Genomic DNA, 144,179 nt, shown 5'->3' on the forward strand with positions numbered 1-144,179 from the left:
AAATGACATCATTACAAAGCATTGTCATCATACACGTGTCATACATAGGGATGTAGCGAACTGTTCTGCGGCGAACTTGTTCGCGCGAACATCGGCTGTTCGCGTCCGCCGCAAGTTCGCGAACGTCGCGCGACGTTCGCCAATAGGCGTTCGCGTCAAAATCGTTCGACCATTCGGTCGCTAAAATCGAACGATTTTCGTTCGATTCAAACGAAAATCGTTCGATCGAACGATTAAAAATCCTTCGATCGTTCGAATCGAACGATTTTCGGATGTTCGAAGTTCGCGAACTGTTCGCGAACTGTTCGCGAACTGTTCGCATTTTTTGCCGGTGTACGCGAACGGCGTTCGCAAACACATACTCGGCGGTTCGCTACATCCCTAGTCATACATACATATATATCTATATTTCTACTGTGCATGTTATTACAAATAAAATGCTATTAAATATAAACACAACCCGTAGGAGGCTCAATGATTACCCAAAGGAAATGAATTGCTCCCCTAATCATTTTGGTACATTTCTATAAAGAATGTTATTTGCTATAAGGATATTCCATCAACTCAGCTCTAGTGAACCGGGTCTAATATAACTATGTCCAATACAGTAGCAGCAAAGTTATTTGTACACAGTCCATTTTGCTCCATTTGTCTTTGTCTTTAGATTTCCCACATATTTTGTGGTTATTTAAAGCAACAGAGAAGCTCATTTGGTTCCATGTAAAATCAGCGATGCTTACATTATTCTTATGCACACTTACATACAGTTTATATAAACTTATAAAGTTCGCGCAGCGCATATTCTTCACAAATGGTTGTATTGCGCATGTTTTTTCCTGAACAATAATATATTGCACTGCTCTGCCCGTCTTTCCGGTTTCTGCGAATTCACAGTGTGAATAAATTTTCGCAAATGGTGCGCAAATGAGAAGGGAGTTTGCGCGAGCGCACCCAATGTGCGAGGTTGTTGTGCGCGAAAATAGCGTTGACAGCAACTTCAATTCGCAGTTTGCAAAACTGTTTTGCAAATATTTTATCCGCCACAAAAGTTGTGGCGTAATTGAGTCGCAGAGTGTGCGCACAAATATTCGCAATCTGCGAATGGTGTCATATTTAAAAAGCTCCTATAGACATTCGCATTGTGAAAAAAAAAATCGCAATTCTGTTTGCACCCTCTTATTGAGCTTTATAAATACAACCATACGCAAGGCAAATATATTCACTTTGCGAACCAATCTGCTCTGCGCAAAGTTTATAAATGACCCCCAACGGCTTTCCCTCCCCCCCCCACCATTGTATTGAGGTGTCAGAAATAAATATTGTCATAAAATGTAGAAACCTTTCGGCTGAAATGGATTGACTAAAATAATTGGGACTTGTTATCCATTGGACATGGGATTTTGGATTTTTAGGGGGTTATTTATCAAGGTCTGAATATCCTAATAATTAGTTGTTTTCGGAGGAAAGTCCTAAAAACTTAGAATCCGAAAACCCCGGCATCTAAAAGCTCTTGAGGTCCTGTATAAGTCAATGGTGGAAGGTCCTAGTGTCTGCGCTGATGTCCGTACCGATATCCAATGAGTTTGTGGTTTCTGCGCAAAAAACTCAGATTTATTCGTAGATTTCGGAGTTTTGATGCTTAAACCATAGGATGACATAAGAACATAAATGTGGTATTGTAATAAAAGGTGCAAAGTTGTTTTACAGGTCTAGTCAACATCAGGTTGCTTTTATGGTTCACAGGTTTGGATAAATTCTCTGGGTGGGGTTGCTATGGGTTACTAGACCATTTATTACATTTATTAAAACTGCATGTAGCGGGAAAGGATATCACTGAATGAATACAGAATGTTTACATCTTTTTTTGAAATGAATGTGACTACACATGCAAAAATGCAAATAATAAGGGAAAGTATGAGATAAAGGGGGTTATTTAATTAAAGGCACTAAGTTTGCCCAGGAGCAGTAACCCATAGTAACCAATCAGCAGGTAGCATTTACTGGTCACCTGTTTTAACACAAACATCTTATTGGTTGCTTTGGGTAACTGCTCCTGGGCAAACTTAGGGCCTTTTATTACATATGGGAGTTAGAGGTCAGTGTTTGTAGTCAGTAGATTTTGTAACTACCCCAATTATTCTTAGAATGTCTTCTCTTCTCACAATACTTTCTTTTTGACATTTGTGGTGTTGACACTCATTTATAGTCAGTATGTGTACATCTGCAGGAGACGGGTATAACAACCATCTGTGTGTTATAAAGCAATATTTTAATATTTTAAGCTGGATAACAGGCACTCGTCACATCATCTGCCAGCACACAAACAGAAGTGTATAATAAACCAGCACATGGAAAACACCACAATAATAATGCACAATAAAGCAACAAAACTGTAACACAGACAATAACCTTTTACAAGACCCTGCTAAATGCCACATACACAGGATTAAAAGGCACAAAGTGGTTTTGTTTTGCAAGTTTCCCTTTAAGACAAAATATACTGAAAAATGGGAGATGAAATATCTTTCATTTCTCTTACACTAGTAACCACTAAGAGCAGAGACACACGCTCCGATTCGGGGAAAATTAGTTGCCCAGCGATAAATCTCCACTTCTTCGGGCAACGAATCTCCCCAAACTGCCTGAATCGCCGGTGGGATGGCACTCAGATCGCTTCGTTTTTGGAAGTCGCCAGAAGTTTCCTCGTGAGGCTACTTCGGACGCTTCGGAAAACAAAGCGCACCGATTCCCATCCTGCTGTCGATTTACATTCCAGCCGGCGGGAGGCAGTTTGGGGAGATTAATCGCCCCGAAGAAGAGGAGATTTATCGATGGGCGACTAATCTCCCGAATCTGAGTGTGTGTCTCTGCCCTAAAGGTAACCACTAAAGGTATCTTTGTCATGCTGCAGATAAATGGACAAGGAAAGGGGGTACACACAAATGTATTCAATCACTAAAACCTTTCCCCCCCTGATACTGGTGCTCCTGTTCTTGTCAAGGACATTGTCACCATCAAGTACCAAGTTTAGGAGTCTAAAGACGCTGTAAGGGAGTCTGGGGTGATATAAGCAAGATGGTGGCTTGACACAAAGGGGGTTATTTAATAAACCCCGAGGGTGTTAAAAGTCTGAATAAAAAAGTACTCCAACTCAGACCTGCCGAGTTCATGTAGAAGTCAATGGGGTATATTTATGAAAAAGAGAAGTTAGAGATCGCCACAGTTCTCTAGAGTGAAATTCTGCCACTCTCCATTCATTTCTATGGGATTTTTAAAAGAGTATTTATCAGTTGTTAAAAGTGAAAGTTCATCCTTTGATAAATACGCCTTTTGAAATCCCATAGAAATGAATGGAGAGTGGCGGCATTTCACTCTAGCAGATCTCTAACTTCACTCTTTCATAAATATACCCCAATGGGAGAAGTCCCGACGATATCCTGATCTGTGCTGGGTTTCATCAAATTATCAGAAGGTTTTGTGGTTTTGGGGTGGGAAAGCCGAAAAATTTGTTAGATTCGTTTTTTTTAACAATGTTTTCGAGTTTTTTCCCACACTGGAAATTTTCGGAAAAATGTACTGATTAATAAGGGGAAAAAACCTGTGGAGTCGTTTTTCCGAAAATACTTTCGTATCTTGATAAATAACCCCCATAGTATGTAAGATCTCTGGATCAGTAAAAATAATTTAAAAAAAACAGCAGAAAAAGTTGAATTGAATACACTGGTGGGTACCTAATACTGTACATACCCCTCAGTGTAGAACCCATTTCTTGTTCTTGAAATAGTTTCTTCAGGGACTTTAATCCCTGCATTTTAGAAGCCCATAAAAGAAGAACCAAAGTGCACAAAGTAGACTCTTTAAGCCATTTCAAGGCTGTTCTGGGACTGCTCACTAAATGAGTCTTGTGTTCAATTGCACAATACTATGGCCACAGTTGGTTATCCCTGATATCTACCCATCCATGTGTATAAGAATGCAGACTAGATTTACAGAAGGGTGTGTGGTTCTCTTTGTAGGGTACAGTTATATATGGTCGATGATTTGGCTGGACATTACCATATATTGACACTAATCAGACAACTATGTAACAAATGTGGAGGAGCTCTTATTTACTTAAATACCAGTGGAAATTAGGGGTAGAAAACAAATGCCCAGATACACAACCAGCTGACATACATTTGGGACCATTGAACCTCCAGAGTTAAATGATAACATTAACATAAGCTCTCCCTAAGAACAAAGGACAGAGCTATCAGCACCTTTGCACATTTCCATTTTTAAATAATTCAAAAACATTTAACAGAATGATTATTTTATGGTTTTTAGTTCAGCACCTTTGTTGCGTGCAGTGCATGATGGGAGGCCTTTGCGTGAATGATCCATTAGAAAAGTACATGGTCCTAATACTTCCAATATCATGAAGTTTTCAAGAGCAAAGTGGTCACAGCACGATGGTCTATTTGAATGTTCATATGCTGGTCTCCTTTCAGGTAGTGTTTATCATCAAACCTCTGAGCTGTCAGTGCTATATCCCCGAGAGGGCATCATAGGCTCGCTGCTTCCAGACTCTCTTCCGTCCTCTTTCTTTTTTGATTTCTGCTTGCGTTTCATCAATACAATAATAATAGCAATTAAGCAAATTGCCAGTAGTAGGATAGCAGCAATGATGACTACGATGGTGACAACGTTGACCTCAGTATCTTTATGGTTGAGCTCCCTTGGGATGATCCCCTCAAAAGTCACTTCTTTCTGAGGGATCTGTTTGTTGCTATTGCGTTCCAAGGCGATGTGCTGAATGTTGGTTCCTCTGTTGTTTTCCATACCTATTTCCTGAGCGACGGCTGGGGCTTCATTAACATCTCTTTTCTTACGATTAATGATGGAAGATCCAGAATGTGCAGCAGAAGCAAGAGAATGGTATTGGTACTCAACGCTTCTTTTACCAATTCCTCTGTTGGCATTTTCTTTAGATCTCACTGTATAGATGGTGTGTATGTACCACTCCCGACCCAAAGAGACCTGAATGGACAAGGAAAAGCTTTTAGTTTAAAGGGATTCTGTCATGATTTTTATGATGTATTTTTTTATTTCTAAATTACACTGTTAACACTGCAAATAATTCACTCTACAATATAAAATTTCATTCCTGAACCAGCAAGTATATTTATTTAGTTGTAATATCGGTGTGTAGGTGCCATCTCAGATAATTTTGTCTGTTCATGTGCTTTCAGAAAGAGCCAGCACTTTAGGTTTGAACTGCTTTCTGGCAGGCTGTTGTTTCTCCTACTCAATGTAACTGAATGTGTCACAGTGGGACCTGGATTTTACTATTGAGTGTTGTTCTTAGATCTACCAGGCAGCTGTTATCTTGTGTCAGGGAGCTGCTATCTAGTTACCTTCCCATTGCTCTGTTGTTAGGCTGTTGTGGGATAAAGGGAGGGGGTGATATCACTCCAACTTGCAGTACAGCAGTAAAGAGTTATTTAAGTTTATCAGAGCACAAGTCACATGACTTGGGGCAGCTGGGAAATTGACAATATGTCTAGCCCCATGTCAGATTTCAAAATTGAATATAAAAAATCTGTTTGCTCTTTTGAGAAATGGATTTCAGTGCAGAATTCTGCTGGAGCAGCACTATTAACGGATTCATTTTGAAAAATTATTTTTTCCCATGACAGTATCCCTTTAAGGGTATGATGAACTTAATGAGCTCAGTGACTGCTTGGCTGCTAAAGCTTTGGACATTCAAACTATAGCACAGGTCAGAGTATGGTTGGATTATTCACTCAAAAAGACATTTAAAAGACAGCCATCATTATTTCATTAAAGGGGATGTCTACCTTAAAATTCATTGGAATATAAACATGAGAGAAGATTATCTGCTTTATGGTTGTTAGATGTCCCTTACCTGAAACAGAGGAGTTGAGTCTACTCTAAAGCCATCTGACCCAGGTTGCCGGACCAATGGTAAAGCTTCAGGGTCATCAATAGCAAGTTTTGCATTGAAATCAACGTTGCCAAACTTAGTAGCTTGTGTTTCGGGCTGAGCCTTGTCCTGAGCATCAAGAATAAGAAGAGGAAAGAACATTTTCATTGAGGAAGTCCATATGACAACAAAATATTTACAACTGTTCATAATGGTAATATATCTCATATTCTATGATAGAAAAAGTGAAATATAATACTAACCAAGATCTTAAAGCGATACAATAATGACGTAGAGTCTGCAAGGCAGCCATACTCATTGTTGTCTGGACTATACTTTGGAACATATCCGTCAGCTCCTGTGCATAGGAAAACCTTCTCAATGCTGCAGTGAAATGAATTGCCCAAGTTTTGCACAGGATCCACCATCACCCGGCCATAAATCATATCCCCTGGGGAAGGGACAAACAGAACCAATTACTGATTCAGTACTTGACTTGACTTAGTAGAAAATAAATTAGATATTTTTGCAGACTTGATTAAGCGGTGATTGATCTCCTTGTCTGTACAGAGCTGGGTCACATAGTATTTGTGCCTGAGATAATGCTACTTGGGCCAACACCCCCCTACTCACTGTTAGTAATAGCCTGTACCCAAAGGCACCCTGTCCACTCTAGGCCTTGATGGTGATTCGTCACTACCTCCCAGCCCCTCCCCTGCTTGCACAATAAACTGCCTTGCAATCCAGCAGCAAGAAAAGGAGATTAAAGACATAATTATTCACAGGCACAGAACTAGGGGTAGGACTGAGAAGAATAGCTATGTGGCCATCTCCTAGAGAGTCCTTTTTAAGCTCTATTTGTTTGAGATTTCTTTTTTCTCTATACTAACAACAGTACCTTGTACTTGTTGGTAACAAAGTTGCATGAATCCATATTAATTGCAAACATTCCTGTAGGCCTTTTTAGGATTTAATAAAAATGGTGGTCCGACTTATAGCAAGACCTCTTATGTGGAAAAGCCAGGTCCCAAAAATATCTGATTATAGATCCCATACCTGATTAATTGTATACTGCACCATTTAAACCTTTTTTTAGCATCTTTTCTAGCAAAGACAACACGGCAATATTTTTACCAATAAATCCAAAGTAGATTATTGTACCTTCCAAAAATGCGATATCACTTTCCTGTCCAAATCCCATTGATCCATCGGAGAGCCAGAGAACTTTCTTAGACAGGAGTAACATCTGCGTATTCAAACTAAACTCCGTAGCCACTGGGTCGCTGACCTGGGTAACAGATGACAATGTGACATAGGATGGTAACCAGTTCTATAAATTTATATACACGAACAGGAGGATGGCACTCCGGTATAAAAACAGGTTGTTATTGCTGGGTACTGTAGAAATACATAGGCCTTACGCGTTTCCGGAACACCTTCCCTTAGTCATAGTCATAGAAATCCTATGACTAAGGGAAGGTGTTTCCGAAAAGCGTAAGGCCTATGTATTTCTACAGTACCCAGCAATAACAACCTGTTTTTTGTACCAGAGTGCCGTCCTCCTGTTGTGTATCTATTGTTGGCAGTGGGGACGCTGCGGACTGAGCACCCGGCACTAAAGGGGAGCAGCTAAGCGGTGGTGAGTTCGAAGCGCTCCGAACTGGTTTCGTGGAGATTACTATAAATTTATATAGACCAGCCTATAGAACAGTGATCCCCAACCAGCAGCTCGCGAGCAACATGTTGCTCTCCAACCCCTTGGATGTTGCTCCCAGTGACCTCAAAGCAGGTGATTATTTTTGAATTCCTGGCTTGGAGTCAACTTTTGGCTGCATAAAAACCAGGTGAAGCCAAATAGAGCCTCTTGTAGTTTGCCAGTCCACAAAGGGGCCACCAAATAGCCAATCACAGCCCTTATTTGGCACCCCAGGAACAATTAGAATGCCTGTGAGTGGTACCTTTTTGGTTTGGAAAAAGTAATCCTGCTTTTTAATATATTTATATTCCCTTTAAAGAGCTGGCTAAGAAACAAAAAGGAACATTTAAGAAACCACTGGGCAGACGTGCAAGGGATGCAAGAGTGAGCCCCCTAGTGCAGATTTATAGAGCAATTGTGTCCAGGGATGTGTTGCACTTGGATGCATGGAATGCGGACAATGGCGTAATTAGATATTACTGGGCTCCACAGCAAATTATTTTTCAGGCCCCCAAAATGTTTAGAGGTTGACTTGTTTCTCCAATATTTATTGAAATTGTATATGAATTAGGGCCTCATGGGGCCCCTATACCTCCTGGGCCCCCCTGCAGCCGCAGGGTCTGCTTCCTCTATAGTTACACCCCTGAGTGCGAATCAAAAATGCTGTGCTCTGTGCAAAGAGCAGAGCCAGGAGGGGAACTCCAGCCTGTGTGGCCTTTTTTTGTAATTTGCATGCTGAGTTCTGGTTTGCCAGACCTCTAAAGAGTGTACCCTGGACTTATTTTTCAGCACAATCAGAGCACTTCTGTGGCATAACTCCAGCAATCAGTGTCAGAATAAAAACAGGAAAATAACAAATGTCAGTAAAAAAATGTATTAGCACAAAGTCATGGGGCAGAAGGGGAGTCCTTGAGTTGTGCCATACCTGCTGGAATCTGATATCGATATCAAAGGATATTGGCTCACGAGGGTTACAAACAACAGGCAAACTGTATTCTTGATAAGGAGCAGTAGTACAAGGGATGAGCTTCACTGTGTATGTCCCCGAATAGTCCCGGACCTATGGAATAAACACCACATTAGATAATTGCTTACACTGGAGTCTGAAGGTATAATTAAGTGTGTTCAGTATAAATAAGTGTATGGATTACCAAGATACCTATTCTTTACCCATACGCCTTTTGGGTGAGGACCATTTCAACCAGGTTGTACTTTTGAACTAATTTTCCTAATCTCTTGAGAGTGATGAAGACTAAATGTCCCTTAAAGTGGACCTGTCACCCAAACATAAAAAGCTGTATAATAAAAGTCCTTTTCAAATTAACATGAAACCCAATGTCTATTCTTTTATTAAATCGTTCATAGCTGTTGTAAACTCATTTAAAAATCTCAGCTGTCAATCAAATATTGTCTGCCCCTCCTCTATGCCTTAGGCAATCACTTTCACTTTCCATTCAGCACTTACGAGATGTCACTGCTCTCCAGACATTCCCCCATTCTCTTTGCTGTTTAATTGTGTAGCCAGGGCATGGGGATGGGCATCAGGTCCCCCATTCTGGTGCATAAACAAGATTCAGAGATGATGCAAGGCTTGTCTTAATAACAGTGTCCACAAAATGGCTCCTGCCTGCTTTCTATAGTTATTAATTCCCAGAAGGAAGGAAACAAGATTCAAATAATTTTTACAGTGTAATTTAAGTTCATTTTGCTTGACTAATGTGATAAAATAGGATTTTGAATAATTTTTTGGGTGACGGGTCCCCTTTAACCAGTGTTCCATCTAGGCTGTACAACTGTGCATGTATCAGAGCATATTACAAAACATAGACTGCAGCCAAAAAGAAGTCACAGGGAACATTTGCCCTAACCCGATATCTTGAGGAGGATGGGTAAAGTACCCACAATGATTAATAATCTTAATTCTATGCCAAATTGACAGCTTGTGATATGACCTTTACCTACAATCCATCCATCTTATTATTTGTTGTTACCCCCCATGTTATTGTTTCTTGTTCTTTATAATATAGTATAAGGTTATCAGTTATATCATGGAACCCTATTTGACATTTATGAAAAAAACTGCAATTATTTTGCATCTCTTTCTGAAGAAAGAAAGAAAGAAAGAAAGAAAGAAAGAAAGAAAGAAAGAGAAGATGGATAGAAGATATATAGATGATTTATAAATGATGTGCAAATGGGATTTCACCTAGTATTTTGTAGTCTCCATATAAAGTTGGCATACGGACCTCATATTTTATTTACACTTCATACCAGAGAGCAAGGTAAGTGTTAACTGATCTCGGCTACCTTACCCTGCCTACAGGTGCATGAAGACAGATTTAAATATTTATTCTACTTACTGCAAAATCCGAGACAAAAGTCCACTGCTGCATTGGTTGATTTAATGACGGCTCGCTCCGCACCAGGCTGAGAGTAAAAGTCAGTTCTGGATGATCAGCCGACATGATCATGGAGCTCAATGAAGATGCTAGATGGAACAGGAGGAATATAAATCTACTTGTTATATGACACTGTATGTTTTAGCCAATATCCATATTCCTAATAATGATAACGCAGAAATACTATAATTAACATCTTGTTCTTGTTAAATCAAAGCTGGTCACATGTGTTCCCACGTAACAGACCAATTTGACTATTTTACAACTGGCAGAGCTTAATTCCTTGAACTGGGGTTCTGAGTGACCAGATCTGGCTGGTTAACTACTTTCACTGCTCAAAATGAAAAATCTGCACATCCAATGGGCAAAAGAATGAGTGGGCATATGAGTCAACCAGAATGTAGCTGGTGCATTATAAAATCTAATCTGCATATTCTACCTTTGCAGTGGCGTAACTACCGGGGGAGCAGGGGGTGTGATCTCGCCTGGGACCACTTCCCCTCGGGGGGAGACCACGCCACAACAAATGCGGTAAGGAAACCGCGCGTCTGGAGCGGGGCCCAGTGCACATCCTGCACCCGGGCCAGGAAGAGAGTAGTTTTGTTACTGCACTTTTGGCTTTTTTTGTGACCAAAGAAAACCAACTATGGATGCTCTAATATTTAGCTGTTCCCTCCATACCTTCCAGCTATCCTGCTTTTCAGTCCCATTTCAAAAGAATGAACAGATAAATCAAGGATGAAATGTGCTGCTCTACCTTCCATTTAATATATCTCTCATCTTGCCACTGTTCAGATCCTGAACAACCCCAATGTCGTTTCTTTCTTTTTATAATAGATAAGGCAAGATTAATATAAAGCACCAGCATAGGATGGGCAATGAAAAATAACTTACTATAGATAATAAAACAAAGGCAATTTATTAAAGTTTTTAATAAAATAATTTCTTGGGGCAATTTTTAGAAGAGAATGAAACACATTAGGAAGTAGCTGGGTAATAACCTTCGTTCATAAATAGAAGGGAAGGGTAATAATTCTCTCTGTGTTTTATAATCTTAAAGGAAAACTATACCCCCAAAATGAATACTTAAGCAACGGATAGTTTATATCAAATTGAATGACATATTAAAGAATCTTACCAAACTGGAATATATATTTACATAAATATTGCCCTTTTACATCTCTTGCCTTGAACCACCATTTCGTGACTCTATCTGTGCTGCCTCAGAGATCACCTGACCAGAAATACTACAACACTAACTGTAACAGGAAGAAGTGAGGAAGCAAAAGGCAGAACTCTGTCTGTTAATTGGCTCATGTGACCTTACATGTGGTTTGTATGTGTGCACAGTGAATCTTACGATTTCAGGGGGCGGCCCTTATTTTTTATTTATGATTACCCAATGGCACATACTACTAAAAAAGTATATTATTATGATAATGGTTCATTTACATGAAGCAAGGTTTTACACATGAGCTGTTTTACTCAGTGGGGGTCATTTATAAAGTTCGCGCAGCGCATATTTTTCGCAAATGGTTATATTGCGCATGTTTTTTGCTAAGCGCTAATATATTGCACTGCTCTGCCCGTCTTTCCGTTTTTTGCGAATTCGCAGTGTGAATAAATTTTAGCAAATGGCGCGCAAATGAGACAGGAGTTTGCGCGAGCGCACCCAATGTGCGAGGTTGTTGTGCACGAAAATAGCGTTGACAGTAACTTAAATTCGCAGTTTGCAAAACTGTTTTGCGAATATTTTATCCGCCACCAAAGTTGTGGTGTAATTGAGTCGCAGAGTGTGCACATAAAGATTCGCAATTTGCGATTTGTGACATCTTTATAAAGTCCTTTTAGACATTCGCATTGTGAATAAAAAATTCGCAATTCTGTATGCACCCTCTTATTCAGCTTTATAAATATAACCATGCGCAGGGCAAATATATTCACTTTGCGAACCAATCTGCCCTGCGCGAAGTTTATAAATGACCCCCAGTATCTTTTAATAGAGACCTTCATTGTTTGGGGGGTATAGTTTTCCTTTAAGGGAAGGAACACTTTAGGGGCTGGTCAAATGGCATTTTAATCAAAAAGAAAAAAAAGTATTTGTGACATCTCCATTCTTCATCGGAAAACCAAACACAAGTTACATGCCTTTAGCTTTGATGTCTGCATTGTAAATTGAGCAAGAAAACTAGAATCTGCAGAACTTTGCAGTTTGTTTAAAATTGTGTGAAGGAGGGGTGGGAGTGCTGGGAAGTACAGCTGCACCACTCTGTTGGGAAGAGGCGTGTGGAGAAATGAGAATCTGAAGAAATATAGAGGAAACTTTGCACTTCTATATTAAGAACATTATTGTATTTTTTAATAGTGGTAAATGCAATGCAGTTCAGGCTGCTCAGGATTGTCACTTTGTTGTCATGAAATCAATTTAAAGATATATTTATTATAAAGAAAAGGATTTCTCAATTATTCATCAGAAACTGTAATTGGATGAAACATCCTTACCTGAGTGTGACATAACAAAGAGACCGTAGAAGCGAGCTTCTGTTTTAAAGTTGACAACCAAACGCCCTTGTTCGTTAATGCGCATACTGGTCGGGTAAAGGGAGCCTGAAAAGAACAAAATATAATAATCAGGTCCTGCTGTTCAAATACGATACAGGACATACCCACAAGCCTGGCACCAATAAACACTTGGAAGCTGTGTTCTGAGATCTAAATACAAATTGAAATGAATAATGTACGATTATGTTAAATTCAATATTTGAAAATTATGAGCCTAGGGGTGAATCTGTGCTGCCAATGATCTATCATCAATAATTTCATTATCATGAAAATTTCATTTTCATAATTCTCTCCGGTCTCTGCTTATGGCAATAAAGGCGGCCATAGATGTAACAACTATAATCTTTCCAGCGACCATTGGTTGCAGGAAAGATTGTTAGTTTTCAATACAGATGTGTTAGAGCTGAATCATCAGATATACAGGTAGAAACAATAGAATTCTACCTGTATCTGACAATTCAGCACTTACAGCGGCCGATGTTTGGGGCGTATCAAAATTTTTCAAATATCCAAGTCTTCTCTGATATTGGTCCTCTCATCTCCCGCGATACATACACTGAATATCACTATGAACTTTTGCACAATATTATCGGTGCAGCTATGGCCACCTTTAGAGTAGAGACAGGGCAAAACTACACTGAGGAACTTCTGATTAGAGAAGAGCGAATGTTTTCGCAAGCCATGTATTTCCAGCAAAATTCCTCATTTTGCCATCTGGGGATTTTCTTTTGTGCTACTACAGGGGAAATTTTACCACTTGATTAGCTGAGTACAATAATGAAGGTTGCGCTACATTAACACATAATCCCTGTGTAGGAACAACAAGATTTGGGAAACTATGATTGGCCAGTAATAAACAACATTCAACAGGTAGGAGCACTGTGGTGCCTAATGTTCAGTTTCAATGAAATTTGGGGTAAATCTTATTTTACTCTCCTAGAAAGGAAAAAGAAAATCTCAACCTACAGGAAATATAGGGCAGGAGTTAAAGTGAACCCTTTATTACAATTTGAGATTGCATTTTTTACACCTGTAGGGATGTGTAAAATAGCCACCCCTAGTATTATTGGCAGGCAGTCCCTCAATGTTATGGACACCTAACTGGGTCCTAAAATACAGTTGGGAGGGGTACTGTTTGCTCTTTCTGCTCTAAGCTATGCCCCCTGCTACTTCTCACAGTGACCAGCAGATGGCACTGTGCTGGGATATAAAAGGCTCTGAAGCCATGCTTTCAGTGTCCATTTTGTGCTGGCTCTAGCCTGAGCTAACAGGCTGAGTCTGTGTGGAACCTGATTATTTTAGGATTAGTAAGAATAGGCTACTCACCATTATAGGTCACTCTAGGAGTGACAGATAGACAGGTTATTTAGCTGAGTAGCTCAAGGCTCCGACGAGGAGAGTCAGAGGGATTAAGATCCCAGGTACTAATAGCCCAGAAGTAGGGACTAAGTGTATAGGAACAGGGTAGATAGATTCCCCTCAGGTTCCACTTAGGGAAAAGGCTGAAAGCTGGGTGTACCTTTATTGCTGCTGAGCACGTCCTCTTGCCTGTGGGGACTAATACTGACCATATGGTGCTGTGAGTATTGCCTATTCAATGTGATGCCAAATCCTGTCATGCTCTATTGTATACTCCACTAAGGATTGTGTATGTTCAATAAACCAGTTCATGTTTAAGTTATAAGAACCACTGGCGCCCAATTATTAAACCCTGAATACAGTTACAGTTGCACTACACCCTGCCTCCACACCGTTGCCCGTTGCGGGCTCACTCCCTAAGATTACAGGTCTCATCCGGAGCATATTTATTGGGAGTGGAGCTCAATAGTGGTGTAAATAACACAATTTACTATAGCGCTACACACCATTAGAGAAAACTGCAAAAAACATACACCTACACGTCTGTGTAACCTCTAGTTCAGGCCCTGGTCTTACTACTGTGTTGAAATGACAGCATATGTATTCCCATGCAATAAACACTGGCTTCTATCAGTTTCCTCTTTGATTTACTTTACACCATGTGACCAATATTACTGCCCAATAATTACAATTAGGAGCACTTTACAATTATTACAATTAACAAATAAGCTCCTGTAACAAGCAGGTGTGGCGTAATTTGGAGGGGCACTGAATATGCTGGGAAATACATATTAAGTTAAAGTATTGATAGGGTTTGGGCACATTAATTCTTAGCTAGTATTATATTCTGTACAAAGGTGAATTAATATCAACCAATCAAAGACCTCCTTTCAGTATTCAACCCGCAGTCATCTGATTAAAAAGAAATTCCTGACTGGCCGCTCTCAGTTAGTATTCTTCTCACCTTGGAGTTCTGCTTCTGGAGGGCTGCCAATGCCGTCCTTCCACAAGATGGCGGTGTCGTACACAAATGTCAGGCGCAGTTCCGAGTGGAGATCAAAGTGCTGCCAGCCACCGATTCCCACGGGCGAGTGAAACACATAGGACACGTGTAGAGGGACTCTCAGGGTTACGTAGGACTGAACAAGGTTTAGGACCTTTAGAGAAAGAGAAAAAATGTTTTTATATTTGTTTACATGTCATGAGCGGCACTGTCTTTGCATGACAAAATTGACGTAAGTTACTCATAGCAACAAATCATTTCGACTGCAATCAGGAACTGAAAGCTAATGTTCTGATTGGTTCCCATGGCGAATGGCACTGCTGCAAAACTGGGCCTTATTGTTTGGGAAAGTACCATATGCATATATATGTCTGCTCTGCCTCCCACAGACCAATGGATCAGTCTTACAGATAAGGAGGATGTGTATGAGTCTGTATATACTGTAGATGAGTAAATCTATAGACTGTTTACCACATTGTGTCCTTGTAGGTGCAGTTGCATTACAATGGGATTTTTTACTAGCCTGCCCACAGCTGGACAGTCATCAGTTGCCTGATTTGATTTTTCCCTACTAGAGAAACAGAAGTAAAACATGGTCACTGTTTATCTTGGTGCACAAAAAAATCACTCTTGTCACGCTAGCAGAAATGCATTTTTTAATATTTACAGTTACATTTCTGAAAAATCATTAATATATTTGGCATGAAGGCTATGCCACATATGAACACTAGGTGGCAATGTCCAATGCAGTACGTAGATCCAGGTGGCAAATGGGCTCACAAATTATCATACAGAATCTAAAAGCAAAATATATTTGATGCCTATCAAGCAGGCCCTGCTTTCCCTTCAATCCCCTCTGATGACCAGCTGAGCATTTAGAAGAACAAATATTAACAGTAAGAGGATTGCAGTTTTCAGCGTTGGATCACGAGGCCAATAAAGGAAATCAACTGTTTGCTGGTGCTGACACATTCAATAGAAGTTGACTCTTCAGAGACCCTGGCTTTGTTGATAATACAGAACAGGTACAAAGTGCTCCTATAGATAAATATCAGCGGAAGGGCTCTATCACTAACTATTGTAGGATTTCTTGTCATTCCTTGCCTAGCTGGATTGCCTAGGCAATCTTCCCTTTTTGCGGACCCTAAAATTATGCTACTGAATGTCCCAAAAGCTCCTTAAAGGGATACTGTCATGGGAAAAAAAAAAAATTCTGGCCCCATGTCAATTTTGAAATCTGACATGGGGCCAGACATTTTGTCAATTTCCCAGCTGCCCCTGGTCATGTGACTTGTGCCTGCACTTTAGGAGAGAAATGCTTTTTGACAGGCTGCTGTTTTTCCTTCTCAATGTAACTGAATGTGTCTCAGTGGGACATGAGTTTTTACTATTGAGCGCTGTTCTTAGATCTACCAGGCAGCTGTTATCTTGTGTTAGGGAGCTGCTATCTGGTTACCTTCCCATTGTTCTTTTGTTTGGCTGCTGGGGGGAAAAAGGGAGGGGGTGATATCACTCCAACTTGCAGTACAGCAGTAAAGAGTGATTGAAGTTTATCAGAGCACAAGTCACATGACTTGGGGCAGCTGGGAAATTGACAATATGTCTAGCCCCATGTCAGATTTCAAAATTGAATATAAAAAAATCTGTTTGCTCTTTTGAGAAATGGATCTCAGTGCAGGATTCTGTTGGAGCAGCACTATTAACTGATTCATTTTGAAAAAATTTTTTTTTCCCATGACAGTATCCCTTTAAAATGTCATGGTGGTGCAGTTGTTAGCGCTGTCTCCTTGTACTGCTGGGCCCTAGGTTCAATTCCAACTATGGCCCTATCTGCAAAGAGTTTATATGTCTGCCCCATCTCTTTACCGGCAGCTCCACTTCACTCCCTGCTTTTGGCTGTGGAACAGTAAAAGGAATGAAATCAATTTCTGGGCAGGGAGGGACATTTGTGCAAATTACACCCCTGGAAAAATTGGTTTGGGGGAACCCATTACAATATTATTATTTTTAGCTGTACAATAAATGGGTGTAAACACTGAACATACCGAAATACAACTAATAACCAAGGTAAAGAGAGCCTGGCTCTGAAAAATCTAAAAATTGTCTAAAACAAATGTTATTTGTTTATCCGAATTTCATCACTGAAGGTCAACGCTTACAAATATGAGTGGTATTTACTGTAATTATATCTGCATAGTAAGTTAAGTTGAACACGCGTCCATCAAGTTCAACCCTTTAAGTCTATATATAACCTGCCTAACTGCTAGTTGATCCAGAGGAAGGCACGTTTTGCCTGAAACTCCAAAAACATCATCTGACCAAAAGAAAAAAAAAGGGAACAAATCCCAAAGACAGAAGAAGTTATAAGTCTGACCCAAAGAAGAAATCATTATCCCAGAGCAATGAGTAAACAGACAGGCTTTTGGCTCTGAGGTTTTATCACAAAGGCTGTAATATCAGAGGGGCATTTATGAGACCCACAGACTTTACACATCTTCTGTTTAACAAGGCTCAATATTTACTCTCTGCACGGGATAAAGTGCAGAGGAAAAAAAGGTGCCCTATAATTAGAAACAATATCCTCTGCATTCCTGAGAGCTTTTGAAGTCTGAAAGGTAAAGCAGTTCATATAGCAGATCAGCGTTGGACTGGGGTGTATGAGCCCCACTGGGGCCACTAATCCAGGGTGTCTCCACACCCCCTTAGGACTCCTGCCGCTGCTTGCTGAGCAATATTATTTCATATAGTGACAATTTTGCTCTTGAGGTGCTCAGAAATATCCTCGGTAGTAAGTGAGGTATATGTAGGGGGCGGGGAAGGAGAGATTAAATAATTAAATAATAATAAATAATAATTAATAGCAGAAGAAAGCGGTACAGGTACAGTTATTTGAGTGAGCTCTAATACATCTGCTAGGAAAGGAAGCCTATAAGATATATTGGATCTAACTGTCAATGAATATCTGACACCCAACTGCTGCATGAAGAGAGAATGAAGAGAAACAGATGCTGAAAGAGGGATAGTGAACATAAACTTGATTATTTCAGAAACTATGCAGAGTTTATTTTTTCCATATGATGAAGCTTATATTAAATTTTCATTTTCGTAATAGTTCGCCTTTAAGTGTACATGACCACCTTAGAAGAGCATTGGTTTGAGCTGTGTGCCAAGGCTGGAATTTGGATTTAGCGCTGGGATTACCATTGTTATATTTGGGCTACACACGCATAAAAAAAAAGTTCATTTGGGATGTCAGACCTGTCCTTGAATAGAGGGAGAGGTTGTACAGGATAAAGCAATGGCTAGAGAGCTCCAGAAACACTGACTCTAGAACTCTGTCTGCAAGTGCTACTGTGTTCTGCCCCACTTACAATGAAGAGGATTTCACAGTCTCCACTTATAGACAATCCTTTAGCTACCATCTACCACTCTTTTATTGAACACACTAAAGTTATGGTACTGTACATTGTAATTAGACAACTCAATTACATGCTTCTGTTGAAACACTCAGACAATGTTCTTTTTAACCTAAAATTCTCTCCTCCTTTGCACTTGTAACAAAAATTCATCCATACGTGTGCAGAATATACAAAATTCTTGAACCCTGGTCCGCATTAAACTCAGGAACCCTGGTGGTACAAGGCAGAAGCTCAAACCACTGAGCCACCTAGTAATGTTTTTTTCCTGTATTACTGTGTTTTATACAAAATGTATAAAAGGTACAGTAGCCAAAGATAAATTTAGCCCAGGGTATTGCATATTTTCTGGCCCTTTCACAAGCTTGATGTAGACTGACATGACTGTATCTTCAAAATGGAATCTCATCATTGTGTCTATGCATTTCTTGCCTGCTTTGTAGATATATTTAGATGCATGGTCTCTGTAGTATTAAGGGATCTTGACATTGCACATATAACAAAAGTTAAAAAGCAGCTGTTAGTAGAGACGGTCAGAAGCAAATTAGTATTGGATCTGAAACCAATACACACAGTGAAACAGAATATGAGCGTTGCACAAATACACATAAACAATAACGTTCCCCTGCTAAATTCGAGAAATGCATATGTATGTACATCTCTAATACATTAGTGCTGGTTGCCTATGCTAAATATTTACTGGTGTAGAGACACTGTGAACAGTCAAGTCAAGATCCTCTTGCCATCAATATGATGGATATGCCCATTAAATTATGTTGTAAACTGTAGTGTTAATTGTAATTTGCACCTATGGTCTCAAAGATTTACCCAGACTAGGGCCAATAAAAGCCCTATCCACAGTGTAGTAGAGGCAGAATTATTGATTGAGAAGAAAGCTGACCCTAAACCATTGTTTTGAACAGTGTTCTTCACTCCAAGTTCTACTGCTGAACTTCTATTTTAGCCAGTTCCCCCTTAGATGATATGGTGTATTATGAACTAAATAAGCAGAATAATTGAGGATTTCGTGGCGTGAACTAAACTGTATTTCACTGTATAACATTCTACTGACCAAGTGCCAAGAGATACAGACCATGGGCTCAAGTGGAACACTCAATGGGATTTTTTTTTGTTCTGGGAATTACAGTAGAACATCTAGAGGGCTACACGATGGACATCAGTGCCCTTATTTCCAATTCCGTGCACTCCGTGAGAAAGTGACCAAGCTTAACCAGTTGAGTTTTTGGTAACCTAATATATATATATATATCTACTGTATGCTTTAGTGAAAGTTAATACTTGGCAAATCCAACTAGGATCACTCACCACTTTTCTAGAATAGTAAAGGATGAAAGGCAATTCCTGAACCTAAGAATAATATATTATGTTAAATTAGATGATTAGGAAGGACAAATTGCTGCAGTGTTGTTGACAGCAGAACCTGTACCATATTTTAAAGGGTAATTCAGTCATCTGGGGTCTGTGGTTAGTTTCTTATTTTATCTTGGAATAGCAAGCAGCATGGTAACTCTTATTTTAAATAACTCATTAAATGTAGAAGTGAATAGAGCCACATGTTTAACTGCTTGTGTATATAGAACTGAACTAAATGCCTGGGTAAGGACAAATTAGGTTGTATGCACTACAAACCAGGGAGAGAAGGAACATATTTTATTTAAAGCAATGAATAATGTGTATTTGTCTCAGACTTGTCCCTTTTTGCTGGACCATCTTTGTTAAACACACTCAGTGTCGGACAGGGACACCAGGGGCCCACCCAAAAACCTTAGACCAGGGGCCCACCATAAAACCTTAGACCAGGGGCCCACTCTCAGTACTAATATTCTTCATCTCCTCAATTAACCGGTATTCTCCTAGTTTGTTTTGTTTATATACTATAATCTATTATTCCATCTATTTAGCCTCTTTGTTCTCATATAATAGGGAATGGCTATGAAATAGGCCAAAAGTTTAGCAGCAAAAGGGCCCACTGACACTTTGGCCCACCGGGAGTTTTCCTGGTATCCCTGTGGGCCAATCCGACACTGAACACACACAGGGCAATTATTGTGTCTGTAGACTGAAATCAGGACAATGAGTTTATAGAAGACAAAAACCACTGGGCAGCCATCACTGCCCGACAAGGTCACGTGAAGACATAGATCAGGCAAATTAATAAAAGGATGAGGTTTAGGAAGGGGCGCTTGGTCTGAAATGGGCCATTTATGTGGAGATTTACAAGTCCTTATACAAGTTAAACATCAAACGTTTTGACCTTTAGGGGATCCATAAGGAAAACAATATGCCCCAATGATTTTTACCTATATTGTGTTTGGGATAAATATTTTAGACTTTGCCATTAATCATATTTGGAGATGCCACTGGATGTCTTATATGAATATATTGGATGTCTTATACAAATATATCTGAGGCTGGAATGTCTTTCCTTTCATTTAACAGTGCCATTATGTGAATAATGCAGACCAGACCCAAATACACTGACTAATCTGGTCCAATTCCTTTTTTTTTACTAAGGATGCACTGAATCCAGGATTTGGTTAGGGATATAGCCAATATTATGCCCTTTTCAGCAGGATCGGCCGAATACAAGTGCCTTGCTGGACCGAATCAGAATAATGACGTGACTTTTTGTCACACAAACAAGGAAGTTGAAAGTTTTTTGACCGCACATTGCACACACAGTTCTCTTTCCCCCCTCATTTTTTATTTTGCATTTGCAAATTAGGGTTCCGATTCCATCTGTATTTGCTTGAATCTTTCACAAAGGATTCAGGTGAATCCTAAAATAGTGGATTTGGTGCATACATATTTTGTCCAGCTACAACCACGATTTAATGATCATCTCTTTACACACGCACTATGAAGACAACTACAGGAGACAACCCCTGACAGTAAGTTTTTGGAATGTGCGAGAAAGCCAAAGAACATGGAGGAAACCCACATAATAAACATATATAGACTTAGTCAACTATGGACTTTCAAATTATTCTGCTGTTCTAATTCATAAACCTGCTTCAAATACATAAGGAAAAAGAACCAAAAGAGACAACAATTCAATCTAAAATAATATAATGCACCCATAGAAGGTACTGTATATAAATCAATAATACCCCATAACAAATTACCTGTCCATCTGTGCCAATGGTGCCGCCACATTCAGTAAGAAGCTCAGACATGTCATAGTAGCTGGTAAATTCCCACAAGCAAGCCTCTAGGTTAAGATTCCTGTAAAACCGCAGAGCACTGGCTCCTCTGAGTTGTGTGCTATATTGGTAAGGAGAAGTCTCTCCTATCAAATCTGGATTCTTGGTTGCATCGGTCAAAAACCCATGACGAGTTCTCACTTCGTTATAATCCAAAAGGTTTGAGCATTTGTGGTTTCCAGCCCTTGTTCCATCAGGGCTGAGAGTAAGCTCAAAGTTGGACAATTCCCTGGTTGAAACGACAGGTAACATACCTAGGAAAGAGACTCTGATAAGTCAAGTACCACTGTACATGTGTATGCAGCATGTAACATATCAACAAATGGTCATTTCACATTACTTCCTTTACAGTATTTCGTTCTATACATGTATATATGTAGATAAGATAGATTTTCCATACTACTGAGCATATCCCAGTACTATTACCATCAATATGAGGGAGTGTGACAGTCACTTTGATGAGATTTGGATAATCTGGATCTTCAGACCCAGTGTATCTGAGCTTAGCAGAGAAAGGTTCAGCTCCCACAACACCAGGTACCCGAGGCTGGCAAAGACCTATAGGAACAAAACAGAAAATATTTAAAAAAAAACATAAACTTTCCTCTTAATAATGCTGATTTATATTTTCTACCTACAATAAAACTGTAAGATATGAGATGATAGGTACCCTAGTTTTCTAATACTCTGAATTACTACGCAAAGGGGCATATTTAAAATATGTAAAAAGCAGCGTTAAATAAATGTTGAAAGTGATAATTTTACTCCATGCGAACGCCAGATTTTATGCCGTTTTTTTACGTTAAAAAAAAATGCGTAAAAATGTTATGCCGTTTTTACGTCGTATGGAGATGTGTGTTTTATTATCCTGAGGTTTTTTTACACAGCATAATAAATATGCCTCGTAATCTTTATAGAAACACTGATACTTACCTTCCTCTGAACTTATTGTCGCGATTGGGCTCATTAGCTCCAAACCTTCATTCCCATCGGAATTTACTGCTCGAGCAGCACACTGTACTCGAGAGCCAGCTTGAAAGTATATGGAGTCCAGTGTGATCATTTTGGAGGAAGTAAAGAATGTATCAAAGTCCACCTCTCTCAATGGACTGGTTACTCCATCCAACCCAGTGGGTGCACTAACAAGCCAGCGGTATCGTGTCAGGGTATTGTTTATATTTTCGCTTGTACATATGGAACCGGTTTTGTCATAATCGGAGTATTTGGGGTTGCAAGCCTGAAAAACAAGTTTGATGTTTTTAATTTTCTATAGGGGTGTATATCATTCATACATTGCTATGTCTGTTCCTATCATATGCTGGCTTTAGAGCCATGGGCATTCTGTTTCTTTGGGTGTCTACAGGCAGATCTGATTTGTGCAGGCTAAAAAAAAAACACACAGAAAAAAAAACCATGGCAATAGGCTCCCACACCCCAGAGAAATACACCCTAATGGTCAACACAAAAGTACACATGGAGCAATGCAATTTCCTTTTATTATTAAAATTTCTGTTAGTATGTTTATAGATGTATAGGGCAATTTTAGAAACAGCAAAATCAAGTATAATATGTAATGCATAAAACATAAAGGGATGTTGCATGTAGACTGAAACCGTGCAAATGTATCAGGTCCAATATTGGATACTACGTCAGTACTCACAGTAATGCAGACAACGGGATAACCAGCAACTGGGTTAGGGTTTTCTTTAGCTCTTGAAGTGTCATCATATATCAAAAGAGAGAAGACTTGGGGGACTGATGGGAAAGTTACATCGGCCATGCTGTTCATCTCCTCGATATACACAATGGCCTTGGTCATCTGTAAATGTTTAAAAAATGACAGACTGATTAGCAAATATGATCCACAGTAGCACTACTACTGATACAGATAACCCATCATCCTGTTTTAGCCAGGTCTTGTTCATGTGCCATCCATAAATAGATGGAAATACTGACCACGCACATGTATTTATGACAGTGGCATATTAATTACAATGATGAATCATGCCATACGGCGGGAAAGTAGCCCAGTTTATAGCCTATAATCAGCACCCTGTGTGACATGGAACACGAAAAAGGAAATATCATATCCTAAATAGTCATTCCTTATTCACTAGCCTGGTGTGAACAAGTGGTGGGTATAGAATGCAAACGTAATCTATAAGTTACTTGTGGCCGGGTTACCTGCGTTTCTGCTACCATGTTCTCATCTGGCTTTAGGTGAACAGTGAAAGCTTCCCTCATTTCTCTTACACCATCGTAAATAATTTCAATCTCCACAACATGTTGTCTTTCTCCCTCCTTAAACTCAATTTCTGCAAAATAAAAGATAATTTAAATATGGCCTCTTAATTACTTCTCTGAGAATGTGGCCAGAATATTGTTTATTAAGGCCAGTTGGGGTAGCTAATCTTCACATGATCTACACAACAAAGGGGCACTGGCAAATTTCCAGTCCATCTGGTACACAATTTGTGATCTGAGAGGTTTGAAGGATGGTCTGCCAGTACTCAACTCTGGAGGTGCCATCCCTTTAGATTGTAAGCCCTAGAGGGCAGGGTCTTTATTACCTACTGTTGCAGTTTGTCTTTATGTCTATTGTTATGCCTAATATAATGGCACTTTAGAAAAGGAGTGTAATAATAGTATATATACAGATCATCAGGCAGTAAGGCCAAAATCTGACAAATTGCCCAACTGGATCTTGGCATGAAGGCTACCAACCTAGACAGGTGTCACTGATGCCACTAGAATAAAATTATGTAAAGAGAAGTGTCTCATAACCCAAAATTAATTAACCAAATTCCACTAAAACCATATTTTAAAATCATAAGGTACATGATTCAATAACATTGCACTCAAGACAAAAGAGTGTTGCCTGCAATAAAAGCTGGCTCTACATGTTACATATAATACTTATTGGTATGTGTATGGCAGTGTCCCAATCCCGTGTGATATCAATGAACTACTCGGGTTTGGAAATGTAATCTGCACATGTCGGCCAGTGTATGGTGCATTAGCAGAAGATAAAGACAGGAGGAGCTGCTTCATCTTTTCATTTCCTACTGTCCAAAACATTTGTGCTCTTTGCAAAATTGTAACAATTGTAACATTGAGAAGGTGTCAATGTTATGTATGGACCCTAGTATGCACTCCATAATATTGACTCATGGGCCATCAATCAGAAATCAATCAGTGTCTGGCTGCCTTAAGATTTATTTTTTATTCAGGAGACTGCTTCAAGAGTAGTGCATCAAACTCCAAATTACAGTTAATGCTTTATTAAAAGTATTTCTCCATCTCCAATTGGATTTGTATTATAATGGTGACATGCTGTCAGAATACTGGGAGTTGTATTCAAGTTACAAGGTGCTTTATAAATAGACTGAATACTCTACAGGTGAGGATAGTTCAGCCATTGCCAGTGAAAGCCATTGTACCTTCTGACACAGGGTTATAATCCTCTCCAGAAGTCGCAGAACCATCCTTTGTGTGCACTCGCACAATAGAAACCTTTGATGTGTCTCCCAGGCGAACCACAGGAATTTTTACGACCACTATCTGTCCAGGTTCCTTCGGCTCGCTGACGCTGAATTTGGTGTCTCCAAATTTAATTATTGCCTCTGAGAGGAAAAGAAAAGACATTTAATATGGAAATAAAGCTACTGTCACCCTGCCACATAATGTCCAATTTATAAGGTTAGCTTACTATCTGCGTCATCTTTAATTTTTAGCAGTGTTTCATTCAGTTCTCCAATGGAGGCTCCAAATGGTGAATCGCTTCTTGCGGTGCCCAAAACTAGGCGCAGCTCTTCATCTTCCTCATGAATTGTATCACCCATCAGCACAACAATGCAGCTACGCTCCGTCTCGCCTGGAAGCCAAATAAATGGAAGGAAACACTTTAAGTATAAAGAGCATTAACGATGTTTACATTGATTAGACCAAATATGATGTAAGTCTTGCAGTTGGTCTTATTTATATTCACTGGCAAAGTGCTCATACTGTTACAGAATGGAATTTCAAAAATTCTCCTTGGTTGCAGAGAGAAGGGGTGAATTCATTGAGGAATGTAGCATATGCCATTTGATGTCAATAAAAGTTGGCACTATTATACAGACTGATCCCTTTTAGGGAAATTGGATACAAACAAGACAGCCAACATTCAGCCAATCAGAATCAGTACTGCTGTGATGTCACCGATGATATGGGCCATGGGACAGTGTGGGTCTAGTGTTCATGGAACTATAGAAATATCTCAAACACACTGTTTCTCTGGAGTTAGACTGAGCAATGGAAAGTGAGTATGTTCATAGGATTTCAATCAAGTCATTTGTTGGGTAAAGTAGGGTGTAGTAAAACTTATTAACCTCAACAAAAGCTGTTTGGCTTTTATACACCAGGTGCTGGAATACAATGGTGTCAGCTGATGTTTAGGGGCACCACAAGCAGATCTTTTAGGGCTCCCAATATTTGGTGAAGAAGACCTCTTATGCAAACATTAAAAATGGACAGCACACCCTTGGGCCCTCCCAATGATAATTTTTATTGATGTCCCCTGCTTGCACAGAACCCAAACAAAAAGATCATACACACAAGACAATGATTTACCAGGTAAGAAGGTTATGATGGAATCATCAGTGTTTGGTCGTTCTTCAAAATCCATCATGACTTGAGCAGATCCCTGCCTTGTGTAGCAGCGCACTGTAGACTTGTAGCTGACATCTCCACTCCTGTACACTTTTGTTTCAATTTGCCCATCATTTTCATTTCCTGTGTACACTGGCTCTCTGAATTGTACCTTTGGCACTGAAAACACGTGAATAAAGCTGATGTTTCCACCAAATACAATCAGTAAAAAAAATTGGCTTATGGTGTTTCAGAGAACTCCTGGCTAATTTGGAGATCTCAGATAAACAAGCCTGACTAGCCAGTAACAACACAATTTCAAAGCAACTGAGAATGAAAAGTGTGAGTCTACTATCTAAACTGACTTGGTCTGTATTTAATAAACAATACATCAAAAAGAATTCTTACAGTCAGAGACAGTGTCATTGATAAGTACTGTAGCTTTGCTGGGCTCTCCCAGGACAGCATTCATTGGCATCTGGAGCACCAACTCAAACTTCTCTATTCCCTCCAGCACTGGCTTTCCAAGATCATCCAGAATGATTACACTGAAAGTCTGCATGTTCACACCAGGTGCAAAATCCAGATTTCGACTAATTCCGACATAGTCAGTTCCAGCTAAACAGGGAAGGAATGGGATGATGTTAGTTTGTGTTCTTTAACCCATGGTAACAAAGATGGCTGTATGAATTTAGCCAGGCACTTTTGTACCCTGTTCATGCCATAGGAACCAATAGGCTCCAGAATGGAGTGTAAGGACCTGTGCTTTCCTAATAAATACAGCACTGCCTGCATTTTTTTTGGTGTAGGCATCTAGTCTTCCTCCATCAACCACTTCCTAACCCCACCAAGCTTTGTAATCTGGCATGAGGTGAAGAGCAAAGCAATGCCCATGGAACATGTGCTAGGCAAATGAGCACCAAGAGCCATGATTTTGATTTGTATTGGGCAAATGACCCCCATTGTCTCTACTTGTTCACTTACCAACTGCTGACACAGGCTCTGTTTTCTGGGACCGCACTGTAACAGTTGCCGTTTTAGACAGATCTGTACCAGTTCTCCACACCCGAACCTCAATGTAACCTGCACTTTCATCAACGTAGTATTCCACATCTCCAAAATAGAAGGCAGGTTCTGTAAAAAAAAAAAAAATGCTGCATGACATATGACTGTTATATTTATACATTTGGGTAAATTTTTATTATTTTCGTATTTACTGTATGTTGCAGAACATACTTTAATGCATATTTATTGCGTATTTGAGGAAAATATTTTTACAGCTTTACTCACAAGTAAAGTTTGGAATTCCCATTGGGCATGGACCATATTTGTGCATTGACGCTGTCCTCTCCTGATTGGCCTCCTTTATAATCTGATTGTTGGCCTGGGGGCCAAACTATTGGATCATATCAAGCAAAGCTCAAAACTGAAGAGGTTTCTTGATGCCTTAGTAACCAGACATATATTATATGCTCTATGCTTAGGGCCATGACACATGAGGAGATTAGTCGCCTGTGACAAATCCCCTCTTCTGTGGGCAACTAATCTCATACAAATGCTTTCCCACCAGCGATAAAGTGATTTGCGATGGTAAAACACACAAGGTGCTTCTTTTTTCTGAAGCTGCCCATAGAAAATTAGTAGAGTAGTAGTAGTTAATGAATATATATCATGTGTATAGATGTAGCAGAAATTTTTTTTTGAGTCTGAGCCTTTATTGCAAGCTGTTGTGGAATGCTTACCCCCATGTAAGCTGTTTAGCCACTATTCAGGAAGGAAAGGCCTAGAGGCAGGGTGGCACAAGCTGAATTTATTGTACAAACATGACAAACAGCTAAGAAATAGTAGAATGCTTGACAGACTTTACAATTACTCTTCAATAAAACATCCCTCATATATGGAAGATTCTACTTAGTAGTTTGTCTATTTAAATAGTCCTGTCCAGGACAACTTGAACATGTATTCCATCTATCTGTACAGCAAGCCTTGCTTATAGAGCATAATACGTATATTAGAGTGCTTATGCCACTCTATATAAGAGCTGTCCAATGTTATCCATGCAGAAGGCCAATTATTTGACATAAAACATATTAATACTACAATTTTTGATGTTATAGTATGTCTATGGAGACTTTAAGAAGGCTGAGGACCATAAAAACCTCATAAAGGGTCACATTCGAACCTCCAGTTAGACAGCCCAGCCTTAGATAATAACCATGACTTTGAGGATAAACGTATATCTTTACACTCTACACTGACAAGCAAATGACTTACTTGCGTTACAGTCTGGACACCTGAAATTTTCAGCAAATAGGGACTTGTTAGGAAGAGTTTGTGATCTCAGTGTGGAATTTGCATTCCAGATTTTTAGATTCTGACTGGTTTTAGCAATTTAAAGGTATTTGCAATATAAAGGAAACCTCAAGGAATTAACACCAAGCTGAGCAAAACATTGAAGGAAATCATTTATGGTGGTGAAGAGTGCAATATTTTGCTATGTGAGTAACCATACCCTGGTGTTGGGGTTTTTTTTTTTGCAAGATTTGTGTGTATTGTGAAGTTATGAGCACTTGCAAAAAGCATGTGCAGGACATTGTGCTTCCGCTAGGAATGCTGGAACACAGCAGGAAAAACATGGTGGCCCAGAGGCAAAAACAATGCAGAGGCAGCTAATGGCAAACCCAGACTTTTCTTGTTTTCAGTACTTAGAGGGGTGGTTCACCTTTAAGTTAACTTTTAGTATGTTATGGAATAGCCAGTTCTAGGCAACTTTTCAATTGATCTTTATTATTAATTTTCTATCGTTTTTTCTGACTCGTTCCAACTTTCAATTGGGGGTCACTGACCCCTTTTAGAAAGAGTTTTAAGACGTTAAGGCTAACTAAATAGGTATTTGGCCTGTGTGCTCTGAAAGCTTGCAATTGTTACTTATTCAGATACCCATTTAGAAAGCAATGCTCTGTAAGGCTACAAATTTATTGTTATTGCTACTTTTCATTCTACTTAGTTCCTCTCCTATTCATATCCCAGTCACATATTCACATCAATGCATTGTTTCTAGAGTAATTTGGACCCTAGCAACCAGATTGCAGAAATTGCACATTGGAGAGCTGCTTAATAAAAGGCTAAATATCTTGAAAAATACAAATAATAAAAAATGAAAACCAATTGCTGATTGTCTCATAATATAACTCTCTACATCATACTAAAAGTTAACTTAAAGGTGAACAATCCCTTTAAGTAAGGATTAGTGATGGGCGAATTTGTCCCGTTTCACCACGAATTTCCCAGCAAAATTCAGAAACTGGTTAAAAATTCAAGAAAAGATGATTTTGATGCTGGCAACAAATTGCCGGCATCAAAATGGGCGCAAGCGTCATTAAAGTCAATGTGCGTCCGTTTATTGTCGCTGTAATTTTTGCCAGCGGTGAAACAGACAAATTCACTGCAAATTTGTGCCAAGCGAATAAATTCGCCCATCACTAGTAAGGATACAATAATTAATTAAGTCCTCAAGCACAAGTTACGGGAGTGAACAATACCGGGCACATCAATACAACTCAGTAGCCATGTTTATTAGCTGGCTCTGTTAGAAGTCGCTGTTGGAAACTGTTTCTATAAACACTCACTAGAGATGGGCGAATTTCTCCAGGATAATTTGCGAAAAATGTGTGAAACTCAAAAATTTACGCCCGCATCAATTGTGACGCCGGCGTTAAAGTCAATGGGTGTCCGAATAGTGTTGATGCGTGGTGATTTTGACTCAAGCAACTTTTCGGACGAGCATCCAATATTTTTTGACGCTGGCGAATTAATTCAGGAGTTTCGCCCGTCACTAACTGTCCTGCTCCTGTCTGTGTGACCAGACATACTCTATACATAATCTATAGTTACACTACTACCTGCCCCCTTGTACCACCTCCCCATCACATCAGTATTATATTTTTTTAAATGGTAGCAGAGTAATATGTGGCTACCGTTTGCTTGGTGTTTGTGTGCATTAATAAGACTAGAATCCTACGCTCTGAGTGAATTATGGGTAGGAAATTCACACTTGAGAGATCCATGTACTAAACCAGTGGGCCACATTTCACTCACATAAAAAAAAAGTTGCACAGCACAAATATAGATAATAAAGATACCACATGTAGATTCCCCTTCAAGTCAATGAACTGTGTAATTCTAGGAAGTTATGACCTGATGAGCAAGATAACCAGAACATGCACTTTTGCACATTCAAAGCCACCTGCTTGGAAAACCCAGATCTGTTGAACAAGATTGCTCATTGTAAATGTGAGCTTGGTGTCTGCCCCTGCCTCCGGTTTCACGGTTAATTTCCTTGAAGCAAATCTACGAGGAAGTTTAGAAGCCATGATTAGGATACAGATGCTCTGTAATTCTGAGGTCACAAAGGGAGCCCTGTACAATGAGTGTTGCTTCAGATGCAGAAAAGCTTTTATCTAGTAAGTCTCCTCAATGAATAAGGTCCAAATATTAATGACCTTCCTTTGCAGAGGGGAATAGTGTTTTGTAAGTATGTAAAGTAGATTTAGTGTAGTAGCAATGAGGAAAGGAAGGACAGGCTTAAAACGGAGCCAATTAGTAAACCGAGAAGGCAGGCACTTTGCCTTAACTGAGATAAAGAACCTAAATCTCATCTTTGTTCATTTATATCCTGTTCTTATTTGTCCAAAAACCAGAAATCTTTTACCATGTACAACATGTAATAGTGGAATAGCACCCCTCCCCCAAACCAAATTAACTACTCATTTTTTAAAGACCTGGTTATGAGAACAAAAGAAAAATATTCAGCTCTTGTCTCTGTGGGATTTCGAGAGTGGGTTTCATGAACACTAGCAATCAACTTTAGAAGTTCCCACCAATTATGGGAAACTTGGATGAAAGTCAATCTGTCATCTATACAGAGATCCACAATGTAACATGCCAGTAAGTTGGGAATCACTGCACCAAAAGAATTTTACAAAAGGGTGCTAATGTTCATTCATGGGGACAACTTACTCGTATGGATTAAAAGGCAAATATGAAGAAATGAATTTAATTTGTGCACACAGAAAGAGTGAATTCAGTTCCAAATAAGTCTGGGACACTTACCACAACCATCCATGCGTTTAAGACCCCACATTTTCCCTAAACTAACCATGAAGTAGAACTGCTCCTATCTGCTCAACTCTACTCTCTCCTTCTCTGGTGACATTAACTAAAAAATAGATGCCGGCATTTTACTTCTTTACAAAAACCCATTCGGGCTAAAGCTGGCCAAAGACGTGTAGACCTTCATATCGGATGAATGACCCGACCTGCCACTAACCTTTCAGATTAAATAAAGTAGTAAAACAACAGATCAGTAGATGTTCTGCCCCTGCCCCAGCAATTGTATGAAAGTTATGTCCGACAAAAAAGCTAGTGACAGTCTCCCACTGATATACGTCAGATCGGCAATACATGCAGAGATATTATCGGCAGCCAACAGAAATTTTCTAATCTGTCTGATCGTCTAAACAACCGATCGCCATGGCATGAAAAAATGTCGGGACACTCCACACACGGCCCGAAAATCGAACAAATCTTCGATCAAATCTTTGCGTCTATGGCCAGCTTTACTTATGAAGATTGCTGAGCTTTTTTCAGTACAAAACCCCATGTGATTAGTAAACTCATACCGGGTTGCCTGAGCACGAAAGCTTGGGCAATCATAATTGAGCCCCTTTGTGCTGTTTATAAGTATTTTTAGTTTTCATATTTGAGAAAAATTAAAAAGAAATGCATCGATCGTTAACCAAAACTAGTTGTCTTTTGTTTTACAGCTCTTAAAATTATGGGGTTGAATTCTGTTCAGCCAGAAGTAGGATTCAAATACTACAACCAGTGTAAGTTTCAGAGTTGGGCCAAATAGAATTGGCGCCCAAGGTGCACATGCCACCTGCCTCCTGCTCTCTTGCCCCACACTTGGTCTGTACACCACCTCCGCTCACTCCAATAGCTGCTTTTGCTCCCCCCTTATTTCTGACCCTACTGGGATTCCAAAACCAAACTGATAAACTATAAACTTTTATTACACACACAATGTCGAGAATATTTTTTTTACAAATGTTCAAAACGCAGTCAATGCAGAGCAGTATTTGGTTATTTTTTTACTTATAATAAACTAAGATTTGTACTCCAGTGGCCACAACAGAGGCAGTTACCCTGGGTCCCTTTAACCCAATTAAGGTAGTCATGATATTAGCAAACTAGGCATGCATAACATTGCTATTGCTGTCAACATATCTTGGCATGTGAGGTTTCCACATTCCACAGAAATTAAAGTAATATAAAGCAGCGCTCCAGTTGCCATGGCAAGTGGCCTGGAACAAATGGCGCACAATCGGGAACGGGTTAAGGGAGATTAGCATACTGTAAAGTGCTTAACTCCAGGTGTGCTCTATACCATACCAATAGCACATATACTATGTTCATATATAATAAGACTACCATTCACAGGAATATTGGCAAAATCTGAATCAAACCAATTTTTGTTCAAACACCTTACTAAAGGAATTGTGTTTTTTCCCAGTTTGTGAAACATTTTTGTTAATCTTTGCCAGGCTCCAAATGAAAATGAAATGATGCAGAGCAGAAGGTCGCTGTTGGAGTCAGACTGCAGAAAGCTTTGGTGAGACTGCCAGGCCTTTGTGTTTGATGTGATATAAATCAGCTTCTAAGGTCCTAGGCAGTGAGCTTGGCACCTTTCATCTTCTTGCCATTGTTGGCATTACTTGTACAAACAAAAAGTAAATTCATCTTGATATCGGTGTTAGCAGGGTAGGGCAGAATGGCCATTGCTTTCATACACGGGACAACTGGATGCCACTTACTCAAGAGAACCTGAATTTACAGATGATGTATGGGCACCTTAAACAAATACCCAATCATTAAAGGGAACCAATTATGGGTTTTAGAAAAAATGCATTCTTGCACTTCTGAATATAAAAACAGGACTTACTCTTAACATTTTTCTACCCAATTTTAACCTGTTTTGCAAACACCTATGGCAGGGGTCCCCGACCTTTATATAACGGTGAGCAACATTTAAATGTAACAAAAGTTGGGGAGCAACACAAGCATGAATAACTCTCAAGGGGTGCCAAATAATGGCTGTGATTGGCTATTTGGTAGACCCTATGTGAACTGGCAGCCTACAGGAGGCTAAACTTGACAGTACACCTAGTTTGTATGCAATTAAAATGTGCTTTCAAGCCTGGAATTCAAAAATAAGCACCATGTTGCTCGCGAGCCATTGGTTGGGGACCACTGATCTATGGAAAGTGCACACTGCCCACCACATTGGGCAGAGCCCCCGGGCCCACTTTAATTTGTTCATTAAAGGAGAAGGAACATAATTTTCTACTTGGTGACTACTTTTACTTACAGTACTTGACACCCTGGGCTGGTGCTCCTATCAGCAGAAAATCCCACCGTCCTGGGTTTCTACTAGCGAGCACCATGGAGCTATCCTATTCCTGCTTTTTTGTTTTTATTTATTTATTTATTTTTAATTTCCAGGGGCAGATGAATGCGCAGTAGAGCGAAATAGGCAGCTTTTTCGTTGAATTTTGGCTTTTTGTTCTACTGCGAATGCACAACTGCGAGAAAACCTGAAGAAGCAGGAAGAGTATCTCTCCATGGTGCTCGCTAGAAGAACGGCCGGTGCGGTTTTCTGCTGATAAGGGCACCAGCATGGGGTGTCAGGCTAGTCAATTGGGGGTGCCTAACTTTTAATGACTTGGAGGAGATCATAGAAAGTAGTGTATCTGTTCGCTGAGGACCCAAAAATATGCCACACAATTAATTTCATCCAGGATGTGTGTCCTTCATAAACTGGCAATCTGGGTGGTCAAGTGGTACATGAAATTTAATATTGATCAGTAAGGTTGGGATTTAAATATATGTAAGTCACTAATACCCTTAATGGGACTCATTTAGGCAACGCCTTTATGGAGAAGGACCTGCAGTAATGAGAACAGGAAGGGCTAGCTTGTCCTGTGATAAAAGAGGTAAATAAACGTTCCCTTTTACAAAGCACTAGTAAGGGAGCAGCTAGAAATTTGCCATGTAGTCTTGGTCTCCAGTGCTTAAAAGGGAGATTAATGAAATAGGAAAGATCAGCCAATAATTTCCAACATGGATGCTACCACTGAACCAAAAGAAGTTTTTATTATAGTGAAAATATAGTCATATACATTAGGAATAAGTTAACTTCTAAAAAACAGAAATAAACTGTCTACTCTGGTTCTGGCAACTATTTAAATTTCTGTCAGGAGAGCAAAATAAATAAATAAATACATACAAATAACAATATGACCTGTCTTGCTTTATGGCAGAGATTTCAGATATACCCTTCAGGGCAGTGCAATAGTCTGACAAGGCATAAAGCAAATCAATGACCTATTATCTGAAACTATTATTTTACACACTTCTGCTTATAGAGAGCTGATTTAACTGTGAAAGTGAGAGATAAATAAGAACAGTTAGCTGAAGCACAGTGAAACCCTTGAACTTTTACATGAAATCTTAACATATATTGTGACAATTTAAGAGGACTTACATCTGATCTGCAGTTTTATTGAGTTATTGCATTTGTTGGACAAATAACTAGGAGATTCCACCACCTAAGAGTAGTACTTCCAGCCCATCAGAGATATTATTATCCATGGTTATTCCAGGGAGCCCTGGGGAAGCTTGGGAATCCTGAAGATAAGATTTCAGACCAGAATTGCTACAGTAAATCATGTTATCTCCTTCTCTTAATGAGGATATGGGATTCCAATGAGAAAATTAATTGGTGATTATGTGTGTTCTCAGTTTCTGAACATCAAAGGCTTTGAATGCCCTGCAGATTGTTAAAACAGCTTTTTAATAGGGTCAGCATAGCTGGCAAAGAGAAGCAATAGAGTTATAAAGTTATATTTAACCTGAACTGAACTCTTTCATGTCCCAACTCCATTGTCCTTGATGTACACAGTTTAGATTTCTCATGTTTAGATAACTACATGCTTATCTTTTGGTATTTATCTCTTTAAGGCAACATTAGATTTCTACTTGTATATTGCTCAATACCTATTGTATGTTCTACCACAAAATAGACATTATCACATTCATACACCATAAAGAGCTATGAATCATCATGGATATTTTGGGACTTATTGAATTTGATTGATTGCTGAGCACTGGGGCAGGTTCTGGGCATGGCCAGATAGAACAAGTATAGGTTCCATTATCTAGAAACTTGTTATATAGATAGTTCTGAATTAAGGAAAGGCGATCTCCCATAGGCTCAATTTAATCTAAATAATTCAGCATTTTAAAGCAGATTTCTCTTCAATAATAAAACAGTACAGAGTACTTCCTAAAACAAAGATATGCATAATCCTTATTGGTGGAGAAACAATTCAATTGGGTTTAATTAATATTTATATTACTTTTTAGCAACAGTATGAGAAAAATATGGAAATGCCCCTTATCTGGAGCTCTCCCTATTAAGCACACTTTGTTAATCGTAATTAATAAAGGTCAGTGTAAGGCCTGTTTTAAGATAATAAAAAAAAATTAAGTCTCTGCTACAAGTTATTTAAAAAATGCCCTTTAAATGGTATTTCTAGTGAAGTCAGAATTAGAATGAATATTTTGAATTGCACTCTAGTGAATTTGATCATTGCAACATTAATAGAATCTTGAGAAGAGACTGGCCAACATCTATTTATTGTTGCTGCAGTTGTTAAACATATTAAGTTTCAGCGCTTTTGCAAGATTTGCTCAGATCCTACAGTATAGCTGGGAGATTTGCTGCTCTAATGTATATGAGTGAAAATAAGACAGCATACTTATATGCGTTATTTTTTTATATACTATCATAATCAGCAGCGCTTTACAGAGACTATCCATCATTCACATCAGTCCCTGTCCTAGTGGAGCTTATAGTGTAAGGACCCTATTATTTTCACACATGTAGGGTGAATTAGATCAGGAGACAATTCACTTGTCTGTATGTTTTTGGAGTGTGGGAGGAAACCAGAATACCCAGAAAGACTCAGAGATAACATAGACAATTAGGGCTCTAACATATCAGTGCATACGGGAATGCGAGAGTTAACAGACCCCATTCTTGCAACCTCTGGAGCAGTGCATATGAAGAGAAAAATACAAAAGGTGTTTGTTGTTAATAATAAATATCTAACAGTCCTCCTTGCTCATTTTAGTGCCAACTCCCTATGGTTTGGGGCTTTAGCACTCCTACTATTATATCAGTGATAACCAGGAACTACTGTGACAAACAGAATGGGTTGTTCAGTTAGGGAAGTGCACTCCAAGCGCCAAAGAAGACAGCTATAACATTGGAGCCAATACTTGGCTGTAAAGTTACAAAACCAAATATTAGCTTTATTTAAATGACCTATATGGCTCTTTCATCATAGAAGCTTTCATGGCTAAAACCATTAAAAAGTACCATAAGGGTCAGGGCACACGCTCAGATTCGGGGAGATTAGTCACCCAGCGACAAATCTCCTCTTCTTCTGGGCAACTAATCTCCCTGACCTGCCTCCCGCTGGCTAGAATGTGAATCGCCGGCGGGATGGCACTCGGAGAGCTTCATTTTCTGAAGTCATTTTACAAGAAAACTTCGGGCAACTATGGAAAAACAAAGTGATCCGAGTGCCATCCCACTGGCAATTTACATTCTAGCCGGTTCGGGAGATTAGTCGCCCCGAAAAAGGGGAGATTTGTCACCGGGCGACTAATCTCCCCAAATCTGAGCGTGCGCCTTGACCCTAAATAGGATGTTGGATAATCAAAGCACACAAAAAGTGTGTCTTTATCTTAATAACAGTTAAATAATAGTTAAAATATGAAGGTCTGATTATTGTTTGGGTTTCACAAGGCAGAAATCCCCAACACAGAGTTGTGACCCAAAACAGCCCTAAGAAAAACTGTTCGGGTCAAAAGCAAACAGGTGCCAATCATATATGCTATGAATTAAGGAGCATGAGAACATAGTTGTTTGTCAGGGACAAGTGTGTGATGCATGTAAGATCCAACAAGTTGAGACTTGCTTCCAAAAACCATAGAATTAGCTGAACAGTCAGTGGCGGAACTACCTGGGGTGCAGGAGGTGTGACTGCACCATGGCCCCCACCTCCTCGGGGCACACCGGCAGTTCACGGGTAGTAACTAAGGGGGTAGTTACGTTACTGTGTACAGTGCAGTTGTGAGAAGGTTCCAGAAGCTATTAAAAGCTATGGTGAGTTACCCATATTATCTGGTATTTTTCTCATGGATGCTTATATGTTTAAAGCTTTTCCTATACTAGAATTTCATCTGATATTAATGTAACACCAATCTGGGCTATCCACACCACAGATAGATTGGGTGCCAGGAGGTTCTTATGATGCAAACAAAGAACAATGTCCCCAGGTTCTACTCACATATACAGATGAGGTATTAGCAAATGACACACAGTCACATCAGGCATTATGCAAATTTGCAGATTCAGTACGCCATTCCCATACAGGGCACTGTTCAGGAAGCCACCTGCTACCTAACATCCCTCCTCACTGAGGTCCCCGCACTGGAGGCATCACACAGAGCCTCTGGGAAGCTACTCCCTGCTGCAAATCCTTGTTTGAGCTTCAGCTGCTCTTTCTCTTTACCCTATCTGCCTTTCTCTCCTAGAGAGACTATTACAAGTCTTCCCTGTTCTCGCTAATCCTCATTCACGGGGTTTCCTGGTCCCCGACTTCTTCTCCAAAGCACATGGGCCTTTCCGAGCCTAGCTGTACCCAGGCCCCCCTGGGCACATCCAGCCGGATCACCATCCAGAGGCCAAAGAGGAAGAGGCCACTCCTCTCCAACACTATATTGTTGTACAGTGTGGCAGGAAGTTGTCATTACACCTCTTGGCCAATAACACTAAGCAAAGGGAGGGGCCTTAAAGCCATAGGGGCAGATTAACCCGCTATGGGCCCCTACATTAATTTTCAGGAAGGCTAGGCATAAATTGTGGTGGATCAGGATTGTGGCCTAAATTGCCCCTGCTTTTAATATGTTTAATATGTTTAACTGTTGGAAGGTAGATGAGTAGGAGCTGTAAATGAGTGGGTAATGTCACTGCAAATTTACGCCAACATTAGAATAAGAAGAATAAGAGTTTTACATCACATGGATACTATGGGGAGATTTACTAAAGGGTGAAGTGGCCGTCACTAGCGAAAATTTGCCTCATCCGCAGGGACATCATATTCTGTATGCCAAAAAGTAATAAAAGTTATAGAAAATGCAACCATTTGAGGGGCATGCCCCACTTGTTTTGGGGTGGGTTCATGTCTAGGACATTAGAAGATCTCTTTTGTCTTTATTTTGCTTCCTTGAACATTTTTAATAAAAAACCATTTGAACCAACATCTATAATAAAGACTTTTATATGACCAATATGTACCCAACCTATTCAAATTGACTTAAGCCTAAGAGTACTAACGAAGTTTTGCTAGGCAGAGACGAACGCTAGCGAAAGATTGATATCAAATGCTTGCGCTGACTAATTAACGAGAAGAGCACTCGGACGAAGATGGTGCCCTTGAACTCGGCAAGAGAGGACCTGCACGGAGGGGTGACTAACAAGTTAGGGGCATTTGCCCGGGGGGAGGTAGGCCGGGGGGGAGGGGTTTTGCGCTGAAAGGGTTTCCTTCTCCTTTAAGGTGAGTAGGGTTACTAGACCTGACCTCTCTAGGTTCCACTGGAGCACTGCCTGCCTGCTCGGGCCAGAGTTAACACAAAATGGACCCTGAGCACATGGCTGATCTCTCATATGACTATGAAGATTTTCATTCATCCAGGTCATGGTATATCTAGTATAGGTCAATCTAAAAACAACTGGACTTGCTGCGTAATCAATGAAGACGTTTCACTACTCATCCGAGCAGCTTCTTCAGTTCAACTGACTGATGTGGGAAGTTTTCGGCATATAAACTCTTCCACTGATCCATTTACAAAGGCACATTGTAACTCTTCAAAGAGGTGGCAAGGAAACCCACTCATACGGATCAGTATCTGTTGTTTGATTCCCACCATCCACTGGAACACAAACTGGGTGTCATAAGAAACCTGTACCACCGGGCGGAATGTGTGGCAACTGATACAGAGTCCAAAGACAAAGAGCAAAAACATCTCAGAGGAGCTTTGAAAGCGCGTGGCTACCCAGACTGGGCCTTTGTCAAAACAGCAGCAACCAAGCCCAACAGGAACACCAATAGAAATAACCGCCCGGAGACACATAGTAGGCGAAACATAGTCATCCCATATGTAGCTGGAGTGTCAGAGAAACTAAGGAGGATTTTCAACAAACACCACGTCCCTGTGTTTTTCAAACCTAGCAACACACTGAGACAAAAACTGGTACACCCAAAGGATCCAACCCCTAAAGAAAAACAAAGCAATGTGGTATACGGAGTCCAGTGTAGCGAGGAGTGCACAGATCTATACATTGGGGAGACAAAACAACTGCTCTCCAAATGAATGGCTCAGCACAATGTTAGCCTATGGGGACCTTCCCCATAAGATTTCTAAGCTTTTTTTGATCGAAGGAAAATCCTTCGATCGATGGATTAAAATCCTTCGAATCGTTCGATCATTCGATCGAAGTATTTGCGGTAAATCCTTCGATTTCGATATTCGAAGCCAAAGGGATTTTACTTCGATGGTCCAATATTGAGGGTTAATTAACCCTCGATATTCGACCCTTAGTAAATGTGCCCCTAAGTGTCCCAACAGGCACGAAACACATCACACCATGTCCTAATAACCTTTTTGTATTTTTTTACTTGCTGCTTTATTACTTTTTGGAGAAACTCACATTTTTGGTTTTGTTCCTATGTGTATGCACCCATAGACTGGGGTGAACTGTGAGTATGCCCTCCTGTTTATATTCTATTTTTTAAAACTGTATTTATTTTAGTAGTGCTTACATGGGTTCGATGCACCATTTCTTCTTTTTTGTAATACAAATAACTACTACCAAAATATGTGATGCCACATATTTAATCCAAGGTCACGTTGGTGGTGTTGCAACTAACTGTAGTCCTATATACTGTAGACAGCTTTGATTAGATCACACAGGGATGACTCTGATAACGAACATAGGAGGCTTCTGGCTACAGATGTTTGTTAGACACCATGAGGCCATAAATACAGTCCAAGGGAGGAAACATTTGCAGCAGACAAGTTATATTTCATATAGGCACCATGGAATTCCTTGAAATCAGTTAGAAATGTAAAATTTACAACCTGTTCATTCTGCTGTCTCAAGCACATTAAATTAACTTGACTTGTATATTACTTGTATGGAGTTTCAGTCCCGATATATGTGTATTGGATAACGGAGTCTACCATCAACTGTTTAAGGACTGTTAAACCATTTACCTATTGTAAAATACATCTCCCATGATTCTCAATGGTTGGCCCAGAGAAGTGGCTAAGTTTAAAACATGAATAGACCTATAAGTTATTAATGGATATAATTATTATTACTACTATGGAGTTGCTTGGCCAATTTCTCCAATACTTGGAAACCAACAAAATGCAGAAGCTTTGTGTTTCTCAGCTGAAGACGGATACATTACATTATTAGTCACCGGGGGGGGGGGGGCATGTTAGACAAATGTTTACTTAGCCTCCCTCTCATTAAAGGGGTGGTTCACCTTTAGTTAACATTTTGTATGTTGTAGAATGGCTAATTCTAAGCAAATTTTCTCTTGGTCTTCATTTTTTCTTTTTTTTTTAAAGTTTTTTTGAATTATTTTCAAATGGGGGTCACTGACTCCATCTGAAAACAAATGCCCTGTAAAGCTGCAAATATATGGATATAGCTACTTTCTATTGCTTATTTTTCTATTCAGTCCCTCTCCGGTTCATATTCCAATCTCTTATTCAAATCTGTGCATGGTTACTAGGGTAATTTGGACCCTAGCAACCAGACTGCTGAAACTGTAAAACTGGGTAGCTGCTGAATAAAAGCTAAATAACTCAAAAAAATTAAAAGGTGAAAATTAAAGGTGAACGACTCCGTTAAGCAAGATTGACCTGCTCTTGTTTGTCTGAAAGACATGTAAAGTTGCAACACAGCATCGGGAAACTCATTTTAGGAGACCACTAGCCTATGAGTAAGTGCCCACTTCAGGCACAAAGCGCGTTAGGCTTACATATGTCCAAATGATGGTTTTTTCATTTTACAAAACACTTTTAGCTACTGCTTTACTGGAGGATGTCTCTCCCTACATTTCAAAAAAATACATATTGCAAAAATTATTGGCAAACCTTTGGACTGGGGGGTTACCTTGGTAAAAGACCACTCTATAAGTTATATTATTCTTTTGTTCTTTTTCCTTTTTATCTTTTTCATTTTTTCCTTTTCATTTTTGACCTTTGGCAAGAAACGGAGCTACACACCACTGTCTATGCTGTTAACTCATTGTAGGAGTCAATTAAATTAAGTATCCATTACTTTGAGATTTATTTGGATCACTGTGTGGCTTTAACATCTAATACACTGTCAAAGAATAGCTGCAAGGCCAATGACAGCTGAATGTGTGAAAGCCTATAACTGGCAAATGCCTTAGCCACATGTCCTTGCCTTCCCAAACATGCGCTGTAATAAAAGTTCTTGAGTCTGCTCTGCACCCTGATATTGAGACCAGCAGAATGTGCCAGTTGTGCTTACTATGAAACTTGGCATCAATCCCAATGGGGAGAAAACGGTGACACTGGCTGTGGTGGTACAGTCCAGTGAGCCTGTTAATACATAATTATCACTAAGCAAAGCTAAGGCTGCACGAGCCCTGCACTTTAGCCAAGCGAATGTCATTTCTTTTATCTTCCACTTCTGTTCCTGTAACAAATGATCTTTTAAAATGAGCAAGAGCTGTCCTTGGGTTTCCCTGTGTTCTTGAACTTGCCAACATTTCTATTTTCTCTGGCACCTCTCCACTCACTGGAAAAAAAGAAGTGATAGTGCAATATCGGTCTGCTTCCTACTTACTCCTTACAAGGATCCATTCATTTTTAAGATACTGTATCTTAAAAGGAAATTATACTCCATGTATTCATAGGATTAATTTTCAATTTATTTGCCCTTAAATAGAGAGCCGATTATAAGCAGCTACTCATTTTCAGGGCTGTATTTTCTAGCAGGTGACACATGGATGCCTGGATGTAAATTTTTTTTTACTAGCTTGGGCTGATAGACACTTACAACAAAGGTTGGTGGCAAAGGTAGGTGGGGGAGGGGGGAGTGCAACCCTTCTACTGGTTTGGCATCAGAATTTCTGTAATGCCAGTGGGCAGATATGGAAACATAGGAGACAAGAGCATCACCTCCTATGTGCTTAGGGCAACAGTATGCATAAATATACCACCACTGTTCACTGAATCTGTATACACAAAACAATAGACTTGTTGTTCCATAAACAGCTAAAGGAAAGCAAGTTCTTTAGTAATATTTTTATCAAATTAGGTTACATGTGTAGTGGTATTGCCACAGATATATTTATACTTTATGTCCAGTGTCTGCACTCTTACCGGATTGAAGACAATTCCTGGTGCAAGGGTCAAAGTTTCATTATACAGTCTAATAAACGGATATGCATTAAAATAAAACACAACTGATTCACGTAAAGTTGGAGCGCGGGTCCTTCTATTATACTATATACATATAGACAAATACAAGAGTCCTCTGCACTCAACCCAATGTCTGAACAAGCACTTTTTTGCCTGGAATGGCACAATCCAGTCACTTTGCTGACAAGGTTTAGATCCTATCCTAAAAATGGTTCTAGGCCAAAATGTGTCCTTCGTGCACAATGACTGGTAGATGACATTTTTATCGCTAAGAGAAACTGGGTGGCATTTGACGGTATTCTGATTTTCTCCACCAACATTTCCACTAATGCTTCATGTGACATTAGCCTTAGGTCTTATTATTATTAATAACGTGTACACTCAAGCAATTCCATGGTTAAAACAGAAAAATGGACTGATGTTGAAAAGGTACATCCATCCATCAAGCGCAAGCTACTACTCAAATAACCCTTCCTATCTTCTAGTTACTCAATAAAACCACTTCCACCAAAAAAAAAAATTCCTTGCCTTAATGTCTAGCTCTCAATCCCTGAAATGCTTGGAACTGGCTACTCCCTTTTTTGAAACAAAAAAGAAAAGTATATATGGCAACAACAGATTCCATGACACTTGAACTTCTCCCTTATCATTCCTATACTTTAGGAAAGACAGCCATTTCCATTTTGGAACCATCCCTTTGATCTACTGACCATAACTCAATTTACCAATTATGTGTTGCTAAATCTCTTAAAGCTGACCCACAGTACCAAGTCTAGCAGAGCATCACTAAGCTGCAAATTCGTTTGTTCGGGCAGGTGCCATAGCCTCCGCACAGAGGACTGTGGGAATTCCCTCTGAAGACCTTATAGGACAGCTGTAGAAATTAACTTTTCCTTGTCCCCCATGTTGTACAAATAACTGCGTTGTTTTTAATGCCTCCTTGTAGTTTAGCACTAATGAACCGTACCAGACCTTTAAGGCTTTGCCCTCCTCCATAAACTTTCTTTATTTCTGCTACCAGCAATTGCTGACTTTGTGCAATGCAATAAGTGGGAGCCAGTTTTCCGTAAAGTCAAGGAGTCACTAAAGTATTCTAAAATAAGATTTAGCCACTGTACCATACACATTCAATTGTGTGATTTACCTTGGAGTCAGGCATATATGTAAATGTTATGATTAAATGAAATATGTTGTATAACGCTGTGCTTTATATATGGCTGGGTAGGGATAAAGGTCACTCTGCCTTTCCCAACTGTTTGAGTTACAGGCAAATCTAACTTATTAGAGAAAGAGAAACAAAATAGGTGCGCTCAGCCATTAAGGACTGACATTTCATTCAGGATTCCAAATAACAGATTTTAAGCGAACGTTAAAGAACTTTAATACATAACTAAGAATATACAGTACGTCAATTTTGATAAATCACTTAAGAGTTTCTCCAAGAAAATTCAGGCCCTGAGGGTTCTCAGATGGACATTTATTCACAGTCCTTGTGCCTTTATATGGACACAGAACTCCTATGTGTCTCAATAAATTACAGTAGCAGGTACTGCATATTATATACTAGATCAAAGCTGATTAACTTGTGCATGGATATACAACAAACATGGTTTTATTTGAATTCACATTTACCTTTGATTTACACATACTCAAAAAGTTGTATGAAAAGTCCCTGTAGGTAACCTGTAAATACCTTTAAATACTTCTACAGGCTTGAAATGTTGATCCTCTTTAAATTCAGAAAAATATTTTTTTATACAGTAACCTAAAATTATTATAAACAGTAACAAGAAAAACCTCCAACTCATCCATCCTAGTCTCTAACCTTGGAGAAAAAGGCCTACACAAAACCCTACAAATGGAAATAAGACATGGGAAATGCACCATATGACCAAAAGTATGTGGACAACCCTTATAATTATTGGAAATGGCTACACCCATCATAGCCGACACAGATGGCACTACCGCATACAATTACATAGCTTCTTTGTGGAATCAGTTTAGGACCCTGAACATGAATAAGGTCCATACAGAACAGTGGAAGAACTTGAGTGGTCTGCACAAAGCCCTGATCTCTCCTGTGGGATGAACTGCTATGTAGATTTGTCTTCACTCTTTTCAGTTAATTAGCTAGGTGCAAGTCAGACCAGAGAAATGACAAAAAGTCTTACTTTATTGGACCACTTTTGTAAATTCATGATATAATAAGCACACAGCTCATCAGTATACTGTGGGATGAACTGGAAATCTGATACAAACTGAACCTGATCTACAAGATCAGTGCCTACTTGGAGCCAAGTCCAAAAAACAATGTTCAAGCATTACGTGGAAAGCTGTACCTTACTATTTAAATTCATTCCACCACTTTCAGCATGATGGAATTTTTTTTATCATACTATACATACACAGTATATATATATATATATATATATATATATAAAAATGGCAAAAAAGGACCAGCACTCCGTGTTCCAAGAAAGTCAAAATGGTTTATTCAAAACTCACAGTGTCTCCAACGTTTCGACCCTCTTTGGGGTCTTTATCAAGGATCCTTGATAAAGACCCCAAAGAGGGTCGAAACGTTGGAGACACTGTGAGTTTTGAATAAACCATTTTGACTTTCTTGGAACACGGAGTGCTGGTCCTTTTTTGCCATTTTTCTACATAACCATATTTGGCCATGCACCCGGCATAAAAACGTATGTGAAGGAGTGCGGGTATTTTTCGATAATCCTGCTATATATATATATATATATATATATATATATTAAATTATATATACTAAACTACAACCTTTTTGCAGACCAACTACTTCCAAGGAAGGAGCTCTGAATCCCCTTTTATATTAACACTGTTCACTACAGGAATATTTACTAGCTGAATGTATTATTAAATACATTCTAATATGCATAGCTCATATTATTTAAGGCATCCTTCTGGACAGACATAAACTGCATCAAATCTAAATAATCATTTTAAGATTTCATAATTACTTACCATCATCCTTGTCAGGCAGAATAACAATCTGAGCAGAAGGGAAATCAAAACCAATTTTCCCCCCCATGGGCATACTCAGCGTGACATTGAAAAACTCAGCCTCCTCGTACAAGGAATCATCTATGATAACCACTCGGCATGTTTTCTCCCGATCCCCTTTGTCAAATCTCAAAACACTGTTGTGATCCTCAGGCCTCGATATGTAATCAGAGTACGACAAAACGGATGTTGGGACGGTTCCAGAAGCCGTTCCTGCAACAGATGAATGAAATGCAAATTACACTTGCAATTTGTCAGGTTTTGATATGTCTTCAAGGCAAATGCTCAACAACAAAGAGCATTATGAAGAATTGCTTATAGTAACGGGAACATAAACTCTTATCTCTTTGACTTTGATATCTGGCAGTCTCATCAATGTCATTATAAATAGGATGATGGAGGAATTTATGCCTTTAGTAAAGCTGACACTTAAACCATTGTAGGTTCTGGGTTTTTCATACACCTGAGAATGACATTATTTTATCACATATGGCCACCGTTACTTACAACTAGATTGAAATCTTCAATAAATAAAACTGCTCTGGCTTCATTCTCTGTCAAGTCTGACCATTCACAAGCATAATGTGGATAAATTCTGCAAATCACATAATTGCCCTTAAAGGAGAAGGAAAGGTTAAAACTAAGTAAGCCTTATCAGAAAGGTCCATCTAAATACACCAGTAAACCTCCAAAGTAATGTTGCTCTGAGTCCCCTGTCAAAAGAAACACAGCATTTCTTTCCTTCTATTGTGTACACATGGACTTCTGTATCAGACTTATTGCTATCAGCTTAAACCTCATTGCCCTGGGCAAGAGCATGCTCAGTTTGGTCCTCTTCCCCACCCCCTCCCTTCTCTACTGTAATCTGAGCCCAGAGCAGGGAGAGACTCAGACAGGAAGTGATGTCACACCACAGTAATACTGCAGCTCCTATCCTAAACAAACAGAGAGTTTCTAGAGCTTTTTACTCAGGTATGGTAAAACATTCTACAGAATAAATATAGCATTCTAGCTTGCACTATTGCAGCTAATCTATTGGCAATAAAATGCCTCCGTAGCTTTCCTTCTCCTTTAAATCAGTTTGGGTGGCAAATTTGCATAGATTTGTATTTTGAATGTTTTGTCGCCTGAGCATTAAGGTCTATAGCAAATATTTCTATGTGTCATTTCCCTTAGGTGGTGATTTCCATAGAAGAGATCATATCAAAGAAAGGGTCTAGCAGGTATTTCTCTCACCAAGATTGATGTTCTTGTTTGAGTTTGTTAGGAAGGCGAGGTGCACGTTTGTATGAAGAATGCAACCAAAAGCGTCTCTTGCATTCTTCATCTCCCCCCACCATTTTGTAATAATTGAGCTCTATGATGTTATTTTTAAGTTGGAGCAGCTATCCAATAAAGGACTAAAAACAACTACAAAAAAACCCCATATTTGAACAATACACTCTTGGGAATTGCACTGGCTGCATTAACAGCAATTTTCATATCAGTAAATGTTTTACCTTGCTGTGTATAGCACAAAACCATCAATTCCTGGTTCAAGTCTCCACGTCTCCGGACTGGAATAAATAGCTCCCCAATGTCTTCTTCAATTTTATAAATCGGCTCTGGGATAAACACAGTTGACTCTACAGAAAAATAGAAAAGATTTCTTTTAAATGGCTGAACTTAATATCTATGCAAAATATCTAGAATAAATATACTGTCTTCCATTAGGCTACAAATATCTATCTTGGGTGTAGCGACTCAAGTATTTCACAGCAGAATTACTTCTTTGGGGATTTTTGGAGATTGCACAAATATTATTTCAACTCAAGTAATATAGTGTGTTCCAGGATCTCCCTTGCCATTTCAAGGAACTTGATGAAGTTATTACAAGTCACTCATCCTAGACCATCACTTCTGCTATGAATCCTGGGTATTTAATCATTTCTGAAAGCCAAAAGATTTCCATTCCTCTCCACTCTCAAATTCTACTGCAAGCAAAGTGTGTATCTAGTGGTGCACCTCCCAAAAATGAAACTGTTTCCCATGGCCCTTGATCCACTAGCCTTGCTCAGTTATTACAATGTCCCTGTGAGCAGGGCAGTCCTTTAGAAGTTGATGGGCCAGGGCAATCTATCTAGGGTGTGGCCTACATAATAATTAATAAGCAGATGACTGACCAATCAGCACAGGGTCTGCCACTGTCTGTTGAAGCCAATGGCAGCTGCCCCTATTTGCCATCTCCAAAGATCTGCTTTGCCTATAAGCTGTACCCGTGTGTAAGAAAGCATGCATTTTAAGATCAGCTCATACAACAAATGCAATGCCTCATTTATGAATACAGATGTCATGCTTTTTACCGATAATGCAAATGCAGTTTTCTGCAAATAAGCCATACAGAATTTAGTATTAAAGGAAAACCATACCCCCAAAATGAACACTTAAGAAACAGATAGTTCATATCATATTAAGTGGCATATTAAAGAATCTCACCAAACTGGAATATATATTTAAGTAAATATTGCCCTTTTACATCTCTTGCCTTGAGCCACCATTTAGTGATGGTCTGTGTGCTGCCTCAGAGATCACCTGACCAGAAATACTACAACTCTAACTGTAACAGGAAGAAGTGTGGAAGCAAAAGACACAACACTGTCTGTTAATTGGCTCATGTGACCTAACATGTATGGTTTGTTGGTTTGTTTGTGAGTACAGTGAATCCTACGATCCCAGGGGGCGGCCCTTATTTTTTAAAATGGCAATTTTCTATTTATGATTACCCAATGGCACATACTACTAGAAAAGTATATTATTATGAAAATGTTTTATTTACATGAAGCAGGGTTTTACATATGGGCTGTTTTATGCAATATCTTTTTATAGAGACCTGCATTGTTTGGGGGGTATAGTTTTCCTTTAAAGGGGTTGTTTGCTTTTGAGCTAACTTTTAGTATGATGTGGAGAATGCTATTCTGAAACAATATGCTACTGATTTTCATTTTTCATTAGTTGTAGTTTTGAGTTATTTAGCTTTTTATTCAGCGGCTCTCCAGTTTGAAATTTTAGCAGTCTGGTTGCTATGGTCCATATTACCCTAGAAACCATGCATTAATCTAAATAAGAGACTGAAATATGAATAGGGGAAAGCCTGAATAGAAAGATACATAATAAAAAGTAGCAATAAATGTGCTTTACAGAGCATTCGTTTTTTAGATGTGATCATTGATCCCCATTTGAAAGATGGAAAGAGCATAATTAACAAAAACTATAAAAAAAATTAACAGACTATTTGAAAAGTCGCTTAGAACGGCCGATTCTATAATATACTAAAAGTTAACCACTGCTTTAAAACACATTAACTACTTATGCAGACCCACCCACCTCTCTCTCATTTTAACAGTATGTGTGAAAGAGCATTTTTGTCTTGCAAGAACAAAAATATATTTGAGGGGATGTTAAAATTTCCCCATTAGGGTAACTCTGAGGGGCACATTTACGGATTTAAATGCGGATTTACCGTATTTAGTACGATCGAAGGAAAAATTGTTCGGTCGAACGATTAAATTCTTTGAATCGAACGATTCAAAGGATTTTAATCCATCAATCGAACGATTTTCCTTCGATCCCAAATTGGTAGGAAAGCCTATGGGGACCTTCCCCATAGGCTAACATTGGTGCTCGGTAGGTTTTCAATGGCTAAGTAGGTGGTCGAAGTTTTTTTTAAAGAGACAGTACTTCGACTAAGTCGAAGTCGTAGTCAAAGGTCGAAGTAGCCAATTCGATGGTCGAAATTCAAAGTATTTTTTATTTTATTCCTTCACTCGAGCTTAATAAATGTGCCCCTGAGTGTTCCTCGATGGGTAATTGTGTTGTAATGGATGAGTACACAATGAAAGAACGTACATCATTCACAGCACTGCTAAGACATGCGAATAGACTGGAGGTCTCTGATATGAGAAGCCCCCGGGTTGATAATGCAGTTAGGCAAGCGCTGAGAGGAAACACATGGTATGTGGGAGGCGACAAGCACTGCTAATATAACAAATTCTTTGGTTGCTCAGTGTGCACTTTTAAAATCTATTCTAATCTATTCTATTTCTCAGAAGGGTTGAATAATTGAAACAGAAACACAAACTGACAAATATAGCCTACAGTACAATTCTGGGTGTTGTAGTTCAGTGTGCATACTGTATATATATTTATATACATATCATCATCATTTATTTATATATATTTATATATCTAACCAACAGCTGGTGCACACGAAAATCCAAAGATAAATTCCTGGGTGCTGGTTAAACATAGATAATTAGTAAGCGTATCAATAGAACCACACTCATAGGGCTTTGTAAGGTGCAATAAAAGGTTGTGGTTTATTTCAACGTTTCGGCTATCAACTCAAGCCTGATGACTGCTTGAGTTAATAGCCATAACGTAGAAATAAACCACAACCTTTTTATGCACCTTACAAAGCCCTGTGCGTGCAGTTCTTTTGAAACTCTTACTATATATATATATATATATATATATATATATATATATATATATACAAATTCGCAATCTGGAGCACTCCCAAGTGATCGTCACTGCCTAGGTGCTGGTTAAATTATAAATAATCAAAAGGGTAAATAAACCGCACTGCCAGGACTTCCATAAGATGTGAAAAAGCAAAAATTATTTTAAAATAATTTTTGCTTTTTCACATCTTATGGAAGTCCTGGCAGTGCGGTTTATTTACCCTTTTGATTATATATATATATATATATATATATATATATATATATATATATATATATATATATATATATATATATATATATATATATATATATATATATATATATATATATATATATATATATTGGGGTGGCCTGGATAAGACACATATTTCTTGCTTCAAAAATGTTTTAATAGATGTATTTGAATCTCAATTGAAGGGATGTCAGGATGCAGGAGAATCGCATGACAACTGCCCTAAAGTTAGACTATACAGGTGTGAGTAGGAGGTTAACTATCGCCACTAGATCTACAGAAGATCTAGTTGACCCCACATTTTGTGAGTTGCTTCACTGCTGGTCAATGGCATTATTGTGCCACTGTGACACCCACCCAAACATATAACCCTGGTAAGACAGCACACACATGTGCAACTGTCATGTTAGCTGAGCAACTACTTAGTCTAGATTCTTATGACTTTGATCTACTTATCACCTATCAGGAAACTGTGACCAGTTGCATCTGGGCTAACCAAGTGGCACTGGGTACAGGTACACCATGTTTTAACTTGTATGTATTGTACTGAGAAGTCTTCTTTACTTAAGGATATTTGTATATTGACTAATCCATCACTTCGCAGATCTTCTCTTTCCTTATGTGGTGGAAAGTACAGAAAAGTGAGGGGATTCACAGTCCTACAGACGTTGCTATGAGTGGGATACTCATAATGCTGAATCAAACAACCTCTTACCATTTGCCCACTCATAAAGTGGTATAAATGATACCCTCAATTGCTGATGAACGGCATTTCTCAGTATGCAGCAGTTGGCTGCCTGATTAGTGAATTTTATTTCAACAACAGCTTTGGGGGAGCATATGCCTTCCCTAGCAGCCATCATCATAAACTGTAGTGTAACACAGCCCCAAACTCCTTCTACAACTTCTAATCTTGCCCGATGGGATTCTGGCACTTCTTTTGATCCAAGAGCAGAAATAAAAAGCAGATGCTGAGTGGGCTAGGTGCCAGGGCATGCCTTCTTTATCACTTATCTTCGCTCTTGGTTTATCACTTCTTCACTCCTAAGCCCTTACATGAATCACCTTACGTAAACTAGTTCATCTGCAGCTTTCTAAACATGACACTTCATTCGTTATGCTTTTCTGAGACGGGCCGGGGCTGTAAATGCTCTGCTTAGACTTCTTTTGCAATCTCTATTGCTCAGTCCTGTGTCGTTTGCTCCTACTGCAACTCGGCAAAAAAACACTTTTCTGGATAACTTGGCTTTTTTATACTTAAATCAGATACGAATACACTCTTCTGTTAATTAAACTCTAGAACTGTGCACAATATAATGCATTTTCAAGGATACGACTACTTCTTGTTATACTGAAAGCTCAAAACTCTATCTGCTGCCTTCTGATGTATGTACGAGGGCTCAAGTATAAAGGAATTGTTCAGTATAAAAATAAAAACTGGGTAAACAGGCTGTTGAAAATAAAAAATGTTACAGTTAGTAAGCCAAAAATGTCATCTATAAAGACTGGAGTGTCTGGCTGTCTAACATAATAGCCAGAACACTTCTTCCTGTTTTGCAGCTCTCTTGGCTTCCACTGATTGGTTACCAGGCAGTAACCAATCAGTAACTTGAGAGGGGGCAACATGGGTCATAACTTTTTGCTGATCTGCATGCTAAGAATCAATTGCAAACTCACTGAACAGTTATGTCCCATGTGGCACCCCTTAAAGCCGCTGACTAACTCAGAGTTAGAGAGCTGAAAAGCAGGTCCAGCCTTTATACATTACATTTTTGGCTAACTAACTACATTAGAAACATTTTTTTTATTTTGCACAGCCTATCTATTTACCCAGTTAGTATTTTTACACAGAACTGTTTCTTTAAAGAGGCATTTCAATGATCTATAGAATGTCCTATTCTTAACACATTTACAACTGTCCTCTGATTCTAACAACTGCCTGGTTGCTAGGGTAAATTTCACCCTAGCAACCAAATACCATGAGAGATGGTGGATAACACGCTAAAGCATTAAAAATCAAAGACCAACTGCAAATTATCTGGGATTATGGGCAAAGTGGGCAAGACATACCAATTTTTCATTTATCAATCAACTTTTGACCAAACTATAAAATCGTTGTGAACTGCCAAAACAATTCATTTGGCATATTCATGTGTGGCCAAACTACAATGATATACAACTGATCCTCACATGCTACAACCAGTGGGAAATCCTGAAATTCGTTGTGTATGTAGTCACTTTAAAGCTGGAGGCATGAGGCTGAGATACAGGAGAGAAGCCCCATGTACTATTAAATATCTTACAGTAGTTGCTTAATCAGAGATTTTCAGTGTCGTAGCAAAGAACCATTCTTAACTTGGATATGAAACCTCCTTCTTTTAAGGTCAAATTATGAGCATATAGGGTTAATAAATGCTTGCTTATGCCATGCACACTGGCCAATGAATAGATGTAAGGTGCCTTGTGTGGCTGTGCCCTATATTTAAAATTAAAGTCAAGTGAATTAAAGCTGAGAAAATGAAATTCTTAATTAATTGCCTTGTTAATGTTTTCCCTCGGGGACAGAATAACTGCATTGAAATACCACAATGAATGCATGTGCCATCGTGCTTAATAGTAAAGCAGCACCCATAGAACCATAAAAAAAGTCTAACCAGGCTGCTACTCCATCGGGAGGCCATCAGCTAATGGAAACAGGATAGGGCCAAAGTTCTGTGCTGAAAATATTTAGGCTCTGCTCTGTAACAGGAATAGACAGAACAAAATACTAGACTGGCCTTTGTTAATTATGGACTATACAATTATCAGATATTCTGGGAAAGCCTATTTAGATCTAATGTTATGTTATGTGTAATGTTTAACTATTGGAAAGTAGCTTTTACCATCTCCAGGGTCAATGATTTCCACGGTGGCAGTTTCTGGAAATTCAAGAGAAGCCATAACAGGCTCTGACAAAACAATCTGGAATGTTTCAGACTCTTCGTATTCCCCATCAGTTAGAATGCGTACTTTCCAGCTTGCAGTTGTTTGGCCGGGATTGAACTGCACTTGCTTCTGGGCCTTTCCTCTGAAGTCTTTATCCTTTTCTGCCGTCCCATCAACAGTACCAATGCCTTTAGGCAAGAGAAGGTTAAAATAAGTTAGACATATAATAAATGAATAAGTGTTGCTAAAAACAATTCAATGAAATCTACAAATTTTTTCGGTATTTCTTTATGGATTATTATATAGGGTCTACTGAATTGTGTAATTAAAATAAACAATTATGCTTTTGTCTTTAAAAATAGCTAAGTGACAACAAAGCAACTTAAGAAGTGTATAAATGAAAAATAAGAGTGTATGTTTTAATATTTGTGTTTTTAGATGTTATTAGATAATCCTTTGTTGATTACTGGCAGGACTTTCTGAAAGAGACACCCACTCCACCCTACCCCACATGTCTCTAGTGCGGGCAATCACTGATCATCTAGATGGTGAGGGTGAGACCAAGTGAAATGCAGCTAGAGAGACTGGGTAAAGGAAGAAAGCTTCCATTGTGACACATTTAAGTGAAGTATCATTGTCCAGAAGGGGAATAGCTATTTTCATATCTAAGGGCACCTGGAGCACTGAATAAAAATGCCTTCATTGAAATATAAGCCTAGGAAGAAAGGACATTTTTTATTACATGTATGTATGTATGTATAACTTTATTTGTAAAGCGATGTTAAGGAGCTGCAGCGCTGTACAGTGCATAAAAGTACATTATATATAAAAGTATACATGGGGGAGACAAATCACATAATAAATATATAAAGAATGTTAGGACAAAGAGCTTTAGTTCTATGTGGTAAGAGACATAGTGGGAAGGAGGTCCCTGCCCTGTAGAGCTTACAGTCTAAGTGGATGGGAGGCTAACATACAGGTACAAATTGGAAATAAAAAAGTGCACAAGGTAAGGCATAGTCAGTAGGGACAGGACTAGCTAATGTTCTAGTGGTCCAAAAGGTAGACTCTTTGTTTTTTCTTGAAGAGATTAAGAGAGGATTCCTTACGGAGGAATTCAGGGATGGAATTCCAGAGGTAAGGAGCAGCAAGATAGAAGGGTTTGAGACGAGAGGTGGCAGTGGATGGTGTGAAGAGAAGGTGACTCTGAGAAGAGCGGAGAAGACCAGGAATGTACAGTGAGACAAGAGAAGAAATGTAGTGAGGAGCAGAGGAGTGAAGGGCTTTGAATGTTAATAGAAGGGTTTTATATGCTATCCTTTGCTTAACAGGCAGCCATGCTAAGGATTTTGGTTGGGGTTGAGCAGGTTCCCTTTTAGGAGAGAGCAGAAGGATCCTGGTAGCAGAGTTTAAGATTGATTGGAGGGGAGAGAGATGGGAGTCAGGAAGGCCAGTTAGGAGGAGATTGCAATAGTCTAACGGGATGAGATAAGGGCATGGATTAGTGTTTTGGCTATTGTTTGTGAAAGAAACAGGCTTATCTTGGCTATATTGCAGAGAAAGAAATGACAGGTTTTGGCAGTATTATTAATATGATTAGAGAAGGAGAGGGACTGGTCAAAGATGACCCCTATGCAGCGTGCTGAGTTAACTGGGTTAATAATCATGCCATCAATTATAATGGTTAAAGGAAGAGAAGGGCTCGGTTTGGGTGGAAAGACCATGAGCTCAGTCTTGGCCAAGTTGAGCTTGAGGTGGTGTTGGTTCATCCAGGAAGAGATAGCTACTAAGCAGTCTGCTATCTGGGTTTGAACGTCAGAGGTTAGTGAGGGAGTGTCTAAATATATCTGAATGTCATCGGTATAGAGGTGATATTTAAGGCCAAATGAAGATATAAGGTCTCCTAAAAAGACAGAGTACAAGGAGAACAACATAGGACCAAGTACAGAATGCTGAGGCACCCCCACATTAAGATGAACAGGAGGAGAAGATTTGTTTGCAAAAATAACAGAGAAGGAGTGGTCAGAAAGGTAGGAAGAGAACCAGGATGCAGCTTGATCACGGATCCCAATTGAATGGAGAACTTGCATTAGAACAGAATGGTTAACAGTATCAAAAGCAGAAGATAAGTCCAGGAGAATGAGAATAGAGTAATGCCCTTTGGCTTTAGTAGCCTGGAGATAATTTGCAACTATACATAAGGCAGACTGCATAGGGTCAAGCAGATTATTGGTGCAGAGAAAGTTAGTAATACGGGAGAAGACAGCAGTTTAGAGGCTAGCAGTAAGAGAGAGACAGGACGGTAGTTAGACAAACAGGATGGGTCCAGTGTAGCCTTTTTCAGAATGGGCTTGACACAAGCCTGTTTGAATAACGAGGGGAAAGTAGCAGAAGTCAGTGAGGAATTGAATATTTGAACAAGTACTGGAGTGAGGACATTAGCAAACTGTTTTAATAGAGGTGATGAGATAGGATCAAGTGAGCAAGTTGTTGATGGAGAGGATAGGAGAAGTTTAGAGACTTCCGGCTCAGATATACGATCAAAAGAGTTGAAAATGGAAATATCCTTGTAATATAGGGTACAATGCCTGAAACAGTAGTAGCTTTATATAATGGTCTGTCGGTAAGATCCTTCTTGGTTTGTCAAGGAAGTAACAATCAAATAAAACTGAAAAGCATTAAATTAGTGGTGGAAGACCTACTAAACAGGTGGTATTTCAGCCAAACTGGAGGTTTATGAGGGACACATGAGAGAAGAAGCTGAAACTGAGGCACCAGGAGGAAGAAAGAAGGTATCTGATATTGAAAGAATCTAATAGAATCTTGGTGAAACCAGCAGAAAGAGCCAAGCCAGTAAAGGTCTGAGATTAGAGTTAAAAGACTAGCAGGAGTTCCCAAAGCTGGTACATCTTTGCTTTCAATACAAGAGTTGGGACTGTGAAGGGGGTAAGAAAGTCATCTCTATAAATCTAATCTAATACAAATAGGTGTGGAAAAACTTTAATAAAGTGAGGTTGCATCTGCCATAGGACCTGTTACAGCTCTAGATATTAATTCTGACACAGATTTTTATGTTGCCCTTTAATGCATTAACTACTAATCAGTCTTATACTGTAAACGTCATTGTGTGTATATACTGTATATTGCACAATAAAAGGAATCCCTGGAAGGACACCAGGCTGTGCTTTGGAAATTACTATTTGCATGACTGTGCTTTAAAAGCAACCAGTGACATTTAGCTTATAAATGTGGTTTTCTATCAATTCTACCTTCTTCAAAATGCTTTTCACATTGTATATTGTTGCCATCTGTATATCGGTGGTTTTTAGGAGACAAGATCCACACTGCTTAAAGGAGAAGGAAAGGCTAAAGCTAAGTAAGCCTTATCAGAGAGGTCTATATGAATACACTAGTAACCCCTCAAAGTAATTCTGCTCTGAGTCCTCTGTCAAAAGAAACACCACATTTCTTTCCTTCTATTGTGTACACATGGGCTTCTGTATCAGACTTCCTGTTTTCAGCTTAAACCTCCAGGGCTAGGGCTTGAGCATGCTCAGTTTGCTCCTCTCCCCTCCCTGCTGTAATCTGAGCTCAGAGCTATGAGTGAGCAGGGAGAGACTCAGGCAGGAAGTGATATCACAGCAAGCTAATATGGCAGCTGCTATCTAAACAAACGGATAGAGTTCTAGAGCTGTTTAATCAGGTATGGTAAAACATTCTACAGAATAAATTTAGCATTCTATCTTACACTGTTGCAGCTAATCTGTTGGCAATAAAATGCCTCTGTAGCTTTCCTTCTCCTTAAAGGGCTGTGGTGGCCATGGGCTGGAACAGACGCCTAAAACATAAGGGGGCAGATTTACTAAAGGGTGAAGTTGCTAAAGCTAGCAACTTTTAGCATGCGCCAATTCGCTAACGAACAGGACCGATGCTAGCGTTCATTCGCACTATATCGACAGGCGACTTTTCGCTCTGGTGAACGATCTTTACTCCGCAAATTCACTAAAGTGCGGATTTTACTGAACATTACATTACCTCTTTCGCCAGAGTTGACTTCACCACTTCAGACCAGGCAAAGTGCTTAAAAGAAGCTTCCTCGATCTTTTGTCACTTACATCATATCCTGTGAGCTGAAAATGCATTAAAGTTCCAAAAAACGCTGGCGACTTTTCCTTTTTTGAAGCGGAATTGCTTGCAAAAGTCCTGACTTAAACTTTTTTTATTGGCAGACTTAAACTTTTTTTTCTTCTGACATTTCATAACATATAGAACATTGATTTTACAGAGGGCTCATGTGTAGGGCATTATATTAACTCTCTTGACTTTATTAAGGTTCCCTGGACATGTATAAGAAAAAGTAGTAACTTCAAGCATTTGCACCAACATTTATAATAAAGACGTCTATACAACTTTTAAATTACCCACCGTATGCAAATTGACCACTAGTATATTTTCACTAGGCACAAACGAACGATAGCGCATCTTCGCTATGAAATGCTCACACTGCCGAAGTAACGCTAGCGAAAAGACTCAGTGATCGGCGCCCAGGGCACACCTTCAAATATTAGTGAATTAATGTAGTGGTAGCGACAATTCTGGTGTGTGTCCTTAGAATGCTCAGGAGCTAACCTGCTGTGACATATTTATGTACTTTCCTGCATTAAAAATGCCCAGCCCCTTGTTTAATGCTGAAGCTGGAGAAAATGGCAATCAGCATTAATACGTTTAGAAGAAGAGAAATTCCGAATAACAGAATACAGGCCAGTCGTTCTCTGCTTCTCTGATTCCCGGAGAGATCATGAAAGGAACTGTGACTGGTGAATCACTCTGTTAACAGAATTTGTTGAAAAACACACAGCAGGAGCCAAAAATAAATGTCAGGCTGTAGAACATGATAGTGTGTTCATTTTTACCATTTGGCTCATTGGATACTGATTAGTTTTCAACACCTCTTGTATCAGTTGTGGCTGCCAAAAGAGTCTGAAAAATAAGTACAGTAGACTATATATGTCACTACTTGACGAAATCAGTTCACAGCAGAATTCCTGGCAAGCACCGCATTCTTGCTGATGTTTGATTCCTTCCACTTCTCTAATATCTACTTGTGCTCATTTGCTAGCCAACTGTAACTGCACATTTGGGAACACAGGCTAAGCCTTGATAAACCCTCTCTAGTAATTTAAAGCTCTTTAGGGGTCATATAACATGGCAGCTCAAACTGTAGTCTACATTTATAAGTTATTCACTGTGTTTTAATGGGTACGTACTACAGTGGTGCCCCCAGTGTGCCACATGTTTCCTCAGGGAGTGCACCTGGCCCACACCCGGGGCCTCCGTTTCAGCTATTTTTTTTCTCTCATGTGTCCCTCATAAACCTCCGGTTTGGCCACACACCCCCTGGTGCCCTCAGCAGCTCTGCCTGCACCCGGTGCTGATAGTTCTGTTATTGTTCAACATGCACTAAGGCAGTGTGTGCTGTAATCTGCACACCATTTGGCTCTTTTTTACAGGACATTTCCAGTGGCAACTGTCCTTTGCCACCAGTCTTACCATCAGTCTTAATTGTCATGAATAATCAGTGGCATAACTAGATATTACTGGGCCCACAGCAAATAATTTTTCAGAGGTTGACCTGTTTTACCAATATTTATTGAAATTGTATATGAATTAGGTCATCATAGGGCCCCTATACCTCCTGTGCCCCTTGCAGCTGCATGGTCTGCTTCCTCTGTACTTACACCCCTGTGAATAGAGAGAGAGTTTGGCCAATCCATTGCATGAAAGTTACACCCAGGGGTGCTTCGCCAATGAGGCAAGTTGAGGCTCAGGCGGCAGCGCCCCACTAGGTACCAGGGGCAGCAAAAATGCTACTCCTGGTACTTTAAGAGAGAATTTCATGGGGGGGTGCAGCAACTGCTGCTGCCTCAGGCGGCGAAGGGGCCAGGATCGCCCCTGGTTACACCAATTAACCCTCTTGTAAAAAAAAATCTACCATGCAATATCCTACTTTGGTTCTGGACGTACAGCTTCCAATTAAACTGTCAATTTGTAACTGCCATAGATATAGGGCAAACACTGGTACGCTCTTCATAAATAATACTTCCGGAAGCCCAACGTGAATGCCAATAAAGCTTAGCTATTTCAGGTGATCATTAAAACTCTATCCTCAGCATGCCTGTGTCTACAAGTGTATCAAGTAATAAATGTATATCATGGTGACTGAACAACATTTTCTTTTACTTCGTTATGAGCTAAATGGTTCAACTTTATGCAAGCAAATGTTGTATCGTAAATGTCGACTTTAACTCAAAAAAGGTGAAAACCATAGTTTTAAAGTACTTACTTGGTAGACAGAAGCCACCAGAATATGCCCTCAGTTGGATGAGCTGAAGTTGACAATTTGGGGGATATTTACTAAAACTCAACTTTTTCTCACTTTATTAAAAAAAAAATTTGACCAAACTCCCAAACCCGAATCCCCTTAAATGAACAATAATTATTCTCGAAAATATCGGTACAGTTATGGGACCTGTTATCCAGAATGCTCGGGACCTGGGGCTTTCTGGATAATGGATCTTTCTGTAATTTGGATCTTCGTACCTTACGTCTAATAGGAAATAATTTAAGCATTAAATAAACCCAATAGACTGGTTTTGCTTCCAATAAGGATAGATTCTACAAGGTACTGGTTTATTATTTCAGAGAAAAAGGGTATCATTTAAAAATTTTTGGATTGTTTGAAAATTGAATATATGGGAGATGACTTTCTGTAATTCTGAGCTTTCTGGATAACGGGTTTCTGGGCAATGAATTCCATACCTGTACGACAAATCGTGCAACAATTCAAATTGTGCAACTTTTTCAATTTGACACTCAAATCGTGCAACTCAAATTTGTCAAGTTTTCAACAAAACACGTCAAACACCCCAAAACACCAGGAAATCAGGAAGGCAAAAAACATCTTCATATATTTAAAGGGACCTCTGCCATTAAGTTTTACATGAATTGAACAGGTCTTGCTGGAGTATTTTTGAATTCTGATTTTTTGCTGCTTCGGGACATAATAAATCTAAAAATTTTAGTTTTTTGTCTCTAAAAATAAACTGGACCAGAGAAACTTGTCCTTTATTAAACAGACCCCCAAATGAAGCATGGCAATAAATAAATAAACAGTATGGAAGAAATACTACTACTTACTGACAAATGATGTTTCTCCTAAGTATCCTCTGCGCTTCAGTATAACCTCTAAGTGTTTGGAATCTTCATTCACCAAATAGTATTCCTTCTCTATCGATATCCAAGCCCAGTTCAGCCGGAAATTCTGATTCTTTAGCTTGTTTCCTCCTACAAATAAAATGAAAAAATGAACATTTTTACATTACAGAAACTTCAAGTTTCAGCATACACCATTATACAGTAGATATTAATAAATATATACCTAACAACAGTGTCCTCAGTGTTCAGTATATAACGTATAAAACATATATTGTTCTTAATGAGTGCAAGAAACCATGAATTCTTCATGTCCCATTTAGGTCAGCCACCAATCATGCATGCACAGCTACCCCGAATTCTTTGGAAAATGAATAATGAAAAAAAAGTCTTATCAGCTAAAGCCGGAACAGGAACACAACATACAATTCGTTTTTTTCCATTATACCAATTAAGCCTTTCATCACTGATTTCTTTATCTTCCACCAGAAAAAATGGCTTTGCATTTGCACTTTTAGCTGTGTATAATTTCAAGACTTCAGCAGGGGATTATATTTTCATTGTCTATATCTATATTATTTTGCCTTTTTTAGCCACATTTAGCTTCACTAGAATGCAATTCATGTTACAAAAAACACTAAGAAACCAACCAGAAATTGCCCTTCAATGGAAAAAGCACATGAAATACTTTTTCTCTGCATATTTTCATTTGTATATCTCATTGGAAGCTGCCATACTGCTTACTTAAGCAGCAATAATCACATAGAGCTCCAAAAAACACAGATGGCTTTTTAAAGTACACAAGGATCACTTTCTTCTGTAAATCTTAATAGTTCTAATGTATCCTTATCTTTGGACATTCCTTATTGCGATGAAAATCGGGATTAAGGCCCATAAATACAGCATAATAATAAAAAATAGTTTAAAATGCCCAGATGAGATTTGCATAATTTGCACCTCTGCCCTGTCTCAATATTACAACTGATTATGGATAATCTCAGCGTCTGACTCATATCACATGTTGAATGCTCCTGGAGGAAAACCCTTTGTTGGGATGAGTAAAGAATTAGATTTTCACCTCAAGGGTAAATGGCTAATGCTTCAGTGCATTTCAGGAATGATAATCAGCTCCTATTGCTATCACTCATCTGAGCAGGCCTGTCCATATGTATGCCATAGCAGCTTTCAGTCACTGGGTGGGACATGCCAGTGAGTAATCCTAACCCTATAAAGCCACTCTTTAAGAAGCCTGTACACCTATTCCATCTCTATATCGGTATGGGATGGTCAGTGCAGGGATCCCCAACCTTTTGAACCTGTGAGCAACATTCAGAAGTAAAACGAGTTGGAGAGCAACACTAGCATGAAAAATGTTCTTTGGGTGTCAAATAAGTGCTGTGATTGGTCATTTAGTAGCCCTTATGTGGATTGTCAACCTACATTGAGGCTATGTTTGGCAGTGCACCTGGTTTTTATACAACCAAAACTTTCCTCCAAGCCTGGAATTCAAAAATAAGCACCTGCTTTGAGGCCACTGAGAGCAACATCCAAGCAGGGCCGGGCCAGATTGGGCGGGCGCCCCAGGCAACCAATCTGGTTGCGTCGCCCCCTCTACTGTGCGTGTGCCGTGCACGCAGACAGGGCTTGTTTCCACTCGCGCATGCGCACTGACAGTTGCCCCAGGCAACGAGTATGGTTGCGTCCTCCCCTTTACTATGTGTGCGCCACAAGCACACACGCTGACAGGTATTGTTTCTATGCGCGCAAGCGCACTGACAGGTCTTGACACTGCACACACCACCCACCCCTCATGTAAGCGCGCTTGTATGCACGCCTATCGCAGAATTTTTCAGGCTGGACTGGGGTAGGCAGCAGTTAAAGGTACGTGCTGGGCACCCTCCAAGCTTTGCGCCCTAGGCACGTGCCTACTCTGCCTACCCCTAGTTCCGGCCCTGCATCCAAGGGGTTGGAGAGCAACGTGTTGCAAATGAGCTACTGGCTGGGGATCACTGGGTCAGAGTAAGGCTTAAAGGGGCATTTACAAATGCAAATCGTGTGCTATCTGTGGCTAGCATTCACAATGTGGATGGTGTCAATTCCATTGTGCAAATGAAAAACTGCATTCGTTGGATGCGTTGGGTGAAAGTCTATGGCATCAACTGAGGCAACCTGAAGTAGGAACCCTGAAATCACCACATCAAGGGTGGCAGTAACTTCTGGGTACCACAGCCTTAATAGGTACACTAGAGCGCAATTCAGAAGAAGAGGCACGCCAGACATCAACTCAATATTAGTGATGAGTGAATTTATTTGTCCACCATGGATTCGCTGTGAAATTCCGAATTCGCCATGTGCAATTTTTTTCACAAAAATTCACTGCGGAAAAATTTGCCAAGAAAAAACGCCCATAAGAAAAAACGCCCATTGACTTTAATGCCTTTGGACAAAAAAGTCTCCATAAGAAAAAACGCCCATTGACTTAAATACATTAGGACAAAAAAGTTGCAATAAGAAAAAAACGCCCATTGACTTTAATGCATTAGGACAAAAGTCCATCATAAGAAAAAACGCCCATTAACTTTAATGCATTAGGACAAAAGTCCGCCATAAGAAAAAACGCCCATTGACTTTAATGCATTTGGACAAAAAAGTCGCCATAAGAAAAAATGCCCATTGACTTTAATGTATTAGGACAAAAAAGTCGCCATAACAAAAAACGCCCATTGACTTTAATGCATTAGGACAAAAAAGTCGCCATAAGAAAAAACGCCCATTGACTTTAATGCATTTGGACAAAAAAGTCGCCATAAGAAAAAACGCCCACTGATAAATGCATTAGGACAAAAAAAGTCGCCATAGTTGAGTTCATAACAGGTTCACACAGGTAACCACTGGCTTGCTCATCAGTCCAGGTACACTGTACAAGAAACTAAATGGAATCATCTACTGGTGTTCCAGATCAGAGTGAAGCCGTTGTACAACTGTGCGCAATAACAGCTGTGTTGGTGGGTGTCATAGTACTTGTGATCAAGTCTGGAAATATGGGTGCACTTGTCCTTCCAGAGGACAACTGTCTGACATATGGGTGTGCCATAATATTAGGCTATTGTCTTTCAAAGCTAAAGCTAACTTCCATATGAATGATAAAATGCCCAGATTCGGCATGTGTGCCATGAGGGAGGAAGTCAAGGCAATTTTGTTGCCTGAGCATTTTGTAGCTTCTTAGGAAAATGCTCTAAATTACCAGCCATTGGAACAAAATGCTCTAAAAATTGGCAGTCTCAACAAATATGTTTTCAGTGGGGACCATGGAGCTCCAACATGCTACTTGGTGCCTACCAATGTTATTCTGTCAGTTTGATAATCCTCAACAAGAAACCAAAGTAGTGTGGCCTTCAAGAAATGTAAAGCTAAATGGCTGGTCATTGTAAAAAAGGGAAAGTTGTGTTCTCATCATTCCCAGATACAGTCAGGTGATCCCAGTGGTGGCTAATAAAAAGGGCAACGATTTGGAAGTTTTTGAAAGCAAGTTGCCGGTAAAATGAAGTCCCTGTGAAAAATGTTTAATGAAGCAGTAGAATTCTTAAAAGACAATCAAACCCCCAAACGAATGAAAACCCCTACCCTACATAGTCCCCCCTCCCTGTTCTCCCCGCACAGGTGTTAATACCAGAAAATAGAGTCCTGCAGCGGGTCGGTTACCCGCAAAAACCTGTGGTACCCTGCGGGTTGCGGGTAGCGATTTTTACTCCTTTTTTCTGTTCACGCCTACTTCTGACCAGGCCCGGATTTGTGAAGGCCACCTAAGCCCGGGCATGCTGCCCAACCACACCCACATTGGTTCAAAAACACCCCATTGCTCCAGTCCAGATGATGAAAATTTGCACGAATAAAGGGAAGGGGACAGGGGCGACGAACAGTAGTGGACCTAGGGGTGCCCACTATGTAAATTACCCCTCAATGCAGAGTCAGCGTAGTGGAGCTCACAGGGGCCATCTTCATCGCTTCGAGAATCTTCAGTAAGTAATCGGCTTAACGGCGCATGCGCAGTTGTAGCAATAGTGCGGTCCTGAACAACTGCGCATGCACCAAAAGCCACGGAAATTGCCGAAGGGACCATGAAGATTACATCTGGAAGATGGCGCCCGTGAGCTCCGCTGCACTGACTCTGCATCAAGGGGTGATTAAAGACTTAGGGGCATTTACAAGTATTAACACCTGTGTGTGTGTGTGGGGGGGAACAGGGAGGGGGGACTATGGAGGGTAGGAGTTTTCATTAGTTTGGGGGTTTGGTTCTCCTTTAAAGAATCAGATGAAAGTGAGAGCAACACTGGCCAGACCAGGGATGACTTTGACATAGTTTGTCTGCTTGAATATATTTGAATATATGGACAAACACTCTCTTTTGGTTTTGGTAGCTTACTGCACAAAATATCTTCATGTCCTTAGCATTTTGATATTGATTGTATGGTCCGGATATGTAGGTTCATAGCATGCTCAGACTTTAACATATCTTGCAAATATATTTATGTTTAAGAGTTGTATTCCCCTTAACTGTGACCACAACCCTGCCTGGATTCTAAAGAGCAGCAGAAATGGGTGCTCACACAAAGACTAGAAAGCCAACCCAAGTGATGTATTTTTAGCCTACTCCATTGACTGGCATGCACTGGGACTGGCATCCAGTTACATTTAGCCTTTGCTGAATGTTCAGTGCCATAAAAACAGTAACAGGAGCACGGAGTCTATGAAGTCTGCCCAGGATGTTAGTCATGCAGGAATCAGATTATCAATAGAGGGTTCAGTACACAAGTACAAGGGCTGTGCCGTAGTACTGGTATGTCATTTCAGGTTATTAACCGCATGGAATATCATACAACTCACACAACCTACGATATTGTCTTTCCTTCATTCTTTCACAGTGTTCAAAAACACAACATTATTTGTTAAGCCTTAGAAACGCTAATAATGGCGCTTAAGGTAGAATTACAGTGTTTAAATATTATTCCCGCAATGCAAACATAAGAAGGAGGTGGGGAACAGAAAAGGTTGGGGAAATTGGAAAACAACTTGTGTTATAGAAAGAATGTAATAATATGTCCTAAAATGCTTTTTTTATTCAAGATACATTGGGCCAAATTCAATTCAGAGAGAAAAAGGTATCTGATGGTTTATCAAGTAAAAACCACAAGATTTAATTCGAGGAGAAAAAAACTTTATTCTAATTTAGTTACAGTTTTTTCCCCATAGACTGTTATTATATTTTTACACTAACATTGGTCTAGAGGGCTGATAATAAAAGACAAGAATCACTGCTACTCAAAAATATGTAAGCTATCCTATAAGATAAGTTATCTTGGGGGCAGATTTATCAAGGGTCGAGGTGAATTTTCGAATGAAAAAAATTAGAATTTCGAGCTATTTTTTGTGTACTTCGACAAGGGAATAGTCCAAATTCGATTCCAATTTGAAAAAAATTAAAAAATTTGAATATCGAAATTCATCATGTAGGGGCAGATTTATCAAGGGTCGAAGTGAATTCAAGGAATTTTTCAAAGTAAAAAAAATGTGAAATTCGAATTAATTTTTTAGATACTTCGACCATCGAATAGGATACTACGATTTCAAATTTGATTGGAAGTAAAATAGTTTGAATACTCGACCATTCGATAATCGAAGTACTGTCTCTTTAAAAAAACTTTGACTTCAATACTTTGCTAAATTAAACCTGCCGAAGTGCTATGTTAGCCTAAGTGGACCTTCTAGAGCATTTTTCTAAGTTTTTGGAAGTCGAAGTAAAAACATTCAATAGATCGCTGAAATCCTTCGAATCGTTTGGTTCGAAGAATTTAATCGTTCGATATTACTTCGAACGCAGGATACCCAAATTCGATGAAAAAAACTTTGTATTCGACCCTTGATAAATCTGCCCTGTAATGTCTCTTTAAAAATTCGACTGCAACCATTCGCCATCTAAAACCCGCCGAATTGCTGTTTTAGCCTATGGGGGACCTCCTAGAATCTATTTGGAGTCAATTGATGGACTTTGAAAAATCAAAGTTTTTTAGGGAAAAACCGCATCAAATTTGATCGAATGCGCTATATCTTTGATATGTACGATTCGAATTCGGCCGAATACGCACCTATTCGATCATAAATGTATCTATTCTACCAAAAAAAACTTCGGTTTGTCTTTTTGAATTTGGATTTTGAAGTTTTTTCAATTCGAAATTCGACCCTTGATAAATATGCCCCTTAATGTACTTTTATAGCCCAGCATATAACGAGCCTTCTGTACAGTGCAGGTTCAGTGTTTTTATAGAGGTCATGAAACATTTCTTATTCATCAATGTACTGTATTATTCTAGTAATACCCGAATTCATGACTCCAGAGAAGCCGCCATGAACTGTTTATAACTACAGGAATAGAATCTGTTATACAAAAAGTTCTGAATTATGGGAAGGCCATCTCCCACAGACTCAATTTAATCAAATAATTCAAATTTTGAAAAATGATTTCCTTTTACCTCGGTAATAATAAAACTGTGCCTTGTGCTTTATCTCATTTAAGATATAATTAATCCTTACTGGAGGCAAAGCAACCCTATCTTGTTTATTCAATCTTTATATGATTTTTAGTAGACTTGAGATATGGAGATCAAAATTATGGAAATATTCCTCATCCAGAAATGAATAGGTCCATAGCATTCTGGATAACAGGTCTCATATCTGTAGTGATGTAGTGATATTACTAGAGCCAGTTATAAAGATATATTTCAGTGTTTCTCCCATTTACGGTATATTTGTGTTTATGGTTACAAAAAGAGACTTGGGGGCATATTTACTTAGGGTCGAATATCGAGGGTTAATTAACCCTCGATATTCGACCGTAAAGAGTAAAATCCTTTGACTTTGAATATCGAAGTCGAATAATTTACTGATATTCGTTCATTCGAACGATCGTAGGAACGATTCGAAGGATTTTAATCCATCGATCGAACGATTTTCTTTCGATCAAAAAAAGCTAGGAAAGCCTATGGGGACCTTCCCCATAGGCTAACATTGGTGCTCGGTAGGTTTTAGGTGGCGAAGTAGGTGGTCGAAGTTTTTTTAAAGAGACAGTACTTCGACTATCGAATGTTCGAATAGTCAAACGAATTTTAGTTTGAATCGTTCGAAGTCAAAGTCGTAGTCGAAGGTCGAAGTAGCCAATTCGATGTTCGAAGTAGCCAAAAGAAATTCGAAGTATTTTTTATTCTATTCCTTCACTCGAGCTAAGTAAATGTGCCCCACAGTCATACTTGCAGATTTATCATCCATAGTATCCAATTAAACATCAACATCAGCAGTCAAATCATGAGATATGGCTAAATTTAAAAGGGTTCTTCACCCTCCAAAAGTTTTTTTAGTTCAGTTTGTTTTCAGACATTTCACCAGAAAATAAGTGTTTTCAATACATTAGCTATTAAATCGCTCAGCAGCATCTGTGGAATATTAGCAACTATTGTATCAAGTCTATGTGTGATTTTTTTTTATAACACTTAAGTTTAAGTGATGGGCAAATTTATTCGGCAGGCTCGAATTCACGGCGAATTTCCGAGATTCACCACCGGCGAATAAATTCGTGAAACCGTCACGAAAAACAATGGACACCAGCGTCTGTTTTTTTTGGACGGTGGCACATTTTCACCAGCAATTTTGCGCCAGTGAAAAAAAAAAATGGACGCCAGCGTCAAAAAAAGGACGCCGGCGTCAAAAATTTGTCACAGTTTTTTTCACGAATTTTCCAGCGAAACGCGCCAAATTCGCCCATCACTATTAAGTTTAAAGTTTCATTTTTCACTCAGGGATCGTCCCTGCTGAGAAGAGTCCCTAAGTTTCATTAAAGGCAGCTGTTAGAATTGATCCAATAGTTGCTAATATTCCACAGATGCTGCTGAGAAATTTATTCGCTAATGTAGCAAATTGTAACAGAATCTGCACCTGGATCACTGAGCTGCTAAACGAAAACACCAGAGGCAGGTACATTATAGGGGTTGTTCACCTGCCAAACATTTTTTCCAGTTTAGTTGTTTCCACCCGCGGGTCAGGGCCGACCCCTGGACAAAATGTCGTGGGCGGGTGCGGGTCGAGCTCTTCTCCTGCTCTCCCAGCGCCAGAATTTATAGACTTCTGTCCCGCCCCTTTTGTGACGTCACTGCAGGGCGGGAGCGTGTCTATAAATAAAGGGGAGCAGCGTGCAGGGTCGGATGCGGGTAGGGAGCGGGCGGGGTAGGGTTAGGTGTGGGTCGAGAAATTCTCAACCCACACATCACTATCGGTGACCAACCCTCCCAGAGCTGCTTTAGAATAGTTATGTGTGGGTCGAGAAAAACCTCAACCCGCAACCGACACGCAACCGACCCTGATCCACTACTCCCCAGCCTGCACCCGACCCTAACCCGGCACCCTCCCTTCTTTATATTCCCACCTCGCCCTGCTGTGATGTCATGGAAAGGGCGGGGCCAGTGTGAGTATATAAAAAGGTGCATGAGGGGTGGAAGTGGGGCAGAAGAAGGCTGCGGGTGGGGAGAATGGAGACTAAAGTTCAGCCTGAACCCGCCTGTGAGGACGTACTGCATAAGTCAGTCCAAACTGCCCGACCCACTGGTCCCGCGGGCTTCAGCCCGCCCGCACATCACTTATTTAGAAGGTGAAAAATTAGATTTTACACTTCAATATTAGAAAAATGGTCACATGTAGAAAATAGAAAGTGATTGGAAAAGTCTTTATTTCTGGTGATCTATCTGAAACCAATTGAACTGAAAAAAGTATTTGAAGGTGAAAAACCCCTTTTGGGGGGGGGGGGGGAAATGGTAAGCAAATGAAAAAAGTCTTTATTTTCAGTGAACAATCTGAAAATGGATAACATCAGAATACATACATTCTTAGAAACACCTTTTTATACAGGTATATATAATAAAACACCCCTTCACAAGGCAGTTACTTCCTTTTAGCTTGAAAACAACACCAAAAAGCAACTGCTCTGCTGTACAGGTAAACAATAAAGGGATCTGTATTGAGTGCCGTACATAGCAAAGAAGCAGCACTATGTTGATATTTAGGCCTAAATGACAAGTAAGATATAAACAAAAGCTAGCCAGGATAAGCTATCCCAGACAAGTTGGGGCATTACAACACCACACTTCAATCATTTGTCAATGCCGACGTCCACACCCTGTGCTTTATTTCCTTGAAAAAACACCTGGGTAAGAAAGACTTAAATATACACCGTGCGCCTACAAGCACTTTGTTAAACCTCTGGATATGCATTCTGGAGAGAAAAAAAATCTTCTAGCCTGCAGGTATATGTTCACACGACAGTGTAATTCCATCGGTGGCGCCAGACTATTTCCTGCCCAATGTCAAATTATTAGAAGAGTGAAAACAAGAGTTGTCTGTTTATGTCGTGATGTAAAAAATATTAGATGTAGCCATAAAACAGGAATGGCAAGCAGGGTGAATTCCAGTGGGCCATAAGTTTGGCATGCAGGCTTCAATGAATATTAACTAGGATTTTTTTTGCTTTAGGCCATTTGGAGGTAGTTCACTTAGCATGGAACCAAGGAAAGCATTCCATGCTATTGATGACATTGATCAGATTCCTACCATTCCTTGGCAGGCAGAAAGACTGAGAACAGACAGGACCCCATACTGTAAAAGAAAAGTCAATGGTGTGAAGGCATGAAGGTGGTCTACAAGAACAGAAAATAACTACACCTATTCATCGAAGTAGCTTCCTCACATCATAAACAGGTTTCATGAGCACTGCTAACTCCTAACGTGTCAGTCTGTCTTCATGTGAGCATGAAAGTCATTAGCCTCCAAACAATTTTGACATTTATGTGCGCGACTATTCTGACGCAAGCCCAATTTTTTCTGGTGTGGAAGATTTTATGCCATTGAATTTTCTCCGCAGTTTCAAATTTATTCCCTGTGGCAAAATGCAGAAATTTGCAGCGAATTCGTGCCTTGCAAATTTATTCGCCCATCAAGTGTCGGACTGGGCCGGCGGGACACCGGGAAAAAACCTGGTGGGCCCCGGCTCTTGTGGGCTGCACCAGCCCAGGTCCGTACCCACATGTGCCTGTTAATGCCGTCACCCCCTTTATAGGAGGTCGCAGCAAAATAAAAATTTTGTGCGCACAACCAAGGCACCGGTCGCATGTGTATAAACACGGCGCCGCACGCATGCGCAGACGTACAGCGCGCATGCCGGAGCAGAGACGCGGCGCACATGCCTGCGCGGCAGTGGGGTCGGAGGGGGGCCCTGGGGCAGAAGACCAGTCCGACCCTGCGCCCATCACTAGCCTACAGTATTGGCTGTACAATATCTTTTTTATTTAGTTTAAACAGAAAGAAAATAAAATATTTCTGATACTAAATGAAATATTTGTACTCTGAATATATAATCTTAAAAGATATATAATCTCCCTCTGGCAGGGAAATGCAAAATTCACATTCCACCATTAGGGATGTAGCGAACCGCCGCCGATGTGTTCGCGAACGCCGTTCGCGAACACCGGCAAAATTTGCGAACAGTTCGCGAACTGTTCGCGAACTTCGATCATCCGAAAATCGTTCGATTCGAACGATCGAAGGATTGTAATCGTTCGATCGAAGGATTTTCGTTCGAGTCGAACGATCGAAGCCATTGGATCGAATGATTTCATTCGATCCAATGCTTCGATCGTTCGATTCGAACGAAAATCCTTCGATTTTAGCGCTCGAATGGTCGAATGGTCGAACGATTTTGACGCGAACGCCTATTGGCGAACGTCGCGCGACGTTCGCGAACTTGCGGCGGACGCGAACAGCCGATGTTCGCGCGAACAAGTTCGCCGCAGAACAGTTCGCTACATCCCTATCCACCATATACAGTAGTGAAGGTAAAAATGGAATTTCTCTACTTTTAATGGATGATATACTGTTCTCTGTACATTCCTAAATTTAATGATTCCACACCCACAGATTTTTCTGCCAGACAAATTTTCTATATTTATTAGCTTTATATCTCTTTGCCTGCACCTTACCTGCTGCGAAAATATGTCTACTTTTATAGAATTGGAACAAGGTAAAGCTGAGCACACTCCCTCTTTTCCTCAGATAGCCTGGTGCACAATGTGAGAGGGTACGGCTTATATCCCAGTGAAGTCAAACTATAATTGTTAAAAGAACATAAACATAAATTCCAAGCTGAATCCAACCTAGGAATGAAATAATGAACATGCTGGTTGCACAAGTGCCTCTGAGTTCTTGGCTGGTATTATGTTTTCAGTTCACTAAATCTGACAGCTTAATCCAAGGATTTTTTTTTTCATCTTGGACCAAACCTTTAATTAAACAATTCCCTATTTAAAGGGCTAACATGAGTATCACATATTCCATAATAAGAACAAAAAATATGGGGCAAACTTACTAAAGGACGAAGTGACTAACGCTGGGAAAATTCGCCAGCGTCACGTCATTTCGGAACTTCGCCGATATACTCTAGCGGTACTTCGCTCCCTAACGCCAGGCGAATTTGCGCTCTGGGGAATGGACGCAACTATGCAAATTCACTTAGATGCGGATTTTACTGAACGTTACCTCTTGCGCCAGACTTGCCTTCGCCACCTCAGACCAGGCGAAGTGCAATAGAGAAGATAGGACTTCCTCAAAAAATAGTTGAAAATTTTTCTAAGTCCCAAAAAACGCTGGTGTCTTTTCCTTTTTTTCAGGGTGATAGGCTGCAAAAGAGCATAGAATTTTTTTGGGGGTAACCGGCTTCCCCCCTACATTTCCTAACATACGGCACATAAACTATACACTGGGCTCATGTGTAGGGCATTATAACAACTTTTATTTTATTTTATTAAGCTTTCCCGGGCTTGTGTAGTGTAATGTATTTGATGCAACCTATACGTCCATTGAACTTTAACTTCCCGCTGTATGCAAATAGTCAAAACTAGCGAAACTTCGGTTAGCTTGGCGCAGTAACGCTAGCGCAACTTCGCCTGCATTCGGTGCCCTGAACGCAACTTCGTATTTTAGTGAATTAGCGTTGTCCAGACAAATCTACACCTGGTGAAGTGTTGCGCTGTGAGCAAAGCCGTCGCTGGCGAATTTTCAGGGGTTAGTGAATTCGCCCCATACAGAATTGTTAAAAAGGAACTCCCCCCCCCACTGTATGTATTAGCTACGAGAACCTCAAATGGTTTCAATTATTTGTGCTTAATTATAATAGTTTTAATTATCATAACAAAAATTAATTATTTCTACTAATATTTAGCTGATGTTAGCAAAAACGAATTGCTGATGTTTTTTGAGAACTAAAGATACGTGTTCACATTTTCGCCTCTCAAAAAACAAATTCTGCCTTTTAGCAGGTTACTGTACAAGGAGAAAGCTTTGGATGTCATTAGTGAATTTATATAATATGTATGTATGTAACTGATGTCCCACCAGCAGCTCTTGTGCCGTCCAGTTTGCTAGCAGAAATGTGATGTCCCAACCCAAAAGTGTTGTACGGCTACAATAGAATTCTATAGAAATGCTAATAATGCAATCATGATTATCAGTTCAGAAAAAATAAAGTTAAAATTAACTAAAAGAAAACCTTAGTCTGACATTACCAAGTACAATTTCTGACTCATTTCACAATGCATGTCCGACCCTCCTAGCCACTGTGAGTAATGTGGAGCTACTGACAGCAGGAAGATTGCAGTAGCTTCAAGGAAACCTTTCATGATTCAGAACAGAAGGTGGAATGGATGCGCCAGCACTGAGCACAGCTATAAGGAAGCCCAAGGAGCAGCTTTGGATGCAAGCAGACATATTGTGTGCAGACATATTGTGTCTATTTGAATGCAGTTGTGGTTATAAATGAGGTAATCCGGGCCCCTCTGCTGCAATCCACTTTTTGCAATTTTAAATGCTCCTATAAACTTTTCTGAGCAATCTGATTAGGCCACATGGAATGTTGTAATCCCAGCAAAGATTGAGAGATAGCAAGGGCTATGGAGTACCAAGAGAACAGAATACCTCTTTAATATGTTGGAAACTGTATATGTACCATAATATATTAATTTCCCACAGCACTGACCACACCAAACCAAATTAATGCTCTGCTTATAGATTATTTCCCCTAAAGTAGTTATTGCTTTCCCAGTCTCGTGTTTGGTCATCAGGGTTTGCATTTTAAAAGAAAACCATCCCCAAAATGAATATTTAAGCAACAGATAGTTTATATCATACCAAGTGGCATATTAAAGAATCTTACCAAACAGGAATATATATTAGAGTAAACATTGCCCTTTTTCATCATTTACCTGCCTCAGAAATCACCTGACCAGAAAAGGGGCAGATTTACATATGGTCGAATATTGAGGGTTAATTAACCTTTGATATTCGACTGCCGAATGTAAATCCTTTGACTTCGGATATCTGATTTACCGCAAAAAATCGATTCGAAGGATTTTAATCAATCGATCAAACGATTTTTCTGCGACCAAAAAAACCTTAGAAAGCCTATGGGGACCTTCCCCATAGGCTAACATTGAGGTTCGGTAGGTTTTTGGTGGCGAAGTAGGGGGTCGAAGTTTTTTATAAAGAGACAGTACTTGAATGGTCGAATATTTGAACAATTTTTAGTTCGAATCATTCGATTCGAAGTTGAAGTCGTAGTCGAAGGTCGAAGTAGGCAATTCGATGGTCGAAGTAGCCAAAATAAACATTCGAAATTCCAAGTTTTTTTTATTCTGTTCCTTCACTCGAGCAAAGTAAATGACGTGTGGGAGCAAAGGGCAGAACTTTGTCTGTTAATTGGCTCATGTGACCTAACACATATGTGTGCCCTTGGTTTGTTTGTGTGCACCGTGAATTGTAGGATCCCAGGAGTCGGCACTTATTTCATAAAATGGCAGCTTTCTATTTAGGATTACCTAAGGGCACATAATACTAAAAAAAGTATATTATTATGAAAATGGTTTATTTACATGAAGCAAGGTTTTACATATGAGCTGTTTTATGCAGTTTATTTTTATAGAGACCTACATTGTTTGGGCGTACAGTCTTCCTTTAAGACCTATACTTTACGGGACGGTTTATAGCACTGCATATTAGGCAGATATGGCAGGTTGCCATACATTCTCTCCATACTGTATTTCACATTTTGTGAGCAGCTATAACTAACCACGTGACAGCTGGCAAACAGGGCCATATTTTTTCAATGAAATATGTCAGGATAGTAAATTTACATTTTTGAAATATCATATCATATTATAAATATAACATATTTTCCTTGAGATTTGCTGTATGTTACTTATCATTATAATTGTCTATTTATATAGCTCCAGCAGGTTGCACTAATAATTATATATGCACTAATATTGTAGCAAGCAGGAATGTTGTAAAATGAAGAAGAGAGATTGAAGGGTCCTTCAATGGGGAGCATACAATACACAATGATGTCTCTTTTTAACTGAACTTTCACTAAGTCTTTTGTTAAAAACATTTAGGGGCAGATTTATCAAGGGTGGAATTGAAAAATTTAATTTTTAAATTTAAATTTCAAGCTAATTTTAGTGTACGTTGACTAGGGAATAGGGAATAGTCCAAATTTGATTTGAATTTGAAAAAAATGAGAATATCGAAATTTATCATATACTGTCTCTTTAAAAAATAGACTTCGACAATTCGCCATCTAAAACCTGCCGAATTGCTGTTTTAGCCTGGGGGGGGGACCTCCTAGAACCTATTTGGAGTCATTTGGTGGACTTTAAAGGAACGGTAACACCAAAAAATTAAAGTGTTTTAAAGTAATGAGAATATAATGTGCTATTGCCCTGCACTGGTAAAACTGCTGTGTTTGCTTCAGAAACACTACTATAGTTCATATAAACAAGCTGCTGAGTAGCAATGGCGGAAATTGAAAAAAGGCTACATGGCACAGGATAATAAGTGGATAACAGATACCATTATGTTATACAGAGTTTATCTGCTGTGTAACTTGAGCCTTTTCTCCTTTGAATGACTGCCCCCATTGCTACACAGCAGCTTATTTTTATAAACAATAGTAGTGTTTCTGAAGCAAACACGTCAATTTGACCAGTGCAGGGAACACTGCATTATATTTTTATTACTTTAAAACATTTTTATTTTTTTATGTTACTGGTCCTTTAAAAAAAGTGTTGTTTTTTTTTTTTAAATACTTCGAATTGAATTCGATCGAATACTATCCAAATTCAATTTGAATGATCAAATACAGTCTATTCACATGAATTTAAAAAATTAAATTTTTTAAATAAATTTCGGTTGGTCTTTTTTATTCTAATCTAATTTAAAAAACTCCCATCACCTCAAAATTCGACCCTTGATAAATGTGCCCCTTAAAATTTTGTGACAATAAATATACAGGTATGGGACCTATCTAGAATGCACATGACCTGGGGTTTTGTTGATACGGTTTATTTTTGTAATTTGGATCTCCATGCATTAAGGGGCCCATTTTCTAACAATAGAATTTCAGGATTTTTTCCACTAATCTATAAAAATATGTAAAAAACACAAAAATCTCTATGACAAAGTTTCACCAATTAAAAGTTGTCGAGGTACTAATGAAAGTCAATGTGTTGATCTGTTTGGACTGCTCTAAATCAATTCAGACTTTTAGAGGTTTTCAGATTTATTACTGCACCGTTCATCATTTTTTCTCGTTCTTACTTTTTATAATTGGATCTTTTAATAAATTCAATAACAATCATGGTTTCTGAGTTAAGTCATGATTACAAAAACCTAAAATCACTTAAATCCTACCTTTAATAAATAAGACTCAATGTCTACTAAAAAAACATTTAAACATTAGGGGAAATATTTATCAAAGCCAGAATTTATCTCAATATTTTCTGCTACAAACTCTGATCAAATCCGCTCTGGTTTTTTACTCTTATTTATTATTACATTTTCCCTAAAATCTGCTTTGCGAGAAAAAAAAACAGTTTTCACAATTTTTTCAGATTTTTTATCTGATTTTCACAATTTTTTTGGATTTTTCACTCAGATTTCGTATGCTTTTTGCCCGAAAACTAAAACTTCTGGGTATTGCACAAAACCCAGCGCACATCAAAAAATCACTGGGACTACTACCATTGACTTATATGCAACCTCGACAGGTCTGAGATGCCGGATTTTCAGATTCAGACTTTTCCATCCTCAGGGTTTAATAAATTCCAAAAAATTCTTGATTTTTTAAAAGTCTGATTTTGTAAAAAAAAATCATGAATTTTTGTGATTTTTGCATTCGGAGTTTAGTAAATAACCCTCTACATAAACCCAATAGGCTGGTTTTGCTTCTGATAAGGATTAATTATATCTTAGTTGTCGTCAAGACACTGTTTGTTTATTACAGGGAAAAAGAAAATTAATTTTTAAAATCCTAATTATTTGAATAAAATAAAGTCTGTGGGAGGTGATCTTAAGGTAATTCGGAGCTTTTTGGATAGTGTGTTTCCGGATAAGTGATCCCATACCTGTATATGAAGTATGAACAATGTAATTAAAATTTAAGTAAATAGAAAATAATGACATGGATGTTTATACATTGGGTGATTTAGAGGGTAAGATTGCGACATTTCCCTTTAATATTCTTCATTTAACTGTTTCCAAGAAAGTAATGAAAAGCCATGTAGGGGGGGTTATAATCTCATCCTGTGGGATAGATATAATCCCCAGTAGGCATGTGTTTCACTTTAGTGTGGCCCAGCTATGCTACGGTGGTTTCTGACACAAAGGGCACAGGCTTTAAGAAGTTCAAAGAAAGGATTAGATGGGAAGAGAGTGCCAAAGTATAACCACTAATTACTTTTATAAAGCTCGTAATGAATCTTTACTAAAGCCTGAGCTATGATTTTGGAGTTATAGCTGCGCACCGCATGTACTTTTATATGAGAACTAGGAGGGCATTCTTTTCCATCGTCAGAGCAATTAGGGTATCCCACAGGTAATGTTTGCACTTGCGCAATTGTCATTGGGTAAATGAACTAATGGCTGGTTTGATGGAAAGAGACCACACAGGCGTCTGCTGAAATGCGCTTAGGACTTAGTTTGCAGTCATGCCTTTTGGCTATGGGGTGTGATGAACATGCATAACAGACATCTGCAAATATTCTGAGCAAACAAAAATGCACTGCTATAATGTATAGAAAGTGCAAAGAAGACTCAAGGCTGGTCCCAACCACGACTGAATTTATCCAGGCTGGGCTCTCATCTGGGAGACATTTTATATATCAGGAAAGTTTAACATGCAGCCCTCCAGCTACCAACATCTTTACAGCTGAACTGAAGCAGCACATAGAGGACACCAAGGAGTCCCTGTGATGTTTGGGGGTCTAGGGACAGGAGAAGGATGGCCATTTCAGTGATGGTGGTCCACCTTATAGGGTTCTTCACTTGGTTCCCTGGTGATGACTCTTATTTCAGCTCTTTTGTTGGTAACTAGAATGTGACTTCATCTCGCTGAACCTCTGACACCCACCACACTGGAAGCTCTATAAGAGCGGTGACTTGCTGGGCCTGAATAACTATGTTCCACAAAGGTGCAATCATAAGTAACATAAGAGCAAAGATAACAAACTGCAAAAGTCATAGTACAAATGGGAGAAATGGCACAAACTATTTTATCATTTGCCTCATTGGCTCCCTGTTTGGGAAGTAATCAATTCAATAAATACACCCCAATTACTGGGTTGTTTTTTCCTCTTGATACCCATTATATGGCAGACCCAAAACACCCACAGGTATCATAGTAGTTGTCCTGTAAACTGGTGTAGGGTGGGGGTAACACTTCTTGTGATCTGATTGTCCACTTTCTCAGCTGAATAAATGAATGCATTCAACATGGTCTATAGAGACACTAAGGGGTTTATTTACTAATCTCTGAATGCAAAAATCACCAAAAATTCATGATTTTTTTTTTTAAAATCTGACTTTTAAAAAATCAAGAATTTTTCAGAATTTGTTAAACCCTGAGGATGGAGAAGTCTGAATCTGAAAATCCAGCATCTCAGACCTGTCGAGGTTGTATATAAGTCAATGGGAGAAGTCCCAATGAATTTTTGATGTGCAGTGGGTTTCGTGCAATACCCCAAATTTTTCGGGTGAAAATTCAGGAAAATCGGATGGAAAAATTCGAAAAAATCGTGAAAATCAGATTTTTTTCCTCGCAAAGCAAATTTTCGGGAAAATGTAATAATAAATAAGTGTAAAAAACCCGAGCTGATTTGATCAGAGTTTGCATCAGAAAATATTGAGATAAATTTGGACTTTGATAAATAACCCCCTTAAACTTGAACATGATTTCACCATTTTAAAAATCAAACATCTCTGCTCTTTCCTGCATTGAGTCTAGGATTCAGTATTCGTCCAAATTCAATCCAAATCTATCCATATAGTTGAACACAGGGGCGTAACTATAGAGGAAGCAGACCCTGCGGCTGCAGGGGGGCCCAGGAGGTACAGGGGGCCCCATGAGGCTCTCATTGATGAGCAATTTGAACATATATTGGTAAAACAGGACAAACACTGGATATGTTGGGGGCCCTAAAATTAATTTGCTGTGGGGCCCAGCAACATCTAGTTACGCCACTGGTTGAACACAATTATTTAAAAAAAAAAGTCGCAGATTTGAATATGTAAATTAGGGTTTGGATTCCTTTCAGTATTTGGCAGGAATCTTTTGTTATAGGATACAGTATTTGGCCAAATCCCAAGAGTATGAAATGAATGCATCCCTACCTAAAAGTCTTTTGTTTGGATATCATTGACCTACATTATAGACTGAAAATATATGGCAGATTCGAAAATAATGAAGAGCGACAAAAACTGCAGTTCTGGGTTTCAGGAATGGTAACCTAGCAAACAAATGAAGGTATATTTACACAAGTACAGTGTGCAAAGGGCATACATGGATACAAAACTGAGCACTTGGATCATCAAGGCTGCTGACGAATTAAGCACAAGTGTATGCATTGATGCAAGAGAACCCTGGAAAAACGTCAGCTTGGATGAAGGGTTCCTATGTTGCCTCAATAGCTGCTAGACTTGTGGCAAGTGAATTGGACAGTAATGCTCTATTTAAAGGAGAACCAATACCATTTTACCCTTCGTGGTGCCAAAAATTAGGCACCCCAAGTACCTGACACCCCTGACCATTGCTCCTATCAGCAGAAAACCACACCAGCCTGGGGTTCTTCTAGCGAGCACCACGGAGAGATCCTCTTCCTGCTTCTTGCACCACGGAGATACTCTTCTTGCGCATTCACAGCAAGAAGCAGGAAGAGGATCTCTCTGAGGTGCTCACTAACCTGCTTCTTTGGGTCTTCACGCAGCTGCGTATGTGCCGTAGAGCGAAAAGCCGAACTTTAACGAAAAAGGCGGTTATTTCTCTCTACTGCCCTGGGAAATTTGAAAACCGAAGAAGCAGACAGGGAATTGCTCTGTGGTGGAAGAACCCAGGCCAGTACGGTTTTCTGCTGATAGGAGCACCGGCCCAGGGTGTCAGGTAAGTAAAAGTAGTCACTTGGGGGTGCCTACGTTTTGGAACCTCAATAGTAAAATGGTGTTTGTTCTCTTTTAATGTACACAACTGATGCCAAGTGATGCCAACTCTACTCTGCATCTGGCAACTAACTTTGCCAGTTACAAAATTGCTTGGATTATTTCTATCTGCAACATACTAAAAGGTACGGTAACAATGAATTTACAATTGATTTTTTACAATAGCAACACTCTTTAGCTATTGACTCTATAAATATATTTAAAAGAAAATACATGCCAAGAAAGCAATCTTTAAATCAAAGGCATTGCAAAGTATCCATGAGGTGGCTATGTAAAAGGATAATACTTTATTTAGCTGGAAGGCACAGCATGAATAATAAGCTGTAAGCACCACCATTATGTTCCCTTTGTGCTTATTTTAAAAGGTCAATTGTCTGCTTTCTGAAAAAAATACAAGCAAAGTTATGATGCAGCATTTGAGAGCCTTCGCTGGGATGGAGCGAAGCAAAGCTGTGTGAGAAACCGTATTACAGGCATCTTTATATCTTACTTTATAAGCTCCCTGTACTAGTAGGAACAGTCAGCCTGATTCTCAGATGGGAACCATAATCCTCCTATAATGGGTCAAAACAAAAATACTGGCCTGAAAGAAAACAAGCCAGTTCATTCATACCATTGGGATGTTTTTCAGTTTTAGGAAAGTTTTTTTTTTCTATATGCCTGTATATATGTGTAAAAAAACAAAGCTTAAAATTAGTACATATTCTTTAATGGCTTATAATTCAATAGGTTATTATTTCTAAGGACTGGGCATTATGCTTAACCTCAGCTAGGGCCTTTGCTTGAGAAAAATGGACAGGAGCCACAGCCAAGTAGTATTTGCACTAAAACTAGAGTCCTGCAGCGGGTCAGGTACCCACGGGTTACCCGCAAAAAAAGCACCCTGCTGAATTAGAGAATTTTCAGGTGCGGGTCTGCGGGTTGCGGGTCTCATCTAAATTTCTTATCTTATGTAGTATTGTCTAAGTTTTACAAAACTTGCTCTGTCCCCGCCCACTTTTGATGACATCACTTCCAGTTTGCAGCACCATCACTTCCTGTTTGATGGTGGTCAGCGGGTTGCGGGTTGGGTTGCTGATAAGGCAGTTGTGGGTTTGGGTCGGGTGGCGGATCAAAGTGGGTAAATATGCGGGTTGCGGGCTGTGGGCTGCGGGTCTTAGAAATTGGTTCCGCGCAGGACTCTAACTCAAACACCCTTAACATTGCCCCCCCCCCCAAACTCCACACTTGCTAATTCACAACAGCCAGCATCCCAATCCCCTATTCATGTCCTCATAGTACACAGCACCATTCCTTCACCTGCCACCTTCCTGTCTCTTACTTCCCTGTTTATTACTCTGCCTCCAGTAGCTTCTGCTAGTGTTGACCCTTGCAGAAGTTGCCCATACATATTCTGATTTTGATACTCTCCATATTACTGTGTTAGAATATGTGTCACTTCAGGTAGGAGGGTTTTTTTTTTACATCAACAGAAAACTGATTGGTCCAAACTGAAAATATTATCTTCCTTTAAACCATGTTGGTCATAGTTTGAGGATTTTAGAGGGGTTGCAAACAAAAAATAGTATCTGCCTATTGCTATGACTAGAGGAGAACCTTGCCTAGTGCCTGGCAAAAAGCCAGAAATGCTTCCATTCAGCCTGTGGGCCAACTGCCTGGGTACTGTCAGTCTGTGTAGGTCACAAAGTCTTCATATAAAGAGTTTTAATTTTTAACAGCTCGAAGCACAGATTTCTACTACACTGAACTACTAAAGTGTTTACAAGGAAATAATAAACCATACATTTCTACAAGACATTCAGTGCACGTGTATATAGCCTGAGGAGCAGCAGAAAGCAAAACATGATGGGTTTTTTTTACTTGGTACAACACGTCAACGCAACAGATATTTAACTGACTGCTCTGTAAACATAATCAGTATGATATTACTTGCCTCTTGATCAAGCTTCTGCCCTTCAGACTCTATATTACAGTAGCGCTAGGTGTTTTTTTTTAGCTAGTTTGTTGGTGCTGCAATCCAACAGGCAGCTTGGTTAACGATTTAGTTCAGTAGGTTTTAATGCTTTGATTGGTTACAAGCTGTTCTAGTGCTTTAACAGGTGCACTTGTTTGACAGTAGGACAAGCGAGACCATAACTTGCTGACTGATACTGGTCACCTGTGCATCAAAATGTGTTTTTTGCTCTAAAGTTCTTTTAACGGAGAAGGAAAGTCGTCTTGCACTTGGGGGTGCCAAATGTTAGACACTCCCAAATGATTGTATTTACTTACCTGAAACCCCGGGCCTGTGCTCCTATCAGCAGAAAACTGCACCGGCCCGGAGTTATACCGGTGAGCATCACGGATCGATCTTCTTCCGTCTTCCTCTTTCTTTGCGCGGCTGCGCATGCACAGTAGATCGAAAAGGCGAACTTTAACTAAAAAGTTGGCTATTTCATTCTACTGAGCATGTGTTTGCCCTGGGAAATTTGAAGAAAGAAGAAGACGGAAGTGGATCGCTCTGTGGTGTTCGCTGGAAGAACCCGGGGCCTGGGCAGTTTTCTGCTGATAGGAGCACTGGACTCGGGGTTTCAGGTAAGTAAATTCAATCACTTCGGAGTGTCTAAACTACTGTACTTCATCCAGGCTACGGGCTCAGCTGCACTCATTCAGAGCTGCTGTGTCAGTGGCCCTAGGGATAAATGACTGTGCAATAGATGCTCCTCTGCACGGTGCTCTGCTGACAGCTGGAGGGAATCAGCTAGTTAATATTGGGCCCTGTCAGTGATCTGACATGGATTGATGTGCTCACTTACTAACCTCATGAAAAGAACCATACAACCCCCTGTGGAAAGCTAAATGTAAAATCAATTTATAGTTTACAAGAGAGAGTTCAGAAAACATAACTGCAGGGCACCATCTTCACTTACCGATACAAAGTGACTGAACGAGGCAGAGAGCACAATAGGAAAACATGTTTTTACAAGGTTTGTCCATTCACTTTGATAGACTGCAGCTGATTTATTTCCTTACTCTAAGAGACAAAATTCTTCTTCAAGGGATCTTTTCTTAAGTTGGATCTCCATATGTAAAATACTTGAATTATTAAATAAACCTAATAGGATTGCTTTGCCTCCAATAAGTATTAATTTTACAGGTATGGGAAACCCATTATCCAGAAAGTTTCGAATCATGGAAAGGCTGTCTCTCGTAGGCTCCATTTTATCCAAATAATCCAAATTTTTAAAAATGATTTCCTTTTTCTCTGTTATAATAAGACAGTACCTTGTACTTTAGCCAAACCAATATATAATTAATCCTTATTTGGAGCAAAACAAGCCTATTGGGTTTATTTAATGTTTACATGATTTTCTAGTAGACTAATGGTCAGGGCACACAGACAGATTTGGGGAGATTAGTTGCCCAGCGACAGATCTCCTCTTCTTCGAGTCAACTAATATCCCCAAACTGCCTCCCCTGCCTTCCCGCCGGCTAAAATGTAAATTGCCGGTGGGATGGCACGTTGCCTCATAAGGAAACTTCGGGCGACTTCGGAAAACTAATTGCTCCAAGTGACATCCTGCCGGCGATTTACATTTTAGCCGGCGGGAAGGCAGTGGAGGCAAATCGGTGGGGGGGGGGGATTAGTCGCCCCGAAGAAGAGGAGATTTGTCGCCGGGCGACTAATCTCCCCAAATCTGCCTGTGTGCTCTGACCCTTAAGGTATAAAGATTCAAATTATGGAAAGATCCGTTATTCAGAAAACCCCAGGTCCCGAGCATTCTGGATAACAGGTCCCATACTTGTACAAAGAAAAATAAAAACATTTTTATTTGACTGTAATGGAGTCTATGGAAATGGCCTTTGCATAATTCGAGGATTCCATATCTGTACTGCACTAGATGGAAGTTAACGATGAAAGCATGAAAACCTCCACATATACTGTAGGTGACTGTGCAAAGCCCAAATAGACTGGAGCACTCATGCACCTCCAGCCTATGCGGTCTTAGCCCTGAACTCAAGCTACACATGTTTGCTGCAGCAGCCAATGACTGGCATGAATACCAAAATATATACTGCCCCATAATACAAGCAAGCATTACTAGCTCTAGGCTTGGGTATAATACTTGGATCTTATTATCTGACCCCCTTGACTATGTGCGGAGTTTCATGAGACGACAGTCACACATTAAACAAGGTGGAATTAAGGGGAGAATGAGAAGTGGTATCTGCGCAGGCCAGACTGGCACGTGAATATTATATGCGTGTTATGAACTCCACAGCTTTGAGGTGTTATTTTAAAGGTCTTTTCTGAAAACGACAGTGCACAATTGAATGGAAACATATACTTAGTGAAAGATTAGCAATGCTCCCTAGCAGGGATTGCCTACTTTTAAAGTTATCCTCGTATTATTTTAAACAAAGAGACAAATGGGACAAATACACGCAATCGGTGCTCTGTCTGTCATCAGCAGAGTATTTAGCAGCAGACACAATAACTACGCAGAACAAGTTTTGTTATGTAGCTCTAGAGGGATGACGAACCATATTTATAAACTGGTTTAACTTTTGTCTGGGACATGGCTAGAGATGTGCAGAAAGGCCCAGTATCAAACTGAAGTGAGATCAATTGATAGTGAGCAATTACAAAATACTGTATAGAAAGGGAATTTTATTCAGTTCAATGTCAGCCCAGCCAATATGCTTGAAAGTAAGTGGTCAGGCAGAGACAGATGCTGCAATTCGGTGAGATTAGTCGCCCGGTGACAAATCTCCTCTTCTTCGGGGCGACTAGTCTCCCCGAACTGCCTCCCTTGCCTTCCCGCCAGCTAGAATGAAAATCACCCATGGGAAGGCACTCGGAGTGGTTCGTTTTCCGAAGTTTCCCGGCGGGAAGGCAGTTTGGGGAGATTAGTCACCCCGAAGAAGAGATTTGTCGCCGGGCGACTAATCTCCTCGAATTGCAGTGTGTCTCTGCCCTAAAAATTGGATCATTTATGCAGCAACTGATCATAATGCATGAATATTCAAAGTTCCTTAGGCAGGAGTGTTGCTCCACAGTTAGATATGCTTATTATACAGGTATGGGATCCGGAATCCGGAAACCCATTATCCAGAAAGTTACGAATTACAGAAAGGCCGTCTCCCATTGACTCCATTATAAACAAATAATTCAGGTTTCCTTTTTCTCTGTAATAATAAAACAGTAACTTGTACTTGATCTAAACTAAGATATAACAAATCCTTACTGGAATCAAAACCAGCCTATTGGGTTTAATTAATGTTTACATGATTTTCTAGTAGTGTTAAGGTATGAAAATCCTAATTATGGAAAGTTATTCAGAAAACCCCAGCATTCTGTATAACAGGTCCCATACCTGTTTAGGGTAGATTGGCCTCTGCAAGTACTTTATAAACAAGATGGAAATCAGGGCTGAGGATGAGGTAGGCGGAGTAAAGATGCACCCTATTAAAGGGGTTGTTCACCTTTCAAATAACTTTTAGTATGATGTAGAGAGTGATGCGACAATTTGCAATTGGTTTTCATTTTTAGTTTTTCAAGGTTTTTGAGTTATTTTGCTTTTTATTCAGCAGCTCTTTAATTTGCATTTTAAGCAATCTGGTAGCTAGTGTCCAAATGACCCTAGCAACCATGCATTGGTTTGAATAAGAGACTGGAATATGAATAGGAGAGGCCTGAAATGAAAGATGAGTAATAAAAATTAGCAATAACAATACATTTGTTGCCTTACAGAGGCGTTTGTTTTTTTAGAAGGGGGTCAGCGACGCCAGTTTAAAAACTGCAAAGAGTCAGAAGGAAAAGGCAAATAATTATAAAACTACAAAAAATAAATAATGTAAAACCAATTGAACTGTTAGCCATTCTATAACATACTAAAAGTTACCTTAAAGGTGAACCATCCCTTTAACTTAATTTCAAAGTTGGTATCATGGGCGTAACTACAGAGGAAGCGGACCCTGCACTTGCAGGGGGGCCCAGGAGGTATAGTGGCCCCATTATACCCTAATTTATATATAATTTGAGATTGTCATGGATCTGCCCTAATCTCCTGATGAAAGGTTGATTAAATCCACTTTAGGGCCTCATGGGGCCCCTTTACATCCTGGGCCCCCCTGTGGCCACAGGGACATACCTACAGAGAATGCAGACCCTGCAGCTGTAGGGGGGGCAGGAGTTCCTAATTCATATATAATTTAAATAAATATTGGTAAAACAAGTCAACATTTTCTAGACATTTTGGGGGCCTGAAAAATAATTTGCTACAGGGCCCATAAATATCTAGTTACTCCACTGGTTGGCATCATTTAATGGTGCACAGTGGGTATAGCAGGGAAAAGTATGACGTAAATGTAATCGAACCAGAAATCAATACAGGGGATTTGCTTGCATCCAAACTCTGGCTGCACCAAGCGAGTGGACCTCTGGAGTTAGGTGAAGTGTGTAGTCCCTTTGGGAGCAAGGCAGCTCTGTCCTTTCCTCCTGCCATAGGGCACAAAGTAATCACAATGTGCCACTGAGGCCTGTGCCTGCTGTCGCTCCCTAACTTGCATGCCTATGTGCCTCTTCCTGCCCCACAAGATTACAATCCAAATGTAGGCAAGGCTGTATTAATGGGATGAGGGGACCCAGAGAACTGCAATTTTTTTACCCTGTGCTGCAATAAATGATCCCCTAGTTATTATTTAACAACAACTCCTAGCACCCACTGACAGCTGAAAGTTGCTGGAAATTGTAGTGGAATTGCAAAGATCCGATGGCTGGACAGACCTCCTCTTTTATAAATCAATGGGCCTCTGCAAAGCATGTTTTACTCTGAATCCTGCTCCATCTAATGACAGCCCTCCCTTTTAAAAAATTCCATATTTCATTCTGACATAGGCATTTCAAGGGCACAAATAGTGTAAGAGGGTCTGTGCAACTGTGGATGGATGGCCATGAGAATCACTATGGAACCAAATGGAAACAATTTGATTATTCCAAGTGGCAATGAACTATCACTCCTGAGTTTTTTACATAGCCATTGCCTTGTAGGAGCCACTGTCTTCTCCCAAACAATTTCCTTTGTTAAAACATGGGGAAAATGCTTTTTGTATAGCACTGTTGTTATTATTATTATTATTATTATTAATAATAATAATGGTGTAAGCTTTAACTCTCTAGCTGGAATTTCTAGAGGCATCCCTCATCTGCTCACCTTATAATATATAAAATTCTTTATCTTCACAATAGTCTTTCATTATGTTTTGTAATAACTAACTTTTATGTACTTTCTGCTACTGGTACAGCAATCTATACCGGGCTGTATTATGCCGACACTAGGGGGCAGATATATCAAGGGTCGAATTGAAAATGACTATTTGTTACCTAAAACCTGCAGAATTGCTGTTTTAAGGTGGCCATACACGGAGAGATCCGCTCGTTTGGCGATGTCGCCAAACAAGTGGATCTCTCTCCGATATGCCCACCTTGAGGTGGGCAATATCGGGCTGATCCGATCGTGGGCCCTAGGGCCCAACGATCGGATCCTAACGAATGGGAACGTGCGGTTGGATCACGGGACCGCATCAACGAACAGATGCGGCTGCGATCCGACGGGATTTTTAGTCCCATCCGATCGAGATCTGGCCGACTTTCGGCAAGATTTCGATCGGGGAAGCCCGTCGGGGGGCCCCATACACGGGCCAATAAGCTGCCGACTTAGTCTGTCGGCAGCTTTTATCGGCCTGTGTATGGCCACCTTAGGTCAATGGGAGAGGTCAGGGATCAATTTGGAGATGTTGCAGCCTTCCTAACATTTGCGTTTTTTCAGAGAAAAAAATCGAATCAAGTTTGATCGAATTCGATACGAATTAGATTCCAGTTTTCATGTTGTTTAAATTCATCCGACTTTAAAAAATTTAATTCTAATAACCATTTTCGATTGGTTGAATTTCTGGGAGTTTAGGGGAGTTTAAATAAACTCACATGAATTTGAAAATTGACCCTTGCTAAATGTGCCTCTAGGAGTCTAGGTGATACCAGGCAAGCTGAAAAAGTTTAGAAGTTTGACAAACTGACATGGGACATTGTAGTATGTAGTATTGAAGTATGCTATCATGTGTCATGGTACAAACAATACTTGCTGCCTCCTTGGCGAGGGAGGGAGAAACACAGGTGTGCTTTCCAAAAAAGAGCCCCTTTGGATTACCTGTCCTTTGGGTACCTGGCAGGGATCCAACTAAATCCAAAAGTCACCAACTGAACTCACATGCTGAATTCTTGTAGGCAGGTGGCTCCAGGTGTTCCTATTTACAGCAGTGGGAGTCCCTTTCTCACCTCTACTGTGAATGCATAGTGCACACTCAGACAAAATAGAGCTTTGAAAAAGAAGTATTAATGCACACATACATACACACGCAACCTACACAATTAGACACAGTGCAAGAATTCTCTATATAGTAGCTTTTTATGAACAGTTAAAGGGCCACTATGCCTTCATATTTTCCATCAGAACTACATAAAAATACCTATTTGGATAAGGGTTACGGACATGTTAGCTCCCATACTTCTTATAGGAAAGAAGCTGAAATTCTTTCAGAATCCAGAACTGCTCATTAGCCCAATCTCCCTTAAACAAATTAATTTCAAAATAAGGAAAATATTTAAGATTTCTAAAAAAAAAGCATGTTTTTGGATTGCTTTCTAGTTGTTGAGAAACAAATGAAATGTTTCCATGCCTATGCTTTATGTTTCCTAAGATAGATGGATCTCCTCTCTGTGAGTAAGTGACTTTTTTTTGTAAGATAACAGCACTGTGCAGAATGGGAATGTGGTTGCGTGGTTAACACCAGGGTCAGAGGGAGCCCAGAACTCCTGCACTGATGAGCCTTGAGAGAAGAGCTGCTTATAGGCAGGTAGAACACCAGTTCAGGCATGCAAAGAATTCCAGGGAAGAATGGCAACATTTGAAACAAAAGCAAACACATTAAGCTTTTAACTAAAGCATCCACAAGCCATTAAGATACCCCTCTCTCCCAGCTGCATTTACAGAGACTGTGTCCCTATTTTATTGAGATGACTTGGCTGGCAACGATCATAAAACACATGACTTAGTTCAGTTGGCGGTGTGTGGGCTTATCACGTAGAAGAAATCAGTGGCACAGCGGTACATAAAAGAAAGGGGTTTAGAGAGATAGAGAAGTGCAGCTTTAGGCACATGGTTCTTATATTACATATGTGAGAATCAATGACACAATGACAAGGAGTCCCTTAGGACAAGTCATGCCAGCCGTCATGTTAGTAATTATAACCAGCAGCACATGCCTTTGTACTTATATGGGTTGGACTAGAAAAAAGACTCCAGGGAAAAAAATAAATTGCTCCATATCATCCCATGCAATGAATACTATTGAGTCTAAGAACTTTTTTTGACTGCTTCGTCTTCCCATGCAACACTGAATCTAATTAGCTTAGTAGGTGGGAGGTCAGAGTAACATTGGCAACATTGGGAGGGCAAAAGTCATGCCCGGATTTATGGGCCTAGGGCAGCATGATTTTAGGGGGCGGCATGCTGTCCAACCACACCCACATTGGTTCAGAAACACTGGAGATGTGCAGGAGATACAATTGTTTTTAATGATGAAAATTTGCATTTATAAAAGGGAGGGAAGAGGAGTGACGGGCCTAGGGGCACCTGCTATGTAAATCAGTCATTGGCAACAGTCAAGGGAGTCAGGGCAACATTCAAGGCAGTCAAGTAGGGCTGACTGTACGTTAAAATATCCTCGCCAAACAAGCAGATCTTTCATCAGTATGCCCACCTTGAGGTGATCCGAACATTGGGCCCTAGGGTAGCAATGGAGATACAGGCTCTTAAGCAATGAGCTGATGCGGTCCTTGCTCCGATGGGATTTTTAAATCTGTCCAATCAATATCTGCCCGATTTTCAGTTGGGGAAGCCTGTTGGAGGACCCCATATATATATAAGCTATTGGCTTGGTCTGTTAGCAGCTTTTATCTGCCCCTGTATGGCCGCCTTAAAGGAGAAACAAACCCATACTAGAAAAAAACCCTTCCCCCATACCCTGCGTAGCCCAACCTCCCTCCTTCCCCACAGCCTAACTGCCCCCCAGGCAAATGCCCCTAATTTTTTATTTACCCCTCCGTGCAGATCTGGCCTCTGGAGTTCACGGCCGCCATCTTCTTTTTTGGTCTTTGTATGCGATTTTCGTGACTTTCGGCACACACGCATACGCCGAAATTTCGCTCAGATTCTGAAGAAGACCGAAAAAAGTAAATGGTGCGTGTGAACTCCCGAGGCCAGATCTGCACAGAGGGGTAAGTAAAAAATTAGGGGCATTTTCCCAGGGGGGGTGGCAGTTAGGCTGTGGGGGAGGAGGGAGGTTGGTCTACAAAGGGTTGGTTTCTCCTTTAAGTTGAGCCACAAAAATCAGTGCTCTGATACCAGTGTGACTTAATCAGCGTTAGTGACTAGCTATAAGCGGATAATGTATGTTCAAGATCTCATAAAAAATTTGAGAGAGCCTAATAAAACTTTAGCTTTGTAATTTCAACCTCGTATAACATTTTTATTATTATTAACATGGATTTTTAAAGGTTCAGTTATGTGTGATCTCTTTAGATATACAGAAAAAAATTATATTCCTTTGAACAATGACATGCAAGAATTGCTGTTTTGTTTGTTATGTCATAGTGACACAAAGGAATGAACAGTTTTGGCAGCAAGCAAAGGCTAGTTAAAGTGAATGCTTCTGTGCAGAAGCAGAAAAAGTATATAGGTTGGTAATTGGCTAACTTTGTACACATGTATAATTAAAATGAATTGCTGGCAAAGGGAAGGAGAGAAATCAGAAGCACACTTTCAACCAAAACATCTACAAAAAGGCATATTTTATATTGTTTTAAACATTAGAATCTATCATTCTTTTTTAATAGATACTTTTTCTAAGGTTGAAAGACTTTTAGGGAAGCAACTGCATCCATGACTGCCCATCCCCTACTGCATTTCATAAACATAATGTCCTACACAAATACACACATATACAGTACTGTGCAGGCAAGTATACATGATACAGCACCAACAGCCGAGTAATGCAGAAGTATGTCAAAGTGCACAGAGGATTAACAGAGTGTGACTAAGTGCTCTACAGAGAAAATAATTAGAATTGCACTGCGTCAGCAGAATTACTGTATATATTTGTGCAGTACACAAGCGCATATGTACATTATTCACACACACACATGAGATGGGCAACCTTTGGACATCTGGTTTAGATCTACAACTCCTAGCATCACTCAGACGTTTGTTGTGGTTGTAATGCTGAGAATTATATTACAACAAATCTGAAGAACTGCTCATTGTCCAACCCTTGGTCACATGTTAAATAGTCTTGGACATATGCTCAGTAGGAAGAATAAATACTACTGTTTGGTTTAATGGGCCACTATATGTTCATGGATTCATTCCTCCATGAGTTGAATATGTATATTATTTGACTTGCCTAACCAGCTTCTGTCTCTTTGTTGGCCATACACCATAAGATCCACCTATTGGACAAAGTCACAAAACAAGTGGATCTTTCCCTGACCAGCCTACCTTGAGCTAAATGATATCAGGCTGATATGATCATTTGGCCCTCAGGCCAATGATTAGTTTATAACGGACACCAAAGCAAGTAATCAGGACAGGACCATATCAGTGCACCAATAGGAAAGTGAAACCAGCCCAATTGAATTGGCTACATATCCATCAGGCAAGCTTGTTGACAGGCTCCATACATGGGCATATAAGCTGCCAACTTGGCTTGAATATGGCTGTCTTAACAGCATACAAGTACATAAAAGCTTTCTGAGATGCTATTACAAGAAGCTAAAGCAGATGTGGCCTAACAGGCAAGGGCCATGTAAAATGACATAAATGGGGGTATGAACAGGTAAAATAATGCCATGAATCTAATTCTCCAAAGCAGCGAATGGGTTTTTCTAGATATAACCCCTATAGTAAACAATTACTAGCAAGTAAACAATTGTGTTGGGAAATTTTAGGGTTCACAAGGGGCTTATAAATGAAATTGTAAATATTTTCATTTCTGTGAGGGTAGGTTCCTGGCTCATGAATTTTAGCAAGGCTGCTAGATTTTCTTGTGCCCCAGGAAACGAGCACTGACTGCAAGATCAATGGGACCTGCCCAAACCCCCCCTGCCCATAGCCAAGCTGTGCACAGTAACAGAACTGACACAGAAGAGTATATTTTAAACACTGAAATTCAAACCTCTGGTCATTTGAAGTTCACTTCCAAAGTGATGGAAGTCCAACCCCCCCCCCCCCCCCAGAGAGCATGAAGGCATAGCTTACCTCAACAAGAATATTTGCTAAACAATAGATCAGGAGATCAGTCAATGTTCTATTTTAAGATTAATTTCAGAGCCTGGTGATCTGAGGCACTTACTGCCAGCCTGTGCTGGGCTTATCCTGTGCTTAACTGAGCCACAATATATCAGCTTTGTGCTATTACAGAGAAAATATACTTCCCTTTTCAGGCAGTGAATGACTTGGCCAGTATGAATATTGTTATGGTGAATGGTTATTGAATTGTTATACTTTTCAGGTACTTTTTGAACAATGTTTCTATTTACATTTAGGAGCACATTTACTTAGCTTGAGTGAAGGATTAGAATAAAAAATACTTCGAATTTCGAAGTATTTCTTTGGCTACTTCGACCATCGAATTGGCTACTTCGACCTTCGACTACAACTTCGACTTTGAATCAAACGTTTCGAACTAAAAATCATTCGACTATTTGACCATTCGATAGTCGAAGTACTGTCTCTTTAAAAAAAAACTTCGACCACCTACTTCGCCACCTAAAACCTACCGAGCACCAATGTTAGCCTATGGGGAAGGTCCCCATAGGCTTTCCAAGCTTTTTTGATCGAAGGAAAATTGTTCGATCGATGGATTAAAATCCTTCGAATCGTTAGATTCGAAGGATTTAATTGCTCGATCGAACGATTTTTCCTTCGAGCGTTCGAACGAAGGAAATGCGGTAAATCCTTCGACTTCGATATTCGAAGTCGAAGGATTTTACTTCGACAGTCGAATATCGAGGGTTAATTAACCCTCGATATTCGACCAATAGTAAATGTGCCCCTTAACATTATTATGGGCTTAAAGGAGCCTATGAAAATACTGAACCACAGAAATGGGGCCTTACTAACGAAGTCCACAAACCTCTGACCTCTGCTCTGGTAAAGAGGAGACAGTTTACTTTCCCTTATAATTTTTAATGTGCAATAATATGGGTTTAGCCAAAAGATAAAAATGCCAGGAGGGCAAATATTTGTTCCTCTCAGTTGCTGCTACATATACTCACTGTAGTTCATTTCCTACACATTCTGGGAGCTTCAGCTCTACCTCTTGTACAGAGGTTCTACAGTGTTTGGGCCCCCACCATTCAAACAGCTCGTTTTACATTAATTTTGTTTCACAGTAGCAAAGTCAACAGAGCATAAAAATTGCAGTTTCTAACATGAGAGTTTTTGCATGCCAACAGCATGTGCCTACAAATGAATCTAAAGCGCCAGGCTCTTGTTTATAGGAGGAGCTCAAATAAACAAATGATAACAGATTGCGTGTGCATGTGAGTGAGCAAGTACAAAAGGACTTTTTCCTAATGATGCTACATATTTTTAATTCCTCCAGAAAGTGAAAGATTAAACTGCACTGAGTAGAACCAAGCTCTATGGACAAAAATCAACTGTAATGTAATAACAAAGCAATGCCAAGAAGGGATTTTCATCCACCTGAAGCATTTCGCGATTGTAAACTACAGTGAAAGAGGCAAACAAGAAACACTTCAGGCTATATTTATTATAAACAGTATTCCCTGAAAGTGCATCATTGGGTACATAAAGCCCTTGAGACTGGCCCAGTCAATGAAGAATGTAAATGAAGACCTGCTAAGCTACAACACCATCACCTCTCCAATAGACTCATGTGTGAGTGCCTCTGGTGTTGGCAGCCCAGGGTACACTCCCTCTCTACCCAACCCTAAAACTTGCCCTAGTGCAAAATGGAATATACTGCTTAACAGATGCAGTATGTGGTGGAAATATAATTGGCAACTTTGGTTCTCATTGAAAGGGAGCTAGTGTTTTTCCTTTTCAGGCTCATTTATGTTAGGGACACAGCACTAAACATAAAAATGAGAACAAAACTGTTTCCATTAAGACCTTCCATACAAACGTACACATATTTATGCTCTGCTATAGGCGACTTGTGTTGATTTGTTGGTTAAGCCTTACATGGCACATCAGGGGTAAGGTGCATTGTGCTCATGTGCAAGTAAGCCATGAACAGGGTAGCACCAAGTAGAGAGTTCCCATTGCAAGCTATGTCTGTAGGTCAGTGATCCCCAGCCAGTAGCTCACAAGCAACATGTTGCTCACCAACCTCTAGGATGTTGATTCCCGTGGCCTCATTCAGGTGATTATTTTTGAATTCCTGGGTTGAAGGCAAGCTTTTGTTGCATAAAAACCATGTGCAATGCCAAACAGAGCCTCCTGTAGGCTGCCAGTTCACATCAGGGCTACCAACAGGCAACAATGCCCATATTTCACACCCCAAAAACTTTTTGCATGCTTGTGTTGCTCTCCAATTATTTTACATTGGAATGTGGTTCAGGGGTAAAAAAAGATGGTTACCGCTGCTGTAGATGCTTAGTGACCTTATCCCACTGCAAGGTCACCTCCTTCATAGCAATCACAACTTGCGCCCAAATGGGTTTAGTTATGCTAGAATTCTGATATTGTGGGTAAAAATGGCAGTTGAAAGAGCAATAACTCTTCAAGTAAGCATCTCAGACATTTCAATGTACTTAGTTTACTGGGTAAGAAATACCATACAATAATACTTACTGCCTCAAGGAGTGGCAAGTTCATTTACAGACCACCAAGGAAAAGAAGCGCCATTAAACACAATTTCCAGGATACTCTGTTAAGCTGAGCACAATACACAGCAGCCGGTTGCAAAAAGACTGCCCAAGATGGCTTTGTTTTCAGGAGCGAATAGGCGCCAAAGGACAAATAAGACATTTTATATGGATCTATAAAAGGCACAAGCACAAAGCAACTCTCTAGGATACTATGCACAGAGCTCTGGGAGTTTATAGACCACCACATCATCCTAAAAGGCGCAAGGGAATCCCATGCAATTAAAAAAAAGTCAGCTTCCCCTTCAGCTGAGAAATGAGTTCTTCCTGTAACAGCAGTAGAGATGTGGAATACACGCCCTGTAGAGGTTGAAAGGGCAGGACACATGGCTTTATCAACCCTAAGAAACCACGTTACTATGTTAGATCCTCCATATTTAGGAATGGAGCCAGCTGAGCAAGTGGAGAAACCCTTACATTCACTGTGACCCCAAATAATTCCATTCACATACAGATAAATCACTGCGATGGTGTAGAAACCTTATTTCTACAGACTCAAAGCCATATATACCAACATTTCAACAGGAGAGAGGTTTCAGTGCATCTCCATCAGCAAGATGGGAAAACAGTGATAAGGGGCACATATTTTGGAGATGTGTTCAAACATATCACATCACAGAAGTATTGATTTTTCATGTGAAATTTTTGACATTTGACATAAGCGTGGATTTAATTATTTCAGAGAAGGCTGAACAGCTCTGGGTTATATTCTGTCACATAACAGATCTGCTTCCTTCATTTACATATTTAAAAGGTTTGATGGATTATGTACTCTGTGTCAGCCAACCTCACTTACTTTTTTAGTTTTTAATGGAGAAATTAAGCAGCAGGAGGCAAATGCTATCACTTTAAAGCCATCATCCTAAGTCAGAGGGGTGACAGTGACATTGGCACTTGGTCAATAACACTAATCATGGGACCATAGAGACACACAGGACCGAAATATAGGTACTCAACCTCATTTATTAAAAATGGACCAATTTGCCCCAGACCAGCAACCAATCAACTATTAGAAAGTATTATTGCGATCGATCATGCACTAAGGTAAATGTATCTGGAATATTGGGAGGGTTCTTAGAGGTAACAAATGTGTTAAACTGTGCTGAATATTCTGTTACAGAGGTTGTAAAAAAGGACTTTCTGGGACAGATCTTTAATAAATCACAGTAATCTTTACAAACATCTCCCTTGGAGCCTTTTTTCGTCTCTTTTGACCCTTCCTGTTCTACCAGGTGTAAGAGACACCTGCCATTTTATTGTGTTGTGCCCTTCAGTCATGTTATACATCTCCCAGGATTGCTCATACCATAATGACTGCGTGTGTGTAAATTCAGCCCCCAATCTGCGTTAAAAAAAATAAGGAAAATTTGCTGGTACAATATATATTAGGTGTTTTTAAATTGTGATTTGTGTATACACCATTGTTGAGCCAACTAATGGAACAATCCTATGTATAAAACATATCTGGTTATGACTACTGTTTTACTTTGACCTTTACTTATTCTAATTTTTCTAGCAGTAACATTATGAGTGGATCCAGTTGCCACCACTTCTGGAAAAAAATAACGGCATTCCTAAATTTTTGACCTTCTTTCCTATTAGTAGCTTTGCCATCCATCATAATTTTTACCATGCAAAGCTTGTAATCTCTAAGTTATTCGGCCACTGGCCAGCATCTGAACCATCCCAATCCCCTCTCTCTCTCCTCCCGTTTCAACCTGTTTCATCCATTATGACTAGCTCTGCTCCTGCAACATCATAATACCATCCCTGCAATATCACAACCGCACCCCTTCTCTGGCCCACTCTTACGTATGATAACTGTGTTATCTATACCTATATTTCATAGGTAAGTAACTAAGAAAAGTGAGTGGGTCATTAAAATTCAGTTCCGGTAGAGTGTGGTGCAGTTGACTTTATTGATCTCTACAGTGAGGGCTATGCAGTGCACTGCAGGGACATGGATTTAGCCAATCCTGACATGCTGCATAGTGCTAAAATAATGGCGCGAGAAGCTGGAACATGGACAGCCTGTAAGTATGACGCTACAGTTTCCAGTTTGCAGGATATCAGCTTCTCAGTGGTCAAATATGAGAAGCTCTAATAACATTGCTGCTGGTTTGCCCATAGTAGAGTGCGCAGCAGCAGATTCTATTTCATTCTATTTTGAGATGAATATGCGGAGATTCCAGGAATGGCATTATGGAGATATAAAATATAGACCCGGTATGCGGCGGTAACATTACACGTGCCACATATTTGTTTTAATGCTAATTCCAAAGCTGAAAGATTCTGAAGTATTTAATATATGCTGTAAATAATAGGAGAGTTTGCAAAACTAAGTGTGAGTATTTGCAAACCGTGTTCAATGGCACTGCAGTAAAGAGTCCATTAATGGGGGGTACGAGAAAAGTAGTGACTCATATACACAAGTAAGTTTAATTTACAAATGACTCAACATAAAGTCCCAGGATACACTGCAACCCAATACACACAGCCTCTTAGTTAGGCTCTCAGCTATTCTTGATGGCCAAATTTATCCCAACAATGACAATCCTTTTAAAGTCCACCAGGTCTGCATGGTACTGAACATCTGTGCCTGTAAAATATTTTTATATACATAAACCCAATCTGTCTCAATATTGTATGCCTCAGTTTGGGCAATGACAAATTCTCTGATGTAGATGCCTCCATCCTGCATTCCTATTGGATAGTAGTGTATCTGCCCTGCCTGAACACTTCCTTCCACTGTCTACCATCCAGTGTCAGACTGGGATGCCAGGGGCCCACCAGAAAGCTTTAGACCGTGGGCCCACTTTTCAAATTATTATTCCACCTCTCCTCACTCAACCTCTTTATTCTCCCAGACTTTTATACCTATTTACTATATTCTTCTATTATTAAGAATGTTTCCCCAATAGGAAATGACCATGAAATAGGCTAAATGTTTAGAAGCATGTGGGCCCACTGACACTTGGGCCCACCGCAAGTTTTCCTGGTATCCCAGTGGGCCAGTCCGATACTGCTACCATCTGCATTTTTGTAAGGCTGTTGACCGACATGGAAGAGGCCGGAGCCAAAATCCCATTTGTTTGACCTTAGGCTTAATGTGTGGATGAGTGCAATTTGGCCTTCCACAATGTGTCCATGCCAAAAAAGTAAATGATCAATGGGGAATCAGCCAGTGTATGTTTCATATATTGTGACAGTTACCTGTACAACTTGGAACACAATTTTCTCAAACTTATTACAACACAGAGAAGGTAGATTCACAGCTTTGACCTTTGCTTGCCTAGATTGGCCGTTCCCTAGTGAATAAAACACAAACACCTATTAAAATGAACACTTGTGATTGACGGTTGAATAATCCTCAGTTGAGCAGAAGAGATGTGCTAGAGATTCCTCTTAATAAAGAAACCCTTCACTGAACAAAGCTCTATTGCTAAGTACTTCCTAGGCTTCTACTCTGGTTACTTATTAGGATATCAAACATCACTGTAAAGCTGTGTATAAACTATACCCTTTAGATGCAGGGGGCAACAACCCTATGCCCTTGGCCTGCAAGTGGTATTTGTAATAGTACAACATACACATTATAATAGTATGTAATAACTGCTATTTTTAGAATATGCTTAAGAGATGTGCTAATCGTTGATTTCTTGTTGTTATTTGACTACAACGTCCAATGTAGCTGTGTTCTACTCGGTGCGAACACACAACAAACAACAAGTAAAACAACAGGGATATAGGATAAGCTCACAAATATATCATACATGTTTGAAAAATAAAATGCTTAAATACCCCAAGGGTGCTTCTGGCACTGCTGCCCTCTGAATCCGCAGACCCAGTGCTAACTCCCTTCACACCTCAGAGTGCTTCTCCAGAATTTGGAGAGGAATTTAATTGCACTCTTCAGTCCAGCTCTTAAACTTACCAATGGCTGCTTTTTGTCACCCCTGGAAAGGTGCCATCTAAGACAAGGATCTAAGACAAGGATCTAAGACAAGGACCTAGCCTCATGGCCAAAGCACCCTTTGGTGTGCACAGATCATGCACTTTAACTGTCCCAGTAAATCCCAATAGGTGCAAAGACAGCTCCATGTCTACAAACCCATAACAGCCATTCAGCAGGTAACATTTAGAGATCTTTTGCTTCAAAGGAGCAGCATAACCACTTGTTCAACATGAGTGTAATGAATAGGGCTTGTGCAGATAATATATTTGGCTCTCGTTTTATTCATTAACAAAATCTATAGCTTGCTATTTATTGAGCTAAACAGGGCAAATAGGGAAACTGAAGCTACTCTATGTTAAGTCCTGGAGAGTTTAATTACCAGTATAAAACCACTCACCCTTTGTTCTGATGGTTTTGTGAGGAATCCATTACACAGGGGCATTATCGGTGCCCTAGTAATCTAATTATCCATCTCGCAAAGACCTGTTTGTCCTGTTTTGCTCAAGACATAATAAAACCATAGAAAACGTATGTTCAGCACAAGCCCTGTTCATTGCACTCATGTTGCATAAGAGGGTATACTGTCCATTTAAAGCAAGGATCGTATTGGTTACTATGAGTTAGCACTCCTTGAGCAAACTTTCCACCTGTAATTACATATTACACCTTAGCAAGTAGGAGTGTAGAACTACACTTGTTATTGCTGAACTGCCGAAGGATAACAGTTTGGCTATTGATTTACAGGGTGGGATGGTAGGGATAAAATTCCTGCATTGTCCTGAGCCCCTTCTCCTCTTTCTCTGGTGCTGTATACAGTTTCTCCAATTTAAAAATGAAAGGTATTGTGAGATCCGCGCAATTGAGCATCCAAATTACCAGCATTCATTGCTGAGCAATCAGTTGCCCATTATACGTGGAACAGCACAACATCGAGCAAAATCTTTTGGCATCAGTGGAAACCAAACAAGTAAAGAAAAAGGAATTGTGCAATTAGAAACTATTTAAAAAATTCATTTAGATGAGAATACTTGTCTGTATTTCATCAACTGACCGAATGCTCTGTAGTGGGCAACCTGGCACAGCCCAAGGGTAACCAACAGGTAGATCATGGTGCGTGAACCTGCATTAATGTAACAACCAGTCCCTAAAGTCAAGAGCACCGAGGGATAAGGAAATTCTAAGTACATTAGAGCAGTTTTTGTCCTCAGACAAGAGTCCTTGAATACGCTCTGTAGTGTGTTTATTCATTCAGGATTTGGATTCCTCCCAGGAACATAGAAACCAATGTCTGTGCTGCTGACATTCTGCCAGTATCTACCTGAGCCACACTGCACTGGGCTTTGATGTCCGCTCTTGGGAAAGGGGAGGCAGAAAACCATGGAGAGATAAGCATTTTATTCTGAAATGAAATAACAGAAACCGAAAAGACTGCCAGTATTGTTCCCAATGTATCCAGAACAAAGACAAATACTATCTATCACCCTATCTTATAGGCACCGTATGGATAAGACGTATTTCAACTTAATGTAAAATATATAAACTGGAACTGAAGTTAGATAGCATAGGTGTGGACATACTATAACGGTCTGTTTTGTATCAATAAAATATTAATTTCAGCACAATATCACCAAGACATCAACAAACATTTATTCTAGGATATGGTCATTGTGGGTGAGAACCACATGTAAAAGGGTCAGATTGGGGAAAGTGGCACATCAAACATTCATAGATCCAATAATCTGGAGGCTTAGAATCACTCAGGGGGTCACTTAGGGTCAGTTTCTGACCCCTGTTCGGCTAGTTTGGTATACATTATGGGGCACATTTATCAAGGGTCAAATAGAAAATTTGAAATTCAAATTTTCAAAATTTTTATAGCCAAAACTCTCAAATTAGACTAGGGAGTTTTTCAAATTCGATTCAAGTTTTTTAAAAAAAATTGAATTTCGAGGTCTATCATACTCTGGCCCTTTAAGAACTCTAATTCAACTATTTGCCCCCTAAAACCTGCTGAATTGCTGTTTAAGTCAATGGGAGATGTCCTGGGATCAATTTTGAGTTGTTTGCAGCCTTCCTGACATTTGAGTTTTTTTGGGGAAAAAACTCAAATTGAGTTTTTAAATCTCGAATCGAATTCAATTCAAATTCAATTTGAGTTTTCGGGTCAATATTATTCACCTGAGTTTAACAAATTTTTTCAAATAATTTTCGATTGGTCGAATTTCGAATTCATGGGCGTTTATGGGAGTTTTTAAAAACTCACATGAATTCGAAATTCGAACTTTGATAAATGTGCCTCCCAAAGTACAGCTCAAAGCTCAGGCAGGACAATAAGGTCAAAGAACAGAAGCATTCTACTTGCTTGTACTCACTTATTTGCCTTGCTTTCACCTACACATCTGTACGTATTGGTTATTTGTATAGCTGCAGCCATTCATAAAACACATTTTGTTTTGGGAGCACAAGCAGCGCCTACATTGTCCCATGCATGCAACATTCAGATGCAGAAGCAATCACAATCTTCACAACAGCTATGTACTGAACAGCTGCAATTCCATACAGCTATGAGCATTATACCTGTCAAATAATATCTTAGCTCTGGGTCTAAAATAATATTAAACACAGTGAAAACAGGATCATAATGCAATCTTAGCAGAGATGGTGTAGAAGTTTTGGGCAGCTCCACTACACAAAATATCCAAATTTTGATTTCTGAGACCCGGCGTTACACTTAAGCGATCCTTAAAGGGGTTGTTTACCTTCCAAAGCTTTCTTTCAGTTCAGTTGTTTTCAGATTGTTCACCATAAATAAAGACTTTTTTCAGTTGCTTCTTCGTGGTTTTTTTTTATTTATTTTTTTTACCTTTTTTCCAGAATAAAACTTTTGTGACAGCTCAGTAATCCAGGCGCAGAATCTGAACTGTTACAATTTGATACATTAGTCGCTATATTTCTCAGCAGCATCTGTGGAATTTTAGCAACTATTGCAAGAATTACAACTACAGCTGCTTTTAAAGGGGTTGTTTACCTTCCAACACTTTTTTCAGTTTAGTTGGTTTCAGATTGTTCACCAGAAATAACGACTTTTTCCAATTAATTTCTATTTTCTATTTGTTTTTCTAATATTGAAGGGCAAAGTTTCTAGACGGCTAGAATCTAAATCTCTAGCAGGATGGCACTCGGAGCGTTTCGTTTTCCGAAGTCGGCCGATGTTTCCTCATGAGGCAACTGCAGATGACTTCTAAAAACGAAGTGCTCCGAATGCCATCCCGTCGGCAATTTCAATTGTAGCCAGCAGGAAGGCAGTTCAGGGAGATTAGTCATCCGAAGAAGAGGCGGGCGACTAAATCTCCCTGAAACTTTGAGTGTGTCTCTGCCCTTAACTGTTCTTAATTGATACATTCAATTGATACATTTGTTATATTTGTCCCTGCTAAGCAGAATCCCTGAGTTAAAGGCACCTGTCAGAATTGATACAATAGTTGCTAATATTCCACAGGTGCTACTGCGAAATGTATCAACTAATGTAACAACTGAATGCAGTAAATTGTAATAGTTTAGTAAATTGTAAGAGTTCAGTAAATTGTTAGAGTTCAGTAAATTGTAAGACTTCAGTAAATTGTAAGAGTTCAATAAATTGTAAAAGTTCAGAATCTGCTCCTGGATCACTAAGCTGCCAGACAAACACAAGGGACAGGAACATTAAACTTTAAACTTCAATTTTGGGAAAATGATAGAAAAGAAAAGATGGAAAGCAATTGAAAAAAATCTTTGTTTATGGTGAACAATCTGAAAACATCTTGCTCTATATTCAACCCTTTCACCAACAGGAAGGAGGCCTAATACCATATCACCCACAATGATTCTACCTCTTCTTTTTTTTAATAACATAAATTCCATATGTAATAAAAGGCAGTTTGTTTGCTTTGAAACAGGTGACCAGTAAATGTTACCTTCTTATTGGTTGCTATAGGTTACTGTAGCCGGGCAAACTTAATGGAGCTCATTTATAAACACTGGGCAAATTAGCTTTTTCAACTATTTGCAGGTTGAACACTGAAAGCTATCATCTGATTGGTTGCCATGGGTTACTGCCCAGGTGCAAATGTGCCCAGTGTTTAGTAATGACCCCCAGTGTCTTTTATTACATTACCCAATACAAATGTAACATCTGGGAAATGACACATACAACAAGTCTGTTCCATTTTATCTATTTGATTTGAAGGCTGGGAGAAGGCGAAAGCACCATCACTTGAACACCAAAGCTACATTTGTCTATCAACAGAAGAAATATTATCTGATTAAAAATATCACAGATGCACATCCAGCTGTTGCCCTGAACTACACGCAGTCATTTATACCAAACTGCACATTTGTTTTCTGTTCCGTGGCACGTGAAACTCTAAACAGCCTGCAGACTCAGCTGTTTCCAAAGAAGAGTAATACATTTGATCATCTGCATTTATATAACACCAAGTGAAGAGGGATTTATTTTAGCCCAAGGATCTACAGACTTTGCTTTGGAAATTGCAATCCACGGGCAGCTGTTGCACGATTTTCCTTTAGCGCGCACATTTACCACCGATGTTCTGACTTGTATCTTAGGACCAATAATGCACAATGTACTCACCATTGTCTTCAACAGTAAAGTAGAAAATATCGCTAGTGGCGTTCTCTCTGTCTCGTAAAATGTAGCAGATTTGCATGTCATCAATGTCCCCTGGGGAAAGTAACAAGAGCGTTATTGTTTACATTAAACGTAAAAGTTATGTATTGACAATGAAAAAAAATAATGACATTACGCAATTAATTAATTTCCTGATGTAAAAGTGAACTAAAGTCTAAAAATTATTATGGCTAGAAATCCTATATTTTATATACTAAACTTACTGTTCCAGCCAAGAGGTTCAGTCACCAAAGAACAGTAATGATCTAAGCCTTCAAAGTTGGCTTAGAATTAGAAGTGTTAGTGGCACTACACATGCTCAGTGTGCTCTGGGCAGCTGTTGAGAAGCTAAGCTTAAAGGGGAACTATCGAGAAAAAATAAAAAAATAAAATATGAGCTTCAGCATACTGAAATAAGAAACTTTCTAAATATAATCAATTAAAAATTCTGTAACGTTTCTGAAATAATCAATTCACTATTCCCCACTTAGCATCTGTTTTCCCTCATTCTGTCTTCATTCAGGAGTTGGGTGTCAGATGAATGATCCGATATATCTTATAGGGGGCTTCTTTTGCCTAGATGTATTAGAGCTCACTCTATAAAAATCACCAGACATCATGTGTCTCTACATCCAGGATTTGTGCAAAAGGCAGTTATTTTGTTTGTACTGGAATCAGTTATTTGAGTGAGCTCTAATTCATCTGCTAGGAAAGGAAGTCCTCCTATAAGACGTATTGGATCATTCACCTGACTGCTGCATGAAGACAGAATGAAGAGAAACAGTTGCTGAGAGAAGAATAGTGAAGATAAACTTGATTATTTCAGAAACAATGCAGAATATTTAATTGATTATATTTAGAAAGTTTCTTATTTCAGTATGAGGAAGCTTATATAAAATTTTCATTTTCGTAATAGTTCCCCTTTAAGGATCGTAGCAAATCATCAAACAGAAAATGAGGTTTATCTGTCTACAAGGCTGATCATTTAATTCTGATGCAGAATGCACTGGTTTTGGAGCTGCCAAGTAATATGAATCTGAACTGATTATTAATTAGCCTTGTATTGTGACCTTTATATTGTATATAAACTGTATAAATTGGGAGTCTGTCCCTAAGCTCTGTGACTCAGAGAAATGCACCAATAACTACAAAAAGACACGTGGTAGGGGGGTGGCTCTTATTTAAAATAACTGAAAAAGCAGGCATGTAACTTTAGGGGGCCTGGACCCCCCCATGAACATTTTTTCATGGCCCACTCTGCACATAATTGCAGTGACCCGCGAGTCCCTGCTGCGCATACTCTTGGGTCACCCACGATCCCTAATCGCACATATTTGTGGGTCACCCATGATCCCCTGCTGCTCACACTACTGGGTGCAGGAAGGAGTTCTATTTAACTGACCTATTATAAGTGCTGTAATTGAATATATTTACAAAAACCTTCCTGCCAGATGTTGTTGGACTGCAAATCTTAATATCCCACTGAAAGCTCTGTGTGTTTGGGGGGTGCAGGGAGTTACAGTGTCCCAACATGCTTAAAAAAAGAACACTTGTTAGCCCCTGTAGTTATAGTCCATCAAAGCATAGTGAATACAATCATTTTGACACTTGCAATGCTACCAAGGGAGAGGAGACGACCCCGATCCAAGTGTGATAGAAAGAAAGTGTCAACACCCTTCCCCCTGTGCACTTCACTCTCTGTGTGTTGGCCTAACTGGAGTCTCAAGTTACCTGCCATTCTGGAAGAGAGTCAGTTACTGGGCAAACGTGCAATTAGCAGTTTTGTCACTAGTGCCAGTAAAACTTTTGGGATCCTTTCTATAAAAAAGGGTGATGAATTAACAGTACCCCCATCAGGTATTGCTTTTATTGTGACTAGCTCAAAACCTACGTGCAAGGCATATTGAGACAGAAGCCCCTGGGACCTATTTTTGCAACAATGAACCTCTAGTCAGGAAACAAACTTCTATGGAAGAGACAGGAGATGTTACATAACATTCCTGTTCTATCTGCAGTAGGAGAGAATCATTTACAAACTTCTCTGACTGTCCCTGATGTGGCATCAAGCCCCCTATTTGTAAGGTCAAACACCACTGAGGTGTTCTATGGTCTGGGAAATATAGGGAGGACAAACTCGTCACATTTAAGGTTTTCTAACAATTTGCCCCATGCTGGATGGTTTTGTATTGGTACGATGGCCTTTACCAATAAACTATAATGGAAGTTGGAGCTTGGTCATGGGCCCCAGTCACTGTAAGGTCAGCCAATGTCCCCCAAAAACAAGTATATGTGACGTGGGGACAAACCAGATGCCACTGGAATCACCAATGGCCCATCAAAATTCCCTCCCAATGGACCAATATTCAAGGACTAAGGGCCTGTCAGTGTCAGACCGGCATGAGGCCTTTGGGAAAAAGTTAAGGAAGTATGGCCAATATCACTGTATTTGTACTGTGCAGATTCTGCAGCTTCCAAACTACTCTGCTTTCTAAGAAGTAACTGTTAAAAATATTTACCCATTAAGCTCCCCTGACCCGTGTTCTAGTTTGAGCATATACTGTACTTGCTCAAATGACCTGATAATTAGAACTCAATGCAGATTTAAAGGAATTGTTGAGTGTACAAATAAAAACTAGGTAAATATAAAGGCAGTCCAAAATATGAATGGTTTTCAATATAGTTAGTCAAAAATGCAATCCATAAAGGCTGGAGTGACTGGATGTGTAACATAATAGCCAGAACACTACTTCCTGCTTTGCAGCTCTATTGGTTTCCACTGATTGGTTACCATGCAGTAACCAATCAGTGACTTGAGAGGGGGCCACATGGGTCATAACTGTTGCTTTCGAATCTGAGCTGAATGATGAGGATCAATTGCAAACTCACTGAATAATTATGTCCCATGTGGCCCCCCCTTCAATTCGCTGACTAACTCAGAGTTAGAGGGCTGAAAAGCAGTTGTGTTCTATTCTGTTCTGTTAGACATCCAGTCACTCCAGCCTTTATACATTACATTTTTGGCTAACTAAATATATTAGAAACATGTTTTATTTTGCACAGCTATTTACCCACTTTTTATTTTTACACTGAACTGTACCTTTAAAAAAAGACATAAACAAAAACACATGACATATTCTACACGTGTGGAAAAGTAATCGGCTTCCAGTGCACATGGTCCTGCTTTGCAGTTACTACAGGGACCCTTGGATAAGGACCACATCATAATGTTGAGTTGGTCCTTGACCGATAGGATTTTCTACCTGATATTGATCATGAAGACAATTGCAAGGGTCCCATGGGCCAAAAAGATGCTGGCTTGGTCTGGATAGGCCAAGTCAGCAGCTTTTATGGACCCTTGTATGGCCAATGTCACTGTATATGTACTGTACTGTATCTGCTTTCCAAGAAGTAACTGTTAATGATCTTTTCCCACTAAGCTCTCCTGACCTATGTTTTAGTTTGAGCATATAGTATACTTATTCTACTGACCTGGAAAAATCAGTGTAGAGTTAAAATATTACACACAATAACATACAACATATTCCAAATGGGTGGAGAAGTTTGCTTCCAGTGTTCATGCTCCCACCTTGCAATGGGGTGTGGGCACCCAACGTGAATTAGCTGAACATGGAGAAAGCAAACCCTGCATTAGCCCCACAAGTATGGGGGGGGGGTGCACAGATCCAGGACATGTGGTTGATGAAGTTGGGAAAGAAGACCTGTGCAGGCAACAACTGTTTATATAGGGACAGGGGGCAGTTATTAAGTTAAGTACATTATTCCTGACTTCATGCAACTAAAATTCCCTTTTCAGCCAAACTCCCCATTTACCATAATCCTGCATGACAAAGCGCTAGCCCGGGCTTGATTCAGCAGTGGGAAGTCTGGCTGATGTCAGCACCTTATTTTTTCTGTTCTTATCCTTAAATATACTTTTCCCCTAACAATTTTCTTCTGACGTTCTGCCAATTCAAGGGTTGGTTTAGAAATTAATTGTTACAAAAGAGATCAGAAGGAATATGATAAAGAGCATGTGCCACAAATCATTGACATTGTTGCAAATGAAAGGAAAACACAAGCAACCTTTAAAGGATCTTGGGAAACTGTCTGTGGTTAATGATCTTACAAAGACAACCTTCCTTTTCCTTAAAACCGTAAATAAATACTGCAGATGTGACTATATTAGATGTGACTGTATTAATGAGTAATATTGTAGTACAGAGTGAACTGGAGTTTAATATACAGAATGGTAAGAGCCTGGCAAGCTGCTTTAAGCCATTTATCACCAATACTATATCTAAGTGGCAATAGCATTCCACTTAAATAAGATGTATACACATACTTGAACAACAGTTAAAGGCAAAATTTAATTCATGGTTTACTACATATCTACAAGATGAAAACATTCTTTATACAAATATGATACTGTCACAATATTTGTAAATAGATATATATGATAAGAAGCCCTTACAAATTGTGCATTTGTGTGTTGCTAGCATAGATAACATGCCTATGGTGCTCTGCATTGAAAAAAAAGAAAGAAAAAGGGTTACCTTGGGTGAACTGATTGATGCTTTGGTTTCCTTTTCCCAAGTTCATAAGGAATCCGTGACTGGGAACTTGAGTGACCCGGTAGCGGAGGAAGAGATGGGTACTGTCCCTATCCTCAGCTTTCAGGGATTTGCTGGTAATTAAAAATCCCAAATGACCAGTGGTCAGGATCCGTAAAGTTGGGGCACCTTTGTTTACTACAATTTGAGGCACTCCGTTATCCACAGCCAAGATCTGGATTTTCATCATTTGGGGCTGTCTTGTCTCAAAGACAGTATCAGGAAAGACATAGAAGTCTGTGTGGGTACCATCTGTGACTGTGAACGAGAAACTATCTTCAGTAGATTCTGTGCCAACATGTTTGTAGCTGATAAGGTTGTCGTTGAGGTCCTGCTTGGTAAAAGAAGTCACAGCTTTGCTATTATTGTACATGATCTTTCCATGAACTGGCACTTGAGTGATAATGAACCTGAGAAGGTTATCAGGGGTGTCCCTATCCTCCACTGTGAGTTCAAACGGGGTTATTAATTTGTTCTCGCTCTCTCTCACCAACAACTTGTGAATGGTTAGCACTGGCTTTTTATTGTCCACATCCGTGATAGAGATCCTAAATGTTCGGAATACTGGGTTGTAGCCATCAGTGACCTCAAATTCAAAGCTGTCCATCTTCACTTCATCATCTGAGGTATGAGTGTAATAGACTTTATTTCCTGCAAGCTGGAGCTGAGTAAAAGAAGTAATGGGCACCCCTGGCAAGTCTGTGCATTCAAGGTGCCCACGCATAGGCGCACGTGTAATAGTGAACACCAAGTGCTCATCTGGGCTGTTAAGGTCACTAGTACTTAGCAGGTCAGTGGTTAAAGTGACTCTCCCTCCTTCTTTTAATGATACGCCTTTGCTAATGACATCTGGAAAGACCATATCAATGCTACTAACAGTAACATAAAAATATCTGTCAATGAGAGGGTTAATGCCATCCGTAACATCAAATTTAAACAGATCCCTGATACCCTCTTGGCCAAAGTGTTTATACTGTATTAGATCCCTATCAACTTCATCTTGAGTAAAGTTCATGCCAATTGTGATATTCTCTAGGTCACCATGTGGTTTCCTTCTCTGAAGCAGACCCTGACCAGGACCATAGCGTAAAATGTAAGTTAAAGTACGGTCTTCAGAGTCTAAATCTGTTGCTTTGAGGACTTTGTTATTAATCAGCTTGGTTTCCCCAATGTCAATTTCTAATCCATCATTGATGGTCATTCTAGGAGTCTCATCATCCACTGGAATGACCATAATGAGCACAGTTTTGACCACAGTATGCTTTCCATCAGTAAGTTTGATTTCAAAGGTGTCCTCTTTGGTTTCTGTATCATCATGCTCATATATAATACTGGAGCTCTCCTTGATGTCCTCCAGACCGAAAGTGATGACAGGTATGCTTCCATTGGTAAGCTGGTTCACTATGTGGCCGTGTTTGGGGGGCTTTGTGATAAAGAAGATGAGATCATCTGCTGGGATGTCAGCATCTGCAGCATTCAGTATAGGGGTATCGATAACAAGGCTCATTCCTTCCATGACTACAAATTCCCTCATGAATATGTCAGGCTTTTCATCATTAGCTGGTATAATAATAATAGGGAAGAAGTGTCTCTGGGAGAAGTTGATTCCATCAGAACAGCTGAAGGTAAATCTATCTTCCACAGGCTCTACACCTTTGTGAATGCTCTGCACGTAGTAAATATGACCCAGTCTGATGTCTTTTAAGGTGAAAGCACTTACGGCTGTCCCAGCCCTGGATTTCTCAGAACCAGGTGCTGGAGAAATGTTCTCAATGTAACCTGAGGATGGCTGAACTACTATGGTACATAGTATATCATCATTAGGAGTGTCTCCGTCTACTGCACTTAAATGTGCAGGGGTTATAACATCTTTCTCACCTTCAATAACTGTAAACTGTTCTCCCACAGTCACCGTTGGGATTTGATTGTCCACTGGCAGTATCGTTACTTGAATCCTAACTCCATTTACTCTGTTACCTCCAATTGTCCACTCCTCTGACAGATCTGAGAGAGTTAAATTAAAGGAGTCCTCAGTTTTCTGCAAACCGATCTCCCCCGATGTGTGGCTGTACACAACAGAGCCATCGATAATGTCCCTTTGGGAGAATCTTTCGGCAGGGAAGCCATTTACCAGAATTTCTCCAAGCAGAGGTGGATCTTCCACAATAAATGTCAACATTAGGTCATCCGTGTCTGCATCAGTCCCCTGGATGACATTTGATGTGATCTCTGCTGAGCTCCCTTCCAGGACATCTAAAAAGGACCCTATAGTACCAGATGGAAGCATAAGTCTAGGTATCTCATCATCCAGCAAGCGCACAGTAACCTTCATGATGATTGTAACAATATGAACCCCATCACTTACATCAAGAGTACAGGAGTCGGCAGCAGACTCTTCCCCACTATGAGTATAGGCAATCCTTCCTTTATATATGTCATTCAGAACAAATGCTTCCCCAACCTCCATGACGTGGCTGGAATAGAGGAGTTGGCCATATTTTGGAGACTGAGTAAGGGTAAAAGAAATTTTATCATTACCGGTATCAGCATCAGTTGCATCCAGCTCTGCTTTAGTGATAACATGAGTTCCTCTCTCTTGTACAGTGATCCCTGTATTGATAATATTTGGGGGATTGTTGTCCACTGGCTCTAGATAGATGGTAAAGTCTCCCTCTGCTACATTCCCAGATGCATCTTCTACCGTGTAGTGAAACTGCACCACACGTGGGGTGATTCCCAGCTCCAAATCGGGGGGTTTGTAGGCAATCTTGAGGTGGTTGATTTGGGCTTGGGTGAATTCAGTCACCACCTGGTCTGGGTTTTCCTTCAGAACAATGAATCCCATAAGAACTGGATTGTTCTCATCAGTGTCGGATGGTGGGGAAACGACTGTGTATTTCAGGTCTCTATCCTCAGAATCCTGGTCGGTATAACGTAAAAACTTCCTCCTAAAAGGGGTCAGGTGGTACTCTTGGACCAACATTTTAAGGGTGGTATCAGGAAAAAGTTCAGGAGGTATGTCATCTATTGGATTTATTTTTACTAAAAAGGTGTGCTCCTCTGACTGGTTTGGAGGGTCATTGTCATCCTGGACCCTAAAAATCATCTGGTCCATCACCGATTCTGTATTGTGCGATCCAACATGTTTATAGTACAGTTTGCCATCTAGTATATCCTGCTGAGACCACACCTTCACCACTCTCTCAAACAAGTTCAACTCAGGGATGAGATGCCACTGAGACATATCCTCCGGTATCTCATTCTGTCTCAACACCATTACACCCAGGGTGGAATAAGGAGGCTCCAGGGTAAAGAGAATGGAGGAGTCCTCTGAGTCAATGTCAGTTGCACTGAGAACAAAGGGGGTGACAGGGCCCACTTCCTTCTCAGAGAGCATTAGCCCAGTGTTGGCATTAACTATAGGGGGCTCATCATCAGTTGGCACCACAGTGATGGGGAAGAGGAACTCAACCTCATGTTTCCCATCAGTCATGCGGAACACAATGTTGTCACTGTAAGTGTCGCTGCCATCATGTTGGTAGATGACCCTCCCCTGGTCCAAGTCTGAGGCAGTGAAGAACTTGGAGCCCCCTGGAGGTAAGTTGACCAGGGTAAGTTGTCCATGTCTGAGCCCATCCAAAACTGTCACCTGAACGTCCTCCAGGTTGTCCTCATCGCTGATTTGTAGGTTATGGGAGCTGGAGAGAGGCCTGGATTGACCTTCATACAGCAGCTGCCCAGTGTTGCGGGTGATGACAGGTGCCAGGGTGTTCATGGGTTTGACCACGATCATAAAGGAGAAGGGGTCGGAGACTGCCCCCTCTGTATCCACCACCTCCAGCTCCATCTCAAAGATGCGCTCTCTGTCCGAGTCCTCGGCCGGGGGTTTGTAGGCGATGCGCAGCTCCTGCAGGTCCCGCTGGTAGAAAGAAGTGATGGGCACGTTGCGATCGTCGGTGCTGACTATCTGCCCCTGCCCCGGGAGGAAGGAGGAGGTGATGTTAAAGATGAGCGACCCCGGCTCCGACTCCGCGTCCTCCGCAGCCAACATGTCCGGGGTGATGGCCGTCATGACAAACTGGTCCACTTCCATCATCATCATGGCCACAAAGCTGGGCTTAGGCTGCGTGTTCTCCAGCCCTTCCCGGATCCGCACCAGCAGATGGAAGTGCTCCTGCCTCAATACGTTCCCGGCCCGGTCGTGCAGCTCCACCCGCAGAGGGATGAAGTCTCGGTTGGGAGACTGGGAGGAAGCGGTGTGCTGGTAGCGGGCTCCGCGCAGGAGGAACTCCTCACAGTCAGTTAGTTGCGCGGGGGCGGAGACTAGAATGCCGTAACGCGGAAGCCCGGACAGACCAGGCAGAGGACTCACCCGGCACAGCTCCGAGCTCTTATCGTACGTGAACTCCAGGATCTTCCTGTCTATGGGGGGACTGGTGCCCAGGAGCTTGTCCACTAGCAGCGGCATGTTGCGGGTCACCACCTCCAGCTGCGTGAACAGAACCTCCACCTCCAGCAGGAAAGGAATAACGAGGGTCCGCGTGGGAGTGTCATAGCGCAGCTGCAACTTCACTCGGTCCCTTGAAGGGCTGCGGGCGCCCAGGTGCGAATACTTCACTTCCTGTGACCCGAACTCGCACGGGAACCGGTTAGGGGTCAGGCGGCCGGGCCTCTGAGACAGGGGGTCGTTGCCCAACACCGTGAGGTGACACTTGTCTCCCGGGCGCACTTGGATCACCAGGTCGTGGACGGGATCCAGGAAAACCGACCTGCCGAAAGGAACTCGGACGCCGCTATTCGCCACAAGGATCTCGTCTTCCAGGGGTCCGTAGGACAGGTTTGACTCGTCTGGGACCCCGCTGTGTGCGCGGAGCTGCGCGGCCACCAGCAGCCATATCCCGAGGAGCAGCAGCGCTTTGTGGCAGCTCATTGTAAGCGCAGTGACCGTCTCTTTCAGCTGCGACTGTCCCACTTACAGCAACGGGCATGGAGTTCCAATGTCAGTCAGGCGAGTGTCCCAGGCACTACTCACTACTGCACGTCAGGGATTTCATCCAGACTCCCCAAGCGCTCGGAGGGGAGGGCGCAGAAGTTTATCACAAAGCCGATTGGTGCTTCGTTCTCTAGGGAAAAAAGGGACTAATGTAACTGGACGGCGGAGTCATCAATCAACAGCAACAGGTTGTCAGAGGGCGTGACCTGCGGGGGGAATGTGCCAAAGGACAGCGGTGTGCGGTCACTCAGTGTGTGCTGCGACCAGGTGAGTCCAAGCTCAGGCCTTCCCCAGGGGCAGCGAGGACATTTCTCGATGTAAAATACAGATACAACTACAAAGGGCGCGTTATAATGCTTATTACTTATTATATACAACATAGGGAACCTCCAGCTGTTTCTCAAATGCAAATGTAAAGCGCTGCAGCTGTGACACCACCTGGTTTATTTAACTCCCCCCCCCAGACTTCCTCAGTTGCTAGGGTCCGCTCCAGTTTGTTGCCTGGCTAATCTATAATATCACAGGGTTAGTTGGATTTCGAGGAAGTTTTGTTCCTTTACAACATTCCTGACTTGTGTAGCCACTGGTATGTGTATTAGATTAGAACAACAGCTAAAGAGCAACAGTCTGGAGACCCCCTGACAATCTTCTTTAATAGAAAGTAAATAAAAATGTTTTCTGCCCTGATATTAGTTCTGAAAACTTCCAGCTGAACTACAGTACAGTTTCCAAATCCCAGGGTTTCCCAAAAGGTTCAATCAGAAATGCAGCGGGGGTCATTTATCAACACAGGGCAAATTTGCCCGTGGGCAGTTACCGATAGCAACCATTCGGCGATTAGCTTTTTAAAGCCAGCCGCAAGTAGAACAATGAACGCAGCAATTTGATTGGTTGCCATGGCTAACTGCCCATTGGCAAATTTGCCCAGTGTTAATAAATGATTCACCTTGCTATTCCCTGCAGTTGGAATTTTCAGCTTCTACCGAACCTCTAGGGGATTAGAGCTGTCATTCAAGGTTCTGTCAAAGGCCAATTTAGGAGGATTGAGGGCCAGTCACTTTATTTTCTATATTTGTTTTCTGAGACAGGTAGAAATAATTGAATATAATAGAGAGTTTATAAAAGGTGCAATCGCCTGAAGATTTTCCCATATTCTAATCTAAACACACTTTATAACCAGCGATGGCTTTCTGGTCTGGACTGGGAGTCAAAATAGGCCCTGGCATTCCAAGTACACAGAGGCCCAAATAGTCCTCCACCAGCCCACTAAATAGTGACTTTCTATGGCATCTTACAGCAGTCCCTCGGGCATTTGCCAGAACCCACAGATTGCCAGTCCGGGCCTGATGGCTTTGGCTGCTGTCCTAAATTTCAGAATAAATATGCCTGAAATGTAGAACTGAGAGAGGGACGTTGCTAAGGGCCCACAGTATCAGAGGATGGGAAACACTCTTGGCAAACATATATATTCCATATGTGTATAGACTGTAACATACACTGCATTGTAAAATAGTTTGCTTATTTCAGCCATCAGTGCCATGCTGTAAGTTGTAGTTTAAAGGGGTTGTGCACCTTCAAATTAACTTTTAATATTATGTAGAGAGCGATATTCTGAGTCAATTTGAAATTGGTTTTCATTTTTTATTATTTGTGGTTTTCAAGTTATTTCGCTTTTTATTTAGCAGCTCTCCAGTTCACAATTTCAGCAATCTGGTTGCTTCTGTCCAAATCAACCTAGCAACCATGCATTGATTTGAATAAGAGACTGGAATATGAATAGGAGAGGCTCTGAATAGAAAGACGAGTAATATAAATTAGCAATAACAATACATATGTGGCATTACAGAGCATTTATTTTTACATGGTGTCAGTGACCCCCCATTTGAAAGCTGTAAAGGGTCAGAAGGCAAATAATTCAAAAACTATAAAAAAATAAAAAGTGAAGGCAAATTGAAAAGTTGCTTAGATTTAGCTATTCTATAACATACTAAAAGTTAACTCAAAGGTGACCATCCCCTTTAAATGCAACTTGTGCACCTCCAGTCCAGAAGATAAATTCTAAACAATGCAGAGAAGGTGGCAGCCCAAATTCAGAACACTCAGCAAATCTGAGGCTATGGAGAAAGTTGGTGCTTCATAAATATCTGTTACTAATAATCATGTCTAGCTTGCAACCCTCAAACTTCTGTTAAAGGGGTGGTTTGCCTTTAAGTTAACTTGTAGTATGTTATAGAATGGCTAAATCTAAGCAACTTTTCAACTGGCCTTCACTTTTTATTTTTTTTTATAATTTTTGAATTATTTGCCTTCTTTATCTGACCCTTTACAGCTTTGAAATGGGGGTCACTGACACCATGTAAAATAAATGCTCTGCAAGGCTACACATTTATTGTTATTGTTACCAAATTAACCTAACAACCATGCATTGATTTTAATAAGAGTCTGGAATATGAATAGGAAAGGACCCGAATAGTAAGGAAATAGCAATAACAAAACATTTGTAGCCTTAAAGACCATTTGTTTTTAGATGGTGTCAGTGACCACCCATTTGAAAGCTGAAAAGAGTTAGAAGAAAATGTCAAGTACTAAAAAAATATACAAAAAAATAAAGAAAGAAAAAAATTGCTTAGAATTAGTCATTCTATAACATACTAAAAGTTAACTTAAAGGAACCACCACTTTAATTATCATTACATGGTGAAACATAGGGATGTGGTATTTCCAAGGACTTTTTCAGGTCAAGGTGCCCCTTCTGATGCTAGATACCAACTTAAATCCCCACCCTGCCCTATCTATTACTCATATACCCTATTGTCTAGACATATTATGGACCATACGTTAGCACTCACTCACTTACCTTTACGCCTTCTGCTTGGATACACAGCCGGCAAGTAGGGTTAAGTCCAGATCTGTATTGAACAAACCAAACAGTGAAGCAGCTGCTGGATGTGTATGAGCCTGGTGTGCTCTCTGCTGATTGTACCTTGGGCCTCTGCTATGAGACTGATGCTAAGGGAAGCAGAAAAAATGCTGCAGCTTTACAGCCACCGGCCTCCAGCAAAACCTGGGAACAATCAGCCTTCACTTTGTAACAGTATTGTCACCCTAGTTGTGCTCCACTTATTTGCCACCTCTTTATTTGATGAAATATATAGAAGTAAATGTAAGTTTTTGCCGAATGTAGTTGCAACCTCCCACAAGATGTATATGTTTTGGCCATGACTATCCTAGTGGATACCCCTGATTGGGGCATGAAAGTCTCCATCTTATGCCTGCACACTGCACAGCTCATTTGCTTTATTTTCTAAAAGACAGCATAGTTCAAAGTGTCAGCGCAATCCACCATGTTTTCTACCCACAATTCATCATTATTTTCCAATATCACCCCCTTTGTACCAATGCACACAACTGGTACCAATAAAGTAAGGGGTGTGACTCTGGCATACATTTATATGTCCTTCAATTGCCACCTGATTCAACAGGTACATCACACATAGGGTTGCCAACTTTTTAAAATATTCATACTGGCCAGTGGGGTGGAGACACACCAGGAGGCAGGGCGATGACATAAAGGGATGGGATGATGGTTGTGAGGGGTGGGACGATGATATCACCAAACATCTGAGAGAGTCTTTGGGAAAGATGAAGAGTTAAGGTGGCCATACACTATAAGATCTTGACAAACTTGACAAAGGGCGCAGCCCAAAACATGTTGTATATCTACTCCCCAATAAAGAAATTTTTTGCGGTCCAGTTGCTGCCTTGGATTTGTCCCACACCTTTAAACTTCTACAGATTTTCTTTCTGAGAATGGATTGCTCCTCTCAGGTGGTCAAAAACAGTTTTTACTTTGACTTTTTGTGGTTAAGTCCCCTTACCCTGTAACAGCTTCACAAATGTGTAAAAATGGTAAGTGTATTGGCAACAGTGGCACGAATATCAACAGCAGAGAAGCGTCCCCCCCAGGAATTCACCCTATATTGACTTGGCATCATAATAAATAAACTCTGTTTTGTTTCAAAAAGGAGCCATAGCATTTCCAGTTCATACAGGCATTAAGAGCTGTGCGTATTATTAAAAACATAGCAACAGCTCTCAGTAACCCTCAGGACTATATAAAACACATGGATTAAAAGGTAATTGATACGGTTCCTTACAGCCCTTCTTCCTAAATATAGGATTGTTTTCCCATCATTCTCTAATACTGTGCCCCACATACACTACTTATATCTGTTTTTGGAAATCTCTATATGGGGCCTGTGCTTATGAGCCATAATTAAATCAGTTTGCTTTCCATGTCCTGAGATGCCCCGAGATGATAAAAAGGCCCTAACTAAACCTGTCACTACTAAAAAAAAAAAAAAAAAATAGAATGAAAGTCTTACTAGACATCAGGCCACGCTTAGAACTCCCGGGCACCACAAAAGTATCAGTTGTGTACTCCTCTCTCTTATCAAGCAAAGGCAGCGTTGTTATTCTGTCCTCCCCCACTGGGCATGAGGAGCTATATTACTATTACCCTAGCCCAATGGGCATACTGGGAGTCCACAGGTCTCTGCATTTGTGCTGCTTGCTCACTGCACAAGATGTTGGATGTGTTTTATTAGTTCCTTTCCACTTTTCTTTTCCATAATTCTTATGATACACACACAAGCTTTGTAAATGGGTGAATAAGGGCATGACTGCCTCAGTGAGATGGGGGTCTGTACAGGCTGCTGCTACATTCTGATCCTGAACAGGTTCTGGAATTGGTGTTAAGGTTCCTGTTTATGTTCAGAACACACTGAAAGAGGGGGGACTGATCAATGCACATTCCCTGGTCCCCTGTCTCATAAGTAATTTAGTATCTACTGTATGCTACTTACCAATTTTATGATCATAACTGAATAGATACTAGAATACTTATGAGACAGAGGGCCAAAGAATGTGCATTGATCAATCCCCCTCTTTTCTTGTTTGTAGTTAATTAGGCCAGACCAGTAACACTTTATTACATTATGTTTATATATTTTTACTTAGCATTGGAGTGCTCCCACAAGCCCCCTTTCTTGCTTTACGTTAAAACACCACAACAGGAATTCACTGTAACAGAATTTCTTCACTGTGGTTAGAATATAGTTTTCCACCATTAGATTAGTGTCCTCTACAAGGCATACATATATATATATATATATATATATATATATATACTGTATTTATATACAAAAAAAATGACCCTCCTTACTGAAATAACTGTGGTCTTCAGCGCCTCTAGTTATAGGCTTGATAAAGGGCTCCATGGAGGCCAAAATGTTGCCCTAAATTTGTATGCATATGGGCTAAATAAATCACGGACTCATTCTTCACCATATCAGAGTGCTACTGGTCTTACTTTACTCTAGTTATAGGCATAACTGGTATGCATTTTTAAGAACTCTATAAATCAGTATAACATGCCTAACCTGGGTGGTGTTTTTAAAGGATACATTAATCTATGTATACAGTTTGGTACAAGTGATTTTTTTAAACCCTCCGGCAAGTAAAAATTTATTTTTACCCCAAAGACAGGGATGGATTTACATAGCAGGCGCCCCTACACCCGCTGCCGTTCGTCACCCCTGTTCCCTCCCTTTTATGCATGCAAATTTTTATCATTAAAAACAATTGTATCTCCTGCACATCTCCAGTGTTTCTGAACCAATGTGGATGTGGTGTGCCCCCTAAAATCATGCTGCCCCCTAAAATCAGGCCTTGGTGGCCTTTCCACAAATCTGGGCATGCCCAAAGCTTTTTTGAAATAAAATATTACAGAATAAATAAACTTAAATAAACAGCTTCCTCATATTCTTGGTTTAATGGTAGACTTTCAAGCAAGAGGGGTCTCCTGCTGGATGCTAAACGCCAAATTATAAATATTCTGTTTATTTGTTTTAAGAGGTGGATTGGGACGATCTTTGTTCTTCTGAGGAATAAAACACCCCTACTGCATGCACCTCTATTCCTAAAGTTCTACCTATGTAGACACTAACATGGGTGAATCTGCAATCATCCCAGGCTCCTGTGCCAGTAGTTGTTCTAAATCATTTGTTTGACACCCAGGCACCCCTTTGGGGCGGCTCTGCTTATTACCAATATCATGGTGTGACCTGGTGGACACAATCTATATCTGACTCTGGTAGCTCCCTCACTGACATCAGTGATTAATAGAACCATCTAACAAACTGGGGACAAGATTATTATCAGGTTGAAAGAGATGTTTTTAATAAAGAAGCTTAAACACACCTACTCATGACCCCATCAACTTTTCCCCCCCAATTGATTAAAAGTAAGAGTAATGTGTGGGTTGAACATCTGGAGACACACGTGTCACACTAATAAATATATTACGAGACTTTCTTCAACCCTCTTTACCAATTAATATGATCTAGCCCAGGAAAGAGAGTATGTTACATTGTTAATTTGGGCTTAAAAAAGACCAAAGTCCATCACGTTCAACCCCATCAAACATATAAATTGTAGCTGTGGTGTTTATACAAATGGCCTACGGGTGTCACTGTGCACAGGACTTGTACTGTGCATACACAGGACTTTCTGTACAGCTTGAAAGTGAAAGTTTACTGTTGTGTAATACCTGCATGATTCTACTAATAAAGCACTGTTATACTCTACTCATCCATCCTCAGCTACCCAAAACATAACAGTAGCACTTTGTTTGTAGCTGTCCATTTGAAAGTTGAAATTGCTAGGAGAATGTTAATTGGATCAGCTGGTATGTATGTGAGGAGGGGTGTTTTGTAGCCCAATTCTTCAAATCCCCCCAAAGCTGTGACCCTTAACCCTACCAGGTTATTCCATGGCACTGAAACTTGATGAAATGTTCATCAGACTGTAAGGAATGGAAGTATAGTTTGGTGTATCTGCTTGCTGAAGAGCCCAGATCAGCTATCCTGTCTGTCAATATATGGCCATCTTGAGCAAGATCTGTCAGGTTAGAGATGTCTTATTTTCTCCAGACATGGCCAGATTTGGTTGAGCAGATTGCAGTCTGTAGGGCATTTTTAGCAGACCATCCTTTAGTCTCATTGGACTTTAGTCAGTCTCTCCAAACTGAAAATGTAATCAGCTATTGCCTGTTCCGGGCATGTGGTGGGGCAGCAGCTCCTTAGGCTAATGGTACACCCTGAGGGGCAGATTTACATAGGGTCGAATATCGAGGGTTAATTAACCCTCGATATTTGACCATCGAAGTTAAATCCTTCGACTTCAAATATCGAAGTCGAATGATTTAGCGCAAATAGTTCGATAGAATGATCGAACGAAAAATCGTTCGATCGAACAATTAAATCCTTTGAATCGTTCGATTCAAAGGATTTGAATTAATCGATCGAAAGATTTTTCTTCGACCAAAAAAAGCTACCAAAGCCTATGGGGACCTTCCCCATAGGCTAACATTGACTTCGGTAGCTTTTAGGTGGCGAACTAGGGGGTCGAAGTTTTTTCTTAAAGAGACAGTACTTCGACTATGGAATGGTCGAATAGTCTAACGATTTTTAGTTCGAATTGTTCGATTCGAAGGTCGAAGTAGCCCATTCGATGGTCGAAGTAGCCAAAAAAACATTCGAAATTCAAAGTTTTTTTCCTCTAATCCTTCACTCGAGCTAAGTAAATGGGCCCCATAATGTTTTGGAGGTACAACCTCCTTTGTCAGGTGCTCTCCCCAAGAGCATGTGAGAAAGGAGGTACCTCCGAAATGTTGTGTGGAGATCTTAATAAATCACGATATTAATTTTGCAAGAGCGTGTGCCATCTGATTTTCTCTACATTATATGGATTGTCGAAACTTCTATGTGCAGCAGAGTTTCCAGATTGAGCACCACATTAAATTGCACACAGAATCTTGGACTGCAGATATCGGCATGGAAATGTTAAAATATTTCTTTTCACACTAAAATCCACTCTGCTGAAGGGCTAATGTTGTCAGTTGCACAAGATGCGGTGGATGGGAGTAGACTGGCTTTATCTGCATACTGGGTCAAACTAGACCTGCTCCCTCCAAAAATCTGTCACCACTGCCCTTGACTTCCTTCTCTTGCCCCGGCTGGAGGTGGGTTGTGGCAGGGGCGGGGGGCCCAGAGGGGGCTTTGAGACAGCAGCCCTGCTGGGCCTTCAATCCAACCTAGTCTGTGTAGACACAATAGTGGAGAAAGTGCTGTGTGCTCCATTTGACTTAAACTTAAATATATCTACTTGTTGGGGCTACATGCCCAAGTAAACAAAAAAATAATATAAGGTCAATCCATGTGTACAGTGGTACAGGTATGGGACCTGTTATTTAGAATGCTGGGTACCAGTGGTTTTCCAGATAAGGGATCTTTTTGCATTTCAGATCTTCATATTTTAAGTGCACTTAAATCATTTAAACAGTAATTAAACCCAATAGGAGTGTTTTGCTTTCAGTAAGGATTAATTATTTCTAAATTGGGATCAGGTACAAGGTACTGTCTTCTTAATACAGGGAAAAAGGAAATAATTTTTAAAAATGTTAAATATTTGATTAAAATGGATTGACTTCCTGTAATTCGGAGTTTTCTGGATAATGGGTTTCCAGATACAGGATCCCATACCTGTTGTAGCACTTGTACCATAGGGCTTTGTTCCTTGCTCTCATGATTGACTTTTGTGCACAATGCAGAGGTAGATAGAAATTAAAAATACATTGCACACTTTAGGGCAATCATTTCTCTTAAAACCTCTGCTAACTTCAGTATAAATACATTCCTCTTTCTATAGTCTGTCATATTTTATAAAACTTTGAACCTTCTAAAACCCCTTCCGATTGTCTGAATTTTCCACCTGAACTGGCAGTGCTACTGCCTTTGGCAATAAACATGTGTAAGTGCTGGCTCTGCAGAATTCTGCACTTTTTTTAAAAGAATTTATACAAAGTCATCTCTCAATCCATTATCTAAATGTCGCTTGCATAAAAGTTGCAGTTAGAGGTGACAAGACTAAGCAATTAAAAAAGAAAAGAATAAATAAAGCAAAAAAAAAAAAAAAAAAAGATTGGATTAAATGAAATGAATAAAAAGAAAGGGACAATAACACAGGTGGGAGGAAGTGGTGAAACAATGACTGAGGGAGTGGAAAGCAGGGGTTACAAATGAAGAGAAGAAAGGAAGAGAATGCAGCACAAGAGACCAGAGCTGGCGATTTGTCTGGATGAACTGGAACAGCTGTTCTTGGGATGGAAGGGGATGAGAAAAGAAAAAGGGAAAATAAGGAAAAATGGAAGCCTATTATTAAGTAGCAGAGACAAGAAAGCTAAGTCACAAAACTGTGTTTGGACAGGTTTAAAATGTCCCTGTTCTCTGAAACTGTACCTATTATTTCCTTATTTACTTCTTACTTTTCTCCTAATGCCTTATATTATTTTTCATTTCTCATTTCTCATTTCCAGTGTTGGACTTAGCTGGTGGAATACCAAGAGAAACTGGAAACTGGCTCTGGACTTAATGGGAATCACCTGAATCATCCCCTCCTCCATGATCACAGCCGATAAGTCAACGAACAAAGAATTAATCAGGGTAGTGGTGCCCTGCAGGCTTCAGATAGGATCCATACCACTGTGGTCTGCGTTCTTTTCACAATAAGGCAAAAAGTACAAATTTTTAGCCAAAAGAATATGGACTAACTGGCTAAAATGTCTTAAGTTGGGATACTCAATTCTGAGTTCCAAACAGTCAATTTCAAAATTATTCATAGGGAGTATGGTTTTTTTATGGGTCATTCAAACAAACTTCACATTACCATTATGGATTTTTCATTAAGTTTAATACCGAATCTTTCATAATAAATTTGGCCATACTGAATCTGATCCAGACTACTTTGTATATGCTAAAATCTGAATTTCTCATTGTTACATTGTCTTAAGTCAAATAATTTTAAGGGTTTGGATTCAGTTTGGCTGGGATTCGGTGCATCTCTAATTACCATGTGCAAAAAATAAATAAAACAGTAAATTAGGAGAGCATGAGGGTCGGAGTTCCAGCAAAGTAGGTGATGTGCATGTGTGTCCAGCAGACAAAAAAACATAGTGCATATGCCAGAGGATAAGAATTTTGAGCCTAAGTGAATAGCAAAGCTAAAGGAAGATAATCTGGAAAATTTATGAAACTAAACAGTAATAATAGGATGTAGTTGCCCTTTAACCAGCTGGCATATAATACACCATGCCATTAAGCCATATAGAAGGAACACAAGTTAGACATTCATTGGCACTACTGTCTGTGTCAAGTTGATGTTGATCCTCAGCTTCCATCATCTATAGCTGTAGAAGAATAATGTGGAATAATGGTAGATAAAGCTTAGCAACAGTCTTGTATACACATCCCTGAAGCACTGGTTCACAAAGTCCTGTGTTTGTTTCTATGAATGATATAGGAGCAGTGCTGTTATTTTTACTTGGATGTGAATGTGGAGAATGCAGGGCATGATTAATTGGACATTCTACCCTTGAACCAATGATCTAGGTGCTTTATCTCAGGATTTCTTTTGAGCTATGCATTAATGACACTGAAATTGGCTTTCCTTATCCTTGTGCCTGGAAATACATAAAACATAATAGAAAAATGTATTGTCTCTTTACAGACCTTACATAGTAACATAGTAACACTGAAATGAAATCTTATGGGGGAATGTAATATGAAAATGTAAGTGTGAATGTTAGCGCCCATGTTTGTGTCCTTTTTGACCGATTACAGACCTCAACGACTTGATCTGAAAGTTTGCGACCAAATGGCTTTTTTCGAACATTCTCAGTGTATGTAATGAAATTTCGCAATCATAAAACATATTTTGCGACAAAACATTTAACAAACTCAACATAGATGTGAACGCTAAGCGTTGCTTAGCGATGTAATATTCACCAGTATATGATTTTACTTTGCGAGCAGTGCTAGACATTACCAAAAACTCAATTTTAAACATTGTTTGTTTATTACATTTCCCCTCAATAACTGCTAAAACTGCAAAAAGCTGGCAAAAAAGATGGTAGTTGGGCCAGTCCCTGGATCAACTTGTACTATGAGCTTTCTCCCATAACCCTGTATTCCCTCACTTGCTAAACACCATCCAACCCCTTCTTAAAGCTATCTAATGTATCAGCCTGTACAACTGATTCAGGGAGAGAATTCCACATCTTCACAGCTCCCTTCCGAATATTTAGACGGAACTGAACCTCCTTCTTCTAATTGGAATTTGTGCCCACTTGTCAGCTGGAAAGACCTACTGGTAAATAAAACATTAGAGAGATTATTATATGATACCCTTATATTTTTATACATAGTATACATAGCTATTGTATCCCCCCTTAAGCACCTCTTTTCCAGTGAGAACATCCCCAATTTGTCCAGTCTTTCCTCATAGCTAAGATTTTCCACACCTTTCACCAGGTTAGTTGCCCTTCTCTGTATCCTCCCTAATTCAACCGATCATTCACTCTCTCCTATGATAACAAAACCTCATCTCCAGTTCCACTTAATTTGGGGGTGCCGCAAGGCTCTGTACTTGGGCCGCTGTTGTTCTCCCTGTACACTCTGGGAGATCTAATCCATTCATTTGGCTTTAATTATCATCTGTATGCTGATGATACCCAAATATATTTATCCACCCCTTCATTAACAGCTGAAACAGAGGCTCCTGGCTATCTCCAATTGGATGAACCAGCGCCACCTCAAACTCAACCTAACAAAAACTGAACTTATCATCTTTCCACCTAAGCCTGGTCCTACTCCCCTATCTCTATTGATGGCATGCTCATTAATCCTGTCAACTCAGCTCGCTGTCTGGGGGTAATCTTTGACTCCTCTCTCTCCTTCTCTGATCATATTAACACCACTGTCAAAACCTGTCACTTTTTCTTACGCAGTATTGCCAAAATCCGTCCCTTCCTTTCATCTGATACATCCAAGACGCTCATGCATGCTCTCATCCTATCCAGACTAGATTACTGTAACCTTCTACTAACTGGCCTCCCATCTTTCCCCTCTACAGTCTGTATTAAACACTGCTCCTCTCATCCAAAAGGGTACAGGCCCCTCCGCTGCTGAAGTCCTTATCATGGCTTCCTATAAAACAAAGAATAACTTATAAACTCCTCCTCATAACCTTCAAAGCCCTTCATTTCTCTGCACCTAACTACATCTCATCTCTTGTCTCTCTATATGTTCCTGCCCGAAACCTCCGCTCCTCTGAGAGCAACCGCTTGGTTGTACCCCCCACTACTACTGCTGTTTCCCGTATCAAACCCTTCTCTCTTGCAACTCCTTATATTTGGAATGCCATTCCTGAATCTCTCAGGAGAGAATCCTCCTTCAGTGTTTTTAAAACAAAACTCAAAGAGCACCTGGATAACACCTGAACTGGCACTTATATAACAGTATAACAAACTGTAACCCCCAGCACTTTAATACCCCTCTGAATTGTGTCTGTATGTTACCCTCCCATTTAGACTGTAAGCCCTACGGGTTAGGGTCCTCTAGCCTTTTGTTTCCTTGACACTGAGCACTTAATCTGTATTGTAATTATATTTTTTATATTTATGTGAATTGTATTTATAATAATGCACTTATTGTTACTTTTTATTCCAATGACCCCTTGTTTGTTACTACAGGTATGGGACCTATTATCCAGAATGCTCGGGACCTGGGGTTTTCCGGATAACGGATCTTTCTGTAATTTGGGTTTTCGTGCCTTAAGTCTACTAGAAATTCATTTAAACATTAAATAAACCCAATAGGCTGGTTTTGCTTCTAATAAGGATTCATTATATCTTATTTGGGATCAAGTACAATGTATTGTTTTATTATTACACAGAAAAAGGAAATCATTTTTAAAAATTTGGATTATTTGGATAAAATGGAGTCTATGGGAGACAGCCATTCCGTAATTCGGAGCTTTCTGGATATCGGGTTTCTGGATAAGGGATCCTATACCTGTACTAATTTATTGTTTTGCTGTACAGTGCTTTGCCCTCAAGGAGCGCCTTACAAATAAAAATATACATACACATACATACATACATATAATGTCCGGTTTGAGCACTGAAGACCATAACTGTACGGCATATTCTAGATGGGGCCTTACCAGCACTCTGTACAGTCAAAGAATAACGCCTCCTCCCCTAAATCGATGTCCTTTTAATACAGCTAAAAACTTTATTTGCCCTTGATTTATTATCTACAAGGACTCCAATGTCCTTTTCCATTATGGATTTGCCTAGTGCAGTCCCATTAAGGGTATAAGTGGATATTTTTACATCCCAGGTGCATGACTTTACATTTATCAACATTGAATCTCATCTGCCACTTAGCTGCCCAGATTGCCAGTTTGTCATGAACCTGCTACAAGGATGCTGCTTCCTGAATAGAATTAACAGGGCTGGATAGTTTTGTGTCTTCTGAAAACACTGATACATTACTTACAATACATTAAAGGAGACCTCAATGAACAAGTTTCAAATGCTGAAAGCAGCAAATTTATTAAGTAGCGTGGTTAATTTGTGTAAATTAATGTTATGCATGTTTGCATATTTATTTCCACCCCCTCATGTTGTTGTATACCTCCCCTAAACCTGGGTAGGCGTTTTCGGTGTCTGCTACTGTGATAATTACGCCATTGGTAAAGGTTTGCAGAAATAAATTATTGATGAATATCCTGGTCATAGAATCACCATTTCAAAACATCAATACGGACATGAGAAAAGGGTCAGCTAAGAAACCAAAACGTATGATCCTATACTTACAAAACTCTAAAACAAAATCCCAAAACAAAATTTAGGCATATTCAGGTTTGGTTGCTAGTTACTCTGTGCTGTACTGTATTGTATTGCGTGTGCTGCACACTAGTGGATCCACATTTCTGCATTTGCAGATTGTTTTTTTATCTCAATATGTTTTTTATTGCATAGAGTTGTGTGGATTCAAAGGAAATCATAGCAGATTTAAACAGAGAAATAAAGATTTTTTTTATAAAAAAACATAAAACAGATTAGGTCTACTATAGCACCTGTACAGTTTGAAGCTTTTATCAACATTTATCAAAAGCATCAGTCAACAGGCTAAAATAAATGCAGTTTACAGAGTGCATTTAAATGAATAGTTAATTAGCCAGAGTATAAATAAAATATGTGACTATTTTTAAGAGATGAGGTGGCAACATTATTTATGAAAAGCTGAACTCAATGACTTACACTTTTCTCTGCTGCTCTGAGACTAGGATGCAGCATTAAAGATGTCAGTCAACAGGTGTAGGATGGTTCCACTCAGTAGTCAGACCAGTTGGTGCTTAAGCCGTGTGTGTCTCTCAGAGCTGCAATCGTCCACATCAAAGAGCAGTGACAATGTTGCCCCCCAGAAATTTATTCTGCTTGGTTTTGAAACCGAGACCACTTAAAAAGAAAGTTTCCTATTTATGGAAGGTGATAGCAGGTCTCTGGGGAGTTAAAGCACCATTAGCACCATTATTGTCACAAGTGTGAACTCAAACATTTATTAAAGTTTTACAGTTGTCAAAACGGCACCCATATTCATGGGTTTAAGCATTATAAAATGAAAATGTGGAAGACGAGGATTAAGGGATTTAATGGGTGGGAGGCGATTATGCAAATTGATAACCATTTCTGTTCTGTTGCAGGAGATGGGTGGCATTGATGTAAAAATAGCTGAAAAGTTTTCAATCTTCTTTGGGACTTAATAAAAAGTGTGTGGTGGGGGGGGCTTGGGTGTCTAAGGGCAGAGACACACGCTGCGATTCGGGGAGATTAGTTTCCCGGCGACAAATCTCCTCTTCTTTGGGGCGACTAATCTCCCCGAACTGCTTCCCCTGCCTTCCTGCAGGCTAGAACGGAAATCGCCAGCGGGATGGCACTCAGAGTGCTTCGTTTTCCGAAGTTGCCTGAAGTTTCCACGTGAGTGCCATCCCGCCGGCGATTTTCATTCTAGGTTTAGCAATGCCTGGACAGCAGGTTGAACTAAATAGCTGTTTATCCCTCAAGCAACATGTAGTTCAGGGGTAAATTGGACTTGTTCGTGAAAGTTGCCCCTTTTATTATATCCCTTGTTCTACATTATCTGTTTTGACAGAGATCCTTGTAAGGAGAAGAATGTTGATGTAATGAAGATGTATTTTACCATAATACTTATTCCTGTAACAAAGACAACGCTTTGTAAACTCTCTACTCTACAGAATCATTGACCTGGTTGGTCAATATATATAAATGGAAACTGTGGAACTGCATCACATGTTTTCATGTGACCATAGCATGTATGCTGAGTACACAAGGACATCCCAAGAGGAAAATCTACAGTAACATCATCATAATTGTAGTATAGCCTATAGCCTATAGTTTTTAACCTTTAAAATACTGCCTTTTTCAAAAGAATGTCATATGAAAATCGAATATTAATAATTGAAGTATTATGTTTCTATTTTCAGGTAACCGCATTAAGCAATGCTGTTGCTTTCACCTGCCCTTCTATATTTAGTTGTTGCATGTGGAGGCAGGCTCAGGCAGATCATTCTCCTGTATAGGCTGATAGGGGTTGTGCAAATGCATACACAGGGCAGTAGATTGTATTCTTATTACCGTCCTTCATTTTTATAGCAGCAACATATTCTGCTATGCTTTACAGGCATTGTACATCACACTTCCGTGGGGTGTGCCATTATACTATGTACTTCACCTTTTATTTTTTTTTGTGAAATACAATCAAAGCTGGCCATATAGGGCCCCTCCAGACCAAGTTGTCAGCTTATCGATCCATGTGTGAGGCACCCAAAGTAAGTGGAGTAAGTGGAGTGCAAAACAAACTCCTTGCAGGTAGTTGGCTGAATAGAATTGTACAACATTGCCAGGCAGAACTACTAAAAGAGGTAGGCAGAGAGACTACTGCTGAGACACCCTTAATAATAATAATGATAACAGTCATATTGCAAGTGATGTTTGTGATGCTAATTGGCTGGCCTCACATAAGAGCATGATTGGGGTTCAGTAGCCTACATGGTAGCTTGTACAGTCTCTAAGTTTTCTAAATATGTACATTTTCTCCATTAGAATGAACGCTTAGGGTTACTTCCGTGTTTTTATCTATATCACATATCATGTTCCTCCTTCCTAGAAGGATTACAGGACATGTACTGGTGCAGAGTGATGTTCTGGACAACAGATGCCTATTTGGCACAAACTTCAAGTATATCAGTTCTGTACTATCAATATCTGATCTTAGGTCCTTCTACCCTATTCCTGTGTTCCTGCTACTTCATTCCCTCCTGTGTTTGGTTTGCCCTGTTATCTTTACTCTACTTATTTTCTGCCTACCCTGACCTGTGCCTCAACTTTGCCCATGAACTTTAATGAAGCTTTTGCCTGTCTAGCCGGTCCTGCCTGTGTCAGTGCCTGTCCTGCCCTTCCTGCAAGTTCACTCTTCCTCCCTACTTATTAATCTAGAGCTTAGTGACCCTGAAACTTATATTTGTGTATTTTTTTAAGAACAATATCACACCTAAATATTTGTTTTCCAGACATTAAGTTAGTCACTTACCATTCACTTCAAAAGAAACGACCTAGACCTACACATGACTTGTGGGTCAGGCAGTTGACAACCTTGACTTTTTTTTGTTAGCAATAATTGACTGATATACAAGTTGATTACCACTGCAGTGAATTGGAAATTATATTGTGTTTTGCCTCCCACCAGCAAAACCACTGACTACTCAGGTGCCAAAAATGTCTTTAATTCTTTGGTTTTCATTGGTAACCCTTTCTACCTGCAGCCCCCTTGGGTGTTCCAGCAGAGTTCTGGTACATCTAGATCCCTCTTTTCAAGGTTACATTCTATTGTGTGTTTTATGTATAGTAGAGAGAATTACCAAAGTCACATTATGCAAAGGACGACCCAGCACCTAGTGCAATAAGGACACATGCCGGCCTGGACTGGCAATATGCAGATCTGTAGATATCTGCCCAGTTGCAGATTAATGACACGTGGGGCCCTAGGCTACATCCACACAGGGCCTCCTTCTAGGCTACTGCTGGATGGGCCCAAATCTGGGCACGGGTCATGTATGTTCATCTTGCGCCAGTGAAGTCACTGGATCTGGATGCATCCAGGTGCACACGCAACTTGCCTGCCTTCATCTCCCAGCAGGCGCTCAGTGCAAATAAAAATAATTATTAAAAGAAATAGAAATGGGCCCCTGATCACACTGGGCCCCTATACGATAGCCTGTGCATTTCTATTTTTCTCCACAAATCATATTTTTTCTTTTGTGTTTTTTCATTTTTCTAAAAACTCAAGATTTATTAAGTGTAAAAACAACAAAAAAACTCATACAAATTTTTTTCAAGTAAAAGTAGTCGAGGTCTTATAGAAGTCAGTGGGAGCTGTGCTTATCCCAGATCTTATTTTTTTAACCATTCAGACTTTTAGAGGTTTTTCAGATTTTTTTTGCTAGCAATTCTCCAAAAACTTGAATTTTTCAGATATTTAGAGATATTGACACTTTTTTTTTCGGAACGTTCAGGACCTTTTTTGTTCATACTTTTTATATTCGGTTCTTTAAATAACTTTCACAGCATTCATGGTTTTAGAGAAACAGAGGTTAATTGGGTTTCAAAAACCTCTAATACCTCTAAAATTCAACCTTTAATAAATAGGCCTTTATGTATTATGGTCTGTGGAGGGTTGTTTGGGCCTCTGTGTACTTGAGCCAGGGCCTATTTTGAATCACATTCTGGAATTGATCACATGAAATATACAATGCTTGTGATAGGGTATGATATATAAGGGGTATTATTTACGTTACCCAAGATGAAAAAAAGCACTAAGGGGTGGTAAGTACAGAGCCCCGTTGGGGCCTACATCCATGATTAATGAGCAAATGAGGGTAGCAGATGGGGGGGGGACATTACATTTTGGAGCATAAAGACCAGTGGCAATTCTACTTTGTGCAGGGCAGGGTGCAAAGGGCAAAAATGCAGATTGAGCCCACCCCTTCCTTTTTCTGCTATGTACCATGTCATGTTAGTAGTACATTATCCCTATGGACAATAACTGTGTAAAACAAAACATATTTAGTAAAAAGTAGTGATGGTCGAATAAATTCGCCAGACCTGGATATGCAGCGAATTTCAGCATTTTGCCGCCAGTGAATAAATTAGAAATTCTAAACTGAAAATCGCCAGCGAAAAATCCGCTGCGGCAAAACAATATTGTCATGCATCAGAATAGTTGTGTGTATAAAAATTGTCGCCCATTGACTGCAATGCATTTCACAAATTTTTCACCATTTCTCAAACTTTTCGGCAAATTCGCGAATTTTTTGGCAAAGCGGAATGCCACAGATACGCCCATCACTAGTAAAAAGCTATTACAGTGGCCTTTGGGCAAAGCTGCAGCTATAAATATGTCCTTTCATCCCATATACCCAAATTGGCAATTTATACATTTAGATTGTACTTTATCTGCCAAGTTGACATTTGCTATTTCTCGCTGATCCTTAAAATATCATATCTTCCATAAATCTTATATTTGTCAACAGCTTATATCGAATTCTCCACATTACGTTTATGGAAACAATTACACACACCAGCTGCAACTATTTATATTGTCCAGACAGGATTTTCCACATTTTCTGTCTAAAACAAAACATAAAAATGTATGAGTTGAGGAGGGTCCGACAACTGGGGCCCTTGTTGCTACATGCCTATAGATTCTTCTTAAAGAATGCGCTTTGCTCCAGTGCTCTGTTGGAAAAAAAAGAGATTATCTGTTACAGATATGGAAGACAATGGAAAATATTAATGCCGGCTATGCCATATATGAAGTCACTTTAGTCTGTAGGTAGGTGATCTAGGCAGAAAAGTGCAGTACCAACAAATTGGCAAAAAGTTTAGATCAGACTACTACAAGTTAGAAAATCAAAGGAAAGATCTTGTTGGTTGCTATGGGTATCTGCATTCAATACTATAAATTGGCATGTACATACTGAATGCTGGCTAGTTAAATGTACATTCCAAATGTTTTTTTAGATATATCAATGGGATCTTACATTATGCATTATTTAGATCACACAACAGTTTTCAGTAACTTGTGCAGATCTTGCCTAACAGCCAGTTGTCTCCTTCTATTGTCGGGATTTATAGTTTAATAATATTTGAGCTTTCAAGTTTAAAAAACGTGCATTCAAAACACAATGCAATTCGTAATTTACATATTTATGAGTTAAAAAAAAACATGGCTGCAAAAACTTCCTATTTCCCCTTGATTCTCTCCTGTTTGTAATTGCCTTGTGTTGGCTGGAGGGGTCGGCATCTCTCCCAACTGTATCAAAGAAGAAATTTGCCAAACACAAAAGGCTAGTGTAGCGGGGAAATCCCCTGCACGTTTAATTAGTCATATGATGTAACGTTTCGGGGTCGTGCCCCTTCCTCAGACATTAAAAAAAACATGGTCATGAAAACAAGGAAGAGTATAACTTGAATGCTGAGAATTAGGGATACACCAAATTCAGGATTTGGTCTGTACTTCAGGCAGGATCCAGTCTTTTTTCAGCAGAATTTGGTCAGTTTAAGTGCCTGGCCGAAACAAATCCAAATCTTTAATATCTGGTTTTCATCAAACAATAGGGTTGCCAGCTGGACGGTATTTTACTTGTCTGGCCGGTAAAAATGATGGTTGATCCCAATGTTATTAATAGGGAAAAAAGATAAATATATAGGAAGGCCGGTATTTTTTTCCGGAAAAAGTGGCAACCCTGTCATACAAGGAAGTAAAAAACGTTTTGACCACTCACGCAGCTTGCAGTTTCCTTTAGTTTACCCCTTCCCAGGCCTAATTTCCCATTATATGCAAATGAGGGTTTGGATTTGGTTCGGGATTCAGCCGAATCATTCACAAAGGATTCAGAGTTCAGCTGAATCCCTGCTGAATCCCTACTGAGAATACTCTTCCCATTTGTTCTCTATGTCGAGATTTCCAATTTTTAAAAATTGATAAAACTAAGTACAAATAAATTGTGATATAAAAATTAGATGAGTTGTTTTCACAACTGTATATCCACAAGGGGTTTTGGGGTCTGTACTATAGTCAGAGCCCTAATAAGCAGAGGGTTTAATGGCCCTTTAAAAAAAAAAAAAACAGTGATGGACTCAAGCAGATCTTGTTACCTTTATGATTTCCAGATAAGAAAACCAAGGAAACCCTTTGAAACATATGGAAAACTGTATTACTCAGCTTGTCTCCCAGCACTCTCTTATGAATCATCTCCAACATTCTTCTCTGCTCCAGCAGCATTTGTTATGTGGAAATTGTCTTTTTCAATAACCCCTTCTAATGGATCAGCCCAACCTCTCCCCTTCTGTAGCTTCTATGCTTCATAGGACAAGTCTTCCTTCCCACCAGTCCTCTGTAATGGATCAGTGTGGCTTCTCTCCCCCAGCAATGCATCTAATGTAGTGGTTTACAATTTGTTTTAGCCAAGGTCTCAAATGCCTATCCCATTACATTTAATGCATCAATACCCTAATTACAGTTAGGTTTATAGGCGGGGGTTTGAAAAACATTTTTGTTCCAGAATAAAAATGTTTAAATACAGCAATTGTAATGGAATATTTTATCTTAGAAATACAGATGAAAATGCCATGTACATTTTAAAAGATGGAGGTTAGAACTCAGACTCAAAAGCTAACAACAGTTGCTGATATGAATGCTATGCATAGAGTCCATTTGAAACTCATTAGAAACGATGGATCTCATCTCTAACAAATCTAAGGTGCCCTCTTTCCTCTTCAATGCAAGTATTAAAAAAACCCAACAATATCAAGATAAATTAAAAACATATGTTACAGTAAAGAGTTCATTATTCATTATCATGTAGAAGTGGGAGCCTTAATAACCCAACTAAGATACCCAGTGGAATGCTAAGGGTAAAGGCAGCACTGTAATCTGTTTCCTTTAAACAGGTCACACTGTATTTTTGCTTTTACCTACTTTCAACCTGCCCAGGTATGGGGCAACTCCCACCAAGTCTCAGTAGAACCACATGTGACTCTTATACTAAGGATGGGCCCTTGCTGTATTAGTGGATGAAGAGTAGCATAGTTGATCAATAAGTCCCAGGCTGAATAAATCAGTCGACAGTGGTTCTTATTATTCACTGGAAAACCTGGAGGATGGCACAGTGCAGTTGATGAGCAATTAGCTCACAGATGGCTTCTCTAAGGGCTCTTAAACACGGGCAGTTTTCCTGCGCTCCCCTGCTTTGCACTTTCTTCCGTTCAGCCACAGGGGAGCGCAGGGGTAGATGCACTCAATCATTATGAAGTACTGTGAAGTACTCACACAGACGCATGTATGCGCCGAATGCAGGTGAAATGCAACATACTGCGTCCCACCTGCGTTTGTCGCATACATGCGTCTGTGTGAGTACAGCCCCCTTCACAATAATTGAGTGCGTCTACTCCTGCAGGAAAAACCGCCCGTGTGTAAGAGCCCTAACAGTGTTTGTTCAGTGTAAGTATTAGGGATGCACCTAATCCAGGATTCGTTCAGGATTTGGCCGGGATTTGGCCTTTTTCAGCAGGATTCGGATTCGGCCAAATCCTTCTGCCCGGCCGAAACTGAATCCGAATCCTACTTTGCATATGCAAATTAGAGGCAGGGAGGGAAATCTCGTGACTTTTTGTCACAAAACAATTGAAGTGAAAAATGTTTCTCCCTGTTTCTCATATGCAAATTCAGATTCGGTTCGGTATTCAGCCGAATCTTTCGCGAATGATTCGGGGGTTCGGCCGAATCCAAAATAGTAAGTATTAATGATAGCAGAATAGTACTCAGTTCCAAATCTGGGAAGAGAACCTCTGCAGTGTGGGAAAACAAAGAAACAGTTGAAAAACATACTTTGCATACCGCACTGTGTAAGTAAATGCATACTATAAATTTGGCAGGAAATGCAAATACTTCCACTTTGGTCAAAATGCCCTGGTCCCAAAGTTAGCCTTAGGATTTTGTTGTATGTTCACTACATTCCTAGTATATTCATAACAAATAACCCATTTCAACCTTTTACCTGTAGGGTAAAGTTTTCGGCAAGTCTGGATTTGTATGGTTTAGCAACGGAAAGGGAAATAATTATTGTTAAACATTTTATTATTTGCAGTTTTATCTATTTTGTTTATAGATTTGAACTGGGTACCTATGCGGATGATATCTTTTATTTATATAGTGACATATATATATATATATATATATATATATATATATATATATATAAAAACAAGGGAGCTCCCACCCTCTCCAGCTATAGTCAGGTGATCCCACTGGTGTCTAATAAAAGGGCAGCCAAGTTTGGGAGTTTTACTTTGAAAGCAGCAAGTAAGTTGCAGGTAAAACTTAGTCCCTTTGTAAAATGTATAATGAAGCAATAAAATTCTTAATGAATCAGATAAAATTGAGCATAGGACTGGCCAGATATGGGATGACTTTGATGTAGTTGGCCAGCTTAAATATATTGCAATATATGGACAAACAATCCCTGTTTTGTTTAAAGGGTAAGGCATTTTTTCGGTAACAGTATGCACAAAATGTCTCTGTCTTAAATATATTGATAATGGGTTGAGTGCAGAGGACCTCTTGTATTTGTCTATATATATATATATATATATATATATATATATATATATATATATATATATATATATATATATATATATATATATATATATATATATATATATATATATATATATATATATATATATATATATATATATATATAGGGCCCAAACTAGGGGAAGGCAGTAGAAGGGGTATGTCCCTGCTGCCAGGGAATTCAGACACATTGGCCATCTTTTATGTACTTTGCGCCCTGCCATGCACGAGTAAACAACTTATCATATAAAGAATTCAGTGGCATAACTAAAAGGGAAGCAGACCCTGCCAGGTTGAGGTACTGTGGGCAGTGTCGGACTGGCCCACTGGGAGACCAGGAAAACTCCTTCTGGGCCCAGGTGTCAGTGGGTCTCTTGCTTCTAACAATTTGGTCTATTTCATGGTCATTCCCTATATCTTTATGGGAACAAAGCAGCTTAACAATGGAAAAATAGAGTATAGTATGTAGCGAAAAGAATGAGGAGAGGAGGTAAAATAGTTTGGAAAGTGGGCCCTCATTCTAAGATTTACTGGTGGGCCCCTGGTCCATCCCAGTCTGACATTGTCTGTGGGGTGGAGGGTTGTGTGCAGGTCCCCTCTGAAGATTTCTTTGGCGCGGGGGGGGGGGGGGGGGGGCTGAAGTGATTTTGTTATGCAGCTGCAAGAATTCCTACCATTACATCCTTGATTGCTGTAAAAACCCTTTCAATTGCCTATGAATCACCTATGAATTTCAAGGTTTAAGTTATATGCCTTAACTTTAAAGGGGTAGTTCACCTTTAACTTTTTTTTAGCATGATATGATATAGTGAAGTAGTAAGGGATATTATGAAACAATTTAAGTTGGTCTTCATTTTTTATTCTTTGTAGAATAAAACATAACATGACAGAGTAACATTCTGATAGAAAGCAGTGCAGGTGTTTGCTGCAGATATTTAATTTGGCAAAAAATATGTTTTTTTTTCCTGGAAACACATATTTTCTTAAAATACAGAGAAAAAAGAAAATATGATCTTCATACTCAACCCTCCTACATTACAAGTCATAGGACTATCAATTGAAATAGTGCCATGATAATGGCACTTTAAATTGATATTCTCTCTCTCGAGAAATGCTGGTCGTCATAACAAAGGCATTATATATACACTCTGTTTTACAAGAAACTACTTTAAACAAACCCTAGATGTGATGCACTCTGTAGATAGCAAGCTGACGTTTATAATGTTGTTTATTCGACAGTGGAATAAACCAAAGTATTCTGAGCAGAATTTTGTGCAGAATTTTGAAATGAATTGCAGAGGTTTGTGGTAAGAGGCAATTCAAAGACCCCTATTCTGCATGGGTTTTACAAAAATATTTTAGTGCATGCAGGTTAGAGGAAGACAGTTATGTCTGTCCTCATTAACAATGGAGCTCATTTATTACTTCTGAATGCAAGTGCAAACACACTAAGAGGTGCAACACTGAAACCTTTATAGCAACGCACAGAGCTTTTTGCATACAGGGCAATGGCAGCCCTCTCTGCCACATTAAAAATCTGCTGCAAGGTGCAGAGCTCAGTGATGTTGGGTGCAAGGGAGCTTGATACTTAATGCTGGTGCCAACAACAGGGCTGCCCTGCACCTGACAGCAGCTAGTCTGCCTGCTGATATGCAAGTTAGGGGTGTTACAGGGACTCCCAAGCAGGGGCCCTCCTGCCCTAAGGTGAGAACCATGCTTCAGGTGGCAGTGCCCAGCAGATGACACAAGTCACAAAAGGCCACTCCTGGTAAATTTTAGAGCTGAAATTCTGTTTTTTACAAAGTGAATGTGGGCCAGCATAAGGAAGGCTATCTCAGAGTGGCATGGGGCAGAATTTCTCCTGCACCTGCAAATGGCCACATTAAAGGGATACTGTCATGGGGAAAAAAATGAATCAGTTAATAGTGCTGCTCCAGCAGAATTATGCACTGAAATCCATTTCTCAAAAGAGCAAACAGATTTTTTTATATTCAATTTTGAAATCTGACATGGGGCTAGACATATTGTCAATTATGACCAGGGGCAGCTGGGAAATTGACAAAATGTCTAGCCCCATGTCAGATTTCAAAATTGAATATAAAAAAATCGGTTTGCTCTTTTGAGAAATGGATTTCAGTGCAGAATTCTGCTGGAGTAGCACTATTAACTGATGTGTTTTGAAAAAAACATGTTTTCCGATGACAGGATCCCTTTAAAGGATAAAGAAAGGTCCAATCGTGGGGTGCTCCTGTTAGCTGAAAAATGTTATATATAGGCATCCCTACCCTCTGCCATGGATTTCCATAGGAAATCCGGTGATGGAGCTGAGGGGTAGGGGGTCCGAGCAAGAATGCGGAAGTGACATCATGCGAACGACATGCTGACATTACTCCCTTTGAATACATTGCGTGATGTCAGCGTGCACGGTGTGTGACATCAGCATTCCGCCGTGTGATGTCAGCGCGCACGATGTAGGCACGTGTTTAGGTTCGATGTCAAGGGTGGCATCAGACCTAAATACAGCCGTGACCAGCCCGGAGTACTTGTGAGCAGACGAGTCTCTTCTTCCCTTCTCCTTAATTTAAAATCCTTCAGCTGACGCATGTGCAGTCGAGTGAAAAAGCTAGCTTTTTAAAATTAAGTTTGGCTTTTCACTCTACTAGCAAGAGGATTGCATGCTGGCAAATACCCCAGGTCAGGGTATCAGGGGATTACACCCCCAAGTGACTACAATCCTTGGGGGGTGCCAAATGTTAGTATTTGGCTCCCCCCATCAATTGGATTTTTTTCAGTCTGCACCTGAATTACTGAGCTGCCAGACTCAAACATCAGAGAGAGTAAAATTCAAATTTAAACTTAGATTTTGGAAAAACAGTAAAAATAAATAATGGAAAGTAGGGATGCACTGAATCCAGGATTCGGTTCGGGATTCGGCCAAGATTTTGCCTTTTTCAGCAGGATTCAGATTCAGCCAAAACCTTCTGCCGGGCCGAACCGAATCCTAATTTGTATATGCAAATTATGGGCGGGGAGGGAAATTGCTTGACTTTTTATCTCAAAACAAGGAAGTAAAAAGTATTTTCCCCATCCCACTCCTAATTAGCATATGCCAAATTTTTCGCAAAGGATTTGGGGGTGAGGCCGAATCCAAAATAGTGGATTCGGTGCATCCCTAATGGAAAGTAATTGAAAAGTCTTTATTTCTGGGGGACAATCTGAAAACAACTGAACTAAAAAAAGTGTTTGGAAGGTGAACAACCCCTTTAAATTTGATACTTATCCAGCCCATGTCCTTTAGCTCATCATAGCCATGACATAACAAAACCTCATCATCACTGTAGCATAATATTATTCGGGTTTTTAAATGTACAGCCTGGCTGTAAGGGTGATGTTCTATATGGCGATAGCATAAAATACTTAAAAAGCAAAAACTGTGAAGAATGTGATGATTTAGTGACACGATTTTTTTCACTGTTGTATCCAAAAAATGTGAGAGCAATTTACATTCTTATATCTTCTGTAGAGTGGAATTACAGCAATATTTCAGTTAAAACCAATTCAAAGAGCGAGTGCTAATGATGAATAGGCAACATTGGCATAACAATGACCTTGGGACCCAATGTTTATGATGAATAGGAAAGCACCGCTTTGTTCAACATTCTTAATTTAAATTGTTTATGTCATGCTGCTCTCCCTGTTTTATTAATGTGCTGTTTGTTTTACATGTCTGTGTGTTTTACATGACAGAAGAGGATCATGGGTTCATTAAAATACAGTAGGACCCGGGGAAAAGTAAAATCCAGGAAAGAAAGAATGCAGTTTCCCTGTGCTGGACCATAAAGACGCAGCGTAATTTAGGAGCAAATGCATAATCCAGGAACATTAAATTGGGGTCCTTCTGTATCATCAAAAAATTTATCAAAATTTGCATTTTTGCAAGTGAAGTTAACACATCTACTGACTCCAATGCATTTGGCACAAGAAAATATGTAGGAATAGCCCATGTATTTGGTGTGAGAAAAAATGCGGGAAAAATCATTAACTTCAATTCATTTGAGGAAAAAAAATGCCCTCTGCATTTGTCCCAATGCATTTATTGCAGGAAAAAAATGTGGCAAAAAAGTAAATTGACTCAAATGCAGTTAGTTTAAAGGATCTTTTCCGTGACAACTTCCTTGACTACTTGGTGGTCAGAATGGTCAGAAACTGACCAGCAGGTGGCGCTGTTGTCACAAAAGTAATTTATGTGAACAGTCCATGTTACCTTTGACATCTTTGAAATAAAGAAAATTAAATAACGAATGTAAATTACAAAAGTGCTTAGAATAGCACCCTCATCAAGTTTATATTCCCTTATTTTAAAGATTTACTTATCCTTTAAGAAGAAAATACAAGAAAAAATGCCAGTTGACTCAAAATGCATTTGGCAAAAGAAAAAATGCCTATTGACTCCAATGTGTTTGATAAAATGTTGCCATTTTGAAAATTTGTATGTGGTTTGGCAAAGCCAAATGTGGAAATTTGTATATCACAAACTTTAATTTTAAAAATACAATATTATGGTTATTTTAAATAGGGATGCAACAAACCCAGGATTCGGTTCAGGATTTGACCAGGATTCAGCCTTTTTCAGCAGGATTCGGATTCGGCCGAATCCTTCTGCCTGGCCGGACCGAATCCGAATCCTATATTTGCACAATTTTCATGTTTTTATATATATATATATATACACACAATGTCAAGACCAATTTCAATGGATAATGTATGCATGCCTATGGAAATTTTGGATGAATTCATTTAAAATGTGTTAATATGCTTCTAAATGCCCTAGATTTAAGTCATTCATTTGCTTTGGCACTAAACATGACCACCTGGTACCACTTGTTACCCCTGACCTCAGACTATGTAGATGGTACCAGCTGTCTCCGAAGGAAGATGAAAGTCCCAAAAGTATTTAACTGGTTTTATGTGAACAATTCTGCAATCATTTCCCATCATTTGTCCTTTTGAACAATGGATCCTATGATCTTGGGTAAAAGCATTTATTTCCTAATGACAGAGGAGGTTTACATTCTTCTTTTAAACACCCATCTTCAATTTGAGGTTATCAATTAATGTAAATATGCACTGACTGTTTCATATCCACTGTAGGCCTTTATAATGCACTAGACCTGGAGGAAAGCAGGGTTTAGAATTTAAAGTGTATGCTCAAAATAAGGCTTTTCCTGTATTATATAAACATAACGGTGATCAGCAGCACAGGGTAAAAAAAATCAAAAAGAATATACAGCATTTATTAGGAACTTGGCTACTTCTGCTAATTATTCTTTCTGTCGGCGAACTGAGTGGAGTAAAAAAGTAAACGTTTTCATTTTCTTTGTACAAATGAAATCCCCACTCAGGCACGGACTGGCAATCTGTGGGTACCTGAAATGCCAGGGCCTATTTTAATTCTCAGTCCGGACCTGTCCCCACTAACTGAGTTTTGTACTCTTTATTCCCTGGTATTTCAAGCTTGCATGGTTATATTGCAGGACGTTCGAAATGTTTGAATATAAACCCCATGTGTGTATTATAAATATACGTATCTTATGCAGCATTTAATATTTTGTTTATGGATACTGTTTCCCATTAACGATATCATGTGTTTTGTGCTGAAAACTGTGTATACACTTACTTTGTGTACACTATATAGCCAAAAGTATGTGGCCACCGGTCTGTCCAACATCTCAGTCCAAACCAAGGGTATTAAGATGAAGTTGATCCTCCTCTTTCACCTAAAACAGCCTCTACCATCTACTCTGCTGGGAAGGCTTGCCACTTGATACTGGAAGACTATTGGTGGGATTTGCCGCCATTAATAAGCAGGAGGTTGGACATTGTTGTTGGGAATCAGACCAGGTTAACATTGGCATTCTGATTCATCCCACAGGCATTCAGTTGGATTGAGATCAGGGCTCTCTGAAGGCCACTCAAGTTATTTCACTCCCACCTCTGCAAACCCATTCTGTATGGGCTGTAGGGTTAGAATTTTGCTGAAACAAAAATAGGCCTTCTCCAAACTATTGTCAAAAAGTGGGAAGCAAGGAATTTTCAAAAGCCAATTTCAATAAATAGATAGGGTGTATATCCAACCCACCACCCTAAAAAAAGCTTAAAAAAAGCTTTCCAAATATACCTATATACCTGTACATATTCATAGTAACCAGAGAATTAAATGGCCATTTCCACACTTGACACTTATGACCTATCATTTTCTCTTCCATTGGGCTATAGGATTTTTTTTAAAATCAAATCCTTTTGCACTTTGGTTCCATCTTATACAGATAAACACCTAACTGATGTGCTGTGATTCTGAGAGGGGTTATTATGGGAGCAATGGAGTTCCTTGAAGGAAATGTAGCCTGTAGGAAAGAGTTATGCTTGGTAATATGCCAAGAGTCTAACTAATTGCTCATGATGACAGCTTCTTTCAAAAACATTGGTGCTTTTTGTGGATATAACAATATTTTAATCTGTAAAACTTCACAATGATTTGCAAATTCCAGGAACGAAGTCCCAGATCATTATCTGTACATGTAATGCAGTTAGCGTTCTTAAAATGAGATTGGGTACAAGAGAACAGCTCTAGCATTGATAAAAGCCTCTTTGTAATTGTGGTGAACCTTTATACTAAAGAAATGTATGAACCCACACAGAATAACCTGCTAGGATCTATCTATCTATCTATCTATCTATCTATCTATCTATCTATCTATCTATCTATCTATCTATCTATCTATCCATCTATCTATTATCCAGGGCCGGGCCAAGGTATTTTGGCACCCTAGGCAAGGGCTTCAATTAATGCCCCCCACACCCGGTCCTGCATTATAATTTTCCACCTTACCATTCATATTGCGCCCTGTACCTGTGCCAGCAGCCTTAATTTTTCCCCCATTTGTACCTGTGCCAACGGCAGTCAATCCCTCAGATTGCCCCCAATCTGTAACTGTACCAGCATAAGCCAAAACATCCATCATATTGCCCCAAACATCTGTGTACCTCTGCCAGCAGACCTGACGAAGGGGGAACGCCCTCCGAAACGTTGTTGTTTGCAATAAACTTACCAGGGGTAGGACCCCGGTTTAACTAGCTCCGTGTGCCAGACCTTTCTCTTTTTCCTTGATCCATTGGGAGTGCCGTCTCCCTCAGGTTCTGGGCACCAGCATTATCGTACGAAGGGCCTGAGTGTGCGCGTGATCTCTCAGTACCTCTGCCAGCAGACACCATATTGCCTCATATACCTGAGCCAGCAGCAGCCAATCCCTCATATTGTCCCAAATCTGTACCTGTGCCAGCAGCAGCCAAAAAATATTGCCCCCAAATATGTACTTGTGCCAGCAGTAGCCATCATATTGCCCCTAATCATCTGTTTACCTGTGCAACCAGCAGCCAAGATATTGACCACTAATATGTACCTGTGCCAGCAGCCGCCAAGAGGGAGGTGGGTGTGCTTGTGGCTGCAGTATAAATCATGGGCAAGAGTGGGTTGGAATAGAGGGTTTATAAAGTTGAAAAACTATTAAGGGCCAAGCAAACGAGGATTTAAAAAAAAAAATCTCCTTAAAAGTTCTCCCCCCCACATGATTGCGCCCTAGGCGGGCGCCTACTCTACCTACCCCTAGTTCCGGCCCTGCTATTATCTATCTATCTATCTATCTATCTATCTATCTATCCATCTATTATCTATCATCTATCTATCTATCTATCTATCAATCATCTATCTATCTATCGATCGATCGATCGATCGATCGATCGATCGATCGATCGATCGATCGATCTATCTATCTATCTATCTATCTATCTATCTATCTATCTATC

At 39.9% G+C, this 144,179-nt stretch overlaps 1 protein-coding gene across 1 annotated transcript; it reads right to left on the reverse strand.

The window, feature by feature from the left end:
* Positions 1 to 4,092: 4,092 nt before the first annotated feature.
* On the reverse strand, positions 4,093 to 113,707 carry frem2.S (FRAS1 related extracellular matrix protein 2 S homeolog). The gene is made up of 24 exons (XM_018250217.2): positions 108,582 to 113,707; positions 103,993 to 104,082; positions 60,769 to 60,915; positions 53,529 to 53,759; positions 47,412 to 47,537; positions 45,874 to 46,125; positions 27,199 to 27,348; positions 26,623 to 26,832; positions 26,197 to 26,394; positions 25,295 to 25,459; positions 25,026 to 25,208; positions 23,770 to 23,900; positions 23,246 to 23,404; positions 22,519 to 22,822; positions 22,012 to 22,143; positions 21,508 to 21,839; positions 14,907 to 15,099; positions 12,524 to 12,628; positions 9,983 to 10,110; positions 8,548 to 8,682; positions 7,088 to 7,214; positions 6,190 to 6,377; positions 5,909 to 6,055; positions 4,093 to 5,019 (listed from the first exon to the last, which is right to left on the reverse strand). The coding sequence occupies exons 1-24, from the start codon at positions 113,566 to 113,568 to the stop codon at positions 4,504 to 4,506; spliced, it is 9,336 nt and encodes a 3,111-aa protein (XP_018105706.1). The 5' UTR covers positions 113,569 to 113,707; the 3' UTR covers positions 4,093 to 4,503.
* Positions 113,708 to 144,179: the final 30,472 nt, after the last annotated feature.

The sequence above is a fragment of the Xenopus laevis genome, chromosome 2S (assembly GCF_017654675.1).
Source record: "Xenopus laevis strain J_2021 chromosome 2S, Xenopus_laevis_v10.1, whole genome shotgun sequence".
NCBI classification, from domain to species: Eukaryota; Metazoa; Chordata; class Amphibia; order Anura; family Pipidae; genus Xenopus; species Xenopus laevis.

What these genes read in the sequence shown, in the direction of transcription:
- frem2.S (XM_018250217.2), bottom strand. Translation starts at nt 113,568, where the DNA reads ATGAGCTGCCACAAAGCGCTGCTGCTCCTCGGGATATGGCTGCTGGTG. An exon ending in ACATGGTAGCAGAAACGCAG is followed by an intron (nt 23,405 to 23,769) that starts GTAACCCGGCCA and finishes AAACATTTACAG; the next exon opens with ATGACCAAGGCCATTGTGTA. An exon ending in GACAATAAGTTCAGAGGAAG is followed by an intron (nt 22,144 to 22,518) that starts GTAAGTATCAGT and finishes TTGTTCCTATAG; the next exon opens with GTCTTTGCCAGCCTCGGGTA.